General features: G+C 49.0%; 3 protein-coding genes across 3 annotated transcripts in view; 1 reads left to right on the top strand and 2 right to left on the bottom strand.

The window, feature by feature from the left end:
• The window catches only part of LOC144941604 (spectrin beta chain, non-erythrocytic 1-like), a 168,518-nt gene extending 145,737 nt beyond the window's left edge, over positions 1-22,781 (top strand). The window contains exons 24-34 of the mRNA XM_078867924.1: positions 409-498; positions 1,217-1,492; positions 2,119-2,249; positions 7,147-7,351; positions 10,051-10,425; positions 11,344-11,588; positions 12,967-13,105; positions 14,034-14,118; positions 15,891-16,087; positions 17,036-17,139; positions 18,206-22,781. Of these exons, the coding sequence (XP_078724050.1) occupies positions 409-498; positions 1,217-1,492; positions 2,119-2,249; positions 7,147-7,351; positions 10,051-10,425; positions 11,344-11,588; positions 12,967-13,105; positions 14,034-14,118; positions 15,891-16,087; positions 17,036-17,139; positions 18,206-18,377 (2,019 nt within the window). The 3' untranslated portion in view covers positions 18,378-22,781. The remainder of the gene's footprint in view (positions 1-408; positions 499-1,216; positions 1,493-2,118; positions 2,250-7,146; positions 7,352-10,050; positions 10,426-11,343; positions 11,589-12,966; positions 13,106-14,033; positions 14,119-15,890; positions 16,088-17,035; positions 17,140-18,205) is intronic.
• Positions 22,782-26,536: 3,755 nt separating this feature from the next.
• APLF (aprataxin and PNKP like factor) lies at positions 26,537-44,676 on the bottom strand. Its single transcript, XM_078867994.1, has 12 exons — positions 44,286-44,676; positions 40,617-40,688; positions 39,685-39,851; positions 38,262-38,505; positions 37,680-37,794; positions 33,047-33,183; positions 31,693-31,858; positions 30,539-30,719; positions 29,420-29,536; positions 28,936-28,982; positions 27,942-27,983; positions 26,537-27,172 (listed from the first exon to the last, which is right to left on the bottom strand). Exons 1-12 carry the CDS (start codon positions 44,430-44,432, stop codon positions 26,988-26,990), a joined length of 1,620 nt encoding a protein of 539 aa, XP_078724120.1. The 5' UTR covers positions 44,433-44,676; the 3' UTR covers positions 26,537-26,987.
• Positions 44,677-62,453: 17,777 nt separating this feature from the next.
• LOC144941599 (equilibrative nucleoside transporter 1-like) lies at positions 62,454-114,267 on the bottom strand. Its single transcript, XM_078867920.1, has 11 exons — positions 114,228-114,267; positions 102,751-102,865; positions 101,492-101,573; positions 97,413-97,618; positions 87,994-88,136; positions 84,301-84,435; positions 83,961-84,149; positions 79,878-79,981; positions 78,245-78,569; positions 77,479-77,669; positions 62,454-62,657 (listed from the first exon to the last, which is right to left on the bottom strand). Exons 1-11 carry the CDS (start codon positions 114,265-114,267, stop codon positions 62,454-62,456), a joined length of 1,734 nt encoding a protein of 577 aa, XP_078724046.1.
• Positions 114,268-144,179: the final 29,912 nt, after the last annotated feature.

Genomic DNA, 144,179 nt, shown 5'->3' with positions numbered 1-144,179 from the left:
CGTGATTAATGCCACCGACTCCCAGTGTTCTTCACAAATAGAATGCCGCGATGCATGAGGGAGCTTTACAAGTTATGCTGCTAAAATAAGTTCACCTATGGCCGGTGTTGGTTTATCACTGCAGCAGTTGACATCGTGTGATGTAGTGCTGCATCAGTTAACCGATTAATGATTTGTAATTAAGATTATGACATATGCATAACATCACATGTTTGAGAATCTGTGATGAATCTTTGCTGGTTGTGGCTGGCAAGGAATTTGCGTAACCCCTGCAGTGAGTATAGGCCACTCACATTGACCACAATATTAAATAATCATGGAATCTTGAATACAATTCTGATCCTGGATCATGCGTGGCGCCGGTGAATCGTTAACCCTCTTTGCCCCCCTCCCCCCACCCGGAATCAGCTCTGGGTCGAGGAGCGGATGCCACTCGCGACGTCTTCCGACCACGGGAATAACCTGCAAACGACGCAGCTCCTCATCAAGAAGAACGAGGTAGGGGGTGGCTCTTTGCTCCACCTCTGTGGGATCTGCAGGGGCGTCATGCCACCATGCCATTGGCAGCAATGGAGAAGAGGCGCGTGTCATTTTAATGCTGTGTAGAGGGACAATTATATTTTGTTGTATGTACGTGCGATTGGAAAGGCACCACTAATTAGCTCCCGCACCTCCCATTACCATGGTTGTCTACGTATGGTGCGAAATAAGTTCCACATACATACATACATACAGTTCAACATATATTCATACATGTCACCTTGCAACGCTACACGTTGTGTTCGTTTACCGTGCATTTTTAATCCAATAATGATGCTGCTCCATGCCACTCCATCGACTAGAAATCTGAGTGCGCGTCCTGTACAAACGGTGCCAGGCTGGGCACTGTTGCGCGCATTGCTGCGCCACCAAAGCAGTTGGTCAGCTGACAACCAACGCCGATGAGTGGCAGAAGAAGCGAGAGGTAGATTTTCTAACGTATGTTGCTGCCTTTCCAGAAATGGGTCGCAACACACCCTCCGGCAAAGCAAACGGCCATTTACAAACAGCATTTCTGCCAGCATTTTTGGATAACTCGTAAACATATCCTATTCCAGTTCCAGAAACCACAGATGTCCTTTGAGAGAGGGCATCCCGGCCTCCGTGAGGTTTCCGCCGCCGTGACGGTGACCAGCGAGCGACGCGACGAAGCTGACACGGCGTGTGTGACTTACAGACCCTGCAGAAGGAGACGGAGGGCCACCGTCCGCGCATGGAGGAGGTGTACCAGCGGGGGAAGGCGCTGCTGGCCCGCGGGGTGGTGCCGCCCAGCGGCGGCGACCGCCTGGAGGGGTTGAAGGCGACGTGGACCCGCCTCGGGCAAGAGGTGGACAAGCGGCGGGGACGGCTGGAGGCGGCGCTGCGGGCTCACCAGTTCTACTGCGACGCGGCCCAGGCCGAGGCCTGGATGGACGAGCAGGAGCTGCACATGATCACCCAGGAGAAGGCCAAGGTGGGGGTTGTTGTCAGCCTCGCTTGTTGCGACGGCGGTGTGATGCGCCGCTCAATATTACGGCGATATAAATACCGTGGTCGGTGATCGTGATGATGATGATTATAATAATAATGTTTTGTTTTCCGCGGGACAAACCTTACTGAGGGTTATCAAGACTTCCTCTTTGAGGAAGGTTTTTGAAAACTTGCGCGTGACGTCACTAGGGCCTAGAGGTTAGTACCGCACGCTTTGAGATGTTGACAGACAGTAGAGGGTATAGAGAGAGAGACATGGTTGCTAGGGTTACTGAATGGTAGTGTTTGTTGTTGCTTCCTAATTTTTTTTTAACAAAGCCTTAAATTGTCGAATTTACTTACGAGACCATCCAGATTAAGCTACGTTTTAGTGAGTTGCCGAGGAAGGAAGAAAGAAAAAATAAAAGACATCGGGACTTAGATGAGTGTAACGCTGTGCTCCGTGGTCCACTGGTCGCCTGCGGAAACGGTTTTAGCTACAACAGTTCAGAGGAGTTTTGGCTTAGAAAAGTTTGTAATTGTTACACACGGTGACCCACGAAGACAGTGTGGAGGGGTGACAGCGGTGAGTGGAGCGTGGCTTCAACAGGGGTTGTTGTTTGTGCGCAGGACGAGGCAAGCGCGACGGCGCAGCTTGCGCGCTGCGACCAGCTGGAGCGCGCCGTGTTGGACTACGGCGACGCGGTGCGCCGGCTTGGGGACGGCGCGCGGGCCATGGTGGACGCCGCACACCCCGACAGGTGGAGCAGCAGCACGTCCACTAAACCGTCCATTCGCTGCGCTTGTCAGCGGCGTGAACTTCCACCCCCTCTCCACCCACCCTCCTCTTTGTATCTGTAGCCATCCGCACGTGCAATTAGCACGGTCGGCTACGTACGGTGCGAAAGAAGTTCAACGTACACACGTGCATCGTCCGTGTTGTCCGCAGCTTTGTCGTTTGTTGTATCCGCAATAAGGGTTGCACTGAATAGGAAGTGTGCAGGATGGAGGAGGGCCTGCTACTGAGAGGGGCTCGCCGCACATTTGGCGACCGAGTGGAGAAACCTAGGAGCAGAGGGTGGGAGGCTGCCAGGGCAGTTTTATGGGTCTCTGTGAGTTTGTGGGTCTCTGGTGCTAGTCTGTGAGTCTCTGCGTAAGTGTATAGGTCAGCGGTCGGGAACCTATGGTTCGCGAGTCATATATGGCTCTTCCGGTGACGGCATATGGCTCCCAGACAATTTTGAGTTGAAAAAAATAATAATAATATAAAAAAAAAAATCAGTTTGGAACTGATTTTAAAATACTTGTGATATTGCTTAATAATATTGTGTCATTTTAAAGTAAACAGAAATTAGTTTTGAAGATAAATTTCACGGGTCACGGGTTCCGTGAACCGTGACCCGTGGGTCGGGACGGGAACCAATGGCTCGCGAGCATGTCACGGGTCATTGTAAAGGTGAAGAAATCCATTTGATCAGATAGCCAACTAGTTTATCCGCTTCAACCCTTGTAACGGAAAAGATGGCGAAAAGAAAAAAAGACGATGATTACCGTGCATTCCAGGCTGCGTGGACAGAGGAATTTGCATTTGTGGAGAGAGCAGGATCTGCGGTATGTCTAATATGCAATGATAAAATTGCATCGATGAAACGGTCAAATATAAAGCGGAACTTCGATACGCACCATGCTTCATTTGCATCGAAATATCCAGCGGGGGACAGCAGGAAAAAGGCATGCGAAGAGCTACAGCGGAGAGTGCAGACGAGTCAGCAGTAACTACGTGTGTGGACCAAGCAAGGTGACGGGAATTCCGCTAGCTTTGCGGGTGCTTTGGCAATAGTAAGGAATGGAAAGCCATTCATAGATGGCGAGTATGCCAAAACATTCATGCTTGATGTGGCCAATGAACTGTTTGATGACTTCCCAAATAAAGACAAGATAATCAAACGAATAAAAGACATGCCTCTGTCAGCAAGAACTGTTCACGATCGTAGCATCATGATGGCAAATCAAGTCGAGGAAACACAAATTAAGGACATAAACGCCGGGACATACTTTTCTCTCGCGTTAGATGAGTCAACAGACGTTAGCCATCTATCTCAGTTCAGTATAATTGCCAGGTATGCTGCAGGTGACACACTGCGTGAGGAAAGCTTGGCTGTTTTGCCAATGAAAGGGACAACAAGAGGGGAGGATTTATTCACGTCTTTCATGGAGTTTGCTAAAGAAAAAAAACTACCGATGGATAAACTTATTTCTGTCTGTACTGATGGTGCAACCCTGTATGTTGGGGAAGAACAAAGGATTTGTAGCGCTTCTCCGTGAACATGAAAAGAGAGCCATCCTAAGTTTTCATTGCATCCTGTACCAGGAGGCGCTTTGCGCTCAGACGTGTGGCCAGGAGCTTGGTGAGGTGATGTCGCTGGTCATTCGAGTGGTCAACTTTATTGTTGCCCGAGCTTTAAATGATCGCCAGTTTAAAGCTCTGTTAGAAGAAGTTGGGAATCATTATCCCGGTCTGCTTTTACACAGCAACGTGCGTTGGTTGTCAAGGGGGAAGGTGCTCAGCCGTTTTGCAGCTTGCCTGAGTGAAATCCGGACTTTTCTTGAAATGAAAGGCATCAAGCATCCTGAACTAGACAACACTAACTGGCTCCTGCAGTTTCACTATCTCGTGGATATAACTGGCCATCTGAACCAGCTCAATGTGAAAATGCAAGGTATTGGAAATACAATCTCATCCCTTCAACAAGCAGTGTTTGCATTTGAAAGCAAGCTTGAAGTCTTTCTCAGGGACATTGAAATAGGTCGTCTTCTGCACTTTGAAAGACTGCGACAATTTAGAGATGCATGCTTAGCAAGTGACTCCACTCAACATCTGGATCTCCAGCAGCTAGCTGGCTTTACGTCCAATCTCCTGCAGTCATTAAAAGCACGTTTTGGAGAATTTCGTGCGCGCACTGGTCTTTTCAAGTTCATCACTCATCCACATGAGTGTGCAGTGGACAAAGTCGACCTGACATGCATCCCCGGGGTCTCTATCGGAGACTTTGAGCTGGAAGTTGCTGACCTGAAGGCATCAGACATGTGGATGAGTAAGTTCAAGTCACTTAATCGAGAGTTGGAAAGTCTTGCGCGACAGCGAGCAGAGCTGGCGAGGGAACACAAGTGGACAGAAATGAAAAATCTTCAACCTGAAGACCAGCTGATTCTTAAAACTTGGAACGAGCTTCCTGTGACATACCACACAATGCAGCGTGAGTATTGCCGTATTGACCATGTTTGCTCTACATATGCATGTGAGCAGTCATTCTCGCATATGAGGAACATTAAGACCAACCTACGCTCACGTTTAACTGATGGAAGCCTTAACGCCTGCATGAAGCTCAACCTCACCACGTATGAACCAGACTACAAGACCATCAGCAAAACCATGCAGCACTAGAAGTCGCATTAAAAGTAAGACATATTTAATTTATTATACGTTAAAAATACTATATGGCTCTCAATGAAATATATTTAGAAATATTTGTTTTTTATGGCTCTCCCAGTCAAAAAGGTTCCCGACCCCTGGTATAGGTGATTGTGGGAGTCTATAGGTCTCTCACGTGAGTAGAAAGCCAGATGGTGTGAGACTTTCAGGGCGGGTGTTTGAGGTTGCCTCGTGTTGACTGCATCAGCCGCTGTGGGGTCTTGGTGGAGGGGAGAAAGCGCTGGCAAGGAGAGGTGTGCAGCTGGTGTCGGTGGCTTTGGCCACGGTGACCCCTGACCTCATCTCTGTTGGCCACAGGCAGGGGAGTGCGTAACGCTGGATGGCAACCTTTTCTTTTTTTGCAACAACATGTGGGCTCGGCAAACCACACCGGAAGATTCCAACAACAGGATACGAAGAGCCATTCCGGATCGGTGGAACCACATGAAAGTGAAAGGCACGAAAGGGGAAGGATTAGGGCCCCCCCCCTGCCCCAGCCAAGTGGAGACCTCGTGCAGGGGGGTGGGAGATAGACGATTCAAATGGGGAGAGTAGACAGGGAGAGGGGGGGAGAAGAACAACAACAACCAGCACACTAAGGGAAGGCCTGGGGAAAGGGGGCGCAGAGGTCGGGACACCGAGTGGCAGCCTTTTAATGAAGCCCAAACAAAAACTTGTGCCGTCATTCTCTCGGTGACAAACCCCCCACCCACAGGGAGTTACCGGCTACTCAAGTCGCATTGCGACCCGAATTGTAATTTCATCATCAGCTTCACCGTTTAGCTCACGCGCAGGTCACCCAGATTCTGCACAGAACATATCAGCCGTGGCTATACCGTAGGTCCTCATTTTGCACCAATCAGGATGATTGGTTCTTTCGGTAAAGTCATGTGACTTTCCGGAAAGAAGCATAGAATATGAATTCCTGCAGTCACGAAAGTTTGAAGTCAGATTGATTTTTTTTACACATTTCTTCTTCACGCAGTCACGGCTACATGCCTAGGTTTGGCAGTGTGCTCGCCATCTCAAAGCTCCACACATTGTATATTTGTTTTATATGTATGGAAATGTTTTAATCGAAATTGTTGTCCATTGAGGTGCGCCATTCTTGGAAATCCATAATATCCGAAGCAGAAAGCATGGCCATATCACATCAACAACAACAACAGCCGTGATTTGCCACTAAGTGGCGGTGATGTCACCACGGCGCTTGTGCCAGGCCCGCTGCCAGGAGGTCAGGGGACAGACCCAGGTGCCATGGGTTGCCTGACTGAGATGACTGGCTGATGCACCACCTGTGCTCCTTACTGTGCCAACTTATCATATACAGTGATACCTCGGTTCACGAACTTAATTCGTGAACTGACTCTGGTCGTGAACCGAATTGGTCATGAACCGAGGCACATTTTCCCATAGGGTTCAATGTAAATCCGGTTAATCCGTTCTGACCTTTTTTTTTGGTTTTTGAAGCACAAAAATATGAAACAAATGACAATACACATTACTGTAGTACTGTACAGTATAGTAATGTATAAAGAGAGAACACTAACCTTGCTTGAGATGACTTCTGGCATGGAGGAAGGCAGGTGGGAGGCGGGTGGGAGACAGTAAGCACTCAAACGGGTGAACTGTACAATACAGTAAGTACAGTATTGTACAGTACAGTAGTACAGTACTGTATGTGCTAAAAAGCACACCAAAAATCAAAAAGTCACTGAAAGTGTCTTCACAGTACTCACAGTACTTATTTCTGTGTCTCTGCTTCTCTCCACGATCTTCCTACAGGAAGTCACGACCATGTGACAGCCTGGAATTAGCATAAAAATGGCCGCGGCTCCTGTTCGTGAACCGAAGCGGAGTTCGTGAACCGGAGAATATTTTATGAAATTTTCTGTTCTTGAACCGAGTTGTTCGTGAACCGAAGCGTTCGTGAACCGAGGTATCACTGTAATATCATACACGTGTACATATGCGCAAGCTATAGACGCATATTAGTGGCTCACATTAACTAATCTGATTTAGTGGTGGTGTGGTGGTGGTGGTGGTGTGTTGGCAGTGGTGGTGATTTCGTGGCATTGGGTGGTGTTGTGGCGGTATTGGTGGTAATGTCGTTGTGGCGGGGGTGGTGATGTGGTGGCAGTGCCAGTTGGTAACGTGCCGGCCGGCGGTTGCTCTGCGCGTTCCAGCGAGCAGATCAGAAGCAAGCAGTCGCAGGTGGAGCGGCTGTACCGCAGTCTGCAGGAGCTGGTGCAGGAGAGGCACGTCGGGGCGGGGGGTCTGTGCAGGCTCTTCCACCTGCAGCGGGAGGTGGAGGACCTGCAGCAGTGGATCTCTGAGAAGGAGGTCCTCGCCGTCTCCCCGGAGCTGGGCCAGGACTACGAGCACGTCACGGTACGTCGGCGGGCAGCACACGCTGCTGCCTCTGCGGCTCCCTGTGTTCACGCAGTTTTATTTCATAAAAATATAAAACAATAGAATTCTCACGACGTTTCGATTGCAACACAAGCAATCATCGTCAGGTGTGAAAACCAAATTTTCTTGCTGTGGTTTTCACACCTGAAGATGATTGCTTGTGTTGCAATCGAAACGTCGTGAGAATTTTATTGTTTTATGTTTTTATTATTTTATTCCCTTCTACGTGACTTTACCGAAAGAACCAAGAATATGAATCCCTGCAGTCACCAAAGCTTTAAATCAAAATGTATTTTATTTAACTCGACTATTACCAGGTCGGGCTCACTGAGCTATAGACAGCTCTTTTCAGAAGCGACCAGGCTATCACAAATTATAGCTCAACGAAGTGGCTTGTCATTGTGTGGAAATTGACAGCAGACAGATACTCTGAATGTACGTTTATTATAAATATGGAGGGACAAATTAGAAATCCTGGACAAAAATATACGCGACCGCGGGGAGAACGTGCAAACTCCAAACATGCAGGCGTCAGGTTTGGGATCGAACCCACGACCACCTGTATACCAGCGAGGTGGTTAACGTCTCCTGGCCACCGCGGTGCCCTCCGTGTCCAGGGCTGGCAGTGTGCTTGCCCATCTCACAGCTCCTCGCTATACAGCCACGTGTCTTGAAGGGGGACGTTTTCAGCTCCACAATTGAACCTCATGGCGGGACCCCGGGGCCCGATAAGCCCCCGGCTCTCGCATAAGCATTATATTATATGTAAACAAAAACTTTGCTCTTTTTCACCAATGGGTTTGAAGGATGGTGGCAAGTGTTGTCTTGTTAAACTTTGCCTTTAAAACTGAAAACTACTTAGCTGAAGTACCTCTATTTAAATGCACTATCAAAAAAATAATTTACACCCCTCTGTCAATCATCGTGTTTCTCAGTTTGGATTTGTGAACACACTTTGTAAACGGTACATAAAATAGTACGCGTTTTCAATGCGCTGTTCATATTGTAACAAGCGTTTATACCAATGTTACTCTACAGAGTAAGTGGGTCGCCGCTCCTCTTATCCGCATTTATACGAGCGGTATGTGGGGACTATGGCTTAACCGCAAAAAAAACCTATTTGCACAGATGCATACGGACAAGAGAAGTATTATCAAACAGGTAATAGGATTGTCATCGATTGATCCTGCCGGCAGACATTGGAAGGTCACAAATAATAATGAAGATAAGAGAGTAGTTTCACTGTATTATGACAACAGAATGATCCGCGCCAGGTGGGTCATGGCGTTTATGTGCGCGGAGGGACCGAGTCGCCAAAAGTAAATAAATAGATTTTGACTTCCGTTTATTCGGGACCCCGTGGTCCTGCCATAAGGTTGAATTGTTCCACTCGTGTGGCACGAGTTAAAATGGCCGCCATAAATGTTTTTTCTCGTTGTGGCAATGGTGTAAGTTGGGTTAGTTTATAAGGTCTCCCCCCCCCCACCCCTATTTGTATGTACACGTGTATGTAAATGGACGGTCAATTTCGATTTTGGCCAGTAGGTAGCTGAGCAGGACTCTTGGGTGGTTACCTTGTAAGCATCTCAGCCACGTGGACAATGGAGGCCTGGGGCAGGCCCTACTCAGTGTGATGTACATGTCGTTTCGTTTTACAGAGATTCATAAATAATCGTGTTGCCATCGTTCTGGAGCCCCGCATATCTTCCTTTCGAACGTGCAACACTTGAACGGCATGCAGTGTCATCCGCTTTAGCATCACCGACACACGTGGAGATACGGGTTTAAAAAAAGATCCGTATTCCTTTTGCATCATCTTACTGGGTTCTCAAATGCAGCATAATAGCTACACCGTTGCCCACAGTCAAATGCATGGAGGTTTTACAGCCAGTGAACTACACACACACACACTTACTCCTCGTCTTACTGAAGGTGACCTAAATGTTTCATAATCGGGCTACCACCTCTTCTACTGTAGACCAAATCCAGACATTTTTCAATCAGCCAGCTCTCTTCACTGTCTTACGGTGTTGAAGTTCCACACAATACCGCTGCAAAATCTCGGTACAGAATCGATTTCTAGCAATGGCTGTTCTTCATTGCACATCATCAGTGTGGCTACGCACAAGAACCAGTTTCGTAAAATGTGACCTATTATATGTTTGTTCTTTTAAGGCCACAGCAACGATGTTTTTCAGTAAAAGTAGAGTTGCCACCTGTCCATATTTGACCAGAACAAGTCCAGAAATTGGCACCTACTGTGTTTGTGGAGCCGGAATTGATTTGTCTACTTAGATTTGTGTTTGTGTTGCTAACTGTGCTTGTGCACCACTGCCAATGTAGTGGCAGCCACATCATGGAGCGATTGTTCACTTTATGCACGGGCGGCACTCGTGCGGTGGCTAGGAGATGTTAACTACCTCGCCTGGTATGCAGGAGTTTGCGTGTTCTCTCTCCCCTTAGTCATGTGAATTTTACTCCGTGTTTTTCCCTCCACATTGAGAATAAACATGCATATAGAGAAGTTTCCACTTGAAAAGCCACTTCGCTGAGCAATCATTTGTGGCCAGGTTGCTTCTGAAAAACAGCTTTGTAGCTCAGTGGGACCGTACCTAGTAAAATACAAAGTAGTTTCGTATTTTTTTAAACAAGTAGTTGTGCGTGTTCTGCTCACTCAGATGCTGCAGGAGAAGTTCACGGAGCTGGCCCGAGACACGGAGGGCATCGGGCAGGAGCGCGTCGACGCCTTCGGCAAAGCGGCCGACGAGCTGCTGCGCGAGGGCCACCCTGACTCGCCCACCGTGTGCCAGTGGAAGGCCTCGCTCGACGCGTCGTGGCGCAAGCTGCTCGAGAAGATGGCCACGCGCAAGCGGGGCCTGGCGGGCTCGGCACGGATTCACAAGCTGCTGCACGACGCGCGGGAGCTGCAGGGCCGCGTGCAGGAAAAGCGAGCACAGATCCCCGAGGAGTCGGGCCGAGACCTCAACCACGTGGCGTCGCTGCAGCGCATGCACTCGGCGCTGGAGCATGACCTGCTGGCGCTCGGAGCACAGGTAGCTCGGAGTGCGGGTAGCATCGCACTCGCCAGCTTCCCTGCGAGGGGTTCCGTTGTCTGGCAGCGCTGTGCTGGAGGAGTGGACGTGCGAGTTGCGGTGAAACAGCCGAAGCAAATTCTGTAGACCTTTTTAGGCTCTCGTGGAGCGTTTTTACTTGCTGAACAGTTGCTTGGCACAGGTCCAATGGACCAAATTGGTGAAGTGGCTAGGAACAAACGGGGCTTTCAAAATTGTAATGGATAAGAGTTGACAACTCATCTCTTGAAATTCAACAAGGTTATTACAAGAGTTTGGAACAAGAGGAAATGGGAAGGAATGCCAAAGTTGAGCAGTGCGAGGACGAGGGAGACGTGGAGATCATTCTTGGTCCCCTTTCCCTGGAGGCAAAAAAGTGCACGCTTCGGCGGCTTGGCCCATTTCCACGAGTCACCTCGGTGCAACAAGATGCGAGACAGACGACACCAGACCAAAAAAAGATTCAACTCTTCATTTCAAGTCGTGTCCTGAATTGTGACAATTCGTGCAGTAACGTAGGCCGAGGGTGGATTGTTACGAGCCTCATCAACTGGGCTGGATTGCACGCGAGCCACTTTGCTGGCGAGTGACCCTCACCAAGCCAGGCGTGTGGGCTTGCCCTTCCGTGTTCTTGTGCGCCCATCTCAGTTGAGGTGATATTGGGCACTCTCACATCAAAACAGCAGCTTCTATAATTGAGGTTTTTGTTGGGTTAGATCACGTAAATATAAATACGTTGTTATACCCGCCACCACCACCCGATACAGCTAATTAGTAAGGTTTGTCACGTAAACATAAATCATTCCACTTAGTTGCTAGTTCAGCACTCACCGGTGCTTTGGAGAGTAAACCCACAACAACATTTACAATTGGCGGCTTCTGCCCTTTGGCTCATTTCAGGTGCAGCAGCTGCGCGAGGAGTGCTCTCTGCTGTTGAGCGGCGACATCGGAGACAAGGCGCCCGAGGTCCGCAGGCAGGAGGAGAAGGTGGTGGCCTCGTGGACCGCCCTACAGGAGGCCTGCAAGGCCCACCGGTTGAGCCTCGCCCAGGCCAGCGAGAGGTTCCACTTCTTCAGCCTGGTGCGCGACCTCATGCTGTGGATGGAGACGATCATCCGACAGATCAAGGCCCAGGACACCCCCAGGTGCGAGGGCTTCAGTGTCTCTGCGTGAATTCTGCTGCGTGACGGAGGGAGGCCGGCCAAGTGGCTCGGTGGGTGGAGCGAGTGGCTCGTGGTGGGAAGGCTTGCTAGTTTCAAATCCCGCTTAGGGGTTTGACTCGGCCTCTCATCCCCCTCTTTAGGGGCCATTAAAACAAAGTACCGCCTTGTGGGGAAGCCGACGGTGGTTGTCCTATGGACATACTCGCCCCTGCCGTAGGAACGTGGAATTTCCACCACTGGCTCAAGGTTGTAAACGGGAGGTGAGCACAACTAAGCTTCATTGCTCATTTGAGCAGGAAATAACTTTTTGACTTGTTTCCCGTAGAACTAAATTAAAGTCAAGTTTCTCTCAGTCCTGAGGAATGAGTCAACCCCCGACTGGGAATAGTGGATCGACAGCGCCACCTCAGGTCGTGAATCACTCCAAATCAGACGGTTGTGAAGTCAAATCTCGGTGGGGAGATCGCTCAGCCTGGCAGCTCACTAGAGTTGATACAAATGTGTGTGACTTTGTGGAAAGTCACCACTCCTCACGCTGTGGGATGTCTGGCCCCTTCCATGTAAATGTGGAATTTAAATGACTTCTCTGAGGGCCGGCAACCAAGATGAGCTCAACCCCCACTGCTCACTGTAGCAGGGAGGCAGTCTGCGCGTTTGACTGGCCACCTTGATTAATTTATTTTTAGTCGTTTACAATTAAGATTCAAAACAAATAAATAATATGCGCCCACGATTCCTAATGTGAGGGACAAAGCGAACCCCTACCCCCCCAAATATAGAAGTCGCACTCCTCCTATGATCAAAGTATAGAGGACAATGTACATTCTTGCGTAGCTTTTCTCAAATATAAAAATTGGTGAGAGTTAATACCGTATTCCCCATGTTACAAGACGCTCTGAAAGGTTAAACATTGTGCCTAATGTCAATAAAGTTATACGAATCTGGTCTCACACACACCCCTACCAGATTATAAGACGACCACCCACAACCTTTTTCTTTAAAATACAAGGGGGGGGGGGGGGTGGGGATGTGTCTTGTAATCTGGAAAAAATATGGTAATGGTTGTGTTTCAAGTTGGTCAGGGTGAATCCTACAACACCATAAGTGTCCTTTCTTCACGTGTAAGTGCACAGCTGTTTAATTATTTGGATACCAACCGTGTGTGGCCATTCCCAGTTACTGCGACAAGTGAGTCTCGGGCTGTTATCCGTGACGTTAAGCCAGACTTTGAAAACTCGGAACTGAGGCGAGGAGGTGCTACCCAGGGTCTCTTCCGAGTTGTTGTTCCTGATGCAGGGCCCTCTGCAGGCCTGAGCGTCGTCGTGGGCCCTCGTGAGCGGCGCTCTTGTGTTGACGACAGGGACGTGTCTGCGGTGGAGCTGCTCATGAACTACCACCAGGGAATCAAGGCGGAGGTGGAAGCCCGCGACGATAACTTCGCGGCCTGCATTGACCTTGGAAAATCGCTCATCGCGAGGAATCACGACGCCGCACAAGAGGTGGAGGCCTGCGAGACATTTCCCAGATTGGCCTCGCGTTGAGCACGCAGGCCATGACAGCCCAACTAGGCGTCGTGCCTTGAGAAAAAAGTCACAATTCTGCAAACGTTAGGTAGTAGCTCGTGTCTATTGGCAGTCACAAGTCATGAGTGGAAATTCACATTCGTGTGGCAGGGTAACGCTGTTGATTTCCCGCATAGTGATACTCTTTTTTATTTATCAACCCCCAAGAGAAATCATGAGCAGAGCAATTCCTCTGCCGGGATTTGTTCTCGTGACCTTTCTGATCGTGAGCTGGGTGCTTTGCCACCGCGGGTGTGCTTCTGTGGACACCAATCTAAACAAGTTAGGCAGCTCTTATGAAGCGCTGCATCGCGAAGAGAGCAGTGGTATATGGCAGTGTCGTCTCATCGACTCATCACCTTCGACCAGTGGCTCCTCAAGGCCGGGTGGAAGTGGTCCGCGGGACTCGTTGCGCCCAGGACGTTTCTTTTTTTTTTGTTCACAAAACACCGTACGGCATCAGCCATCCCATCAATGTTACGAGTCAATGCCAAGAGAGTTGAAACATTTTTCTGGGTGCTTTAACCTTGAGGCGTTATGGGTGCACGGTAGTGAGAAGGAAAAATAATGTCGACGCGGGAAAGTTGCAAACCGCTGCTTCGTACTAAAGTTTTACAGAGTATGAAACTGTTACAACTGTTTCGCTCAGCCTCGTCGACTTATTCTTTACCTTTCGATTTTAAGCTTTCTTGCTGTGGTTTTCACACCTGATGATGATTTCTTGTGTCACAATCGAAACGTCGTGAGAATTTATTATTATTATTATTTTATTATTTCCCTTCTACATGACTTTACCGAAATAACCAAGAATATTATCTTTTACCGTCTGTATAGAGAAATAACGTAACCTTTGTTTTTGCTTTAGATTAAGGAAAAGCTGGAGCAGCTGAACGAGAAGCGACAGACCATGCTGGACATGTGGGATAATCGTTGGGACTGGCTGCAGATCTGTGAGTATCCCACGTGTACCTGGGTTAGCTCTGGACGTATGTGCAATGTACTTGCTGCTGATGTTTTGTCAGGACTTGGCTCTATGCAGGTACCTGCTGTTACCTGAGAACACAGTCATTCCCCAGATTACGTCGGGGGTGCGTTCATGAAAGGTGCGACAACGAATATCAAAACGACGTCAAAGCGATTTACAGGGTAGGTGGTGGTGTAGGCGAAGGCTGAGAAGCGACGGACACGAGAAAGGACGAACGATGCTGTCAGCAACGTAAGTGTGTTGGTTGACGGGACGCAAATCGAATCGTGGCGGTCTTAATTATGAAGTGGCGACGTATTTGCGAAACGACGTAAACGGGGGAGACGTAAATCGTGGTGTTACTGTGTAGCTCAGAAATGGCGTCATCGCCGAGCCATGCGGTAGCCTCCCGGTGGCCATCTGTAGCTCTCGTAGCCCTCCGTTGACCTAAGTCAGTGTGCAGTCATCAGCAATGTACAACACTGTTTGCACAGTGCCACAGCTGCAGTGTGGCTTGTCGTGAAGATCCCAACGGTGGAGGTTAGCTGCACAAAGTAAACTAAACTTTTTTTTATTTCACCAGGTAAAACCCACTGAGTTATTTAACTCTTTTTTTCAGAAGGGACCTGGTCACAAATGACAGCTCAGCAAAGTGGCTTTTCACGTGGAAATTTATAGCAGCCAGGGAGCGACGACTGTTGCATGTGTTACGCCAATTGACTTCATTTGTGGGCTTTCTTGCGAATTTGGAAAATGTGGACGATGACTCCGGCAAATGGTGTCCTTCCTCTCTAACGTTCACTGCGAGTGAAGCAGATACCACACCGCAGTAATGACCAGGGCGGCCTGCCGGATATGAACTGTGAACTTTAGCAACAAGCGGCGAACGCGATCCCGCCGGGCCACGCCAACCGCCTCCGTGGTCTTCAGGACAATCAAAAGAACGTCCAATCTGGTTTCCACCAAGGTTGTTGCGGATGCAGATCTCCTTTGCGTTATCAATGTGTAGTGACATCGCGGGATGTCACTGTGCTGTGCCGGCCCTAGAGAGGCACGGCGTGTGATGTAACGGCATCTCGGACACCGCAGTGATGTGGGTGTAGTACCGGCCCTAGAGGGGCTCGGTGAGCGCTGGTTGATAGTGCCAGCCCTACAGGATAGGGTGTGGGTGTGCCGGGGTTACTAAACGCCATGGCACTGTGGTTGACCCGAGAGGACACGTGACCGGTTAAGTCTACAAAGGGGCACCAAGTGGGGGCTAGGGGTGGTCACGTGGTCCGGGTCCAGATCCTGCTCGAGGATTCTGCCAGCCACGCCAGAGAATATAAGCCGGGTCGCCCAGAGGGATCGGCGTTGTTGTTCATCCTGAAGAAGCCTTCGTCTACGTTCTACCGAGTCTACAACACGTGGACCTGGACCCGAGCTGTGGTCCCGGTCCGTAGTAGCTAGTTAGGTTGTAATTAGTGGAGTTAGCCTGGTGATCACCACCCGGTTAACTACACCAGTTACTTTGTAATTAGTGTAGTTAGCCTGGTGGTCACCACCATAGGTTGTTATTCTGTTAAAGGGCAGTTACCCCGTGTGTTGGTGTTAAATAAATGTGTTGCCTCCAAGAGTACGTCTGCGACTCAGTTGAACTCACTACAAATGATCTCTTCCTCCTCCTCTTGTCTGGACGTGGATCCCACCCGCTTTCAGTGTTCCTGATCTCTAAATAACACGTGCGCCACCGTGCTTCCGTTCCTCCCGTTCCCACAGTGATCGAGGTGTGCCAGTTTGCGAGGGATTCAAACGTGGCGGAGGCCTGGCTGGTGATGCAGGAGGCGTGCCTCTCCACCACGGAGCTGGGCGACAGCGTGGACGCCGTGGAGAAGCTGCTGAAGCGGCACGAGGCGCTGGAGAAGCTGGCCTCCACCTGGGAGGAGCGCTTCTCACTTCTGGAGCGACCCACCTCGGTAATGGCGCGGCACGTTCGTGCTGTTAAGGTTTACCTGCGGTCGTTTCTGGGACACCCAGTTCAGGAATGGGGCCAGGTGGTTCAGGGGATGAGCGAGCGGCTCTCAATGGGTCGGTTATGGGTTCAAATCCTGGTTTTGGAGGAGTTGACTCATCCCATCATCCCACCATCCGAGGGTCGATACAATGAGTACTGCTTTGTGAGGAAGACCACGGAGGTTGTTATATGGATAGACTCACCCCGCCATAGGATTGAGGAATTTCCACCTCTGCTTCAGAGCTGTAAAGTGGAGGTGAGCACTGCCTCAGCTCTCATTTGAGCAAGAAATCACTTTGCCTTTTTTTCTCTCTTTGGGACTCATTCATTTCGTTTCGTAAAAGTTATCTCGTTTGTAATTACAAAAAAAATATTTTGTTATATAGGCCTAACCTCCTGACTGTTCTATGGGCAAGCACTTGAGCACCTGATGTATTGAGGTTGCGGTGCAAGTGTTGGTATTTACATCAGCTGGTGGCGGTGCGCGCGGACTCCGGTATTTGCAAGGCGGGCGCGTACGTAACACAAGAAGAGCACGGGAATATGGTTACACTAACTATATAATAGTTTACGTGGAGTATAATAGTAACGACGATAATAATAGTGATAACAGTAATAGCAGCAGAGCGGTGCTGCTGCTGCCGCATGAGGGTCGCACGAAGCCACCGGGCAGGACGCAGCTTCAGATCCGCGCGCGACGCACCAAGTGCTCGGTAATACCGAACTGAATGCTCTACGTCGTGCGGAGCGTCTCAACGGAGAGAGCAGGGGGGCTGCTGGCTGCAGGACCCCTCTGCTGCGCTTGCGAACACCAACGTGCGTGGGTGGGGGGGGCGGGGGGCGGGTGTGCTTCGCTGTGCAGCATTCGTCACAGAATTCCACTCTTGCACCCCCCCCCCCCCCCACGCAGTTGGAGATCCGGGAGTTCCGCCGCCGCGATGAGTTTGGCAGCCAGGACTCGCTGCACAGCAACCACGGCGTCGCGCTGCACAACGGAGCCGGACAGTCGGCCATGTGAGTTCGGTGGGGGGGGGGGGTTCCCTCTCGGCACCCACGTTAGATCTTTGTGGGGGGGGCGAGGGGGCACGCGGCGGTGGGGGAGGGGGGGGGGAAGTTTGGAACGAGTCACGGACTGCTTTGTTTGCAACATGTAGAGATGAAAACGTTCTCAGGGTTTCACTGCCGCCATACGCAGCACGGCCTGCCGTGCGAGCGGTTCAGAGGAAAGTGGAGACGTGAAGACCACCGTGCAGCATTGGGTGTTGTATGAATCCAAACAGTCCTCGGGTTACGGCAGGGTTAGGTTCCCGAGAAGCATCCGTAACCCGAATTTTTCGTATGTCGGAAACTTAACAATTTCCCCCCAAAGTCTAGATAAATTCAATTGACCTTAATCCGAGTTAAGCTCGAGTGAGGCGTAACGCTAACCCACCTTACGCCTCGCTCTACGGTATTCATCCGCGGCCTCACCACGCTGCACCACTTTCGCTTACGTAACTAACGCAAACATTTCCGCATGTGGAATTTTCTTAACACGGTTTATGGGAGCATTTCCGTAAGGTCGGATTTCCCTAATTCGGGTCTTCCACAACCAGGGGACTGTCTGTACACGTAAATAACGGCCAGGGCGTTGGTCAACATTCAGACGTTACACTGTCGCAATGCCTATTGAGTGGGCGCCTCCGTGGGTGAACTTCAGCGTAGCTTCTGTGACTTCGCCGACGTGCGTTTATCTCCATACATCTTTCTTCTATCACTTCGGAATATATCTCTGTTCGAGACTAAATTTATTTCTCTCTCACCCTCATTCTACCTCATATCTCTGAGGAATTCATGTCACATCTCTCTTCTCATTATAATCTGATTAATGCCTCCTATCACACTCCTATTTAACCTTTCTCAAACTGGACACCTTTATTAATTTATTTTCGCTAGTTTACAATTAGATAAAAAAAATATATTCCGAATTTGAGGGACAAAGCGCACGTCGTAGTAATATTTAATATCATCATTACTGATGATTTAAAAAAGGGGGCTTCATCTGCACCAACCATTGATGGCCGCCATGATGTCTCCGCAGGGTTCCCGAAACCGACGCCCGCGGCGATCTCCCACCGTACAATGGCTTCTCAAACAGCTCGCCGCTCGACTCGCCGAGGCTGGGCTATCGCTCACAAACCTACCAGAACTACCGGCCCAAGCGCCGGGGCACCTTAGAGCCAGCAAAGCCGCACGGCGTCGCGCAAGACTGAAGGCGGCTTTCCGCATCAAAAGCCCTTCATCGGTTTGCTTTCATCTGATTTTCGTGAAATGAAATCAAATGTACGGCAGCAGGCCTTTGCGGGTTTGTTTAGCCTGTTCCCCTCGGTAAACGAGCGTTCCACGTGGACCGTTCTAACGACGACAGCGCAGTCCCGACCCGTGCCGTAACCACGTCTGCCAATCACACGGCGGATATCATGCAACGTCCTTGGCAGGAGGAGTAATTTGACGTGGCACGTTACCTCTGCACGAGACGCCCAAGCATTGGCGTCCTTAATTTAACACGTACCTTTTGCATGAAATTGTACAGAACGGTTCTGAATTACCCGACGTAGTACTTCGCGTCGGTGTCGTCGTACGAGAGCAACTCATTGGCCCCTTGAGCACAATCCAGCGTGAAAGTCAGACAGGTGAAAATGAAAGCGCGCGAATTTTAGTCAAAACTACCATTTCTCAACGTCGGGATGAGGGATTGTAACGTTGGCACTCGACCCGTGCGTGACAGTTAACGTGAGTGAATTCTGCAGCGTGACAGAATTGTTTTATTTTATACCTACGTGACTTTACCGAAAGAACCAAAGAGTATGGATCCTTGCAGTCAGATTGACAGAATTCTCTAGGTCATCGCATCAATGATACCATTGATCCCCAAGGGGTACGGACCTACTCCATGGTTCACCATTCTGATACGTGACCACAGCGGCCACCTAATGCCTCAATACATCCTCCTGCCTCGGTGCACGGCGGGGAGGGGGGGGTGGTTGTTGTCACGATGGCTTTTAACAAATGCAGTTTTGCACAGGTGAGGGTTTCGTGTGGATGGAGGTGCCGGGTTGGTGAGCGGTAGGGGCTGCAACGGTCCATTGATGAATCGATCGACTTTGATTCTTGAGCTTGTGGTGAGTGATAACATCCATCGAATCGTCTATTAGAATCTATATTTCCTATATCTTTAAATTGGTAAAAAAAGAAAAGATTCTCGAATAGACTCATCGTAGGGGACGTTGGAGGGGTGGAGTGGGGTTGGAAAATGGGGACAGGGATGGTGAATTGATGAATCGTTGCACCCCCAAGTGGCGAATGGACACGCGCACGTTCCTGTCCTTGCATAGGACGGGGGTCGATTTCTTTGCTTGTTCCCGCACTAGCTCGCTGTGAGGCGGGGGTGTGGACGGTTATGCCCCGACCGGTTTTATGTTCCAATTAAGTTGTGTACGCATGTCGCGTGCGAACTAACCCCTGTGCCGGCGTCTCGCCGTCCGAGAGCGCCATCGCCCATGACCCCCGCGCGGGCAAGACAAAAAGCTTCTTGCAGGGACAAACGCGTGGCGTCGAGCTGCAGGCCGGGCGAGCGCGTTCACAACAATGCCGGCGAGCGCGCGAACGGGACGGCCGAAGTCCCCCGGGGGGAGGGGGGGTGGTCAGCGCTCGTCAAGTCCTCGCGCCCGCCACGTAGCGCCCCGTTTCGAGCGCTTTGTAGGGGCGCCAGCGCTCCACCACGACGACGGACGACTTTTGAATCTTTTTAAGGCAGGGTGGGCTGGGGGGGGGGGGGGGCTCGTCTCTCGTGCGCGTTCACTCGGGAGGTGGAAACAATTGTGATGGTCTGTCGCAGGAGCATGCCGCGTGCAGGACGTTATCGACGCTTTTCACGTTCAGCATTGTACACGTCTGTCCCCTTTGTCCCGAGTGTTTTCATTATTCCGGTGCGTAAAGCAGCGACGGGGGGCACCGGCTTCCAGGAACACTGGCCGGGCACGTTACTGGCGTCCAACGACGATGCCGCTTCATCTGCCCAGAAACCACCACGTGCCAATAGCAAGCATTTACCTGCACACGCGGCCTCGACGCACGTGCACCTCCAGCCGACTCGGTATACCTTGCAGCAGTGAACCCATTCACCCCCATGAGCAGTGCGTTTGAAGGCGAGCGTGCGAGTAGACCGAGCAATTCTAATCAAGTTTACCCTCGTGACAACTTGATTTGATTGGCTTTGTCGGGTTGGTGGAGGGTTATAGTAAAAACAAAATGCAAATTGGCATCTTAACTTACACGATTATCTAACCCAAAGGAACCCGGCAATGAATGGTAATGTTCGTCGCTAGAGCCGGCGACGTACAGAATTAAGTTCAGTATTACCAAGCACTTGCGCGCAACGCCTTTTGTTGCGCGCGGTCTGCGATTGCGACCCCCACACAGCGACAGCATCACCGCTGTGCTGCTGTCACTGTTATTATCGTCGTCGTTACTATTATACTCTACATAGCCATTATACAGTTAATGTAACCCTATTCATGTGCTCGCTATCTTCTGTTAAGTCTCAGCTGCGACGGTAATTTCTCGTTCTCAAGAGTGATATACATAAAGCGTTGGTTTAAAACAAAAACATATTTTGTTGCGTCGCACCTGGGTTTTACATCGCTTCTGACGTGCCCATCCGTATGGGCAGAGTGTGTGTGTGTGATCCCCTGTGAAGTCTCTGCTGCCCCTTGGGGTGTAAGTAGGCAGCCAGCCCACTCAATAATTACATCGTTCTCGTGTTATGACCTTGATGTTTGAGTTATTCTATTCTTATGTTTGCCCTATGTAGCCGTGTAAATTGTTGGCAGTTGCGGGATATTGTAAGTCCAAAACCACCAAAAATGTGATTGCTTTCATGTTTAAGCTTGCTCAAGTGCTGTGCAGGATACACAGAATAAAGGTCTCATCATAATGCTTTCGGTCAACACATTTGAGAGGACACTTTAACAAAACGTTGGCTACGTGCTTCAAACAATAAAGCTTTTGACTAAATACTGGATGACATGTTGATGACTTTGCGGCAGATGTTCATGTGCTTGCATCACATTCTACAATACCTCGACTCACAAGCACCGCGACCACGTGAGAGACGTCTTCCCGCATGGGATTTGACTGACAATTGGGCCCTGTCACGGCCGCAATTTAAACAAACGACAGATGAAGCCCTGCCCAATCCAGGTTGATGCTCGTTATTTTTTCACGTGCCGATTGTTTCAATCCATTGTGGACTTGGCCGCGCGGTGGTGGCTGTGATGCACGTGGCCTGTAATCCAGCACTGCGGAGGCAGCAGCGAGGGTTGGTGGCTCACCGCCGCACAAATGAGAAACTTCATCCCCGTGGGTGTCGAAGAGGTGCCGTACCCCAGCTCACCAGAAGGCAGAAAATATTTTTTTTTACTAATGACATCTTCCCCTCTTGTGTGCGATAGTGTTGCCCCCTCGCAAGCATGGGGTTCCGTTCCGCATGTAAACACTCGCAATTGGCTAATAACGCCTTCAATATATAGAGGACCGCAGAGCTTGGGCAACTGTATGCACCGACGATCGCGTGGCTGCCTTCCCGCTCGTCCGTGGTTCCCCCGCACCTCCGAGTCGTTCCCTCGCTTCGAAAGCAGGCGACTACCGTGCTGTGCACATAAGCTAATTGTTGTTACACGACTCAAGATCCTTGTACGGCTGTTGTGGCTTTCTCTACGTGGGGACTGCCGTTCAGTCTTAAATCAGCAGTTGGCAATCGTATAGACGGCGGCTGACCATCTATGAGAAATACTGCCAATGATCATTTCATGGTAGGCGTTTCATGGAGGCATCCCTTCTGTTGTTCTAAAGCATCGTTCCATTACCATGCCACCGCTTAACTCCATATAATGTGTCCAACCTCAGAGCATCGACAGCTGCCACTACCTGTTGTCATTGAATGTTGTCAGCGATCGACTTCCATCAAATGTCCATTTTTGCACCTTGCAAATATGGAGGTGAGACTTAATGTCTTTCGGTGGGCACAACTGTCCACCAGCATGTTGTCATTCACTGATGAAGAAAAAAAACAACAGCGTTCATCAGCTCAATGTCCATCTCAATGCCTTAACCATGCATTACCGTATCATCTGCTACATATAAATGTATTATTACTAGGTAAGATTTTCTGTATACTAATTCTGCTTTAAAAAAAAAACACAAGTAATCCCTGTATTATAAACATGAACCAATGTTGTTTGACAAATGTACTGAACGTTTTATTCCACCGTCCCCAACCCACATTAAGATGTTATACTGCACACTTGTAACGCAGGGAGCACACACGAGGTGACTTGGACCCGGCCAAATTGACAAGGAGGCAAAATGTTTTTTGAGGATATGGCCAATGCAGCCAATTAATGCATTCATGTCGGTACACGTCGTCACCCTGTAATCATTTTGCTTTGTCCAGCTAGAGACCCCAGTGTTATTTTGCTTCATGTTGTAACACCGTCATGCATGTTATTTTCCATTAAAAGAAAGAAAAAAAACACAATTTTGCGTGCCGTCAACCCCCAAAATGTTTTCACGTTGTCGTTGAAATGCCACCAGAACAGCAAAGCAAGCCACTTAGGCCGGCACGGGGGACACATCCCCCATGGATCTGGCGGAAGAGGTTTTTGGGTTTGATTGCATAAACACAAGTGTTATGAAACCCGACACAGCCAATAAGTAAGGTTTGTTACGTAAACAAAACGTGCAAATTCTTTACTAGTACAACACACTGGTGTGTTGGACAGTGAACCCATATTTGCAATTCGAGAATGACGTTTCACCAGTAATTACAAATAGCATCATCAGGCGACAGCCAGAGTTGTGGAGAAATCCCCCTGTATCGGTCTTAGAGGGATAAATGTGATGTCACTTGTAAGCCAATCAGATGCGAAGACCAAGACGGGGGGGTTAATTTATGGGTTAACACGCTCTCCCAAGACACACTGGTGTGTTGTACGATGCAAGAATTGGCATGTTTGTTCACGTGACAAACCTAATTGGCTGTGTCGGGTGGTGGCGGGTTTAACGACACATTTACGCGATCTAACCCAACAAAAACCTCTTATGGAAAACATTGGTCGCAAAAGCCTACGTGTCAAAACGGCTTCCGTTTGGCACTCCCGAGTCTGGGCACACGACATGAATCCTTGAAAGCTCCACGTTGCCTTTTCAACGAGTGCACAAAACATCTTACATTTTGGCAACTCTGTTGCGTTCTTTTCATCACATTTTCCACGCACTCCTCCAGACGTATCGCCGCTTCGCGCAATGCGAGCGACGGCGTCTCCGGGAGGCCTTGTTCATCCAGCAGTGGATTTTTTAAAATGGCGGTGCATGTGTATATGAAACTCATAATCGTTTGGACACTCACAACGAGAGTGCAGTAGGTATAAAATACAGACCACGTGGTAATCCTGCCATAGCCAGGGGATTGTAGTTCATGGGCCTGAACAGACATTGGTACTACCTCAAGGGGGCAAACCTTCAATCGTAAGCGATGTATTTATATGGCTAATACAAATGCAGTTTTGCACAGGTGAGGGTTTCGTGTGGTGGTGCCGGGTTGGTGAGCGGTAGGGGCTGTAATGATCCATAGATGAATCAATCGACTTTGATTCTTGAGCTTGTGATAAGTGAAGAACCGATGATGGAACATCCCTGGTTTCTCTGCTCAATAGAATTGGGACCACTTAACCACATCCGCACAAACCATGGCAGATGCGGATACCTGATTGCACAAATCGAAAAATAAACTCTCCAGTAGTGTGCAACATGTAACGGACACAATGCTCCGATCCACAAATAGACATCATGGCTGCTCCTGACGCGGTTATCTGGCTTGGGCCAACTGAATGTGCAATTGTAGTCGTTCCTCTGCATCTACATCAGCCATGAGAGAAGTAGGGACCCAGTCTCAATCGTGTCCAACCAAAAACAACACATGGAAAGTTGTATGAGGGTATTTCCTCCATAAATGGAAGATCAGGGACTCCACTAAACTGTGCATTGAGGTGCAAACCATCAGAAAAATATCACCGATGGCTTTTTTGACACACGCACCATGGTGGAACGAACGCACCCCACTCGTGGAACGTATAGCCCCTTGCTTTTTTCAAACACCGTACGAAAGAAGAATTTGATAACACACTCGTTCCAAAAGGTTACCCCACAATTTCATTATTGTTGGCCACATTAATACATTGTAAACGCTGAATTGACGCCATTTCAGGTGGTACTGGACAGGTGAAATATCTGGTCTGGTCTCAAGGACTCATGATAGTAACCATCAGAACTGGCCCACACATGGTCGAGGCATGCTTTGCATACACAGCACTGGTTAACACTGGCTAAATGTTTTATTTGTTTGTCAGAGCCTTGGCCTAAGGTTAAACTGCTGTGGTTTTCACACCTGATGATTGCTTGTGTTGCAATGGAAACGTCGTGAGAATTTTATTGTTTTATATTTTTATTATTTTATTGGTTTTCCCTTCTACGTGACTTTACTGAAAGAACCAAGAATATGAATATATTTCGATTTAAAGCTTTCGTGACTGCAGGGATTCATCTTCTTGGTTCTTTCGGTAAAGTCACGTAGAAGGGAAGTAATAAAATAATAAAAATAAAACATAATAAAACAATTCTCACGACGTTTCGGCCACAACGCAAGCAGCCCGTCCTCAGGCGAAGAATGAGAACATTATCAAGCTAGGAGCTTATATAGGTGTTGCGAGGAGGAGCGCCTTAACAAAAGAATGTGCATATGAAGAGGAATTTAGCATACCAATGGCCAATGCGTAGGAGGTGGGCGGAGGGGTTTCAAAGTCCCATTATGCCCATGCATTATGCAGGATCAACAGCACCACGGGGGGGCGCAAGGAACAGCGTTAATAAAGGAAAGGAATGTTAGTGATATGTAGCTGCATTTACCAAACAACCACGTAGAAAACCAAAGTAAAAACTACATAAAAAACTAAAATATAAACTGAAACTTACTATACTCTACAATAAGCTGAGTTACTAACAACAAATAATAAATTACAATTCTACGTCGTAAGAAGTATATAATATACTTCCATCTAAACTTTATTCTCTTAGCATATACAGTACTATATACTGCCATAGATAAACCCAACATTAAATTATATACTGTATTGCTGTAAACCACCCTATACTTTATACATTTTAATATAACACTATGTATTATTCAACTCACCCTAATGTGTATCGAAATGGTTTATTACGTCCTTCCAATGATTGCTAAGCCTGAATCCATCTTCTCGGTTAAAATTGTCTCTGTGTTTGTATATGTGAATCGCCTCATGAACGAATCTCTCATGATAGCCAGATGGCTTGCAGAGAACCTCCGTCTTGGAGAAGTCAATGTCATGTGAGCCCACTGAGTTGTAACAGTGGTCTGCCACGGCTGAGGTGTTTGTCCTACCGTGTTTTAGATCAGCTTTATGTTCACGAATGCGGTCTGAGACGTGTCGTTTGGTTTCCCCAATGTGTGGTAGCAGTTACATTGGGGAAACCAAACGACACGTCTCAGACCGCATTCGTGAACATAAAGCTGATCTAAAACACGGTAGGACAAACACCTCAGCCGTGGCAGACCACTGTTACAACTCAGTGGGCTCACATGACATTGACTTCTCCAAGACGGAGGTTCTCTGCAAGCCATCTGGCTATCATGAGAGATTCGTTCATGAGGCGATTCACATATACAAACACAGAGACAATTTTAACCGAGAAGATGGATTCAGGCTTAGCAATCATTGGAAGGACGTAATAAACCATTTCGATACACATTAGGGTGAGTTGAATAATACATAGTGTTATATTAAAATGTATAAAGTATAAGGTGGTTTACAGCAATACAGTATATAATTTAATGTTGGGTTTATCTATGGCAGTATATAGTACTGTATATGCTAAGAGAATAAAGTTTAGATGGAAGTATATTATATACTTCTTACGACGTAGAATTGTAATTTATTATTTGTTGTTAGTAACTCAGCTTATTGTAGAGTATAGTAAGTTTCAGTTTATATTTTAGTTTTTTATGTAGTTTTTACTTTGGTTTTCTACGTGGTTGTTTGGTAAATGCAGCTACATATCACTAACATTCCTTTCCTTTATTAACGCTGTTCCTTGCGCCCCCCCGTGGTGCTGTTGATCCTGCATAATGCATGGGCATAATGGGACTTTGAAACCCCTCCGCCCACCTCCTACGCATTGTCCATTGGTATGCTAAATTCCTCTTCATATGCACATTCTTTTGTTAAGGCGCTCCTCCTCGCAACACCTATATAAGCTCCTAGCTTGATAATGTTCTCATTCTTCGCCTGAGGACGGCTGCTTGCGTTGTGGCCGAAACGTCGTGAGAATTGTTTTATTATGTTTTATTTTTATTATTTTATTACTTCCCTTCTACGTGACTTTACCGAAAGAACCAAGAAGATGAATATGAATATAACTCTGCTGTCATTAACACACCCCCAAGTCATGGTTTAGAGTCCGATTAGCACCGACAGTGAAAACTTTCTGGCACATTCAGCAACATAAGCATACAAATGTTCCATAGAAAAAGCATACAAGTGTGGCTTTAAAAATACACACCGCTAAATTCTGTTAATCGCTTGAATGTGTAATTATTGTAAAGCACTTCCAATCAAATTAGCAAATTTATTAAAAGATATTTAAAACATTTTAATTAACAATACAAACAATCTATACCACTTTGTGTATCTGAGGAAACACAATTCATATAAAATAAAAAAAAGTCGCTACGCTTTTTTCTTGCGAATGAATTGCTTGGCCTCCTTTTTGAGCGTTTTAATGTCCTCCTCTCCGTCCGAGAGCTCTGGATCCCACTCCGAGCCCTCCTCACCCTCTGAATAATCGTCATCGTCAATGAAGCTGTCTTCCAGGTCGGAGTCTTCGCCGTCATCGCCGTTGTCTTCATCGTTCGCTGCAAGTCACACGTGGGGATGTTTAGCAAGCGGTCCGACAGGCAACTATGCCGGTTGGACTCCCTAAACTCAACCCACCCATCTTAGTCCGGGTACTGGACTACATCATGAGCAGAAGTCATTTGAAACCAAAGGACTAATGGGCAGCAGTAAGTATAGGGGAACATACCTCCTAGTGCAGTACAACTACTCGAGGCAGATGGGTTTTCAATAGCCAATGGCTTTGACAACAGGGCCATCTTAACTGTGCCAAAGGCAGACGAGGCTCCCATAGGCCAGTGGGCATCAACAGCGAGGGAGAGCCGACTACAACGCAACAGCGCGCACCACACCATGGGCATGAGTTCTGATTCAAGTCTCGGGTGATGGCTCAGACGTCACCCTGATGAACGAGGTCCACGCAGTCCATGAGGGAACTCACGCTGGCTCTCGTGGTGGGCCGTGGTACACGTGATCCCAGCGATGGAATCCAGCGGTGGTTGACAGATTAAATCATAATTCTTTATAATAAATCCGGCGCTTTTTATTACACTTCTGGATGAAGGATAATGCTGCTTGAGGTTTGCAAGGACAAGATGCTAAGTGACGTCACACCCCATAAAAAAACTTGCGCCAAAATTACACGTACTTCACCCAATACTAATCAACGTCATAAATGTTACCTGCTATGGTTATACAGTATTTGAGAGCTGTATTTGCGTGGATAGCATTTAACTATATTCATAAACTGCGTTGAACTGTGCCCACAAACAACTCTACAACATTTACCTCTCTTGGTAGTTCTCCTTTGTGATCGCCCGGTCCCTGCAACTGCACGTGGGACAGCGTTTTAGAATACAATGTACGATGACAAGATGATAGTTTGGCAATGCTTATTTACAGACAATGGCAACCGTAGAGTCATCAAATTTTACAGAATATATCGGTGAAGTGGGGACCCCTAAAATAAGGTATTGCAAAAATTTTGCACCAATGGGCTAAGGTGGTCACACATTTGTACATGGACTTTACAAGCTGCCACAATTGGAAGCTTCAATCACCTTCATGATGAATCCTATGTTAAACAAAGACAAAGATCCCCCCCGCCGTATAGCCTTAGCAGACTGTTGGGGCAAGTGTTGTTAGCGAGCACCTATGAAGGCCAGCACAGAGCACGAGGAGGGTGGGTGGCCAACACCACGCCTAGCCGCCTTCGTCTCCCCAGTGGCGATGTTTACACACCGCACCAGGTACTCATTTGAGGGCGAGTCGACCGAGGGGAGACCCAGGACCGGTCCAGATAATCGTCACTGGTGTTGGTGGCCATGAGCAGGAATCGAACTCGGGCTGCCAGGTTCATTGCGCAGTGCACTAACCGCCGCACAATCACTCCCCACAAAGACGATGTTCAACACGACGCACCAGCACATGCAACACTACCACCACATGTGGTTGGCCAAGACTCTGGAATACCCGGGTGGTTAATATTTGGTGCCCGTGTGGTTAGGTTTATTGACAAGTTTTCTGGTTAGATTTTATGTCGCTATTTCATTATACCTGATGATGATTGCTTGTGTTGCAATCGAAACGTCGTATTCTATTATTTAATTTAATTTATTATTTTATCTTTAGACGTGACTTAACCGAAAGAACCAAATAATAATTATTGACAAGAGCTGTTTATAGAACACCTGGGCCATTACAATAATGCATTGAGGTCAATCAATTAGAGCACAGAAAAAAATTATGTCAGCCATGATTCTATAAGAATAGCAAGGGGTACCTGGGGGATTCGTGTGGTTGAATGCCATCCTGTGTTGCGGGTTCTGTCTACAATGGAAAAATATTCATGTTAGTCTCCTCCATCACAACCAGGCAAACTGATCGAAGCCATGCTCAAATATTAGAAATACAAAGCGGCGCTAAACGGATTTAGAATGGCGTTCACACCACAACGGCCACGGCTCAACAAAAACACTACATTCAGTTTAAATCTCCCTCAAAGTAATTGATTATCATTTAATTTCGACAGGCTTCCAACTCTCGACAGCTAAACTCTTCAAATGCAATAACTGCTCTGTAGAATCAGGCCCCGTAAAATGCAACAGTAATTGTAAATTGATATAACACTAACTACTTATATTATTATACGAAAATTAAATTTTGCCATCTCAAGGAAACACTCACAAAGACACTTCGAGTCATCTTGGGTTCATTATGCCGAAGTCACCGACATGAATGCTTGTGATCGTGTGTCCATGAGTCACCTGTAGCAGGAAGTGCCATATGGACAGTCGGGCTTGTCAGTTTCTGCCACTTCATCATCCACCACGTAATCAAGATCCCCGGGATGGCTGCATTCTTGGAAATGCAATGGGTTCTTCCTGTCAGCAGCAAAACAATGTCAGTGTTGGGGATTATCTGGGCACCGCGCGGAATTAAACTAAGACGGTCAACAATGTAGAAAACTAACATTCAAATCCTATATTTGGCATATAATCTAAAAAAAAATTATTTTACCACGAAATGCCCGCTGAGCTACGTAGCTCTTTTCAGAAGCGACCTGGTCACAAATGATAGCTCAACGAAGTGGCTTATCACGTGGAAATCTCGAGCAGCTAAATACTCTAAACGCACGTTTCTAAATGTGGAGGGAAGAACTGGAGGACCCGGAGATAAATCCACACGACCACGGCGAGAACATGCAAACTCCAAATCTACAGCAGCAGGCGTCAGGGTCGGGATCGAACCCACGACCTCCTGCATACCAGGCGAGGTAGTTAACATCTCCTAGCCACCATGACGCCCAATGTCAATATCTTGACATTGCTCACAGACAATCTTCCTGTGCCTCCTAATATCTAAAACTGGAGGCTTACTAACAAAGCTATTTATTCAAAAGACATGACGGCATTCTTGGCTATGACAACTTGCAAGGGTTTTGAATAAACTTGTCGCTAACTTCACTTTTGAGACCACTTCCCCTTCCTCACATTTCACACGGCCTTACATCTCAAACTGTAAGTTCTTTGTCAGAGTGAACACCGGACGTGTATCAATTCACTCGTCGGCAATTCGATAAATGGCACAATTCGGCACCACAATTCGTTTCAAGGGAACATTTCTGTGCAGTCTTATTTTCTCATTTGTATTGTTTCTTGATACCTCATCAAGTGTGACCTACCAGTGCATGCACCCGTTTATACTGCTGGGTGAACAGAGGTGGGGGTATGCAATAAAGCTGCACCATTGTTACAACTGCCACACCACGGGACCAAACTGGAGACCTCTGGATTGGAGACCTCTGAAGTCCAGTGTGCTAACCATGACGCTATGGCAGTGTTCCTAGATGTGTAATACATTTCTTAAATTCCAACGAGACCCACCTGTAGCACCTCTCTGCGTATAGGCAAGGCGTGCGCTGCATCTTCTGGGGAGGGGTTCCTTCCCCACGGCCAGAGTCCCCGGGTGAGGGACTACGTCTCTGAGATCCCCCAGGATGCACAGGCTGCTGCTGCAATGAGCGCTGCGAGCTTACAGACTGGCCAGATGACGTTTGTGGAACATCTGAAAAACACCATGACATACATAAAACGCACAATATGGATATGTTTTACGATTTATAATTAGATCGTTTTGGGTTAGATCATGTAGGTATCGTGTCAACTTTGTAACTATAACCCTCCACGAGCCAACAGAGCCAATCAAATCAAGTTGTCACGTGGACAAATGTGCCAATTATTTTGGCTTTTCAGCACAACCAGCAAATTTGACAATTTTACATACGATGTTTCACTGGAGGTTATTACCAGCTTCATAAGGTGTTAAGAAAAGCTGCTCTCGTATGGTTGTTTTAAATGGTGATATTTTATTTTTACCCCTTCATCCACACATATCAGAACATATTGAGAACTCATATTGAGGTCAACGTTATCACCCTTACAATGGATGTGGATGGTGCTCAACACTGCTGGTGGCTCTAAACCAGTTTTGGAAAAGCAGTATTGCTATGGGGGACAACTGTCTACCCATACAACCTTCGCTTCAGATTTCCAGGAAAGTGGATGCCTATTTTATCGACCCCAACCCTCAACATAATATTTGAAATTGTAATTTCACCTTGTGAGTTTGAACACTCTTAAGAGTCCTACCAAATAGAACTCAACGACATGAACAACACAGGCCAAAGAACTACACTGAACGCCCATTTTACAAAAATGTGGATCGTTCCAAACATAAATATTACACGCTTTCCACAATTTAAACATAGCAAACTTTACAAGTACAAAAATGTGTATCAATAGTTGACTATTTTAGTTACTAAAATCATACTTGATTGTTTAATTAGGAATCATACCTGTGAAATCAATTTGATTGAGATGCCAGACAAGAGATACAAAAATATGGACACAACATCGTTCCCCAGAAACTGTGACACCGTTCCTAAAAACATTTCTCACCACGTTCCGTGTTTACTGTTGGGAGCACGACAGAGGCTTTTACACAACGTGTCGATGCAGGGGGAACGTCCACTACTCACCAAGTTGATCTTCCCGTGCTGGGGGGACTGCCTCTTCCTTCTGCCTTGGGTCTCCTGATGAATTCACACTGGCCAAGTCACTTTCTGCAGGTAATTCATTCAGATCATCACAACTCCCAGGCTCATTTCCAAAAGAGCTTTTCCGATCTTCCTCTTGTTCCTTGACCTGCAGTTCACATTTACATCGCACAGTTAATGTGCAGTTGTCTAATGAGTACGACAGAGCCCCCTACATGGGAAAATCCTGCGCTGGGGATGACGTTCCTCACGCCACAACACAGGTTCACCCACAGGAAGCCTTCTCTTCCAGCACCCGACACCCACCCCGGCACTCGCCCTTATTTACCTTCCCTCTCGCCAAAACTTTCTGGAACCTTCCAGAAGTTCCTCGAAGCCCCTCTCCTTTTACCACCAAATATTCCCCGTTCCGGTCCCTTACAATCGCCCGCCTACTTCGTGGCTCAGTTATGGCCACCTTTCTTCACAAATTGTGGATGTAGTCCCATATCCCCACCAAACCTAAGCGTGCCCTGACTCGACCCTTACAAATATAACAGCGGTGCAGTAGTAATGCACGTCTTTCATAATTTTGAGGGACATGAGAAAAGTATGCAGTCACACATTCATTGAGATTTTATGTTGCCGTGTTCATTTATATCAAAGTGGGGTTTCACTTAAATGTGCAAGGCCAGGTGCGTGTATCCTGTTGAAGAGTTCTGAGCCAGGGGCAGAACCTCCACGTTTTTGAAGACAGCTCATGCAGACTCCTTGCAGCCCATTCAGACTTCTCCAAAAATGTAACTCATTATATATGGACACTAAAATAATTAAGTGAATGCAACCTTCTGATTGTGAGACGCATTATCCCCAGTGTGTCACCTGGTAGCACACCCTACAACCAAGAGCAGTAGTTCTCAACCTGTGGTATGCAGAACACTGGTGGTCCAAAAGGCTGTTGAGGGCTCTGCGGAACTGTTAGAGGCTTCCCCGCTCTCTGCGGGAGATCAGTTCCAAAAACCAATGCGCCGCACGAAACGGCTGCCTGCCGAGTAGCGCACACCGTACACACACAAATACAATGTTGTCCCACGTCCGACCGCTTAGCCGCATATAAGTGAATTCAAACCGCACATAGGAAATTTTGGGTTGTAGTGGGTTAAGCTGCTTATACGTGAAATCGCACAAATCAAAGCCGCATAAAGCAAGGGAAACCTGTACGAAGATATATACTTTTTTTACCGTATGCTGGTCTGCAAAGATATTGTGATGCTTGCCCATCGCCCATGCGTCTGGGAGGGTCGGGAGCGACCGCTCTACAGAATAAATGCAATTTAAAACGTTTCATTTTGTTTACCTTTGTTGATGTTATCTTTCTTTTTTTCTGAGTCCCAATTTCCACCTCATCCTCATCATCACTCCCCGGTCCCCTCCTCTTCCCAGCTCCTTGGCCATGTGCTGCTTGTGGTTTCGCACTGCCTTTGCCCTTCCCCCCTGAATTCCAACAAACCACAAAGCAATACTTCAAAAGCAACACTGGCATCCCGTACACGTGACATCGCATTACCATGTTAATCAAACGCTTCATTTGGTATGAACACATTTAATAAAAATGTAAAAATTCTGATCAAAGAACACCAATACTCAAGAAACAAGATATGAGTGGTTTCCTATTGCCTGATACAATGCATAGAAAAAGACAAAAACAAATGTCCCCTTTATAGCCTTCAATAGACTATTGGGGCAAGAGCTGTTAGCGAGCACTTACGAAGGCCGGCACGGCACACGAGGTGGTGGGGGGCCAGCACCACGCCGGGCTGCTTTTGTGTCTGCAGTGGTGACGTTTACATATCGTACCAGAGATGGCGGCGCACACAGTTGCAGCAGCTCAGTGTCTACCCGGTCGGTGCCTTGTATGGTTGTTTATGTTCGCGTTATGTCTTGTTTTGTGTTCATTTTGTCGGGCGAGTAACACCTTTAGCTGGCACGATCTCTTTAAGATCGGACTATGTTACGATCGGAGTGTTACAAGCGAGTTTCTCCGTCTTCACAAGATTCCAGTGGAGTTAGCGAGGAGGCCCGGCTCTCCGTGGATTATCATCCCGGCGGGGAGGAGGCGAAGGCGGCGTAGAGAGAGAAGACAGAGGCGAGGCTGCAGGGCCGGTGCGCTAGCAAGGCTACGGAGGCAGCCACTCAAACCACCGCTACCCAGCCTATTTCTCACGAACGCCAGATCCATCGCGAACAAAATGGATGAATTGAGGCTACAGACTACAGCGAACAACGTAGTGAAGGACAGCTGCATTCTGCTTTTCACAGAAACCTGGCTTCATTCATCCATCCCGGACTCTGCTATTGAGCTCGCAGGCTACACAGCACAGCGCCAGGACAGAACAGTAGACTCCGGTAAGAGCAGAGGAGGGGGGCTCTGTGTGTACGTGAATAAGAGCTGGTGTACTAACACTGTGACTGTAGACAGCCACTGCTCCCCAGATCTGGAATATGTGACTGTTAAATGCAGGCCGATTTACCTCCCAAGAGAGTTTACTGTGGTCATGATAACTGCTGTTTACATCCCACCGGATGCTAATGCTAACTCAGCTATTGGACTTTTACATGGCAGCATTAGCATTCAGCAGAGCAAGTATCCTGACGCTGTGCTGATTATAGCAGGGGATTTCAACCATGCAGACTTAAAGGCAGCACTCCCTAAATTCCACCAGCATGTTAAGTGTGCTACTAGGGGAACTAAGATTCTGGACAAGGTCTACACCAACATCAAACTAGGCTACAGGGCTAGACCACTACCACACCTGGGCCAGTCTGACCATTTGTCCCTGCTTTTGATTCCTGCATACGCCCCCATCAAGAAAACGGCTCCTACCATCACAAAAACTGTCGCCATCTGGCCTGAGGGTGCCACCCAGCAGCTGCAGGACTGCTTTGATAGGACCAACTGGGGGGTCTTCGAACATCAGGACCTGGAGGTGTTCACATATAGTGTATTGTGCTACATTAAAAACTGCATAGACACTGTCACTGTGGACAAACGCGTTCGGGTTTACCCCAACCAGAAGCCCTGGATGACCCGGGAGGTCCAGCAACTGCTGAAGGAGAGGAACATCGCCTTCAACTCCGGAGACAAAGCTCTCTACAGCACAGCCCGAGCTAACCTGAAGAGAGGCATCCGCGAGGCCAAAGCAGACTACAGGAGGAGGATTGAGGAACGCCTGGACAGTAACGACAGCAGGCAGGTGTGGCAGGGAGTCCAGCACCTCACCAACTACAGGGCCAACCGCGGAGCTGCTGATGGTGACACCGCTCTGGCAGAGGAGTTGAACCTCTTCTTTGCCCGCTTTGAGGTGACACCACAAGGGACAGCATCACCAAACCTCACGGTCCACAGCAGCTTAAACCTCACAGTAGAGGAGCATGAGGTGAGGCGCACGCTGCGGGCCGTCAACCCGAGGAAGGCTGCGGGACCTGATGGCGTCCCGGGACGTGTGCTGAGGGACTGTGCTGACGTGCTGGCTGGAGTCTTCACAAGGATTTTCAACCTGTCTCTGGAACAATCCACTGTACCACCCTGCCTAAAGTCCTCCACCATAGTCCCCCTGCCCAAAAAAACCCACATTTCCAGCTACAACGACTACCGGCCAGTAGCACTCACACCAGTGGTGATGAAGTGCTTTGAAAAACTGGTCCGGAGTCACATCATAGGAAGCTTGCCCCGAAACCTTGACCCCCACCAGTTTGCCTACAGAGCGAACCGATCCACGGAGGACGCCGTGGCCACAGCACTACATGCTGCACTGTCACACCTGGAGCAGCAGGGGAGCTATGTGCGGATGCTCTTCGTGGAATACAGTTCTGCGTTCAACACCATCCTCCCACACAAACTGGTGGAAAAACTGGGCGACCTGGGGATTCCACATTCCACCTGCATGTGGATACATAGTTTCCTCTCGGGCCGCAGACAGAGGGTCAGAGTGGGCCGTCATACATCCACAGCCCTGAGCCTCAGTACCGGCTCCCCCCAGGGCTGTGTACTGAGCCCCCTGCTCTACTCCCTCTACACACATGACTGTGCCGCCGTCCACCATAGCAACACCATTGTGAAGTTTGCTGATGACACCACAGTGGTGGGGCTCATCTCTGGGGGGGATGAGTCTGCCTACAGGGACGAGGTGGAGCGGCTGACAGCATACTGCAGGGGCAACAACCTGCTCCTTAACACCGCAAAGACCAAGGAGCTCATAATAGACTACAGGAGAAAGAAAACGGACACTCCACCACTAATCATCAGCGGGGACTGTGTGGAGAGGGTGGCAGACTTCTGCTTCCTGGGAGTCCACATTGGGGAGGGCCTGACCTGGAGCGCCAACAGCACTGAGCTTCTGAAAAAGGCCCAGCAGAGACTTTACTTCCTGAGAATCCTCAGGAATAATAACATCACACAGAAACTGCTGGTGTCCTTCTACCGAGCCTCCATCGAGAGCATTCTCACATACTGCATCTGTGTATGGTACACCAGCTGCACAGTGGCTCAGAGGAAAGCGCTCCAGAGGGTCATCAACACAGCCCAAAAGATCGCCGGCTGCCATCTCCCCACACTGGAAGAACTACACAGTTCACGTTGCATCAAAAACGCACAGAACATTATAAAGGACTCTTCTCACCCTGGACACTCACTGTTTGAGCTGTTGCCATCAGGCAGACGATTCAGATCAGTCAAAACAAGGACAAACAGATTCAAACAGAGCTTTTATCCTACAGCGATCACCACACTCAATAATGCTAATTTATTATTAAGTAATAGTATTTTCAATTGACTGTGAAACAGAGATGTGCAATGACAAAATGTAACCTTATGTGGGTATGTGGGTATACTTGGGCTGTTTTTATATATAGTATAAATTGATTATCTTTCATTTAATTTTATTTTTATTTTCTTGTTTTATTTAATTTAAATTTATGAATGATGCCCTGACTGGTGAGCATTTTAAATTTCGTTGTACTGGTGACAATGACAATAAACGATCTATCTATTTAAGGCTGAACGAACTTAGGGGAGGAGGCCCAGGACTGGTTCAGATGTTCGTCACTGGTGTTGGCCGTGAGCAGGAATCGAACTTGGGTCTCCGGGTCCAGTGCGCTAACCGCTACACAATACACAGAAACACCTTATAACGCCTGTATAATCAAAATGACTGTACAGCTGAAAGAAGCTAGAGCTTCACGGGAATTCATATTAACCCAGCTCCATTACAACAAGTGAAAAACCCGTGCACGGCCACCACTCCATGCAGCAGAATGACGTCTATTTTGTCCTCGCTTCATTTCAACCGAACGACATGCATACAATGCACACATCGAGGCCCACGTAGAAAAGTAAAACCTTTTACGAATGAAAACAATTACTGCAGCTACTAATACGTCGCGTGAACTTAGGTAAAATATACCTCCCAATTTTATGTGTGCTTTAATGACCAATATTAATATTATTATTTAAAATTAGTTTCTTTTGGGTTAGGTTGTGTACAAATGTGTCGTAAACCCTGCTCCACCCAACACAGCCAGTTAATAACAGTCACATGAATCAAACGTGTAAAATGTATCACTGCTTCAGTAGCACCACCGCCAGTGTTGTTGTTGTTGGAGAGCGATCTCACAATGTTTAAACGGGTCCCGACGTTTCGCCTGATGTTACATCCAGCATCATTATATCTCGAGAATGGAGCTCCTGATAACAATCTGATGATGCTGGATGTGAACTCCAGCGAAATGTCGATGCCCATTTAAACGTTGCGAGATTGCTCTCCAACAACGACACCGGTGGTGGTGCTGCTACTAAAGCAGTCGTACATCTGGCCACGTTTGATTTGCGGCACAAGAGTTTTACGCGACATAACCCAAAAGAGACCAATTATGAATCATACCTCTCAATTAAATATATTTCAGAAAGTGGGAATCGTGTCTGGTTACGTTACCCTTGGACTTGGTGGGAGTCCTCTCCTGCACATCGTCATCATCGGTCAGCATCCACGCCGGCAGCTTGCGCTCCCTCTGAATATTCGGTTGCTCACCACTGGCTGCATCCACCTGCTGCTCATGGAGAATATACAATGTCAGCTTGAATGCTCACGAACACATTTTTCCTTTGAATCCACTTTTTAGCTGTCGAATATCTGCATATTCTTACGTTTCACAAGCAAATGCACCACTTGTAAGGACATACACAAGACAGGTTATAAACAAGATGTCATTCGGTCCATGCAGCTCATTCAATTGTTACAGATGCAGATCAATGTATTGAATCTCATCAAAAGGTGTTTCTCGAAGAGTCACCCAGTGAATAATCTTCGACAACATGCTTGTAAAACCCGTGCAAACGTTTACAAAAAGTGACGCTAATTCTAGCTTTGACATGTTTTGCAAAGATTGCACATGCTGAAGTTCATACGAGAGAAACGATGTTTGCGAAATACTTAAATCTTAAGGAGTATCCACTGTGGTTATACCGCAATATTTAAAATAACGTGAACTGTTTTGCATTGCAGGTTTTAACGTACTGATGGATGTGGAAGGTTCTGGCTGGTGTCAGGAGCACAGGATGTGCCGTTTTCTTTCTTAGGCCCAGTACGATGTGACACTGCCAAGGCTGAGCTAGTGCTCTGCTGTTCTCCTTGGCTGGTACGAGGTTCCGACTTGGGTGAATTGATGAGCCGTTCTCCTTTTGTTTCCTCAGGAAACACTTCCTTGCCCACAAATTGTTCTTCCGCATGCTGACTTTCATCATCGGCCTGAGCACTTTCCCTGTCCATCAAAGGAGAAAAACACAACGGACCATAAACTCTAAGATTTTTTTTTTCACCAGGTGAGGCCCACTGAGCTATATATCTCTCTTTCAGAAGCGATCTGGCCACATATGATAGTCTAGCAAAGTAGTTTATCATGTGGACATTTATAGCAGCCATATATTCTAAACACGTGTTTATAAATTTGGAGGGAGAATCCGGAGAAAAATCCCCGCGACCACACGGAGAAGATGCAAACTCCAAAAATATAGGCATCAGGGTCGGGATCGAACCCGTGACCTCCTGTATACCAGGCGAGTTAGTAAACATCTCACCACCACGACTGCCTGAAGACTGGCATGGTAAGGGTTTAAGTGGTGTATTGCTTACACGACTATACCTTGTGGCCAAAGGAATGCATTAAATAACCAAGGAATTCTACGGTACTTTTACATAGAACATTATTTTAAAGTTTAATACATTAAACTAGTTATGGATACAATGCTTAATAGATTTGTTTAGTGGTTGACTCGGCCTACCATCCCACATTGTGGGCAAGGCAACAATGGTTGGCCTATGGATAGATTTTCACCCGCCACAGGAACATGGCACTTCCACAACTGGTTCAGGGGCTTATAAAAAATGCTCATTTGAGCAGGAAATAACTTTTGACAGTTCGGGCTTAAAGTATGAACCCCCCCACCCCATCCCTGGAGACTCTGGCACAGAATTCTCCTCGCCCCGGCAGGAATGGAACATCTTAGCCACACATTAAAGGGGAAAGTGAATACGAGGTCATATGGTCCCTGTTCTTGCTGGAACCCAGCATGAATAGCTGGAAAAATGGGGCCTGGGGAGAAGGGATAGACTCTGGATACTACAGTAACTTTGTTAATGCTATATTATTTCTGGTTCTGTTTAGTTACATTATCCTCCAGTCCCCCCCCCACCCCCCCCATAAAAATACGACTCCTGATTGTTACCCCAACCGCAGTAGGGCAGTGAGCCCAGATGCCCCCAGTCGGTCTCTAATTTTGAGGGTGCATCTCTCCAGGTTTTGTTCCAAGTTTTCTGCTTGATTTCCCCCCGCCTCCACCCCCTTATCCGAATCTACTTTGTACTCTGGGTTATTGAATTACAATATAAATATAAGTAAATAAAACAAAAATTGGTGCTTTAAAAAAAAAAAACTACACACTTGACACGGGGGCCACCGTCCTCGGGCACGTAGATGACCTCGTACACGAAGGCATCGGCAAGCAGCGCCAGACGGTCCCCCGGCTGCAGCCACGTCCACTCGCCCCGGGGCAGCGGCCGCAGGGCCGTAGAGCCCTGCGCACCGTGGTAGCACGGGTTCACGTGCAGCTGCGGGGGAAGGAGGGGAGGGTGGAAAAACGAAGTCAGATCGTCACAGTGGCATTTTAGCCATGTGCTTTGGCGCGTGTGGCTCCAAACATCGCACCTCCTGGCTATTACATTCCTCGAAGACACCGGTGCAACCACCAACCACAACCACCAACCGCATCAGAACATCAACAAGCCGATGCACACATCTCGTTCATGAATTGAAAATTAAAGACAAGCTACAGTGTGACCTATGGAATAGCCGGAGTACACAAACTCCCTACTCCAGCAGCCCTCTTGTGGTCATCAGACCTCGGACATTGGCATTTAACTCCTGAAGATATTGCCAAATGCAACAATAGAATAGCCTGGCATCACAATATAAGCACTGGCTATTTAATTTGGTGATGCCCATGTTTGTTAGACTAAAATGTCATTTTTTTTCTCTTTCTCTCCAACCTTGCCCGCACTAAACCAATCTTCTCTAGCCTGCATCGGGTCTCCCGCCAAGCGTATAAAAGTGAATTGCACTTCTTTGGCTGCATCACGGACCCAAGCTCATGAGGTACTTGTTATCCCGTCGGCAGAAATCAAAGCTCTCTATGAGATGTACCCTGCTAAAAACCACACAACACCATGTTTGAGAATACTGGAACAAAAAATTGTCGATTTGTACACGTAAGGAATCGTGCAAAGCGATGCATTTACATGGCAGATTTATTTTAAAATGACAAACGTTAGTACGGAAAAGGATGATGAGATTGGTAGCGCACAGAGCTCATGTACCGGCTTCAATCGCAGCTTGCCCTCGACCAGCTCTAGCAATCCATGCTCTCTGGACACTCTTTTGTCCGTCACCTGCACACACAACACACAGAGGCATAGCCAAACGGTTCCATGACAATCTCCAAGGATTGTTTTATTCACACCGCATTGTGTTAATGCATACATCTATGGTCAGCCTGCTTCCACCACAGGAAGTTTACACAGGGAAATTATCTGATTTCCGATGTGGCAAAAGACTTCATGACAGGAAGATGATATATAGTTGATCAAATATTGAAGGCATGTGGCAGCTGAAAAGCTATTTATCATAAATAGCACAATTCCAGTGCAAGTTTGACCTGTAAAGTTGTAAGATCGAAGCAAGATTAAATATAGTAAGAGGAGTATGCACTTTGTGCGATCGACATAAGGGGTTCCATCAAACAGAGGCGTAGCTAGGGGGGGGCAGGGGGGTACATATGTCCCCGGGCGCCAAGGTAAAGGGGCGCCAAAATGAGGCTTACAACGTTACATTATAACTTATTGCGGTGGGCGCGGCAGCCTGAAACTACTGCACAAATCTACACCTCAACCTAAAAGTGTATATATCCCGCCACACACAGCCTACATGTCATGTAATTACATTTTGGTATGTGATTAAACGGGGGGGGGGGGGGGGGGGGCGCCAATTTTATAGTTCGTCCCTGGGCGCAAAATATCCTAGCTACGCCACTGCCATCAAACAGTAATACAAGAAACTTACAACCTCCTGGCGTATCATCTGGTTTGCTCTTTCCGAATGTGAACATGTAATTTGGGTCACCCTGTATGACGATGTGATGCTCGTAATGTACCACTGTTTTGGACCTTTCAGTCTCAAAATTATCCCAAGTTTTGTGTGTCATGGTTATAGCTCGCTGAGAAAGTGGGTGGGCCTTGCCGCCTTCACGTCCGGAGCTCTAACGGTGCGGAAAGCACTCCCGCTCCATATTCACAAAATTAAGTCACTTCCACTATTTAAGTTCCATTTATAAAACCTTTTTGTTTACTCGGCCTTTAACTGAGTTGACCTTGGTTAGGGTGTGCTGTGTCTTGCGAGGGGAAATTTTTATTGCTGTTGACTTGTACAGCATTTTGAGATGCAGTTTTGCATGACCATGCAATATAAAACAGAACTATTATTATTAGCGAAAACGTCAAAGTACTATTCTGGAAAATCGCCCGGTGCTGGATTTAATTACCAGTAAAATGTCGTACTCAAATTGTAAATGTTGTGGATTTACTCTCAAACACACCGGTCGGCTGAACTAGTAACTAATTGGCACGTTTTGTTTACGTGACAAACCTTACTAATGGGCTGTGTCGGATGGTGGCGGGTTAACAACACATTTATATATTTACGCGATATAACCCAAATAAACCTTTCCTATGCATACTTTAAATCGCTTAGCAACTCTCCAGCCTATTAAACGGTTAAACTATCTCTTTCTAGCTACACCAAAATGATCTGTAACAAGGTCAGTAGGAAGAGAATCAATGGCAATGTTACTCTAGCAAATCACGATTAAACAGAAAGTGAATGCTCAAGCTGGAGTCATTATTGAGTGGACTTTTTAGAAAGTGATGGGAAGTTTTTTCTGTTGGCAAAATGTAGCTCCAGAAGTAATTTAGACAGAGAAAGTTGAACCAAAGACTGCGCAAAGGCATCACGAGTGGACTGTGAATTTAACACCCAGTAGGCTTTGACGACTAATAATTTAATGGTTGATGTTTGGGTCAGATAGCAAAAGTAAAATGCGTTGTACACCCTCCTCCACCAAAAACAGCCAATGACTAAAGTTGTCACATGAGCAAACATGCCAAAACATTTGTCACATGTTGTAAATTGCTCTTCCACACCTATGTGCTGCAGCTGTAATACAATGATTGGCACGTTTGTTCTCTTGACTTTATTAATTGGCTGTGTCGGGTGATGGAGGGTATAAGACACACATTTTATTTCCGCGATCCGACACAAACATCAATTATGAATTGGTGGACAGCGAGTTTGGGTTTATGGGGTGCTTTTGTAAAACGAAACCTCATCATGAAAAGCAACACAGCATTGTGCTCAAAGATTAACGTGCTCATCACTGTATAATATCACCTGCCAGAACAGGGGTCAGCAACAAAACTAACAAAAAATCGAATTCGGCAAATTTCAAGAGCCGCAATGCACTGTGTGGTGAAAACGAGACGGTGGTCCCTAGCAAATGACTTCACGAAGCAGCCCTTAAAGAGCCGCATGCGGCTCCACACATTTCCGACCCTTGTGCTAGAATGAACATCAGAAACACAGAAAAAAACACGTTAATTCGAACAAATGCTGAAAAGTGGCGTCAGCAATCGTGGCCTGACACGTGGATTTTTCTCCAGGTCCTCCGGTTTTCCTCTCCACATTTAAAAACATCATACCTGTCAACTCATACAGTTTATCCATATTCTTGTACAGGGAAATTGAGTTTTCAGGTACATATGGCGTACAGCCGTTTCAATAGGAGCAAAAGAAATATTTTTCTTTTGTTTGTGTTTTTCTCTTGCAATGGGACTTTATTTGATTATGTTGAGATTTATAAGGGCACGGGGTGACCAATACGGTTTGAATTGGTCTGTGATAATAAGGTAGGCACTGATAAGGGGTTCACAGGTATGACACATGCGTTTAGAGTATTTGTCTACTATACATTTCCACGTGATGTTAGCCACTGTGCGTTGAGTGATCATTTGTGGCCAGGTCGCTTCTGATAAAGAGCTACATAGCTCATTTGGCCTTACCTGGTAAAATATAATTAGTTTAGTTCACGTGCTTGCGATGACCCCTCTACAGGAAGAGCAACGCGTAACACGCAAGTCAGAGACGTTAAACACGGACATCTGAGGCAATTTGAGTAGCACGTTGGCTGGACAGGTCGATAGTGGCGCTGGAACAGCTTCCACAGACGAAACGCGCCGATAAGAAGTGGAGATGAAGCCGCCGTGACACTAGCTCAATGTTAGGATGTTTCATCAGAATATTGATTTATACTGAAGGAACCCGATGAGCTATAAAGATATTTTTTCACACATGTCCAGTCGGGGCAGGTCAGAACGTTACAACAACAAACAATAGAAAAACGCAACAGGAAAGATAAACAATAACTTTAAAACTATGAATGTGCTCGCTGGATCGTGGCAACTCGGCGTGGCCTTCATCCAGCAGCGCAAATATCGTGGGCGAGTGGCCCTTGTAAAAAACACACGTGGGCAGCTTCATGCGCTTTAGACAAGCTGTTGATTCAATACAAAGTAATCAGGAGCGGGTGAATAGGCCGACCCAAGTGGGATTCGTGGGTCGGTTCAGAAAGGGGCCACAGTTCCCATGCGGTGGAACTTGAGGCGCGCACCCCAATCCCGTGTCCCTCTGCTCCATCTCCCCTCTCCCCGTGTCCCTCTGCTCCCTCTCTCCTCTCCCCGTGTCCCTCTCCCCGTGTCCCTCTGCTCCCTCTCTCCCCGCGTCCCTCTGCTCCCTCTCCCCGTGTCCCTCTCTCCTCTCCCCGTGTCCCTCTGCTCCCTCTCTCCTCTCCCCGTGTCCCTCTCCCCTCTCCCCGTGTCCCTCTCCCCTCTCCCCGTGTCCCTCTCCCCTCTCCCCGTGTCCCAGTCCCAGTGTCTCACCCCGAGTAGAGGGCCGCGACCGATGCGGGTGACGCCGCTGCCCGGCACCTCCACGTCGCCCGCGGCCCCGCGCGAGGCCGCGACCCCCGCGCCCAGCGGCCTCAACAGCGCCCCGCGCCTCGACCATGACGACGACGACGACGCCATGGCCGCCTCACTCACCAGGCGGGGAGTTGTTGACCAGGCTGGGAAGTTGACAACAACGAGCGCAGCATTTAGCGGTGAGTGGGGGGGTAACGAATAGGACGGGGCGCGAACGAAGGGAGGGCCACTCAAGTGACAGAGTCGATTATGGATCGGAATCGCGATTCGCCAAAAACCTCCGCGGGTTTCGTGAATCGCGCAGTGAACACGGCACGCGTCTTGGCGAGCGGCGTGAATCGATTCCGACGACTCCAAATCGATATCGCGATCCTCGAGCGACGAGAGGAATCGGATTGATGGAATCCATTACGAGTGTTGGAGGATGGGGGAAGAGGAAGTGGCCGTGATGAGGTGGAGGTGGCCGTGATGAGGTGGAGGTGGCCGTGATGAGGTGGAGAAGGCCATGATGAGGTGGAGGTGGCCGTGATGAGGTGGAGAAGGCCATGATGAGGTGGAGGTGGCCGTGATGAGGTGGAAGTGGCCGTGATGAGGTGGAAGTGACTGTAATGAGGTGGAGGAGGCCATGATGAGGTGGAGGAGGCCATGATGAGATAGAGGTGGCCGTGATGAGGTGGAGGAGGTCGTGATGAGGTGGAGGAGGCCGTGATGAGGTGGAGGAGGTCGTGATGAGGAGGTGACCGTGATGAGGTGGTCGTGATGAGGTGTAGGAGGCCATGATGAGGTGGAGGAGGCCTTGATGAGGTGGAGGTGGCCGTGATGAGGTGGAGGTGGCCGTGATGAGGTGATAGTGGCTGTGATGAGGTGGAGGAGGTCGTGATGAGGTGGAGGTGGCCAGAATGAGTAGACGCGGCGGCATGGCCAAGGACCTCCCTTGGCCAGGGGCAGTTCAACCAATGCCTGTCGGTCTTCGACACCAGGGTGCTCGGGAGGGACACGGGGAGTGAGGGACACGATGGTGCGAGGGACACGGGGAGACATCAGAAGACAGAGATACATGGAGACACGAAGGGCACGGGCATGGGACAAGCGGAGCCAGAGAGACTCACCCAGAGCCACTCACCCAGAGAGATTCACCCAGAGCCACTTACCCAGAGAGACTCACCCAGAGCCACTCACCCAGAGAGACTCACCCAGAGCCACTCACCCAGAGAGACTCACCCAGAGCCACTCACCCAGAGAGACTCATCCAGAGCCACTCACCCAGAGAGACTCACCCAGAGCCACTCACCCAGAGCCACTCACCCAGAGAGACTCACCCAGAGAGACTCACCCAGAGCCACTCACCCAGAGAGACTGACCCAGAGAGACTCACCCAGAGAAACTCACCCAGAGCCACTCACCCAGAGCCACTCACCCAGAGAGACTCACCCAGAGCCACTCACCCAGAGCCACTCACCCAGAGAGACTCACCCAGAACCACTCACCCAGAACCACTCACCCAGAGAGACTCACCCAGAGAGACTCACCCAGAGCCACTCACCCAGAGAGACTCACCCAGAGAGACTCATCCAGAGAGACTCACCCAGAACCACTCACCCAGAGAGACTCACCCAGAGAGACTCACCCAGAGCCACTCACCCAGAGAGACTCACCCAGAGCCAATCACCCAGAGAAAGTCACCCAGAGAGACTCACCCAGAGCCACTCACCCAGAGAGACTCACCCAGAGAGACTCACCCAGAGCCACTCACCCAGAGAGACTCACCCAGAGAGACTCACCCAGAGCCACTCACCCAGAGAGACTCACCCAGAGAGACTCACCCAGAGAGACTCATCCAGAGAGACTCACCCAGAGCCACTCACCCAGAGAGACCCACCCAGAGCCACTCACCCAGAGAGACTCACCCAGAGAGACTCACCCAGAGCCACTCACCCAGAGCCACTCACCCAGAGAGACTCATCCAGAGCCACTCACCCAGAGAAGCTCACCCAGAGAGAGAGTGACCCCGACTTACTCACTCGACAGAGTCCACCCCCGTTCCTTGAGGCTCGTCAGAGCGGCAGTGAGAACTCGTGGCTTCGTCCACCACGACGTTGAGGTGAGGAGACCTCGGCAGAGCTGCCAGCCACCTCGCCTGTCCATGCTCCGTGGTCTACGCGTCGTCCCCTAGGTCGACTCAGCCTTAAATAAGTACCTGGTGCGGTGTGTGAACATCGCCACTGGGGAGAGCAGTTTCCCCAACAGTCTGTGCAGGTTATATGGGGGAACTTTCTCTTGTGCTGTGTGCATGATGTGTTTAAATAAATCTCTAGTTGTGTCCGTCTTCTACACTCGCACCGTGTTCTGTTTTGCAGCCTACAAATGGAACATCTACTCCGCAATGGAACATTCGCTCCGGTTAGAAACCTTCAGGTTGGCCTGCTTACGATCATGCCCAGCCGTCGCATGCTCAAACAGCCTTTTGTTTGGCCGGATCGACGGTAACAAATAGGCGTGGCATGGGCTTGAGACGAGATGAACATATGTGGAATAGGATCATATGGAGCTGAGTGGACTTGCTGTAGACTGGTACCAGCGGTGTCAAGATCAGCCTCTGCGAAGGAGGAGGCTCGTGAAGGACGCTGATACTGGCCAATTGGAGGCAATCGCCCTCCAACAACAGCGGCAGCCAGAGGAGCGATGCTCACAACAACGAGGGGAGAATAAAACGCAGCAAGTTGGCAATCAAGCCATGGCACCTGGGTCTGTGCTCTGACCTGACAGCGAGCCTTCGACACTTCACGTGGTCTCAAAGTGCACCTGGCTTGGCACGGTCACCGTCACTTCATGGGAAGTGTAGGTTGTTTTTAAGTGTCAGGGTAGATGGTGTGTCGGGTGATTGTGTTGAATGAGAGATGAGTGGTGAGTGTATCAGTGTGAATATTGAGTGTAGCTGGTGAGTGACTGGTATGTTTGCCCTGGTGAGTATGTCAGGTGAGTGGTGAGTGTGAGTTGTGTCTGATGAGAGGTGAGTATTGTTTGTGTAATGCACGGTGAGTGATGAGAATTGACTGTCTCGTGAGTGGTGTCAGGTGAGTAGTGACTGATGAGTGTCAATTATGTGGAGTGTCAGGTGAGTCTCAAGACTTGTGCAGGAGGCTCCTGCTACATTGGCATGTTTGACCAGGTGGCATGTGGCCTTAAAATAAAAATACTGTGCGGTTTAAGAAATTGCGTCGTAGTTCACGCAAAACAGCATCTCTCACAATCACCCAATAAGTGAGGGAGAAAAGTATTTGATCTCCTGCTGATTTTGGACGTTTGCCCACTGACAAAGAAATGATCAGTCTATAATTTTAATGGTAGGTTTATTTGAAGAGTGAGAGACAGAATAACAACAACAAAATCAAGAAAAACGCATGTCAAAAATGTTATAAATTGATTTGCATTTTAATGAGGGAAATAAGTATTTGACCCCTCTGCAAAACATCACTTAGTACTTGGTGGCAAAACCATTGTTGGCAATCACAGAGGTCAGACGTTTCTTGTAGATGGCCACCAGGTTTGCACACATCTCAGGAGGGATTTTGTCCCACTCCTCTTTGCAGATCTTCTCCAAGTCATTAAGGTTTCGAGACTGACGTTTGGCAACTCGAACCTTCAGCTCCCTCCACAGATTTTCTATGGAATTAAGGTCTGGAGACTAGCTAGGCCACTCCAGGACCTGAATGTGCTTCTCCTTGAGCCACTCCTATGTTGCCTTGGCCGTGTGTTTTGGGTCATTGTCATGCTGGAATACCCATCCACGACGCCCCTTTTCAAGAACCTTCAGGAACAACCTCGGTTCCCATCACGTGACCCTCACAGCCCCCTTTTGGGGACCCCCTGTCATTCTAACCGGTTACGTGTCCTCCCGGGTCAACCAGGCTGTCATGGCCTTACCCGACCTTCCCTTCAGGTCGACACACACAGGGCCCCTCTGAGGCTGGTACTCCACTTACAGCACGGTGACATCCAGCGATGTCACTACACACACACCGTGCCCCTCTAGGGCCGGTACTGCACTACCAGCATGGTGACATCCAGCGATGCCACTACATCACCCCCCTTTTGTAAAACAAGCCATCCCGGCTGTCAACTCCCCCGAAATCAGAATAAAGCCCCCTAGCGTGCCTCCAATTAAAAGTGTCAACGAGCGGTAAGTGACGAACGGGGGAAGGGAAAGGGGGTACAGAACGCAACATTCAGGTCAATAACGACAATAAAAGAAAAGAATATCCAGCAACACAGTCCCAGTTACCCCCCCCCCCCCCAGCACCAGCAATACCCACCCTTAGCACCCATGACACAGTGTCGCAATTTCAATAGGGAAGCGTCCTCCACCTGGAGGCGTCCCCACTCCGCATGGTCCAGACCAATAGCGACATCACGTGCATTAGGATTTTGGGGATTGTCGGGGGTTTTCACATCTACTGACGCCACAACGGGAGGAGGGAAGGCCCCAGCAGCTGGCCTATAGCGCCCCGAACTTGAGAAACACACGCACTTGTCGCTTGATGGTAAACGCGACAGTGCGTCCGCGTTCGTGTGTCGAGTACTCTTGCGATAGGAAACAGTAAATTAATATTCCTGCAGGACTTCCAACCAACGTGAAAGCTGACAAGACGACTGTTCAATGTGCAGCACGTACTGTAGGGCTGCATGGTCAAAACGCACCTCAAATCGCCTGCCATAAAGGTAGGGGCGATACTGCTGTACAAAGAAGACGATAGCCAGAAGTTCTTGGCATGTAACGCAGTATCACTGCTCGGCCGGAGACAGCACTTTGCTGCTATATTCCACAACGCTCTCCACCCCATCCACGACTTGAGATAGAACAGAGCCAATTCCAGTATTACTAGCGTCCGTATCTGGGACGAACGGCAAGGAGAAATCAGGGTATTGGAGGGGAGGGGCGTTCACCAGGCCGTCCCAGAGCTTAACAAATGCGGCTTCCTCCTCCTCCTCCCAATGAAACTTCTGACCTTTGACCATCACGGGCTGGAGAGGCTTGGCAATAATGGTGAACCCGGACACAAAAGAGCGGTAGTAGGACGCAAACCCGATGAAACTCCGCACGTCACCCACCGACTTGGGGGTCGGCCAAGAACGCACACATGCGGTTTTATCCGGGTCCGTCGCTATCCCTGACTTACTGACTATGTGGCCGAGGTACCGAACCGATTCTTGAAACAGATTACATTTCTGAGGTTGGAATTTGAGGTTCTCCGCACGAATTTTAAGAAAGACAGCGCGTAACCATTCCAGATGTTCCTTAAACATACGGCTAAAAACAATAACATCGTTAAGATATATCAAACACGAGTCCCACTGGAGACCTGCTATAACCAGTTCCATCAGCTGCTGGAACGTAGCTGAGTCCGAGTGAAGACCCATCGGAAGCCGATTGAATTCAAATAAGCCTTGCGGTGTGCGAAAGGCAGTCTTGGCTTCAAAGACTACTCCAGAGGCAATTGCCAAAATCCATATAGGAGGTCAAGAGTTGAAATATAATGTGGCCCTGCCAGAGCATCCAGGGAATCATCCACTCGTGGGAGGGGATACGCGTCAGCCACTCAAATTTGACTAAGCTTGCGGAAGTCGACGCAGAAGCACAAACTACCGTCATGCTTTTTAATAAGAACGATAGGGGCCCCCATGGACTAATGGATGGCGAGATAATATCGGCGGACAACATCTCATCAACCGCTAGTCGTACGTGGTCCTTCTCTTTGGGGCTCAGCCGATAGGTATTTTGACAGGATGGGGGCGGCATTACCCGTATCGATGTGGTGACTCAAAAGGGTAGTGCGGCCAATGTCGAATTTGCCTCTACTAAATACGTCAGAGAATTCCCTCAAAAGCGCCTGCAACTCCTTCTTCTGGATATCTGACAAATATGGGTTTTCGGTGCAGAGTGCATTCATCCACTTATCATCGCAATGCCGCTTTGGCTCCGTAACCCTGATTCCACCAACGATGGTCCCCTCGTGAAGCGCGGGCGACGCGTGGGCTAGCACGGTGCCCTGCTGTATAACCGACGTGTCCAACCCTGCGTTGAGGACCTGAATGAACAGTTCCTGGTTATTGGACACTAGAGTCTGGGCCCCAACCAACATCAATCCATGAACTGCCTTGTTTGAGGGGCCTAGTAGGATTCCTTCTGCAGTTGCCTCCTGTTCAAGTGGTTTCCGCAACCACAAGGGAACTAGCATTTGCGCACCAGGAGGAATCTTTGCAGTTTTGCTTGCAAGCACTTATACAGTAGCATTGGCCGTGCACAATCTAGTGGGAAAAGGCAAAAAGGCAATGCGACGGCCCGATGGCAACTCGAGACATCCCTGGTCTATTAAAATGTTCAGGTTCATCTTCCCCAAGAAATCAGCCCCTAGCAATGAGGGAACGGCAAGGGACATCGAAATAAGAACTGGTCCCGTCAATTTGGTATCAACAATGCACACTTCTGCTGTTTTCTGACCAATAATGCCCAATGAGCCCCCATTCACGGCAAAGCACGGAATCCTGACGGGACACAGGGTACGACACTTCTGGAGCAAAATGTTGTAAATTAATTTGTAAATTAGGGTAGCGGATGCACCGGTATCGACGAGCATCCTAATTTCTATCCCCTGTATCATACTGATAACAGCAGACGATCCTGCCGCTGCGGTAACAACCTGCTGACCTAACTCCGACCACTGACCCGGTCGGAGTGGCCAACCGACCCCTGCCAAATCCGAACCCTCACACCCCATGACACGGGAATTAAAAACGTCAAAACGCAATGAATGGGGTGGATGCAAAGGCCGAGCGTGTGGTGGCCGCCTTCGCCAGCGCCAACAGCGCACTGCGGAAGGTGAGGGGCGTATCGGCCTCCCTGCTCCTTCGCGTAGCGAACTTGTGGCGAACATTTGACAGCGGGTCATAGATTGCTGCCATCTGGGCAAAGGCCTCCAGAAGCGTGGCCCTCTTTGTTGTCAGAATGGTGCAGAATGCCAATAAGGTGTCGTCGTCAAGGGCGGCGGGAAAGCGCCTCCGCCTCCGTCCATCCTGCCAAGTCACAAATCGTCGTGAAGCGATGCTTGAAGGCCACCTGATCGCCTCCCGCTGTCGTGAACTGCTTCACAAAAGGTCGACGGCGCCTGATTAATGGGATGTCGACAGGCGGTCTTGGCAGGCTTTCAGAGTTGGCGGGCTCTCCTTCCCGCCCGACGAGCAAAATGGCGGCCGCGTGTGCGGGCTGTGCAACCAAACCCTCCCGCATGCGGGAATCAGCGGCAGAGGACTCTCTCCTCCACTGGCTCTTCTCGATCAAGCTCATGCAGGCGGCGAGGCATCGCTGTGATGATCGTCGCGCTGCTCCGCCGGCAGTACCTCACTCCCTTTTTCCGGGGTCGCCATCCCCAGGGCTGTCTGTGGAATAATGCCCTCGTCTTCTTTGTCGTCAGACAACATCCTGGTAGGTTGTCTCTGCCACATAAACATTTTATCTAACTAGGCCTATCTCTCAATAAAGTTTGGCCACATCTGATGCCAGTTGTAGTGGGTTCAACTGAGTCGCACACTTAGACTCGGAGGCAGCGCATTTATTACTTCAAAACAATGAGGTAACTTACCCCTTAACAAGACAACGACCTAGGGTGGTCACCACCCTGGCTAACTATGTAAGATACAGGATAACTATCAACTTCGGACCGGGACCAACAGCATACTGCCCGGGTCCACGTGCTGGAAGACTTGAAGATCGAAGATCGTAGACGAAGGGTTTCTTCCCCGGGACGGACAGCCAAGCTCCCTCTCGGGACTCGGCTTTTATTTCTCTCCGGCGTGTCCGACTCCACCCCTGGCCACGCCCCTTTTCCAGAACCTTCAGGAAGGACCTCAGTTCCCATCATGTGACCCTCACAGCCCCCTCTCGGGGGCACCGCTGTCGTTCTAACCGGTCACATGTTCTCCCGGGTCAACCAGGCTGTCATGGCCTTACCCGACTTTCTCTTCAAGTTGAAACACACTGTCCCCTCTAGGGCCGGTACGGCATTTACCACATGGTGACATCCAGCGATGTCACTACATGTTCTGCCTCACGGCAGGTGTCTTGCCTCACGGCAGATGGGGGGGGAGGCGTATGTACACAGGAATTTCCTGTTTTTGATGCTAATTTTGGTCACGTGACCAGGAAGTTGCGATTTAAGTTTCCCGCTCAACCACGCGGGCGTCGGCCATTACACACATAATTCAAGATGGCGGCACACATCGCGTCCCAGTAAAGCCAGCCACAATTGTCCATTGTGGGACCTTAAGAAGCATTGTCTGTAAGTTCGTTTATGTTCTTATAATATTGGCAATGCTGTTATAATGTTAGAATGACCGTTCTAATTATGTTAATGCCTTTATAATGCTGTTAAATTGTTATAATAAATACGAGGCCTAGTTAACAACGAAGCCTGCAACTTTCCTTATTGTGAATGTTACTTGTAATTTAATAAGTCGAGTCAAACCTGTACCCAAGTAACTATATTGCGATCCTGAGAGCAAGGATGACGAAATATCTCATCCACAATTTAGTGTTATGTGTAATACTCTACATTTGGGGTGCAGTGTGATGAATACACGATGTGCCTTTATGTAACACAGCAGCTTATGCTCTTGTATAGTTATTCAGTGGTAATGTAGGGGCCTGGTCCATACAGGATCTATTGTTATCTAAGACAATGTTATGATGCTGTGGTGTTCATTCATTGTGTTGGTGTTTCCGGGTATTAACATATGCTGTATCTGTGCTGTTTTCTCACCAGTTTTACCTCGTTAAAATCAATAAATGACATTTGGAGTCGGATGTTCACCCTGGCTCTGAGGGTTTATTGGACGCGAAGCTATCTACTCAGCTAGCGGTGCAACGCAGCGCACAGCGAGGCCGAGACATTAACACCTGTAATATTGCCAGAGAAAGGGTAAATAAAACCTATTCTTATTTTTCATCACACTTGTTCCTGGTTCCTTCCAGAACAACGCCATCGGGTTCAATTTTTCCACTCCCACGATGGCGTTCCGGGTCCTTCTGCCCCCATTTCCACCCCTGCCTGTTATTAACAAACGTAGCAGCAAAGCTCTGGGGCTGCTCCTAGCTAATTTTATTTTGACAAACAACTCGTTTAAATGAACATATAATAAACTATATATGTGTATGTATATTCTCAACTATGTGAAGGCAATCATCATGTGAAATGTGAACCTCCCGACCAAAAATACACAAAGCCCCGCCCCCGACCCTGCCAAACATGGCACGGTCCAATACAAATGTCTCATTAATGGTTCGCACCTGCATGCGCAGGTGCGACGTCTTACACACTGGACGTGGAATGTACCATCGTCTTATAGGGTGTGTGGTTCGTTTTACCCCGGGAGGGTGAAACGTGGGAACCTTTTGGGGTCTGATCTTTTGACATTGGAGATTTTTTTTCTTCCTCGCATTCTGATGCATCAAACAATGACACTGCATTGAAAATGGTAGCCTGAAAAAGTATTAGCTATTAATATCCGTATATTATACTAGCCTTTTGCCCGTCCAAGGACGGGTGTTTTACAATAAATCTGAAACTTGCAAGCGAAAAGCAGACCGCGTCGTGATATTCATTGCATTAATGCGTGTGCAGTGACATACGACGCCACTACTGTGTCGAGACTGTACGAGCGTAAGGACATATGACATCACTACTGTGTTGGCTCACGGCCTGACACGGAGGTCGTGTCAGGCCGTGACACTCTGAGCGAACCCAACAAGACACGTGGGGCTAGGTATGCCTCGGAAAGGTAAGGTAATTTACCCTTTTTACCGGGTAAAAGGATAAAGGTAAAGGTGTCGACATGCCAAGGGGTAAGGTAAAGGGTAGGGTAAAAGTAGCTCAGAAGAATTACCCGGTAGGGTAAAGGTAGCGCGAAGTATTACCCGGTAAATACGGTGCCTTATTTACCGCTAAAAACTCCGTGACGCAGTCTGTGGCCTACATTTAATAAGTAATATTTAAAAAAACTTTATTAATAACACGCTTTTATGAAATGTACGAGTAATGACAGACCTCCACGACTCCAGGAAGTGGCCCCGAGGCTTACCATAGCGTAAGGGACTGTGGTGAATTACAGCCAACGTCAGTTTACCGTGGACAATTAGACCCAAGCCGAAACATAACAGATAAAAAAGAATGTTTAAAAACATATTTTTTTATGATAGAATATAGTGTTGTCATCAGTATGACCTAAGTATACCAAGTTTGCAGTCGATACCGCATTAGGAAGTGGGTAACAATTGAGTTACAAGATTCGACATTTGTCCCGATTAAGGGACCCCTCCCCACCAGCCATAGGAACTTAGAATATCCACCGCTGGCTCACAAGTGGCCAAAAGAGGTGATCACCCCATGCTCATGTGAGCACCGAGACACGTTGGCTTCGACTCCGATGCGTGTTTATGGTACCCTACCTCTGCAGGAAATAAATAAGCAATGAGTTTATACAATATATTTTTAAATACAGCTATTGCCGAGCGGTCTCAAGCCTGCATTGCTTCAGCCTGCTTAGTAATGTATCAAAGTCACCCAATACGCTGATTTATCTACAGAAGATGGCCTGTATCCCACTCCCACATCTGGACTGCTTACTGTCGCCACACGAACACGATAGGAGCTTTGAAATGGTTTTCATATAAAAAATGGGCTGAAGCCACCCATCAGACAATTAGCCAGTGAACTAACTTATAATATTAACTCTACATAATGGCCACAATAATCCTGATGGAAGTCGCTAATAGCTTCACATCTGTGTTGTGGTTAAAGTGAAGAGACCCCAATTTAAAGGTCCACGTTATAAGCATCGTATATGACCATTAACATATGTTCAATCCCTTTTTCAAATATAAAATTAACGGGGTTGATCAGAGCAAACTTCTTCTGTACCGGCTCAGTGGCTATACCTTAGGTACAGTGAGGGAAAAACGTATTTGATCTCCTGCTGATTTTGAACGTTTGCCCACTGACAAATAAATGATCAGTCTATAATTTTAATGGTAGGTTTATTTGAACAGTGAGAGACAGAATAACAACAAAAATCCAGAAAAACGCATGTCAAAAATGTTATAAATTGATTTGCATTTTAATGAGGAAAAGAAGTATTTGACCCCTCTGCAAAACATGACTTAGTACTTGGTGGCAAAACCCTTGTTGGCAATCACAGAGGTCATGGGCCTATTATTTCAATATCATAACGTACATTTTCTCTCCAAATTTCACGGTAATATTTTAACATAAAGGTGAGAATTGTAGCCTTATCTGGAACAACCATTACATTGGGATTGCAATAGATTTGATAAATACTGTGCAATGTGTGTTGCTTTGTTTTACCGCAAATGGTGTATGCAAGTGCGAGCGTAAAGTACACGGATGATTCACACGCCATAAGTAATTGCACAAAGTAATAAACTGTAATGCAGCATTCCCGCCTGCACGTGATAATGCATTCACCCACTATTGCATGCCCTCTTCTGGGAGCATTGAGGCACGCTCCGTATTGCATTGTATTTCCATATTACATTAAATATCTTTTTATCTATAAACGTACTTATCGCATACGCGGAAATACAATATTTGATGTAAAACAAAAGCACTGATGTTGCCAACAGCACTTGTAGTACAAAGTAGTTTCCTTGGACCCCAACTAACCGTGCTGGGGTCCTTAATTAAACAATCCAAGGGGTTGGGTTGTGCACCATTCTGGTCAAATCTCTCAAAAATAAATTCGATGCAGGCCACTTGGACTGAGGTCACAAATACCAAGTGATGATGAAAGAAGAGACACCTCCCAACGCCAAGCCCAGTGCAGTGAATGTCATCATGATCATGCCAGCTGTCTCCGCTTGGTGGGCATTGACGTTTCTACAATAGACACAACAAACCCTTTTGTTAGTCTGGGTATAATGTCAGGGTAATTGTTAACAGAGCCCTTAATATGGCTGGAACAGCACACAATTGGGTGGTGGTAGAGTCATTCCTATGCATGCAGCGGCAACTATTTGTCCACTCGGCACAAGTAGTTGTTCCCCAACCTCTGAATGTCAAGTACAGTTCGTTATCCTATAACACCGCGTGTTGTTTGCACAACGCGAATTGGATACACATTTGTTTTTATAACGCGGATGCGAATTTGATGTAACGCGATTGAGTGAACGGAGCTACGTCATGCGAGTAAGAATGGTGGCCATACGGCTGCCTCAGCCAAGCATCGTCGCACAAGGCGGGGTGCTGCTGGATGCTTTCCAGATGCTACCCACGCGCCTCAGTCTTTGTTCGACCTGCGTATGCATCTCACGTGTTATCGCGGCCTGTGCGTTCACCCTATATTACATATCATTTATTGAAACGCATTTTTTCCATAACACGACGTTCTTCAGGAATGCAACTACTACCGCGTTATAGGAAAACAAACTAAACTGAGAATGGCTCGTTTCAGGCACAAATGCTAAATGTTGCATGTGCACAAACAACAATTGAAGGTAGAATTCCTTGGTTTGTGGTGCAGTGAAGCATTAACCATTAAACTAACAACAATAGCAGCTGATAATTGGTTCTTTACCCTTCTATCTGGCAACAAAACTGACACCTTTTTACAAGGAGTCATGTTTGCATAGACCGCAATACCTGCAGTCATAATACAAACAAAAGAACATAACTCTGATAATGTGCACTGTCCTTAAAGTTGATTGATCCACACCCGAGACAGCTTTCCTTAGAGCCTAGTCTCATATGGGTTGGACCAGATGACGCCAAAAGGCGCACAACTCAAAGACAATGCACCATCAGAGTATGAGAGCTCGGGGCAAGCATCTACACTATGGGAACCTCATTTGCCAGTAAAAATATGATAATTGGTTCTTTACCCTTCTATCTGGCAACAAAACTGACACCTTTTTAGCAGCTGCCATTCGCCACTAAGTGCGGTGACGTCACGGCGACACCGCCATGACGTCACCGCCATATCAGGCCAGGTGCACTCCAAGGCCACGCGAAGTATCGAAGGCTCCCCGACAGGTCACAGGACAGTCCCAGGTAACACAGGTTGTGCTAAGAATACACACCGTTACACATGCATGTACATACTGTATGTACAATTTATGGTAAGCCGCAAATATGTAAACATGTTTCTTCATGTCTAACTCAAAGACCCCAATATATGTAGTTCGTTTTGGCAGCATTACGTATAACCGTTACTTGTAGAAAGTCGCTCCTATCAAGATTTTGCAATGAAAGTACGGCCAACGCCCCCCTCACAATCGCGCCTATTCTCCCAATTCCCGTGACACAACTGAGGAATGGCCCAGTTATTATTATTTAAAGCTAGAGAACCCGTTGCTCTGCATTTGGTGTTAATTCCCTCACCTAGCATACAGGTCGTGGGCTCGATCCCGACCCTGACGATGCCTGTCGATTTGAAGTTTGCATGTTTTCCGTCAGGTCACGTGGATTTTTCTCCGAGTACTCCGATTTTCCCCACCACATTTAGAATCATGTGTTTAGAGTATTTGGCTGCTGTAAAATTTCTACCTAAGCCAATTGATTGGGTTACCATTTGTGATAGCCAGGTCGCGTATGAAAAAGAGGTATAGAGCTTAGTGGGACTTACCTGGTAAGATAAAATAAAAGTGTATAGTTTAAGAGGCAGCTATCATTTTCATACTCATCTCGCAATCCTCTTATACTCGGAACACTAAAAGTAATCAGATTTTTTGTATGTAATAAAATGCCAATGTATGTGAGTTTTTTTTCTTTCTAAAATTTAAAACACTGATCAAAGAATTACATTCATAGGAGCACAAATGGAACAGTTTGAGCAATTTTTTATGAACCGTGGTCAGCCTTCTCTATTCATTACTCCCACCTCTTCGGTGTCACCATATATTAGCACATTCCTTCGGAGTGGGCAGGTAGGAACTTGGTTGGACAGCGCATTTGTGCGATCCGTGTTGGATACCATAGTCGTGTTGGAGGTTGCAGTATGCACGACAGACAGACAGATAATCCCTGGTGGGTAGTGGGGAACCTGTTGTTCCTACCTGTGTTATTGTTGTTCTTAAATGTCTTCTAAACTTCTTCCACCGTTTTAAACCAAGTACATTTTTATTGGTAACATGGAAAATCCCCAATAAACGTTTTTACATGCTTTCTATTAACTCACTCTGTCTGTTGTTGTTGTCGTTGTATCCTCAAATCTTGTAACTCTATTTTAACCCACTTCCCGATGTGGTATCGACTGCAAACTTGATATTCTTATGTCATACTGATAACAATACTATATTCTATCATTACATTTTTTTTAAAACAATCTTTTTCATATGTGATGTTTCGGCTTGGGTCTAATTGTCGACGCTCAACTAACGTTGGCTATAAATCACCACGGTCCCTTATGTTATGGCAAGCTTCGGGGCCACTTCCTGGAGTCTTGGAGTTCTTCTATTACTAGGAGGGTACATTTCATTAAAGCGTGTTTTAAAAAAAGTTGTTTTTTATTTTACTTATTTTTTTGTTAGATCGCGTAAATATAAATGTTTAATTAAACCCGACACAGCCAAGGTTTGTCAAGTAAACAAAACTTGCCGATTAGTTACTCGTTCAGCATTAGGCCTCAGCAAGGTAAGGCAATTTACCCTTTTACCGGGTAAAAGGGTAAAGGTAAAAGGTAAAGGTGTCGACATGCCAAGGGGTAAGGTAAAGGGTAGGGTAAAGGTAGCTCGGAAGAATTACCCGGGAGGGTAAAGGTAGCGCGAAGTATTACCCGGTAAATGCAGTACCTTGTTTACCGCTAAAAACTCCGTGGCGCAATACGTGGCCTCCATTTAATAAGTAATATTTTTAAAAACTTTTTTTAAACACGCTTTAATTAAATGTACGAGTAATGCAGAACTCCACGACTCCAGGAAGTGGCCCCGAAGCTTGCCACAACGTAAGGGACCGTGGCCAATTACAGCCAAAGTCAGTTGAGCGTGGACAATTAGACCCAAGCCAAAACATAACATATAAAAAATAATGTAAAAAAATATATACATATATTTATGCTAGAATATAGTATTGTCATCACTATGACATAAGTATACCAAGTTTGCAGTCGATACCACATTGGGAAGTGGGTTAAAATTGAGTTACAAGATTTGAGGATACGACAACGACAACAATGACAACAACGACAACAACAAGCGTGTAAAATTGGAAACATCGAGAGTCTTCTATATGAATAAAGCGCTCTACCTAGCATTTACCGTTATAAACCTTTTTCATGTGTAGTTCCCTAGTAATTACCCTGTAATCGGGTAATTTGTATGGGGTAAGGGTAAAAGGTAGAGTAAAGGTAGGCTCGTTGCTTTTTACCTTTTACCTTACCTGCTAAAGGGTAAAAGGTAGGGTAGAGTGATTGTATTGTGGTAAGGTAACAGGCTTGTTTTTTTTACATTTTGACTTTTACCTTGCCTTGCCGAGGCCTATTCAGCACACCGGTGCATTGGAGGGGAATCTCAATCGAGTAATTTGCAGGAAACTTCTTAGCACTGGGATGCTTGGCCAATATCTGTTATATGGTGTGGTGGGTTTTTGTTTCAGCTCTCTGTAATGTTTCACCAGCGATGGGGAAAACATTTCTGCAAACATGCCGTATGTTCCGCCATCGTGCGGAATGGCGTAAATCACACTCTGGGGGCGTGTGGGGATCTATACCCCACAACTTCACTGCAAAGAAAAAGATCCTCCGTTTAGCCGACATAGACTGATGCGGCAAGCGTTGTTAGCAATTAGTTATTGAAGGCAGCACGGGTAACACTCAGCGGTGGTATGATCACCACCCGCTGCCTTTTTCTCGCCAGTGGTGATGTTAAGATGCGTTCGAGCTTACTTACCTTCATAGTGGGTGAAACCATTGATATGCACATTTGCATATTTGTGTGTGTGTGCACAGAATTATCTGAACCGGTCCTGGGCCTCCCCTCGGTCGACTCAGCATCAAATGAGTACCTGGTCCAGTTTGTAAACATCATCACCGGGGAGACAAAGGTCACTGGGCATGGTGCTGGCCACTCACCCTCGTGTGCCGTGCCGGCCTTCATAGGTGCTCACTAACAGCACTTGCCCCAACAGTCTGTTAAGGCTATACGAGGAATATTTGTCTTTATGTGTACATGTATAGAGAAGGGATGTACACAGTGAGCAAAGTTGAGAGGGTGCATTTGGGGACAAACAGGTGTGAGCGTTGGGGCACGGAGTAGGCGCCGCAGAGGCGGGAGCTGGAGGCGATAATTAGGGATTAGCAAGTGGGAGAGGCATGAGGACTCGGAATGAGGAGGGATAAATAAGCAGGAGTGTGCGTGAGTAGAGCGAGGTGTTGGTTGGGGATCAAGAGAAGAGACGTCTCTCCACTGCCGCTCGGTCCGTCAACGGGACCTCGCCCCTCACCTCGTCGCCGGGCGGGTGTTGGCTGATCCCCCCGCCCGGGACAGACGGGTAAGTGGGTGCGAGGCAGCGTAGGTGAGAGCAGGGAGCATTGGCAAGATGAAGAAGAGTAGGTGCGGGGCCGAGTAGATAAGAGCAGGTAGGAGGAGGAAGCGGCATGTGTGATCACAGTGAGAGGCAATCATAGGTGTGCCTACAACTGGTGCGAAAGTAGGATTAATACAGTGTAAGCAGGTGCTCTGTTACTCCGTGTCAGTGTGAGTAATTTGATACACTACACATGTGTGTGAGATGAATCGGTGAGCTCCTCCAGCAGGCAAGATTGCATTGGGCTAGGCCCAGCCACCACATGCCCGAACACTCTCTGTTTGGCCAGATGGAGGGGGCTAAACGGGCACGGCATGGGCTACAGAAGAGATTAACTGATGCGGTACAGGAGGATGTGAAGCCGAGTGGACTTGCCAACGACTGGTACCAGCGGTGTCAAGGTCAGCCTTTGTGGAGGAGGCTCGTGAAGGACGCTACTGGGCAGTTGGAGGCAGTCGCCCTCCAACAACAACGGAGGGCAGAGGAGCGATGCTCACAAACATTCGCCTCGGAGTGCCGGGTGGCTAAAATGCACCAAGTTTGCACAGTAGCGAGCACAATTGGTGCATCTGCCAGTCATCTCAGTCAACCCATGCGGCCTGGGTCTGTCCCCTGACCTCCTGCCAGCGAGCCTTCGATGCATCACATGGCCTAAAAATGTGCCTCGCCAGGCACAAGTCCTGTGGTGATGTCACTGCCACTAAGTGGTGAACGGCGGCTGCTGTTGTTGTTGTTATTATGAGTCACAGCTGTGTATATACTGTATGAGTTGGAACTATTGTTACAGTGCATGGACAACAGCGGCACAAGCCCGCTTGCCCTTCCCCCTGGTGAACAGTGGCTGCCCCAGTCCCGGTGTCAAGAAACAAACGCTACATGATACATAATAAAGGTTTTTGGGTTAGATCGTGTCGTTAAAACCGCCACCACCCGAGAGTAAATGTTTTGGGTTTACTCTCCAACACACCGGTGTGCTGTACCATTAATGAATTGGCATGTTTTTTTTACGTGACAAACCTTACTAATTGGCTGTTGGGTGGTGGCGGGTTTAACGAAACATTTATATTTACGCGATGTAAACCAAAAACCTCTTTAATGGAAAATATTGGTCGCGAAAGCCTACGGCTACATCTCTACATTAATCAGGTCCAATTTTGTTATCACATCCAATAGCACAATTACCAGTGCAAGTGTGCAGGAGTCGTATTGCAGTGCAGTACACTAAACAGTTTTTTAAATTACCAGGTAAGGCCCACAAAGCTATATTTAGCTCTTTTTCAGAAGCGACCAGGCCACATATGATAGCTCAACGAAGTGGCTTATCATCACGTGGAAATATATAGCAGCCAAATACGCCAAACGCACATTTCTATATAAGGAGGGGAAAACCGGAGGACCCGGAGAAAAAATCCTCGCGACCACGGGGAGAGAGAGAGACACGCAAACTCCAAATATACAGCAGGCGTTAGGGTCGGGATCAAACCCACGACCTCCTGCGTACCAGGCGAGGGAATTAACATCTCACCGGCACGGCGTTCACTTACTTGGGCCCATAGCTCATGGACAGCGTGGCAAGGTAACCGTTGCTTGTGCCCATCAGCAGCATGATGATCACAAAGGCGGCGTCGTGTCTGAAGGGGATTATGCCCAGGGGCCTGGAGGCGATGTTACAGAGGAAGAACAACGGAACGAACACCAGGCGCAGCACCACCAGCACCGGCAGCCACCAGCTGTCCGCCTTGGGCTGGGCACATACGCACAAGAAACACAACACAGACAAAGATCCCCCCGTATAGCCTTAGCAGACTTGCGGAAAGTGCTGTTAGCGAGTGGCACCTATGAAGGCCGACACCGTACACAAGAGGTGGGTGGCCAACACTACACTCGACCGCCTTTGTCTCCCCAGTGGCGATGTTTACACACCACACTAGGTACTCATTTGAGGCTGAGTCAACCTAGGGGATGCCCAGGACCAGTTTCGATAATCATTACTGGTGTTGTTGCCGCAAACGAGAATCAAACTCGGGTTGCCGGGTTTGTAGCGTGGCGCGCTAACCGCTACGCACACACAATGCCCACACATATGCGAGCAGGAGACACTCACACACACACACTGGTGTTTGTAGGGGCAGCATCCGTCCCCCGCACCTCCGATTTGCACAGTTGGCTACGTATGGTGTGAAAGAAGCTCAACATATAAAAAGCTGCTGGGATGTATCAGTTGATGGAGCAAATTATACACAAATCAGATACAAGTCTCGTTTAATGTTACTGCTAAAATAATTAGATAAATAGGATATAGGTTCAACAGCCTATGGGCCTTCCGAACCAATGATTTCCGGCAGCATTTGTTTCAGAAGGTAACCTCTGGATTGGTTATGAGTGTAAACGTTCCGACAGGAGGATGCCCCCAAGGTTTTGCCTTTTGAAATGAATACCGCTGTAAAATATTGCTCAAGGTTTTAAAGATATATACAGTTGAATTACTTCAATGTTATTATATTAATTTGTGATAGAAAATATAGATTTCCTGGAACGTGGAATTCACACTCAGGACCTCCAGTGCTGCCCTTTGTGCTCTGATCGAGCGAGAGCCACCCACTGGGCCACAAAGTCACTGCACAGGGACGATTATTAAAAAATACAGGGACTTCTCTACTTACGAACATTCGACTTACGAACGTTCAGAGATACGAACACACCAGGCCGTATGTCAAGTTGCCCGTTTGGACCGAGCGTCATTAGTTCAACCGCCGTGCAATAGATGGCAGTGGTGGCATCTACATCTGCAGAACATGAAGAACCAGTGGCATCTACATCTGCAGAACATAAAGGACCAGTGACATCTACAGAACATGAACAACCAGTGGCATCTACATCTATAAGAGATGATACAACTTTTTAAGCCATTCCCCGTATTTAGTGTACATTCCGTACAACACGTTTGGAATGGACAGGAGTAAAGTTGAACAAATCAACTTACAAACCGACCTCTGGAACCTAACTCGCTTTTTGGGTAGATGGCGCCACACCCGCAGGCAGCGATTTCCTGCTCCAGCCCCCCTTCCCACCCCCACTTCCCATACCCCCCTTCCCACCCTTCCCACCCCCCGCTTTTCCGCAATCTTCCACGTTGCTGTGGCACCGCAGTGTGTCGCCTTCCTGCGCGGCTCCTTGCTCCACCGTGGCTCTTCGGCTGACCGTCGGGTGACCTATGGGGTTGCTCTGGTGGACCCCCCGCCCCCGCCCCCCCGCCCACTCGCCGGCATCTACTCCAACCCTGCTCCCATCGTGTACAGCCACCTCCACCATATCGCCAAATGCTCAAGACTACCGGCTGTTCGACCACGTATCCTGGTCAATCTCCTAAATCTTGGGCTGCTCAAGGACTCTTGTTGGCCCAGGCCCAGAAACTTCCTCCGTGGCTGCAGGAGTGGCAGAGGACGCACAACCGGCCTCACCCATCGCCACCTTCATCCACTACCACATTCACCACATACTCCCGTCCAACTCTTACCCCACCATCCGCCGATTTTTCCTTCAAATTAGGCCTCTGGAACTCTCATTCCGTGTGCAGTAAATAAGCCTCCACCTTGCATGCTTTTCTCTCCCTTAAATCCACCGCCCTCGCGATCACATAAATCTGGATCACCCCCTATATAACCGCCACCCCCTCTGCCCTTTCATCCTCTGCCTCCTTTTCCCACATCCCTCGTCTGGTGGGCAAAAGTGTAGGCGTAGGCTTGCTCAATCCTCCATCCTGGATCCCTGCGCCTACACTCCCCACTATCCCATCCTTCCCCTCCTTTGAACACCAATTATCCTCCTCCCTCCACTGTATCACCTTCCTCAGTATCTATCGTCCCCCCGGTCCCTCTATCCTCTTCTTCGACCACCTAGACAGTCTTCTTTCCACTGTCCCCCCTCTACCGCACCTCTTTATTCTTCTAGGTGATTTCAATCTGGATCTTAGTCTTCCCTCCATTGCCTCGACCCTCCTTGCCCTCACTAACTCTTTCGACGTTTGTCTCCTAACCTCACCCCCTACTCACTCCTCAGGCAGCATCCTCGTCCTCATCTTTATATCAGATTGCGAGGCTTCCCCCATTGTAACTGACCCCTGCCCCCGCCCTCCATCGGACCACTTCCGCCTCTCACCATCACCGTACCCAGCCCACCCCTTCCCAGCCCCATCCAACCCCACCACTTTCTTTCCCGCAATCTCTGCTCACTAGATTCCGCAACCCTAATCTCTTGGATCTCCTCCTATCTCTCTTCCTTGCACTCTTTTTCCTCCCTCCACCCAGACGCTGCCTCTGCCATCTTACACTCCACCATGAACACATCACTCAACCTCCTTGCTCCCTTGTGCACCCGCTCCCACCGTCCGAAGCCCCCCCAGCCCTGTCTAACCCCCTCCATCCAATCAAGCCGTCGTTCTCTGCCCAAATCCGAGCATACGTGGAGAGCGCATCACCACCACCCATTCCCTCTCCAATAGCAACTCCCTACTGTGGTCATTTCTATCATCGCTGGAAGTAGCCAAACATTATTACTTTCACACTCTTAATTTCCTGCTTTTCTTCTCATCCCTGCTTGCTCTTCTCTACCCTTAATAACCTTCTCCACCCACCCCCCCAACTCCTCCCCGCCCTTTCCACTGGCCTCTCTGCTACTGACTTTGCCCTTTTATTCTCTTCCAAAACAAATGTCATTCGCTCCTCTTTCCTAGCTTCCCCGTCCCCCACCGAGCCTCTTCCATCCTTAGCACCTCACCAATTCCCTACTCCGCCTGCCCTCACCAACTTCCCCCATGACTCTGGATGAACTCTCTGTTACCATCTCCAAAGTCCATCTCACCACCTCACCCCTTGACCCCATCCCTGCTCCCCTTCTTACCTCAGTCCTCCCCTCTATCCTTCCCTACTTACTCTCCCTTTTCCATTTTTCTCTATCCTCAGATGCCTTTCCTGCTAATTTCAAGTCGGCCACCATTACCCCTCTCATTAAGAAACCCTCCCTCGATGCCAACTTCATCTCAAACTACCGTCCTATTTCCCTGCTTCCCTTCCTCTCCAAAGTTCTCGAGCGTCTTGTCCACTCCCAGCATAAACAACTTCATCGTCACCCACTCCCTCTACCTACTCCACCAGTCTGGTTTTTGCCCGCTCCACTCCACAGAAACTGCACTAATTACCATCCAGAACCACGTGATCAACTCAGCTCCACGCTCTTCTCTCCTCACTCCTCGTTCTCCTCGACCTCTCCTGGGCTTTTGACACTGTCCATCATCCAACTGGTTCTAATCGTAACTCTCCTCACGCTCATCCTCGGTCTCCTTCAATCACCCCTGCACTCCTCCTTCACCCGTCAAAGCATCTCCCCTCTCGAAACACACTCATCTCCACCTTTAACTTCTTCCACCACTTCTATACTGGCGACATCCAAATATTCTTCTCTTTCTCCACTTTCACTCTGGACCTCTCTTCTCGCATTTCTGCCTGCCTAACCGCCCTTCAGTCTTGGCTGTCACTTCACTTCCTTGCCATCAACCCCTCTAAACTCCAGGTTCTCTTTTACCCCACTGCTCTTTGCACTCAACCCACCCCCACCATCACCTTCCCACCCTTCTCACTCACCCCTGTCCCTTCTGCCACAACCTTGGTGTCCTCTTTGACTCCTCCCTTTCCCCCGCCTCTTACATCTCTGCCATCACCCACACCTGTTGTTTACACCTTTTCAGCATTCACAAAATACATCCTCTCATCACTCAGTCCACCACCAAACTACTAATACACTCACTCATCTTCTCTCAGCTAGACTACTGTAACGCTCTCTTACTCGATCTCCCAGCATATGCGTTCATTCCACTACAACAGATCCAAAATGCATCTGCACGTTTCATTTACAACCTACCACACTGCTCCCGCACCTTCTTATAGAAATGCACTGGCTCCTCATCTACTACAGGTGTCTATTCAAACTTCTTATGCTGGTATTTAAATCTCTTCATGGCCTTGCCCCAGCTTACTTTGCTTCCCTCGTCTCGTTTTATCTCGCCTCCCGCCCGCTCCACTCTCAATCCCTCCGACTTCTCACCGTTCCCCCCTCTCTTTGTGCACAATCCCGTGTCTGCTCCTTTTCCCTACTCACCCCCCTTGCACTGGAACAAACTTCCCCTCCACATTAAGTGAGAAGCACCATCCCTGTGTAGTTTCCGCTCCTCCCTCAAGACCCCCACCTCTTCTCCCTGGCCCATTCTTCCCTCCATCCCTAGGCACCCCCGGAATTTCGGTTCCCACTAACCGCCCTCTCTTTACCCCAACCCTATTCACCATATCACTTTTAGTTACCATAATTGTACCAACCAAGCGGTTTTCTTTAAAACCCTCTGCTGCTAGACCACAAATATTGTTTCGCTTACCAAAAATCCATAAAGAAGGTACACCCCTTTGTCCTATCGTCTCCACCATTGACTCACCCACCTACAAACTGGCCCGATTTCTGTCTGATACCTTATAACCATTCACTGATAAGACCACCTCAACTGTACTTAACTCAGCTCACTTGGTATCGTTAATTAAGGACATCTCACTATCTCCAGGTGATTTGCTCGTTAGTTTCGATGTAGTCTCTTTGTTTACCAACGTTCCTGTGCCTGACACCATTGCAATCATTGAACATTTGGTCCAACAAGGACTGAATGCTGATGTACCGGCCCTGGTGAGACACTGCCTCACCAACACTTACTTCACCAGGAATGGAACTTTCTACAAACAAGTTGAAGGTACCCCAATGGGTTCTCCCTTATCTCCAGTTGTAGCCAATGTTTTAACGTAAAAATTTGAGACAGACGCCATCCAGGCATCCACTTTACGCCCGTCCTTGTGGAAGAGGCACGTAGATGACACGTTCGTCATCCAGCCACATGGCCGACCAGCTCAATCAATTCCTCAACCACATCAATTCCATACACCCAGCCATCAAATTCACCATGGAGGTGTAAAAGGATAGCAAGCTACCATTCTTGGGTGTTTTAATCGAAAGGAGACCAGGTGGCTCAATGGGACACTCTGTCTACAGGAAAGCCACCCATACAGATGCATATATAGTGACTGTGAATATCACTGTGTGGTGCCGGGCTTGCGAGGCCACGGCAGATAATATGTTGTCATTATGTGCAGCCCGCTTACTGGGCGTAGTACCAGCCCTAGCGGGGCTTGGGTGAGCACTGATTAGCGCAGAGGCACCACGTACAGTGTGTGGTGCGGGCTCCCAGTGAGGGAGCGAGAGAGAGCGTCAGCCAGCCAGGGTTATCTTGGGACATGATACGCTGGTTGACCTGCCGACACGTGACCGGATGATATTGGAGGGGGGCCACCGGTGGACGGGGGCCGCTGGGTGGTCATGTGGTATAGAAGAGCTCTCGGAAGCCTTCGGGAAATGGCCAGAGAGATCGAAAAGGTGGGCGGGGTGAGAGGCAGAGCCAGCCCCAGCCCGAGGCTCGGGGTTCTTGACTGTTGGTGAATGAAGATTCACGTCGGGTTGAAGAAGCCTGTAGCCACGCAGTCCGGGACCCAGCTCATGGTCCAGACTGGGATAGCGAGACCATGTCTAGTTCTTCCGTAGCGTGGTTAGATGGGCATTCAACACCCGAGTGTAGGTTACGTTACGTTGTGTTGAGTTGATGTAATAAATAGTGTTGCTCCCAAGACAACGTCTGCGACTCAGTTGGACTCACTACACATATCTAAAACCTGACTTCCACCACCATCCTTCCCAGAAGAATTATCCCATCAAAACTCTCCACCATAGAGCTTGATGTATTTCCTACCATCATCACCTAGCCAGTGAACTGAAACACGTACACCAAGCTCTCAAGATGAATGGATATTCAGACTACACAATCCGTAAAGCTATTACCCCAAACGTTGGGAAAGAACCAATCAAAACCATCACCTTGCCATACATAGCAGGGGTCACCAAAAAGATCTCCAAAATCGATTTAACACAGTATATAAAATTCGTGATCTGATCCCATCTGTGAAGGATGTGATCCCTGACATGCAATACCCCAGCGTCTAAAAACTAAGCTGTGTCTGCAGCAGTAGTTACATTGGGGAAACCAAGCAACATGTCTCGGACCGTGTTCGTGAACATAAGGCAGATCTGAAACATGGTAGGACCAATACCTCGGCCATGGCTGATCATTGTTTTAATGCGGTGGGCTCACACTTGCTATCAGCAAAGATTCGTTCATGAAGCCATCCACATATACAGACACAGACACAACTTAAATCTAGAAGATGGGTATAAACTGAGCAATCACTGAAAGGACGTTATCAACCAGTTTAAGTCATAACTGGCTGTGATGTTTCCATCCTACCACCTTCCGATGTTAGTTGTTATTTTCGGCTCTGATTTTAAATTAACAGGTAAAATTTCCTACACTAACACAGCCACCTCGCTCGCCGAGCTCGACGTTGCTGCTCTGCGACCTTCGATTAACATGCTAATTTATCACATTAACATCACTAGCCCCGCCCACTTCGTTTATGACCCTTGGGCTACACCCATTTTACACCTTTAAAACAGCCTGCCTCAGCAGTTTTCCCCATCTTTTTTCCTCCTGATGACGATCACTTGTGTTGTGATCGAAACGTCGTAGTTTATTGTTATTTATCATTTTATTTTAACCTATCTACGTGATTCTAGATTTGAAGCTTTCGTGACTGCAAGGATTCATATCATTAGGTTTTTTCGGTAAAGTCACGTAGGTAAAAAATTTAAATTTAAATGAATAAAAGTAAAATCTTATTTGACAGGCACTATCCTTCAGTTACCGTAGAGTTTCTTTTTTCATACACTGGTTTCCTGCTTTAAGTTTTACCACACATATTTGGCAAATCAAGAATTAATCCCAGCAACGTAGCAAAGGGCTGTTTCATCTACATAACAAAGGCTCAGTCCCATTTACAGCAGCCGCACCTTTACAGCAGCCGCACCTTAACAACTCTTGGAACCTCCCAGTTCAACCAGTCTACACAGCAAAGGCTCATTCCTAGCAGCGGCTTCAGCCGCACCAACCTCACAATAATAATAATACAAAACTCTGATCCAGGGGCCTGCCTTGGCTCCTCCCACCCTCAACCAGTATATATATGTAGGGCTGTTACAGAGAGCCCGTTATGCATGGCAGCCTATGGTAAACAAGCACAGTGGGCGGGGCTACGTCAGTGCACGGGCAGGTGCCCTCTACGACGTCCGCGCTTCGGACGTTACGATCCCCCGGGGCCCCACCCCTCAGGGAGGGGGGTGTATAAAAGGGGAATGTATCGGGGGGCTCGGGAGTGATGTTTAGCTAAAGAAGAGGAGGCGGAAGACGTCTGAGATAGAGCCCTGGACTCCCCCTGGTACGCCGTCCTTATCAGGACCGCGCAGGCTCGAGCCAGTGGCGTGGTACCAGAGCCAGAGCCAGTGCTGGTCTGGACTCTGGGTACCGGGCCCGACTGACCAGTGTCGGGCCAAGATAGCCTCCCCTAGCCCATTAGTGGAGGACTCAGAGGCAGGCTAAGGTTAGCCTAGAGGTGTGTCCTCAGATAGACGGGTGAGGGGGCCGATACCCCCTCAATTGTGTATGTCACAAAGTTGGTATTCAAATAAACAAGTGTGCCTCCAACTCCGGTGTCAACGAGTCGTAAGCGTTACTACATCTGGCGTCAGAAGTGAAACAAAGTACGAACATGGATACACGCCGGACGACTCGAGTCGGAGTACCAGGGGCGGAGGACACCGCTGCAGTTGGAGAGCCCGAGACGGCTGAAGATGCCATCGAGCAGCCGGGGCTGGGTGCATCCACGCCACAGCAGCTGGAGGAAGGGGAGCCGTCGACGGAGGGGCTGAGGCAGGTGCACGCGAAGCTGGCCGAGCTGCTGTACGCCGCAGCCGCCATGCTCGATAACATCACACGGCTGGGGGCTGCGGGACCGCCACGAGGCGACAGCAGCCAACGACCACAGCGCCTTCCCGCCATTTCAACGGAGCAACATTTTGAAACTCCCGCCATCGCCGCAGCTGCTGTTGAGGGCGTGGCCGCTCTAAGCATCGCGTCCAACGGCGGGAGTACAGTACCTGCCGCGTCACCACGGGTGCGACCGGCGATGCCATCGCTGCTTCGGGCCGACGCTGAGTCGAGTGAGGGAGACGAGGGAGCGCGATCGTCCTCTGCAGCCGCTGCCTTACATCAGCGACTGCCGCCGCTCAAAGAATTTGTGGGCGAGGAGGGCGACTGGGGCGGCTTCCAGCGGCGCTTCCTCGCTCACCAGGAGATGGCACAGTGGACAGACGCCGAGGCTCTCCGAGCACTGCCAGCACTCCTCGACAGCGACGCCCTCGCCACACTAACATCGGCAACGAAGGAGAGGCGTTCCACGCTGCGGAAGGCGATGCAAGTGCTGTCCGCTGTGTATGGGCCACCATCGGACTGTCGTCAACTCTTTTACGATCGCCATCGGGGGACGAAGGAGTCGCCCCTGGCGTACCGTACAAGCCTCCTGGCGCTGGCAAAGGAAGCCTTTCCACGAATGGACGACGAGGGGATCGACGCCATGGTGACAGAAAAGATACTTTTGCTGGCGGACGACTTAGACATCGTCATTGTCGCACAGGACGATGCAGAAATGTGCTCCCTCCAAGCGGCCCGTCTCCTCCACGCAAACCTGTCCTCTCAACGACGGAAGGCCAGCAAGGCGGCGAGCGGGCGCGCCGTCGCTGCGGCCACCCTCCCGGCGGAAGAGGTTTGCGCCATCAACCATCGACGGCAGCACGGAGCGGGAGCGCGGGAGGACCGGGCCGGTTCAAGCCGTCTACAACATCCATCGTCGCCACCAGCGCTTCCACGCTGTTATAACTGCGGCATCCGGGGCCACGTCGCCTCGGGGTGCCGCTCTCCTCGGCAGCGCGGGACGACACCTCAACGGGACGCCGGCCCTCGTCACAAGCTCCACCATCATAATCCGGCGAGTCGCGGCACCCCTCATGTTTGGCCCACGCACACGCCCGTCACACACTCGAACACCGCAGCGAAGGGGGGGCCAATATCGCGTACCATGGCACCAACACGCACCGCTCTGGGTACTCACATTGAACCCAGCCAGTGGTCCGTGTTGGCCCATCGGGTTGTAGCCGCGTCGTCGGGGTCGTCGGCCGTTGTGGGTCACATCGATGGGGTCGAGGTGCGCATCCTGGTCGATACAGGGGCATCGGCGACCATTATTTCGGAGTTGATTTATAACATTCTCCCTGCCCAGAGCCGTCCTTTGATGCCTGTTAATGTACCATTCTTTGCTGCTAACGGGGGTTCACTTGGCATCATCGGACAAATTCGAGCCCAGATTTGTGTCGGGGATATTAAATTATCTGGGCCGATTTTTGTTTCCTCCTCGCTGGCGGTTCCGTGCCTGCTGGGGACGGACTTCCTGGCCAAAATGCCGATTAGGATATTAATCGACCAGGGATGCATTGAGCTCCCATCGGGCCGACGCATGGCGTTTCTGCCATCCCCCGCTACGAGCCGGACGGCGTGCGCGACGGTGCCGGCGTTCGTAGATAGAACGGTGCGCGTTCCTCCGGGGGCGCAAATGTTGATCCCCTTGAAACTTCGGCGGCCCTTCGCTAAGGGCATTGGGGCTCAAGGGGTTCTGTTGGGACCGTCTAGGGCCGGGGTCAGTGGACCTAATTTACTCCCGGCCCAGACCATAGTGAGAGGGGAAGGAGAACCCTTCATCGCGGTCCTCAATGTGGGCTCGCAGACGGTGGTGGTCCCACAGGGGACCGTGCTTGCTCACGCAACGCCGGTGCCCTGTGAGGAACCCGTCGCGAGTCATGTCGGCGCTGTCCCTGCACCGCGGCCACATTCGGACAGCGATGAAGGGTGGCTCGAGGCGCTTTGCGCGGGATCGACGGACCTCTCAAATTTAGAGCGCCAACGTCTTAAGACACTACTGCGGGAATTTTCCGACGTTTTCAGTCGGGATAAATACGATTTGGGCTGCACTCATCTGCTGCGTCACCACATTGATACGGGTGACAGCACGCCAATACGCCAGAATCCTTTTCGGTTGAGTCCCGCCGAAAAGGACCATGTCAAATCGGCTGTTGATGACATGCTAGCCGCCGACATCATTTCTCCCTCCAACAGCCCTTGGGGAGCGCCGATCGTCCTGGTTAAGAAGCAGGACGGTTCGTTGCGGTTTTGCGTTGACTTTCGGCGCCTTAATAAAATTACGGTTGCCGACGCATACCCGCTCCCACGGATGGACGAATCGCTTGACGCCTTGGCGGGAGCGCGATTCTTCTCCACATTGGACTTACTTTCGGGATTCTGGCAGCTTCCTCTGGACGATGATTCAAAGCCTAAAACTGCTTTCCGTACTCCGCACGGCCTGTTTCAATTCAACCGGTTGCCGATGGGCTTACACTCAGCGCCGGCAACTTTCCAGCGGTTGATGGAATTGGTTTTGGCTGGTTTGCAATGGGAGTCGTGCCTGATTTATTTGGATGACGTCATTGTCTTTGGCAAAACTTTTGATGAACATCTCCAGAGGTTGCGGGCGGTTTTCCTAAAGATGCGGGCTGCTAATTTGAAATTTAAGCCCCAAAAATGCCATTTGTTACGCGAGTCGGTGCGTTATTTGGGGCACATCGTGGGGCGCTCAGGTATTTCTACCGATCCCGCCAAAACGCAGTGTGTAAGCTCCTGGCCGACTCCCACATCAGTGGGAGAGGTTAGGAGTTTTATTGGGTTTGCGTCGTATTATAGACGCTTCGTCGCTAATTTTGCGACTATCGCCAAACCCCTACATGCTTTGACATCTAAAGGGGTTCGGTTCTGCTGGGGTCAGGAGGAGGAAGCTGCTTTTTGCTCCCTTCGGGACGCTTTGGTAAACGCTCCTCCCCTGATTTACCCTGATTTTTCAAAACCGTTCTTGCTCGACACCGATGCGAGCAACACGGGTATTGGGGGCGTGCTCTCCCAGGTGGTTGACGGCGTGGAACGTGTGGTTGCGTACGGCAGTCGGGTGTTGTCTCCAGCGGAGCAACGGTATTGTGTCACCCGTAGAGAACTGTTGGCAATTGTCCATTTCGTCCAACAGTATCGCCCATATCTGTACGGTCGGCATTTCACCGTCCGCACAGATCATGCGGCACTGCAGTACGCCCTGAGGGTTCAACAGCCATCGGGACAATTGTCCCGATGGTTGGAGGTCCTCCAGGATTACGATTTCCAAACCACATACCGTAAGGGCGTTCGCCACACCAACGCGGACGCTCTGTCACGCTTGCCAACCACCTCCGAGTGTGCATGCCTCCTGGGGTCTGGACGTTGCAGGCCTCCAGGGGACACATCGGTACCTGTCTTGGCGGCCGCCAACGACGACGATGCAATGGTTCCTAATTCGATCGAACAACAGGGCAAAGATTCCCTGTTGGGGTTGCCCGTCATTGAATGGGGGCGCCTCCAGATGGAGGATGTCTCCCTCCTCGGGTGGCGACGTCGCGTTGGCGGTGCGGCGGGGGGAAAAAGAGGTGCTTCCGACGCATGGGAAATGTGCCAAGGTCTGCTAATGCATTGGGACGGGAAGTCACGTCGACATCGGCTGGTTGTCCCTACTGGGTTGCGGGGTAGGGTGGTATGGGCCGCTCATGAGCGCCTCCTACACCTGGGGACCCAAAAGACTCTCGCCTTGCTGCAACTTGATTTTTACTGGCCTGGCATGACGAGGGATGTTGGGGATTTGTTGGGATCGTGCCCTCAATGTGCACAACGCAAACCGCCGGCACGGGAGTCTAACCCGCCCTTGCAATCGATCAAAGTGTCCAGGATAAACGAGCTGGTCGCTCTGGACATTTTGGGACCATTCCCCGCCACCCCCAGAGGGAATAGATATTTGTTGACGGGTGTCGAGTATTTTACACGCTGGCCTATGGCCTGGCCTCTGGCCAACCAGTCGGCAGCAGCCATCGTGGAGGCCTTTGTTCAGGGTTATGTCCTGGACAAAGGTGCTCCGGAGAGGCTGCTGACCGACCAGGGCAGAAATTTTTCCGGTAAACTACTCAGACAAGTCTGCGATCTCCTGGGCACAAAGAAAATTCGGACCTCCCCATATCACCCACAAACTGACGGGATGGTCGAACGTTTGCATCGCACCATCTCGTCCATGTTATCACAACAAGTTTCGGACTCGCAAACGGATTGGGACCTACAAATTCAGGGGGTCTTGGCGGCGTACCGGATGGCACCCCATGCGGCTACGGGGTTTTCTCCCTTTTACCTCATGTACGGCCGAGAACCAGACCCGCCTGTTCGTGCCCAGTTGCGGATCCCTGTGCCGCAGGGAAAAACTAATCTGGCTGACCACGTTAAATTTAATCTGGACAAATTGACCGAGGCACGGGATGCTGCAATGCAAAACTCTGACCTCCGTCAGAAGGCAAATGAGCGCCTCAGATTGAGTCGAGCGCACATGCTGCAGTGGAAGCCGAGGGACAAGGCATGGTTGCACTGCCCCCAGGTGCCACTGGCAACCTCCTCTAAACTGGTGCGGCCGTGGCGGGGCCCTGTGGAAGTGGTGGAGGTGTTACGTCCGCAGTGCGTGCGCATCAAGTGGGGGAAGCGGCGATGGTTCGTGCACCCCTCCAGATTAAAACCCTTCGCTGCGGTACACAACCCCACTTCACACGCGCGTGGCCAAACATGTGGGGGGTCGGCCGACTTGCTGGGTCCGTCTCCGTCGCTCTCACCTAATGCCTTGCCGGCTGTGCCACCTTCAGGAGCATCAGGAGTGACGGGCTCACGCCCGATCACCCCTCCTGCGGATGCCGAGGGTCACGCGGAGTCAGAGGAATGCTCACCTCAAGACGGGCAGTCGCCACCTGATGGTCCGCCATGCGGGGTTACCCCGTGTGAGGGGCCCGCTGCAAGGACGCGCGCTAAAATGCGCAAACTGTTGTGAGGCCGGAAAATGTGTACATAGCTGTTGTGTTATTGGGTGTTGTGTGGATGGTGTGTCTCCCGCTCCTCGGATGTACATATGTTGGGTTCACCGTTTGTTGTGTGTGCGGGGTGGGTTCCCTGCTGGTTGTATATAAGCTGTTTTTTTTACGGAATTCGTATTTATTCGGGGGGGTGCGACGGGTTGTTTCTCATCTTGTTGTTGTGTCTTGTTCTGGTTCCTGTTATGGTTAAAAAATAGTGAGGCACACGTCAGGGGGTGAAGGCACCTTTATTGTCAAATTTTTGTATGTTGGCAGCCGGGACGGCTGCATGCTATGTGGGGGGGAGTGATGTAGGGCTGTTACAGAGAGCCCGTTATGCATGGCAGCCTATGGTAAACAAGCACACTGGGCGGGGCTACGTCAGTGCACGGGCAGGTGCCCTCTACGACGTCCGCGCTTCGGACGTTACGATCCCCCGGGGCCCCACCCCTCAGGGAGGGGGGTGTATAAAAGGGGAATGTATCGGGGGGCTCGGGAGTGATGTTTAGCTAAAGAAGAGGAGGCGGAAGACGTCTGAGATAGAGCCCTGGACTCCCCCTGGTACGCCGTCCTTATCAGGACCGCGCAGGCTCGAGCCAGTGGCGTGGTACCAGAGCCAGAGCCAGTGCTGGTCTGGACTCTGGGTACCGGGCCCGACTGACCAGTGTCGGGCCAAGATAGCCTCCCCTAGCCCATTAGTGGAGGACTCAGAGGCAGGCTAAGGTTAGCCTAGAGGTGTGTCCTCAGATAGACGGGTGAGGGGGCCGATACCCCCTCAATTGTGTATGTCACAAAGTTGGTATTCAAATAAACAAGTGTGCCTCCAACTCCGGTGTCAACGAGTCGTAAGCGTTACTACATATACAAGGACGGTTTTCTTGGAATTTTTCTTACTTGATACAGCAATCGTGCTGTGACGGTTCCACCTGAAGACGGAAGCTTGTGTTGCCTCCGAAACGTCGTGATTTTATTAATTTTTTTATTTTATTAATTTTAATTTTTTACGTACGTGACTCTATCTACGTGACTTTACCGAAAGACCCAAAGAATATGAATTCCTGCAGTTACGAAAGCTTTAAGTCAAGATTTAAAAGCGTTAGAGTTTCCCATTGGACATGGACCCGTATCTAACAGAGAGGGGCGCCCTTGACCGTAAAACATCTGGCAGCTCAACAGGATTGGTTCAAGCTAGCGTGACTCTGCTTGGAGAGACACCACATGTCCAAAGTTTCCTTGTCTATTTTGATGTTTGAGCATTAATGTGGTGATGGCGCTTTGGGGTTGCCAGATTTGGGCCAAAAAGGCGCTACATGTCGAACCAATAATAAAATTGACCTGACTTTTGTTGAACCGAATGCTGCTGAAATAATGCACTCCCAGAATGCTGTGTGGCCGATGGTATGTGTCTAAAAAATATATTTTTTAAGCGGAGAAAGAGAGATGTGAAGGAGGCATTTTTTCCTTTCACAAAACAACAGCGAGGTTAAAGAGGTGCAAGAGTGGCACGGTGTAAAGGGGCTGACACTCACCCACATGTAGAGGGCCGTGAGGCTGCGCCCCACGAAGTCACTGAAGCCAAATGCGAGGAAGCCGCACACTGGCTGGAAGAATGTCTCTGTGTGCGTGATGGGGCGGGGGGAAGGGAGGGCAATCGTGAGCATGAGAATCCAATGCACGGCATCTCTATTGAGCGTCGCTCTGATGCTGAACTTAGTTTTGTCTTGGATCGTGGACCAGGATTTGACAATCCCCATATTAGCAAGTTTGTCTGTGCTCGGGTAAATTCATGAAAATTAATTTGGAGTTTGCACATTCTCTCTCTGTTCCTGTGGTCGCTTTGGGTTTTCTCCGGGTCCTCTGGGTTTTCCTTCCACATTTAGAATCAACATCACGCGTTTAGAGTATTTGGCTCCGATAAATTTCCCTGTGATAAGCCATTTCACTGAGCTGTCATTTGTGGCCAGGTCGCTTCTGAAAAATAACTATATAGCTCAGTGGGCGTTACCTGGCAACAACAAAAAATTAAAGGCTCTGAGAGCCACGCGAAGATGTCACTTTAAACAAGGACAGGGAAAGGGCTCAGGCTTATAGAATTACAGTTCTGTTATTAACACATGCTCAGATGCTTCTGCGACTAAATGACGCAACAACATTGTTGATGGCGGAATTAATATAAAGCTCTGTAGCACTGATGCAGTGTTCAGGTGTGGTGTCACGGGTGTGCGTGCGTGTGTTCAGTTAGGTAGACAAACAACATCGTAAGGGTCGAGAAGCGTTTATGAGAGATAGTAGGACATTGCACAGTTAAGGGAAGCGGATGAATGAAACGTGGTGTGCGCGTGTCATCTTGGCCTTGCCTAGGGAAACCAGACATCGCACCTCCGATAAGCATGGTTGGCTTCGTACAGTGCGAGAGAAGTTCAACATACACGCAAACATACCGAGTTATTTGGCAATATTTGTTTGGGATTTTATTTTGGATTGAGGATAAAAATCTGCGAGTGATCAACTGACTCCATTTGCTATCGTCAGTGATGGTGTCGACTCGAACGGTGATGGCTGGGAAGAGGGTGAAGGTGATCCAGAACACGCAGCACACCGAGAAGGCCGGCATCCAGATCTGCAGACACGCAGGGACACACAGAGGGACATGCATTTAACATGAACAGTCGTGTTCTCCTGTAACGCGGTAGTTGCATTCCTGAAGAACACCACGTTATGGAACAAATTGCATTCTATTAAATCATAATATAGGGGTAAGGCCCAGTCCGCGATAACACGTGAGATGCGTACACAGGCCGAACAAAGACTGATGCGAATGGGTAGCATCTAGAGCATCCAGCAGCATCCCGCCTTGTGTGATGATGTTACGCCGAGGCAGCCGTACGACCGCTTATTCCTACCCGCGTGATCGCGTTCTATCCAATTCGCATTGCGTTATAAAAAAGAAAATGTGTTCCCGAAAACATCCATCACGTTATATCCAATTCGCGTTATGAAAATGGCATGCGGCGTGATAGAAGAACAGACCGCATTGACAATCAAGGCCACATGAGGAAAGCTCTCTCATGGAAAGGGAGTCAAACACGATCACGGTTTCACCTTCTCTTTAGCAACGGAGCAGTGCTCATCCTTGGACCTGGGCCAGAAATGGAAATTCCACATTCCTACGCAAGGCAAGTGGTACTCAATTGTTGACCGTATAGCCTTTTAACAGAATGTTGGGGCAAGTGCTGTTAGCGATCACCTATGAAGGCCAGCATGCTACATGACGAGGTGGGTGGCCAACACCATTCACTGCCACCTTTGTCTCCCCAGTGGCGATGTTTACACATCACACGAGGTACTCGTTGAGGCGAAGTACGTGCATATGTATAGAGCTTCGGTCATCCTCTCAGCAGCTTCTGGCTGGCCATCGAACAAAAACGGTCACCCAATCGCGTGCTTTCAGGTGCGCTTCTGCAGACATCTGGATAGATCTTCCTTCCGATATTATGAAGCCACTGGGAGCTATGTGCCCTTAAATATAGTTTGAAAACTCATTTCTTGATAGCTACTTTTTGCGTGTTTGGTTTGTTGTCCTACCCCGCACCTCCGATTAGCCACGGTTGCCTACGTACGGCGCGAAAGAAGTTCAACATACGTACGTAGAGTGCTTAGATCGTATTACACGAGGAGTACAATGATTGGTCCCAATACAATTTCATACTCTCCCTCCTTTTGACCACAGAAGTGGCATTTTATGGTCAACACACACTACCGTGACAGTCAAGTGCGTAATTTCTGCAACAGTACACCAAAAAAATAATTATGTCTGTCTTGCAATTACCAGCCCACAGGGGTTTTTTTCTTGAAATAGCATTGCATGTACGTAGACATGGGACGGCATATCTTAGAACCCTTGTTTAAATCACAGAGTATAACAGACCTGTTTCATGATGGCACATTTTCTGATAACGCTTTGGCGAACGTTTAAGATGTGTTTGTTGTCCGGGCACATGGTGCCAACCTGAAAGTATCCATTGCGCTCACCTGCAAAGACAAAGATCCACCAAAAAGGCTTAACATACTGTTGGGGCAAGTGATGTTTGGTGAAGCACCCGTTATACTGAATTATACTTGTTTGAATTATCCCGGGGTCATGCTGAGTATTTGCAGTAGGACGGGGTGATTGATACGTAGGTTCCAACTGAGTAAATTTGGGGGCATATTTTTTCATTATTACACGCTTTTATTTAACTCACTCTGTCTGTTGTTGTCGTTGTCGTATCCTCAAATATTGTAACTCAATTTTAACCCACTTCCCAATGTCGTATCGACTGCAAACTTGGTATACTTATGTCATACTGATGACAATATTATATTCTATATATAAAAAAAGTATTTTTAAACATTCATTTTTATATGTTATGTTTCAGCTTGGGTCTAATTGTCCACGCTTAACTGACATTGGCTGTAAATCACCACGGTTCCCTTACGTTATGGCAAGCTTTGCGGCCACTTCCAGGAGTCGTGGAGTTCTGCCATTACGAGTACGGTACATTTCATTAAGGCGTGTTTTAAAAAAAAGTATTTTTAAATATTACTTATTTATATATATATGCAGACAAATTTGGACCAACGACACCTCATCTTGAGAATGACGTCACGAGATATTTAACTTCCACTGTGAAACGGACGGGCCGCGTGTTTTTGTTTACGGTTAGCACGCACACCGCGGTACGGAGCGGAAACGTTGCTGCCACACCTTTCACTCGCTATGTGTTGTTGTTGTTGTAGTAACCACACACACACACCGCCCCCATCCACAAGGGTTGCTCAACATGGATTCAGGAAGGTCTGCGTGGGACCAAATGGCCAGCCAGTATGCAACAGAGATGTGGATGAGGGTTTCAGAAGTTAGTTCATTCGTTTAGCACAGAGGCCGGCAACCAAAGTAACAAGAAGAGACTTTTTTTTCGATTTCGGTAAAAAAAATCTACATTTCAAGAGCCACAATGCACTGTGTGGTGAAAACGAGACGTCACGAAGCAGTCCTTAAAGATCCGCATGTGGCTCTGGAGCGGCAAGTTGCTGACTCCTGCCCATTGTAAACTGGACTTCCACAGTGAACTGGACTTCCATGGTTATCTGGACTTCCACGGTGAACTGGACTTCCATGGTAAACTGGACTTCCACGGTGAACTGGACTTCCATGGTAAACTGGACTCCCATGGTAGACTGGACTCCCATGGTAAACTAGACTTCCATGGTAAACTGGACTCCCATGGTAAACTGGACTTCCATGGTAGACTGGACTCCCATGGTAAACTCGACTAGTTGGTTAGTTAATCATCTTGATCCCCTATGGGACAAGGCCACAAAGAGTTCCCTACACTTTTTCCTGTCCTTGGCAACAGGTTGAGCCTTGCCCCAAGAGACGTCCATCACTGTTACCAGCTCGTCCTTGACGGTCTTGCGCCACTTGGTAATCTCTTCATTTCATAGAGGACTTGGGCTGTCTTTGATGTCTCGTACATAGTGCGGACGTTCCATGTACCAGGTCTTATCTTGGCTTAAGGACCTAGTATGCTCTCATTCACACTCCTGGCTTCCAACAAGCCTGTAGGTAAACTGGACTCCCATCGTAAACTGGACTCCTATGGTCAGGGATCGGCAACCAAAATAACAACAAGGGCCATTTTTTACGAATTCGGTAGAAAAAAACCTCAATATTTAAAGAGCCTCAATGCAGCGTTTAAAGGGCCGCATGCAGATATTGAGACGCAGTTTGACAAACCCTGGTTTAGCAGATGCCATATAGAGATTCGTGGCTTCGACAATGAGCACCTCCACTGCCTCTGCTATTGTGCCAATCCTTGTGCCAATCCTACTGCTGCTGCATTTATTTCTATCTTCTCTCTTATGCTGGCTTCCTACCTTGTTCATGGCCTTCCCCAATTAGTTTTTCCATTACAACTATTCTTATATAATTGTATTGTATAGGTTACCGCTGCCCCTCCTCTTGATTCGTCCAAAGTAGGGCAGAACATAAAATAATTGTTGACCATCGTGGTGGTGAATAAGTGGACATGATGCCTCGTTCCCGTATGTGTCTCTCTGTGTACTAAATAAGACAAATAATTTCGTGATTTTATGTGAAATGAAGAATGGTCATTGCCCAAAGCATTTTTCCTTTTAAGGCATCACACAGCCCATTATTCACATCCCATTATACGTATACCATCATGCATGTCCCATCATTCACGTCCAATCATTCACATCTCAACATTCACATCCCATCATGCACATCCCATCATTCACATCACATCATGCACGTCCCAAAATTCACATCCTATCATGCACATAGCACCAAGCACATCCCATGCAACCTGCGGCTGATGGAATGTGTACAAAGTAGCTCCGCTTTCTTTGTTGTACTCATTTCAGCAATCTCTCTTCTACGAGGGGCATTCTTCCAGCAGCTTAATCATCCGTCTTTCCTGCTGTCAAAAGAACGCACAGAATGCGTCTGTTTGTAACATCGTGGCTTGAACGGGAGAGTTTGAAATTATACTCTTTGGTTCTTTCGGTAAAGTCACGTAAGTATAAAATAAATCAAATCAAGTTTGAGTTTGAAAATGTTACACGCCAGAGATATTGAGCGGATTGAGAGAAAAAAAGAGGTTCTTCAAACAGAGAACAGCCCAATGACATACTACCTTCGGTGCTACTGACGTTTTCCTTGATTTGGACTTTGGTGTCTTCCATCAAGTAGTAAATGGAGAACCTCTGAAAAAGAGCAGTGGGACATTTGGCGATCAACGCAAGTGGTGAAACATAGAGAGAAGGTAGCCCCATTCACCTCTCTTAACACTGCCGCATCTGTATGCGTGTAGAGTACAACTGTCATTGTGTGTTCAAACGTTTCAAGGGCAGTAGTAATTGGTGTGCATGTACACAAAAGTTGTTGGTCGGTAAGCATCTCCATTTGGTATAGCCCTGAGTGGTAGGAGACAAGTGTTTCTGTGCAACAACCGCCTATTACTTCCCACAAGTAGCACTGATTTAATTGAACCTAGAAGAACGGCGGTCTAAGATAATGGCCATTGGTAATTGGCCATTGGTAATTGAATTGATACCACAAATGTAACACAGGAGCAGAGGCAGACTGCTCACACTAGATGCAGCTTCGAGTTCATGAATCGATGCGGCAATGACAGGAAAGTGGCGGTATAAAAAAAATATTATTTTTTGCAATAATTATTTCATTTCCCGCGATCCGCAAACTCGGTCAGAAAATCTTGCGGGTGGTGTGGTCAAAACCAGTTCTCGTGATGTCGAAGCAGTCGGAAGACAAATGTTATGAGCGGCTGAACACGAAGCTGCACAGTCTGTTGCCATATAGCACCACCCAGCCTGATGACGATTGGCTCGCTCCGTAAAGGAAAGATTTGACACCTCGTGCCCTAGACCTGGTCGGACGGTTCCTGGATTCAACAGACCCAAATCAACGGTCAATATTGACCTTCTTGAGAAAGTCTCAATAGACTGAATAAACCTTCGAATCGCATTAAACTTGGCGACAGATTTTCTGATTCAAACTTAGATTATTTTTTTACTGTTTTATAAGGACCGGTGTGTTATGCTGCACCGGTGTGCTATCAATACGTCAAAATACAGGCTGATGATTGATGGCGATGTGATAATCATCTTATTTTAATTTACACAGCTCTAAGAATGCCTTAGCAACTCAAAAGTGCTTCACGTGACATCTCAAACCATTCGAAGGGCACCCCCGATGGCAGCTGTCCCTGTGCCGGCACAAACGGACAGCACCTGGACTGTGAGCGGCGTTCATCTGCCAGTAGGGAGCGACTATTGCTGCCGTATAATCCCAATCGAAAATATGATCGACATCATCACCACTGCCACCACCGGTCGGGAGACAAAGGAGGCACGGATCCTCATATTCCACCTCCCATGTGCCACGCTAGCCGTGACGGGTCCTTGCTGACTAGCGGTCATCTGCGCGGCTGCGTGGAGGATCGATGGGGCGTGCGGTGTTTCTCGTGTGGCGGCGATGGCGGCGGTGCCACGTGCGGCGCTGCGGCGGGGCCCACCAGGCGGGAGAGCGACAAATAGCACAAGATGGTGATCACGGTTATGACGCAGGCCGTCACGAAATACCAGAACGCCACCGAGCTGTTGTCGCTGCTGCCTGCAGGATAGAGAGAAAGCAGCGGGTTTCACAGTTGACGTTGTATTGTCCACCCACACCCTCCACCCACCGTCCCCGGCCAATGCGTCCCAGTTTTGGCTTGGACCCCTTCCCAATGCCGCTGTGATGTCGTGCGTCCGATATTTGTTACCGAGGAGAGTGAAGATCATGGCCAGGGCCGTGAACATTCCGGATATGCCCATGCCGCTCATCAGGGCCATCGTGTAGCTGGTGGGGAACTGACCCGCCAGGCCGAACAGGCTGGCCTCAAACACCGTACCAAACACTGTGCACACGTACACGCACGAAACACATAGGGTCCGCTGTTATCTATGGAGACATTTGGAGACAGTGTGAGCAGCTGTCGTTGCCTGTGTATGATTTGTGTTCATTGAGCTTCTTTCGCACCGTACGTAGCCAACCATGCTAATCGGAGGTGCGGGGGAAGGACAACAACCTAAACAATGTATGTTGAACTTTTTTTGCGCGGTACGTAGCCAACCGTGCTAATCGGAGGTGCGGGGCACATGAAAAGGCAGCATCACCAAACGGACGCCGAGGTGTTCCTAGTGTCAATGTCGGTACACGACACACACCACCAGGTATTCAATCAAGGCTGAGTCCATCTAGACAGGGCCCAGGACTAGAGGCCGACCGAAACTGAATTTCTGGTTTCGGCCGAAACCGAAACCGTAAGTTTAACTTCACTTTCGACCGTGACCGAAACAGAAAGGTATATAACCGAAGTTACCGAACACAAGATTTATGAAATATGTCATGATGCAATGCTACTTTAATAAAAAAATAAATCTAGAACTACTCATTCAGAGCCTGCAGTAAGAGTCGCTAAATATCAAATCATTAGGTGTTACTTAGTAATTATATCCAAACAAATTAATGTTGTAGTTAAGAAACAACAGTTTTTCCGCATTCAGCCAGAGAGGCTGCCGTCTGTTGACCGGTCGTATAAACATTAGGGGCCGTCCATAAATGACGTCACGCGATTTTGGACGATTTGTTACCCCCCCCCCCTTCGTCACACCGCGTCACAAAAAGTCAGACCCCCCCCTCAAATATGACGTCACAAAGCTCTGACCCCCCCCCCCCCAAAAAAAACTATTGTCATTGTAGTGCGTATTTAATAAGTAGAACGTGTTGTCTTTATTTATTTAAAGTTGCGCATTTTGATGTGACGTCACATTTCTCAAACCGCCCCCCCCCTTGCACACATCGTCACAAATGTCTGACCCCCCCCCCCAGGTGCGTGACGTCATTTATGGATGGCCCCTTAGCAGACCATGGTTGCGGCTGTAACCTTGCTCTCAAGCTGCTGCTGCTGCTGACGTGTGTGTGTTTTTGCAGCCTATCGCATAGGATTGCTTAGCGCCGACTGACCGGCCGATAGGCCGAAACCAGAAACCAGACCAGAAGTTAAAAATTGACTTTTGACCCAAACTGAAAGTATGCCGAATGTGGCCATTTGCCAACTTTCGGGGCCAAAACCGAAACCGAATTTCGGTCGGCCTCTACCCAGGACAAGCTCAGCGACCATTTATCACGAATGTTGCCTATGGCACAAACCACTGCATCATTGCTGCACACAAATGTATGCCATGTACTGTACGTTGAACTTATTTCACAAAATCCCCTGGCAAAACCGTGTGCATTTATCTTGGAGTTTACCAGCGGGATATGTCTCAAATGTAGATTAATATGGATCAAAAACTTCATAGGCACATACTTTAATTATTTGCTGCACGCCTCTGTTTTAGCACCTCTGATGAGAACGGTTGGCTACGTATACACATGGGTACCATTTTGATTTAAGAAAAAGGTAGAATATCATTGACGGGCCTAGGTTTGCCTCAAGGCGAAACCCATATACATTATAGGTGTAAGGCTTGAGATAGCGCGCCACACATCCCCCGCCTCTGTTGCTATGCGAGCAAGCACAGTACAGTGGGGTGATGTGAGGTAATGGTTGTTGTTGTGGCTTTAGGCGAAGTAGGTCGTTAAGAGTTGAAACAGGTGTCAGGGTAGCCGGGAGGACACAGGCCAGTGATTGGCTGAAAAGGTAATTGGGCATTAGCGGGCGTCTCTCCGGCGGCGAAAACAAGGCCACGTGACACGGGGGGCCGGGAGGCCAGGGGGCGAGCGATAAGCGGGGGTAGAGATAATTAGGGAGATTAATTGGTGTGGGGATATAAGCCAGAGCGCAACGGAGAGAAGGGAGTCCTGTACGAGTTGGCGTCGTGGATGGAGCCGCAGCAACGGTGCCCAGGGAGTCACAGAGCAAGGGATAGTAGAGTAAAGCGTGGAGAGACAGTGTGAGTAGAGTAAAGCGTAGAGAGAAGCATGGAGAGACAATGGTAGCGAGAACGCAGTGAGCAACCAGGGTAGCCATGCATCGGAAGGATGCAGAGTAGGAGAAACCATAGAGACGACAAGCATAGCGATAGTGAGGTAGAGAGACGCAGAGCGACGCGGAGCTGAGTGAGGGCACGGAGAGACGCGGAGTGGTGGCGCAGCAAAGCGACGCGGAGCGGAGCGAGGTCGCGCCGAGACGCGGAGCGGTGGCGCGGCGAAGGTGGACTCTAAGAGGAAAATAAAGAGAGAGAAAGACAACCCTTGTACGAGTCCTACATAGGAATTAAAAAAAAAACATCTCCCTCTCTCCTGCTGTTGCCTACAGAGAATATACTTGCTAATGAAATAGAAACCATTAATTCTCACGCACCTCCGATTCCTTCCTCCGCACCTCCGATTAGCACGGTTGGCTATGTACGGTGCGGAAGAAGTTCAACATACGTACACACATACGTTGTTGCGGCAGCTCTGTGACAGGTTTGCCAATCGTAAAGTTTGAAAACGTCAATGCAACATTTTTCTCGCACCTGCCGTTTTCCGTTCCGCTCCTCAAAATAGAATTGCACCTGACTCGATTGTTGTTTCCACTTCAGCCAATCGCTCTTTTTAGCTTTTAGAGTCTTGAGAACGTCACGTTGTTGTATTGTTTGTATTGTTTGCCGATTTCGAAGGCTGTAAAATTTGGCTCGCGCAGGCCGCAAAAAAATTCCTTCCAGAGCGTCACCTATCGACCGAATTCTCTGTGAGAAAAAAAAGCTATTTCGAGATTGCTTCTTTTTTTTACCGTGCAGATATTTTGAGCATCACGCGGGAGATGCTGGCTTTTGGTTTTGAATCGTCAGTTGGACTTTTGGGGAGATTCCCGGATTATTGGCGTGGTTAAGATGAAAGTGCTTTGCTGTAGCCTAGGAACGGGTGGCAGACCATCTGCCCAATTATATTACTGCTGATTGGATAGGACCCTTTCCTCAGCAACCTGCCAGCGACCGATCGATGAATAGAAATGTAAAAGAGACTAAACAAAATATTAAAGCGTTGGCCTCCAAGCAGAAGTGCACGCTGGTAAACCCCAGATACATTTAAGAAATGAGCTGTGCACAGAAACCCACTCTACTAGATTGATGTATCTCCCGAGTTTATGCTTGTAGACCATTCTGCGTTCCAGACGTGTAACATTGTCATTACGCTGATCTCTGCAATTAAATATACTGTTCCATTGTTCACGTGTAAAACTATAAGAATGCAATGAAAAGCGATTCTGTGGCACGACTCGCTCCAGTATAAGTAGCAATGGCATAAAACGCTTGTGGATGTTGCCATCCCGCGATACTTAGCGAGCAATAAACATGAGCTGATTAACTTGGGATATGTCTGGAGGGCAATCTACAATAATACAAAAATTGCTTTGCAAAAAAAAATAGTAACGAATAGCAACGACTATTGCAGCTGTGGGTGTGTGCTCCCCGATGGGACCTACTATTGATGATGAACACGCTTATTATGGTGATGATGAAAAAATCTTGCGGGGACAGCATCTTGACCCACACCAGCACCGCTGTCAGCACAAACATGGCCAGGCTTCCGTTCAGGCCAATCAAGATGCGTACCCTGGCAGACACTCTGCAAAGGGGAACATCAGAAGGAAGGAGTGCATGTGGGAAACGCCATTCAGTATAATACCATAACAAGATAAATCATTCATGAAATCGGCGAGATTAAAAATGCCCTCACAACATTTGTTGGGGCGCCACAGTGGCGAGATGTTAACTACCTCGCCTGTTATGCAGGAGGTCGTGTGTTCGATCCCGACCCTAACGCCTTCTATATATTTGAAGTTCGCATGTCTCTCTCCTCGTGGTCACTTGCAATTTTCTCCGGGTCCTTCAATTTTCCCCTCCACATTTAGAAACGTGTTTAGAATATTTGACTGCTCTAAATGTCCACATGATAAGCCACTTGGTTGAGCTATAATTTGTGGCCAGGTCGCTTCTGAAAAAAAGCTACTAGCTCAGTGGGCCTTACCTGGTAAAATGAATAAAAAAACAGTTTTAGTAAGTGTTGCCTGTCGCAGCTTTAAATATGCATGTTTGTCGAACTTCTTTCACACATTACCTAGCCAACCGCGCTAATCGGAGGTGCAGGGGAAGGACAGAAAACTAAACACAAAAAGCAGTATCTAAAGATATGCGTTTTTAAGCTAGTATTGTGGTCTAGTGTTTAGTAGTGTAGTGTGTATAGCGTAGTGTGTGTACTGTAGAGTATAGTGTATAGTAGGGTATAGTCTAGTGTGTACGCATGTTGAACTAGCCAACCATGCTAATCGAAGATTGTTCTGCCTCACGGCAGGGGTTTTGCCTCACGGCAGATGGGGGGGCGTATGTACACAGGAATTTCCTGTTTTTGATGCTAATTTTGGTCATGTGACCAGGAAGTTGCGATTTAAGATTCCTGCTCAACCACGCGGGCGTCGGCCATTACACACATAATTCAAGATGGCGGCATACATCGCGTCCCAGTGAAGCCAGCCGCAATTGTCCATTGTGGGACTTTAAGAAGCATTGTCTGTAAGTTCGTTTATGTTCTTATAATATTGTAAATGCTGTTATAATGTTAAAATGACCGTTATAATGATGTAAATGCCTTTATAATGCTTTTAAATTGTTACGATAGATATGAGGCCTAGTTAACAACGAAGCCTGCAACTTTCCTTATTGTAAATGTTACTTGTAATTTAATAAGTCGAGTTAAACTTGTACCCAAGTAACTATATGGCGATCCTGAGAGCAAGGATGACGAAATATCTCATCCACAATTTACTGTTATGTGTAATACTGTACATTTGGGGTGCAGTGTGATGAATACACGATGTGCCTTTATGTAACACAGCAGCTTATGCTCTTGTATAGCTATTCAGTGGTAATGTAGGTGCCTGCCCCCTCCAGGATCTATTGTTACGATGCTGTGGTGTTCATTCATTGTGTTGGTGTTTCCGGGTATTAACAGATGCTGTATCTGTGCTGTTTTCTTACCAGTTGTACCTCGTTAAAATCAATAAATGACGTTTGGAGTCGGATGTTTACCCTGGCTCTGAGGGTTTATTGGACGCGAGGTTATCTACTCAGCTAGCAGTGCAACGCAGCGCACAGCGAGGCCGAGACAGTAAAAAGACACTCTTCTTGAAGCTCCCAGTCAGCCTGCAGCAAGCAAGGAGCTCTCGGGCAACCGGCTCTGCAACAAGTCTACATTAAAAATTGTGTTGCAAGCATCGCAGCATGGAAAGCCACAGTTCAGCAGGGAGAGATGCTGATGAAAGTGATTTAAACAATCCAGGACCTCCCATCCTGTCTCAAGAGGACCAAGGGAGTTCAAGGCCCCAAAAAGAGGTCAGGTTGACACAACAGGCCTTGGAAAGCTATGATGCTGAGAAGCAGGACCTTGATGCCAGGATACAAAGGGCATGGGACCGGGTTGAAGCAGATATATCTGAAGCTTCAAACGCCTCAGACACAGTGGCCTCAATTCAGCGGGCCATCCAGCGAGTGAAGGTGAGCAGCTCAAGCTATAAGCTCCTGGCAAATAAATACATCTCCCTCCTGATGAAGGTGAAAACAGATGAGGGCATTGAGGGAGTGCGCACGCAAGAGCACTTCCTCGAACTGCTCCATGATAATGTGCAGGCAGTGATACAAGATGCAATGGACCGTGTGGAGGACTTAAGAGAGACACGATCCCAGCACTCTGTTTCATCCAGGTCCTCCACAAGATCTAAAGGCTCAGCACACTCAAAGACATCAACCACTAGTATGGCAGCAGCTCAGGCACGTGCAGCAGCAGAAGCAGCAAACGCCCGCATTGCCTACATGGCTGAAGAGGAAGCCATGCTAATTGAAAAGGCCCGCATACAAGAAGAAGCAAGCATAGCAACTGCTGCCACACAGAAGAAAGCAAAACAAGAAAAAGCAGAGCAAGAGAGTATATTAGTGGCTACTGCCGCATGGAGAAAAGCAGAGCTTGAAGAGCAAGAGAGTATATTAGTGGCTACTGCCGCACGGAGAAAAGCAGAGCTTGAAGAGCAAGAGAGTATATTAGTGGCTACTGCCGCACGGAGAAAAGCAGAGCTTGAAGAGCAAGAGAGTATATTAGTGGCTACTGCCACACGGAAGAAAATTGAGGTGGATGCTAAGTTAAGCACCCTACAACTCAAAAAGGAAGCAGCTGCCGCAAGGGCCCAGGCCGAGGCGCTCGAAGCAGCAGCCAACCTGGATAAGGAAGAGAATTGGAGTGAGTTTGGCATTCAGATAACTGTCAAGGACCGTGATCAACTCACCAGAAAAAAATATTTTGGATTGGTCTGAACAATGCATCAATGCTATGCTGTCTATGGGAATGGTGGAAATGCATATCCTGCCCTGGCAGTTAGTCGCCGACTCAGCGTCGCACACGAGGGGTCAGACGTGGATGCATCAAGTCAGACCCACATTCCAGACAGCCACATAAAGGGATCAAACCAACGTAATCAAAACCTTTTGGGCCCACAATCCAATGCCATCGCGAATGACGGCATGCAAGGCAATGCAGCAAATAATGGCACCTCACAAGCGCCAGTATGGACACACCCTGGATCAGCAGGCTTAGGGGACTTTGCTAGGTACCTGGCGCACCACAAACTAATCAACACAGGACTCGGTAAGTTTGATGACCACTCTGAGAACTATCGAGCCTGGAGATCTACCTTAAGGAATGCAATCAGAAATGCAGATATCTCTGCAAGTGAAGAACTCGACCTGTTGGTGAAATAGTTAGGAAATGAATCTGCAGAGTACACAAAGAGGATCCGGTCAGCAAACATAGACGACCCTGCCTCAAGCCTGCATGCGGTGTGGGAGAGGCTCGAGGAGTGCTATGGTAGCCCAGAAACCATTGAAAAGGCTCTCTTCAAGAAGTTGCAGAACTTTCCAAAAATCTCTGGTAGGGACAATAAAAGGTTACGAGAGATTGGAGATCTTTTGATGGAGCTTGAATCAGCCCAGGCTGATCCCTACTTGCCAGGTCTCATTTTCTTGAATACCTACCATGGCGTGAACCCCATCGTAGAGAAATTGCCATTTGACGTGCAGGAAAAATGGAGAACAGCGGGTTCAAGATACAAGTCAGAGCATCAGGTTGCATTCCCCCCATTCTATTTTTTCTCAAAGTTTATCCGCAACCTGGCTAAGACCAGAAATGACCCGAGTTTTATGTTTGGCACCACGGGGATTTCCAGTCCAGATCTCCCAAGAATGGAAAGGGCAATGGCGAAACGAGGAACAGCGAGAGTGCCATTTTCCGTACACAAGACTGAGGTCTCTCCTACGACATTCGCAAACTCCGTCCAGACAACCACCACAAAGAAAAAGATAGAGAATCCAGAGAAGCAATGCCTATTGCATGATAAGCCCCACTCCCTCCAGAAATGCCGTGAGTTCAGGAGGAAGCCATTGGAAGAGCGGAAGAACATGCTGAAAGAATTTGGAGTGTGCTTCAAATGCTGTGCTTCTACAAACCACCTTGCAAGGAATTGCAAGGCAGATATCAAGTGCGAGGAATGTGGCAGCGACAAACACGCAACTGCTCTGCACACATTTTACTCCAAACCCAGTGGCACTAAGGCTTCCGATCCCGAAGCAGAGCACGGCGGGGAGCAATGCGCGACCGCCGCACTCACTTCGTAAATCACAACCAAATGCACAGAAGTCTGTGGAAAAGGCTTCAAAGGAAGATCTTGCTCAAAGATATGCCTCGTCCGAGTGTATCCCAAAGGACGTCCTGAAAGGGCAGTAAGGATGTACGCCATAATGGATGACCAGAGCAACAAGTCTTTGGCAAGGTCAGAGTTCTTTGATCAGCTAAGCGTAGGTGGGAATTCCTTTCCATACACGCTCAGAACATGCTCAGGACTGAGGGAGACAGCGGGAAGAAAAGCGAGCGGCCTCATGGTGGAAAACATGGATAGCACCACGAAGCTAGCCCTTCCTACGGTGATAGAGTGCAATGAGATACCCGACGACAGGAGTGAGATTCCCACGCCCGAAGTGGCACGTCACCACCCACACCTGAAACCCATAGCAGAGTTCATCCCGCCATTGGATCACGTGGCACAGATTTTACTTCTGCTTGGCAGGGACATGCTGAGAGTCCACAAGGTTCGTGATCAACACAACGGACCTCACGACGCTTCCTACGCCCAGAGACTCGACCTAGAATGGGTCATCGTAGGTGATGTTTGTCTCGATGGAACACACAAACCAGACCACATTAGCACATTCAGAACAAGTTGTGCTCATGAATGGACGCACGTCGCTCTTCAAACCGTGCCCCAACCACTTCACGCTGAAAGAGAAATTCGACGATAGAAGTCAAGGCTGTACCATGCAGGCCGACGAAGAAACCTCTATGCTGAAAGAGGATGTTGGACATACGGTGTTCATGACAACGAAGGACGACGACAAACCTGCTCCATCGCTAGAGGATAAAGAATTCTTGAAAATAATGGACAGAGAGTTCTTCCAAGATGAGTCAAACAGTTGGGTTGCCCCTCTGCCATTTCGTAATCCCAGATGCCGCGGCTACCCAACAATAGAGAGCAAGCCTTCTCACGGCTCAACTCATTGCGCCACACCTTGGACAAGAAACCAGAGATAAAGAATAATTTTGTGTCCTTCATGAAAAACAAATTTGACAGTGGTCACGCTGAAGCAGCCCCTCCTCTAGAAGAAGGACAGGAATGCTGGTACTTACCAATCTTTGGCGTGTATCACCCAAAGAAGCCGGATCAGATCAGAGTGGTGTTCGATTCCAGTGCTCAATTTAAGGGCATTTCCTTGAACAACGTAATGCTCATCGGACCGGACTTGACCAACAGTCTCCTAGGGTTACTCACCCGTTTCAGAAAGGGGTCAATCGCCATAACAGCCGACATTCAACAAATGTTCCATTGTTTCATTGTCCGAGAAGACGACAGAAATTACCTCAGGTTTCTGTGGTACCGCAATAACAACGTCGATGATTGAATTGTTGAATACAGAATGAAGGTACATGTCTTCGGCAACAGCCCATCCCCAGCGGTAGCCACATATGGACTGAGGAGGACCGCGCAGGCAGGAGAAGGGGAATTTAGGAAAGACGCCAAGCGGTTTGTAGAGCGAGATTTCTACGTTGACGATGCACTTAAATCAATACCCACGGCCTCAGAAGCCACCGATCTGCTCCAAAGGACACAAGGAATGTTAGCAACTGCTAACCTGAGACTTCACAAGATAGCGTCCAGCAGCGCAGAAGTAACAAAAGCGTTTCCTTCCGACGATCGTTCAAAAGACTTAAAAGACTTGGACCTTAACGTCGACACACCACCAACCCAACGCACCCTTGGACTGAGTTGGGACCTGAAAGCGGATACGTTCACTTTCCGAGTATCAATTGGAGAGAAACCCTACACGCGACGTGGCATCTTGTCGATGGTAAACAGCCTGTACGATCCACTAAGATTTGTAGTGCCAGTCACCATTCAAGGCCGTTGGATACTCAGAGACCTTTGTGCTGATACACAAGACTGGGATAGCCCGTTGCCGGAGGAACGGCGACAAGAATGGGAAACTTGGAGAAATTCCTTACAGGCACTTGAGCAGCTGCAGATTCCACGTTCCTACACGCCCACATCCCTTTCCGTAACCCAACGGAAGGAGTTACATGTGTTTGCAGATGCCTCTATGATGGCCGTAACAGCCGTAGCTTACCTAAAAACCACAAGCGCAGAAGGGATCCAGCATGTTGGGTTCATATTGGGCAAAGCCAAACTGGCCGCACAACCGGAACATACCATCCCAAGGCTCGAGCTGTGTGGAGCCCTTCTTGCTACAGAGGTGGCAGAACTGATCTTAGACGAATTGGACGTCAAACTGGACGCGGTCAAGTTCTACACGGACAGTAAGGTCGTACTAGGCTACATAAACAACCAAACCAGAAGGTTCTACACCTACATCAGCAACCGGGTGGAGCGCATCAGGAGATCGACGCAGCCAGAGCAATGGAATTATGTTCCAACTGACCAGAATCCAGCAGATCTCGCAACTAGGTCCGTCCCTGCATCTCTGCTGAATCAAACCATCTGGCTGACGGGTCCAGCGTTCCTGTTACGACGTGACGTTGGCCCATGTACTACCAAGGAGACCTTTGGACTCTTAGAGCCCGAGTCCGACAAGGAGATTCGTCCTCTAGTGACAACTTTCGTAACAAATATGCGACCAAGCAGTCCACTGAATCCACACCATTTTGAACATTTCTCGAAATGGACGACGCTCGTGCGAGCGATAGCACATTTAACACATATCGCAGACTGCTTCCATCGCCCGATGAGAGGCACCACTGGTAGCTGCAATGTATGGCATCACTGCACAGTGCCACGCACTGAAGACGAGCTTTCCAGAGCAAAGAAAGCAATAGTCTGCTGTGTGCAACAGGCAGCTTATGCAAGTGAGATCAAGGCCATCAACAAGGGAGAAGACCTTCCTAGGGTCAGCACCCTCAGGAAGCTAAACCCCAGAATGGACAAAGACGACTTGCTCAGGATCGGTGGTCGGCTAGGGAATGCAAAATTAGATGAGAATGAACGAAACCCCCTCATAATCCCAGGCCAGAGCTACATCGCAATCTTACTTGTGCGCCACTACCACGAGAAGGTCAAGCACCAAGGTCGGCACTTCACAGAACGAGCAATCCGATCTGCAGGGCTGTGGATCGTTGGAGCAAAGAGGTGCATCGCCAGCACAATCCACAAGTGTATCAGGTGTCGCAAGCTACGTGGAAAACAGGAAGAACAGAAAATGGCAGACCTCCCAGCCGATCGACTAAGTGTGGAACCTCCCTTCACCTCTGTAGGGATCGACGTGTTCGGACCATGGACAGTCATCTCCCGTCGCACCAGAGGAGGGCTCGCGAACAGCAAACGTTGGGCAGTGCTGTTCACCTGTATGAGTACACGAGCAGTGCACATCGAAGTCATCGAGTCCATGGACTCTTTGAGCTTTATAAATGCACTCCGGAGATTCTTCGCCATCAGAGGGCCAGCCAAGCAACTCCGTTCTGATTGTGGAACCAATTTCACTGGAGCATGTAAAGAGCTTAAGATCAATACGGAGAATGTCGAAGATGATTCTGTCAGGAAATACCTTTGTGACCAAGGCTGCACATGGATCTTCAATCCTCCCCACTCTTCGCATATGGGTGGAGCCTGGGAACGCATGATCGGGATTGCTCGACGCATTCTCGATTCCATGCTATGTGATGTCGGGTCCACACGGCTCTCTCACGAGGTCTTGACCATTCTCATGACCGAGGTCTCAGCCACAATTAATTCAAGACCCCTGATCCCCGTCTCAACCGACCCGGAGTCACCATTCATCTTGACTCCTGCTACACTTCTTACCCAGAAGACAGACGTATTCACAGCACCTACCGAGGAGGCCAGCACTGCAGACCTCTACAGACGTCAATGGAGACAAGTGCAGAGCTTCGCGAACACGTTCTGGCGTCGCTGGAAAAACGAGTACCTTGCGACACTCCAAGTGCGCAACAAGCAGCAGTCTAACAGACCAGACATCCAAGAAGGCGACCTAGTCCTACTGAAGGACAACCAAGCCAAACGGAATGAGTGGCCAATGTGCTGCATCCTCAAGTTGATTCCAAGTGCCAATGGAAAAGTTCGAAAAGTCGAGGTTATGATTGCGAAGCAGGTGTCGCAAGAACTTTCGTCAGGCCCATAGTCGAGACAGTACTACTTCTCTCTCGCAAAGATATGGACAAATAAGTTGACCCGTTGAAGTTGTTATACATTTGTTTATGAGATAGGAAATAATTGGTGGCATCTCTTAGATACCAGATGGGGAGTGTTCTGCCTCACGGCAGGGGTTTTGCCTCACGGCAGATGGGGGGGGGGGGGGCGTATGTACACAAGAATTTCCTGTTTTTGATGCTAATTTTGGTCACATGACCAGGAAGTTGCGATTTAAGATTCCTGCACAACCACGTGGGCATCGGCCATTACACACATAATTCAAGATGGCGGCACACATCGCGTCCCAGTGAAGCCAGCCACAATTGTCCATTGTGGGACTTCAAGAAGCATTGTCTGTAAGTTCGTTTATGTTCTTATAATATTGGAAATGCTGTTAAAATGTTATAATGACCGTTATAATGATGTAAATGCCTTTATAATGCTGTTAAATTGTTATGATAAATACGAGGCCTAGTTAACAACGAAGCCTGCAACTTTCCTTATTGTGATTGTTACTTGTAATTTAATAAGTCGAGTCAAACTTGTACCCAAGTAACTATATTGCGATCATGAGAGCAAGGATGACGAAATATCTCATCCACAATTTACTGTTATGTGTAATACTGTTGTGATGAATACACGATGTGCCTTTATGTAACACAGCAGCTTATGCTCTTGTATAGCTATTCAGTGGTAATGTAGGTGCCTGCCCCCTCCAGGATCTATTGTTTAGAAGCATGTTATCTAAGACAATGTTACGATGCTGTGGTGTTAATTCATTGTGTTGGTGTTTCCGGGTATTAACAGATGCTGTATCTGTGCTGTTTTCTTACCAGTTGTACCTCGTTAAAATCAATAAATGACGTTTGGAGTCGGATGTTTACCCTGGCTCTGAGGGTTTATTGGACGCGAGGTTATCTACTCAGCTAGCGGTGCAACGCAGCGCACAGCGAGGCCGAGACAAAGATTGTGCGTGGGGCAAGGATAACAAACTTAAACATAAAAAGGCCGTGTCCACGGCTGGGCGGGCACGTGGCCGCAGGCTGGCACAGGCGTGCGTGGGGTCTGCGCGGTGCCAATCGGCTCACGTCGATTGCACGAGGGTGGTGAGGACAGAGGCGATGAGGATGGCCACCGTGGACACGAGCGTCATGGCCCCGTCGTAGTGTTTCGCGAGGACGCTGTCCGTCCCCTGCGCCTGTTGGGTGCCATTTGCGGCGAGGCTCCCGTTGTTGACGAGGCTTCCGTTGATGCTGCTCTCGTTCTGCACACTTTTCAGTCGATCCCTGAAGTACTGGGACAGAAAGGGAGGGAGGGAGCAGAGGAGGAGGAACAAATGTCTTGGTTCGTGTGTCGTTCATCATGCCCCTGACATCCACTCAAGACTCCAGGCCGTGCTTGTAGCAAGACGCAAACCACGAAACAAACAAAATATCTCCTCGAAATTTTGCCCAGGGCATTAAGCGGTGTTTCTTGAACTGTCACAAAAAATAGCTGCTACCTGCTGCTATGAAATAAGGCTCTGAAAGATGTTTATTAATGACGAAACACGGTTGTTGTTTTTTTACAAAAAATGTAAAGCATGCAGATTAATGCTTGAAATGCAGAGATGGCGGTGGCTTCAGGTCTTCATACAGCAGTATATTTATCATGGCTGATGATTATAACATTTAGATTTGAATAAGCTCCGTTATTACTCCTACGTGTCATCGTGATTCCAGTGAGTGCACATGAACATGTACAAACCACTGGTGAATGAGGGGTTTGTAGGTGTTTGTAACCATACTTGCATTGTCTTTTAAACTGATTGGCATACACCAGAGACAGCCTAAATATATTACCAGAGCATGTTTTTGTTTGCACGTTCACCACAAGTTCGTGTGGTTAATGAAGACATGATTCCTTACAGGCGTTAATATGTTTGAACATCTTAACGCCTGTTTTATTGCCAGGAAGGGTAAAGCCTATTCTTATACTTTGATACTGGCAAGAATGGTCCCATCTTGTAGTATACTTCACCACGCTGGTTCACGCGGGCTGTTGTAGGTGTGGAGCATACAAGCACGGTACAACAGTGCATTTTGCTACACCACCCAGTTCCATTCACCACGGCCCCTGTCCTAAGCCTATAACACCTGTTATATGCATGGTGGTCTCATATCCATTCACTCTCCAGGCCTCAACCCCTGCGTAGATTCTGACATCTGACGAGTTTTTGGTATATTCTGGGTGATTAGGCCATAGACAATTGAATATGCAGGGTGAGCACGGAATAATGGATTGCAATGAACACCTGAACCGTACCGTAGTGAATCAATTCGCGCTCAAATTTGAATTTATTTATCCTTGGTGGCTGAATAACACTGATATACAACCCCTTGTCAATATCCGCTATCGGGCGAAGGCATCCCAATTTCGGTCATTGCATTCATTGACGAGCGGCGTGGCGTCCGGAGGAGCTGGTACGGCACCGTGGTGCTCGGTCTGGCGCACCACAACCAGTGTGAGCCACGGTCCACTCAAGTCCCAGGGTGTGCCGCGGTTTTTTAAGACTCACAGGGAAGGAAGGGAACCTCGCCGTTCACGAGCTAGAACCGACGAACTCTCTCCACCCCCCACCCTCCATGCCGTTCAGTGGCCGATCACAGCCGACATCTCCTGCCACCTCCCCTCAGATTGGTGTGGACATTTTACAGGAAAATGAGGAAAATGAGGAAAACGACGTTTTTGCAACCCAGTGGTGTGCAAGGTACTGCTTATCTATGCAAAGACGCCGCCTTCGTTAGTCGTAATACGCATCTCATGATGTTATGGCTGCAAAGTTTGGTCGTACATGTTATGTAGATCGTTTATTGTTCAATTGGAATCACAGTTCCTATGATCACTGTTGTTACATTTTTTTATAGCTTTATTTTGGTGATTTCGAAAAGGTTCTGGTTTAGCCATATTTGTTTGTTGTAGCACAGAGTTAGACCGATAACTGTAATATAAATTGTCTTATGGGTGTTATTGTTTGACTTGCATCCCACTGGGATTTTTGCAAACAGCATTGATATACGGTGCTTTTTCTGGAAGATTTTGCTGTTTTTTCCTGGATTTTTCTGTTGCGTGTAGTCACTTTAAGATGTTTTCTTGTTCATATTTTAGTTTGTTGCGGTTGCATCCGATTTAAGAGCCGAATGGCTCACAGGGCTATACCAAATAAATGAACTGAACTCTCCATTTTAGCCGCAGCGCAGTGTGGCAGACAGCCGTCAGCCACCACATCCGGCCCTCTGAACTCCCTCGGTCGGGCGTGCGCAGTTGGGGGGCCCATCCAGGCTCCACGGTGAATTGTCGGTTCGGTGTGGTGTAAAGACAGAGCAAGCTCTGAAGTGTGCGGTGGAACGAAAGAGGTTGAGAAGCACTGTGGTAGACCCTTTGTGGGCAAGCCGCACGTTAACATTTAAGAGTCATTTGCTTTAGACTTAAAACTTTCATGACTGCAGGAATTCATATTCTTGGTTCTTTCGGTAAAGTCACGTAGATAGAAAACAATAAGTAATATTTAGAAATTCTTTTTTTTATACACGCTTTAATGAAATGTACCGTACGAGTAATGGCAGAACTGCACGGTTCCAGGAAGTGGCCCAGAGGCTTGCCATAACGTAAGGGACCATGGTGATTTACAGCCAACGTGAGTTGAGCGTGGACAATTAGACCCAAGGCGAAACATAACATATAAAAAAGATGGTTTAAACATTTTTTTATTTTTAATAATAGAATATAGTATTGTCATCAGTATGACATAAGTATACCACGTTTGCAGTTGATACCTAATTGGGAAGTGGGTTAAAATTGAGTTACAGGATTTGAGGATACTACAACAACAGAGTGAGTTAATAGAAAGCGTGTAAAAAGATTGTTTAAAAATATATATATTTTATGATAGAATATAGTATTGTCATCAGTAAGACATAAGTATACGAAGTTTGCAGCCGATACCACATTGGGAAGTGGGTTAAAATTGAGTTACAAGATTTGAGGATACGACAACAACAACAGACAGAGTGAATTAAATAAAAGCGCGTAGAAATTTTTAAAGCAAAAAACCCACGAAGTTTCGATCACAACACAAGCGTTCTTTACCTATCTACGTGACTTTACCTTCTTCAGGTGAACAACGCTTGTGTTGCGATCGAAAAGTTATGGGTTTTTTGCTTTTGATTTTTGTTTTCTATCTACGTGACTTTAGCGAAAGGACCAAAAATAAGTAGTTTGCTTTTTGTAACTTTGGAGACTTTTGCAAGTGCGACTTGATCCTGGTCTCCTGAGTTTCTTACCTGGTTAAACTAAATTAAGTAGACTCTCGATTATCCGCGTGCGGTTTATCCGATTTGCGTATTAACCATGGACATAAATGATAAACTCATGGATTTTCCCTTAAGCCTAAATTAATGATAAAAAAAATTGTTATACATTGTTATTCTTGGAAATGTTTGTTACAAGTCACGGGCTTAAACCGAACAAATATGTTCTCCGGTTAATCCAAATCCACATGATCGGGTCTGCAGTAAAGTAGTTGCATTTCTTTACAACAATGGGCGGAGTTTGATTGATGTTGATTGGCGTGGCTCTGCTGCGATCCACTTCGTGGGCCGAGTCTTCTGCGCAGGAGCAGGAAAGTGTTTTAATCACTGAGGACGCGCATCGGTCGGTCGTTCGTATTCATTCGTAATCGAAACGGCAACAATCCAAATCGTCAGTTGTGCTTCATTTTGAGTGATTTATCCGATCATTTATTTCGTGAGTTTTTATTTACGAAAGTGTGTGACTTAAACACAATTTATACCTATACTGTACGAGTGTTTTTTTGCTTAGAGATCTGGGGAAAATGATGTTTTTGCATTGTCCGCAATTTTTTATTATCCGCGGCTGTCCTCCCCGTCATTTGTGATTTGTTCACCTTTCTTGTACTTTGCACTGCTATCGTGTTTTTGTACTGTTTGTTGTTGTTGTAGTGTCCTTTCCCGCATCTACTGGACATCTGTGAAAAAGAGCTTCATAGCTCATAGGATTCCTCCAGTACAAATAAATATGTTGATTCTGATTCATTCGAGCGGATACTCGAGCGCCCTGTACACTTGAGCTGAGTGTGGTGGGGGTGGTGCCAGTGATGGGGCCTCACCGCTGAGGCTGTAATGAAAAAATTCCACGGCAGCAGAGCGCCCAAGCCCATAATGAAGAAGATGATCCAGACGAGACGGAATCTGCGGGCACACGTTGCAGAACGACGTTTGCGAACGCACAGAGATGCTGGCGATGTTGCGTACAACTGGGGGACGCACCAGAACGATCGGGCGGTGACGCCGCGGTGGTCATCAGGAACGCAACCACCGCGTTGTAGGACAGACTCTGTGCCGCAGTGCCAGGGGCCGCAAAGCCTTATACTCCGTAAGGTAAACGAAGCTGTTGCCCAGTGTGGCGATGGACAACGGACTAGCAATTACAACACGTGCCAGTGTGAAACTATCATTTCGATTTTTTAAAGATCCATGTTTTTGTGGCAAGGTCACTTAAAAAAGAAAACCCGTACACTGAATATACACGCCAACACCCAATAACAACTTAAAGTTTATGTGTTGCTGTAGTTTTTTTAATTTAATGTGTTAGAGCATTTTAAATATTTCAACGTGTCTGAATATGTTTTTCTGAAGTCCGAAATATTTTATTATCTAGACTGCACACTTAACCCAAGTTTCTCTTGCAAAGGATATTTGTTGTCTCAACGGGCTCCCGAGTGTCTTAAGGGATATGTGCACGTCTATTCTAAAAATATTCAATTGCCCTCATATTGTTTGACATTTGATGTAAATCGCTTTGCTCTGAAAGGCGCGGTCGTTAAGGGACGCTTTGTCAAAAAATAAACATTATCATGGGCATATTTGTTTTAAAAAATACAATATCTTATCTGCTTAAAAGCTGAACGTATTGGGTTATTGGGCCAAAAGGTCCTCAAAACAAGCCGGTGCATGCGACTGTTGTGTTAAACGTGTCTTAGAGCATCACGGGACGTAACCAAGAACACTTTGTGCACATATATAAAAGACTGTACTCCCCCCCCCCCGTCAGCACCACCAGTCACTGGCAAAGTGCACTGTACGTGTGCGGGTTTTTTCCAGACTGCCAATGCAGTCACTGTATGCCCCCTTGTATTGCCACATTCTCAATTTATTGAAGTGTCACCATATATATATAAAAAGCAATGTCTTACCGCCTGAAAAACAGATAAATATTAAGATTTTGGCGAAAAGGCTACGAACGTATATATATTTGTTTTATTCGGGTCGCAGTAGTGCAACCCAAAGGCTGAGACTAGTGTAATAAAAGACTTGACCACGATCTCTGGCTCAGTGTCCTTTATTTGGTCCGTACTGTATTACCCACACGGCTGTCTCCTCTTTGCTCAGTCCCCACAGTGCTGACTCCGATGTCTCTCTCTTCTCCACCAGCAGCCCCTCTGTTGGCCTCTGTCGCTCCTGTAGCCCCCACAGCAGCTCCGCTGCTGTTACTCACTCTCAGCCCCCCTGGCTGTAATCGCTCCTGCTCTTCTCCCTCTTGCTTACTCCGCAGCGCTGACAGCCTCGTGCTGTCTCTCTCTCTCTCTCTTCGTCGCTCCTGCGACTCTCTGCAGCCACACCGCTGCCTCCGACACACAGCCTTCCTGCTCCTGCGACTCTCTGCAGCCACACCGCTGCCTCTAACACACAGCCTTCCTGCTCCTGCGACTCTCTGCAGCCACACCGCTGCCTCTAACACACAGCCTTCCTGGCTGTACTCTCCGCAGCTTCTCACCACCCTTTAGCTCCCTGCTATTCTCCGGGGTTGGCTCCCGCTGGCCAACGGTGCCCCCTCCTCACGTTCGCCCGCGCGGCCCCACTCTTTTCCATTCACACCCCGACTGCCTTCTCCTTCCGGTTTACCCACTTAAGGACCCCAACCTTTTCACCCACGTCACCTGGCTCCGCCTCCCCGTGACGTCACATCCGGAAGGTCGCTTACGCCCGCATTACACCACCCTCCCCCGTAGAAAAAACCCAGCCGACCTCGGCTGAACAATACCAAAGCGTAATGCGGTGAACCGACCTTCCGCGCTAAAGGACACCAAGCATGCAATATAACAACAGAACAACAACAAGTAACATCAACGGACGTACAGAAAGCATGCAATAAATACAAGGGTAAGAACAAGAACAACAACACAACATACAATCAACGAAACGTAAGTGATTTAGAGCGTGTGCGGGTCGCCGGACCGTCCCGGACGGTCGGCGGCCCGCTCGCAGAACGGGAACGCGATGGAACTCGATGAATGACAGCGGGTAATTCTCCTGTCGCGGTTGGAAGTCCACCAACGTCCCGTGTTCCTGAAGAATCAGTCTTGGCCGTGTCCTTCGAATGTGCCTGCGGCGGGGTCAGAAGGGCTGCAGGGCTCGAAGGTCTCGCAGAGCTGGCAGGCGCCCTCCGAGCAGGGCACCTCGTCCCCCTCGGTGTCACGGCCGCCCTGTCTGGAACAGGTACGACAGGCGCTCTAGCAAGATCAGTGGACGCAGGCAGGGGAGAGTCGGCGGCAACAGACCCCGGCAAGGCAACATTGGGAGATGACGCATCACGTAGGGGAGCAACATATGGTTTCAACCGCGACGTATGAACAAACCATCGGCGAGAACCAATCTGAACGCGCGCCGACTGTGGATTGGGAACCTAAATGAGGCGCACAGGACCATGCCAAGGTTTGTGCAATTTAGGAGAGGTCCCCGGCCGCACCTGCGGGCAATGGAGCCAGGCCAGGTCTCCAACCTTCCAGGGGCACTCCCCCTCGGACCGCCGAGCATACCGCTCGTTCCGGGCCTGGGCTTTGGCCGTAGCTACGCGGGCATTTTCCCGCGCCTCCGTAACCCGGCGAACCGTGTCCTGAATGTATTCAGGAAGTGGTTTACGAGGTCCCTTCACCCCAGTACCCAATTGCACATCCACCGGAGGCACGTTTTCCCGACCATACATAAGGTAAAACGGCGAATACCCTGTAGCCGCATGAGGCGTCATCCTGTACGCCGAAAGCACTCCGGGGATGTGCAGATCCCAATCTGATTGCTGTTCACTCACAGTATGGCAAAGCATGGCAGACAATGTCCTGTTCAGCCGCTCGACCATACCATCCGTCTGCGGATGGTATGGGGATGTCCGTATTTTCTTAGTCCCAAGGCCCGCGCACACTTCCGCCAATAATTTAGAAGAGAAATTTCGGCCCTGGTCCGTGAGGAGTCTCTCAGGCGCCCCCTTATCCATAATGTACCCAAACAAAAAGGCGTCGGTGATGGCTGCGGCCGACTGATCGGGCAACGGCCAGGCCATCGGCCAACGGGAGAGATACTCAACCCCTACCAGCAAATATTTATTTCCCCTCGCCGATGGTGGGAAGGGTCCTAATATGTCCAGTGCCACCAATTCATTGACTCGAGACACCTGAATCGACTGGAGAGGCGGCACGTAAGGATGTTTAGGCGGCTTACGTCGGGCGCACTCAGGGCACGCGCGCACGTGCCCTACGACATCTGTCACCATGCCGTGCCAAAAATAATGACGTTGCAACGTCAACAAAGTCTTCTGCACCCCTAAATGTAAGAGTGTCTCACAATGGAGAGTCCTAATCAACTCGAATCGCAAAGACGTCGGTACCACCACACGCCAGCTTTCCTGGACCCCTTCTCGCCACATAAGCAGACCATCTCGGAGAGCGGTTCGCGGCCCCACAGCCGAACTCGGACTCCCATTGTCCCTCGTAGACCGCTTCCGCATGGACAACAACGACTCATCCATCATCTGTTCCCGAATCCAGACAGACCGCGGCAGATTCAAAACCCCGTCAGTCGGTCCCGGTTCCATCGGAGTATCCGACTTCTCGACGGCCAACGTAAGCGGCTGAGGGGGGTTCAGAATCGGCGAACACCTATGCGTCCCCGACTCACATTTGCAAGGGGCTCGCCGCGGTAATCTGGAAAGTGCGTCAGCGTTCGCATGGCGCACCCCCTTCCGATGTTGAATTTGGAAGGAAAATTCCTGTAGCGTGTCCAACCAACGTGCCCACTGTCCGGATGGCTGGTCCATTTTAAGTGCATATTGCAAGGCCGCATGATCCGTTCGCACAACAAAGGAACGACCGTAAAGGTACGGTCGAAATTGCCGTAGGAAAAAAACAACCGCCAAAAGTTCTCTACGAGTGACACAGTAGCGAGTTTCCGCAGGAGACAAGACTCGGCTACCATACGCCACGACGCGCTCTACACCCCCTTTAGACTGTGATAACACCGCCCCAATACCTGTGTCACTCGCGTCCGTATCAAGAATGAATGGGCGATCAAAATCGGGATAATCCAATGTTGGGGCCGTTGCCAATAGATCACGCAGACTCCGAAAGGCCGCCTCTTCCGGCTGTCCCCAAACAAACTTCCGTCCTTTACCCGTAAGGAGATGCAAGGGCCTCGCAATCGTCGCAAACCCCGGCACAAATCTTCGATAATACGAGGCAAATCCCAAAAACCGCCGAACATCCCCCACGGTGGCCGGAGTCGGCCAATCCCGGACGCACGCCGTCTTTTCCGGATCCGTGGACACCCCCTCAGCACTCACAATGTGCCCCAGATAACGGACGGACCGTTGCAGTAGGTGGCATTTCTTTGGTTTAAATTTTAAATTCGCAGAGCGCATCCTCGTGAACACTGTCTCCAGCCGTGTTAAATGTTCCTCAAATGTGCGGCTGAAGACAATGATATCGTCCAAATATATAAGACACGTCTCCCACTGCAACCCCGTCAAAACGAGCTCCATCAATCTTTGAAATGTGGCAGGGGCCGCATTCAATCCCATCGGGAGGCAGTTAAATTGAAATAACCCCTGCGGCGTACGGAAAGCGGTTTTCTCCCGTGAGGACTCGTCAAGGGGGAGCTGCCAAAATCCCGAAGAGAGGTCCAGTGTGGAAAAGAACTTAGCCCCCGACAATGCGTCAAGGGAGTCGTCCATACGCGGCAGGGGGTACGCATCTGCCACCGATATCTTATTCAATTTCCGGAAATCAACACAAAATCGCAAGTTGCCATCCTTTTTCTTAACCAAGACCACAGGAGCGCCCCATGGGCTGTTAGATGGCGATATGATGTCCGCAGCCAACATGCCTTCTACTGCCCCCCGAATGTGTTCTCGCTCCACAGGACTCATCCGATGCGAATTTAATCGAATAGGGGCAGCGTCGCCCGTCTCAATGTGATGGGAAAGCAACGATGTGCGGCCCAGATCCAAATCATCGGAGCTGAACACATCCGAATATGTCAACAACAATTTACGCAGCGCATCACGTTGCTCCACGGACAGGGAAGAATTTTCGTCACATAAGTTAGCAATCCAACGATTATCCGAACCCCTCGGCTCGGAAACACCAGCGACCACTCCCCGGCTATGCGGACAATCGTGCGTCGCAAACGCCGTAGTGGCATGTGCCACAACCGTACCGGCCGGAACACGGATGTTTTCCACCCCCGCGTTAAGCACCTGTTAAAACGGTAATTGATCCGGCCGGACAATGGTCTGTGCCCCAACTAACGCCAATCCTGTTGTTATCGTGGCGGATGGCGACAACAAGACCCCTACTGCTCCCAGACGATTAGGCAGGGGCTTCCGATACCGCAAGGGTATAAGCATCTGTGAACCAGGTGGGATGTCCACAGATGCGACGGACAGCGCCTGCACCTGTACGGCCGAAGCAGGTCGCCCCCAGGGCGACGGCAGAAACGATATTTGACGGCCACCCGGCAATTCAATACAATTCTCATTGATTTTGATCAAAATGGGCATTCTAGCCAAAAAATCGGTGCCTAATAAGCAAGGAACCGCCAAAGATCTTGATATTAACACAACACCCGAAGCCGACACATCCCCAATAGATATCTTAGCATCCACCTGGCCCACGATACCCATACTACCCCCGTTCGCAGCGATGCACGACCCATAAACCGGGCGCACAGCCCCCGGCGGGATGCCCAACAGATGGAAAATGACATCCGATATAATAGTCGCAGACGCTCCAGAGTCGACCAAAATGCGATTGTCCACCCCTTGTATAGACCCCGGTACAGTGGACGAACCCGTAGCGGCCGCGACGACTCTCCGCGCCAATTTGCGCCACTGCGTCACCGAGCGACAAGGCCCCGTCGATGGCCTATCATGAATAACAACAATAGGGTCGCGCAACGAAGGTGATGGGTGAGGTGCAAAGCCTTGCCGGGCGTCTGGTGTGTGCCGACATGCCTGTTTCGGAGGGTCTTTGGGCGTCTTGTCCGGTACAGAAACCTCCTGCTGCGGCGGACCCGGGAAGCGGGCCCAGCAATCCTTGGCGTAATGGCCCCTACGGCCGCAGCGGAAGCAGTCGGCATCGTTGCGCCGAAGCGCAGGTCTTGCATCCCGGCGGCCTCGTTCCGATGGCGTAGCGCGCGGACCAGGGCCTCCGCGTCCCGACCATGGAGAGGAGGCGGCCGTCAGCTCCCGAGGACCCCGCTCATCCGGCACATAGACCGCCTTTGTGGGGTCCCACCCCATCGCGCCTCCTTCCTTGACGGGCCCACCCGTCCATGCCGCCACTTGCTTCCAGCGAAGGAGATTAAACTGCGCATCCAGACACTTTGCTGCCGCTCGGGAAGTGAGCTTCTCATGCCCACACACAGGCATGGGGATCCCCAGATCCCGAGACAGCTCCAGCATTTTGCCTAATATGAGAGGCTCGAGCAGGTCCTGTGGCGTCTCCGGATAAGCTGCCATGGCCAGCTCCAGCACCGCACCTCTGAACGCCACGGGCGATTCCTCGGGTGCTCGCTGTCGTTGAGCGAATCGCCGATGCGCATCGTCAGGTGGCTCATAAGCGTCGGCCATTTCTTCAAAAACTCCACATAAGGTCTTCTTTTTGTCGGCCGTTATGGAACGGAAAAATCGAACAGATTCATTGTCCAGTAGAGTCGGCAACACTTCCAAGGCCTCAGCATCGGTCCATCTTGCGGAACGTACCGCCGCCAAGAATCGGCAGGCGAAAGCGCTCCAATCGCCCCCGATGGAGAATTCCTTAACTGTGGTGAGGTGGCGACTCCGACTCCTCTTCACGTTCTCTTCAATTGTTGGTTGTTCTGGAGGCAAATTCAAAAAGGCGTCGGCCCGCGGCGTGTCCAAGATGGCGGTTTGGCGCCGCGGGACGCGCAAGATGGCGGCTTCTTGCCGCGTGGCTAATGGCGGTGGCAGGGCAGGCAACGTGGCGGCCCGTGGAGCACCTTCAGCTTCCTCCGTCGTCCTCGGCGTGACGAGTTGACATAGCTGCGCCAGGACGTCCTTGAGTGCCTCCAGTTGCACCGCCATCTGTTGCCATCTCTGATCAGCGTCCGATGATGTTGACGGCCCCGCCATCGCGCCGACATCTTCCACACCCGTCCCCATGCTCGCTTCAGCAGAGCTCTCCTCCACCACCCCAGCAGGATCCATGGTCGGAGGGAATTCGTCGTCGTCGGACGATGAAGCTGATGCTGGCGGCGGAGTAATCTTCTTCCTCACTTGCTTCGACATGCCGTTTCACTTCTGGCACCAGTGTAATAAAAGACTTGACCACGATCTCTGGCTCAGTGTCCTTTATTTGGTCCGTACTGTATTACCCACACGGCTGTCTCCTCTTTGCTCAGTCCCCACAGTGCTGACTCCGATGTCTCTCTCTTCTCCACCAGCAGCCCCTCTGTTGGCCTCTGTCGCTCCTGTAGCCCCCACAGCAGCTCCGCTGCTGTTACTCACTCTCAGCCCCCCTGGCTGTAATCGCTCCTGCTCTTCTCCCTCTTGCTTACTCCGCAGCGCTGACAGCCTCGTGCTGTCTCTCTCTCTCTCTCTTCGTCGCTCCTGCGACTCTCTGCAGCCACACCGCTGCCTCCGACACACAGCCTTCCTGCTCCTGCGACTCTCTGCAGCCACACCGCTGCCTCTAACACACAGCCTTCCTGCTCCTGCGACTCTCTGCAGCCACACCGCTGCCTCTAACACACAGCCTTCCTGGCTGTACTCTCCGCAGCTTCTCACCACCCTTTAGCTCCCTGCTATTCTCCGGGGTTGGCTCCCGCTGGCCAACGGTGCCCCCTCCTCACGTTCGCCCGCGCGGCCCCACTCATTTCCATTCACACCCCGACTGCCTTCTCCTTCCGGTTTACCCACTTAAGGACCCCAACCTTTTCACCCACGTCACCTGGCTCCGCCTCCCCGTGACGTCACATCCGGAAGGTCGCTTACGCCCGCATTACACTAGTATTGTGTTCTTAGCACTCATCTCTGAGCCATACTCATCTGCACAGGGGTAATATGAAGATATATCCGGGTTGCTGATGGATCACACCTCGTTACAATGATTGGCTCTACCGGTCCTGGCCCATAGCCAATGAGGAAAGTCTAGGGGCGTGGCCCTGACGTAATGGGAAGGTGACATCTGTAAGTAGAGGATTGGATCTGCTGGCTTTAGCCACAGCCAATGGGGGGATGAGTCAGGGGTGCAGTCCTGGGAACGTACGATGGAGTCTAGAAGATTCCATAGAGGTTAACCAGGATTGGTGGAAAGGTACCACGTGACCCGGGTATTAAAAGGGGTGGAGACGGACAACACGTGGTCAGATCTGGAACGAACGGAGGGTGAGGCCACGCTGGAGCGGGGTCCAGGCTGCCACGTGGCCGCGCGTGTCTCTCTCTCTCTCTCACGCTGTCTGTCAGCAGCATGAAGGAGTAAGATAGGAGTGTTGTGAACGAAAGACAAATAAAGACCGGATTCCAGAAGTCGCTTCCACGACCTTTATTACACAGGTATCAGTCTCCCATGTTATATATCTGGTATATAGGCCAGAGGTCAGAGCGCTGAGCCGGCACGACCGGAATAAATTGGAAACAAAAGCCGCCCAAAATGCTTTAGATCTGAGTCAATATATACACAACAGCTGCATTGCATGGCAGTGCAGCAGTGATTCAATAGCATTGTAAATTAAATGCCGAATTTAAAGAAACTGCCTTATTTTAACACGTAGGCTTTAGCGACCAGTATCATCCATAATACAGGTTTTTGGGGTTAGATCGTTTTAATATAAATGCGTCATTAAACCCGCCACCATTCGACAGCCAATTCGTAAGATTTGTCACGTAAACAAAACGTAAACATAACTTGCCAATTCGTTACGAGCACAGCACACCAGTGTGTTGGAGAGCAAATCCACAACATCCAAAACATTTACAATCTTCTTTTGTTACCGATCTTGGGGGGCTTGGACGTTGGGCATGGCGTCGATCATCAGTGGCCAAGTGTCGTAGTCCTGGTGTTGCTGCATATACACAAACATATACACCAACGAATACACGTACAAATATCCCCCGTATCGCCTGAACAGCCTGTTGGGACAAGTGGTATTAGCTAGCACCTATGAAGGCCGGCACGGCATGGCACGGACGGCACGGCATGGCACGGACGGCACGGACGGCACATGAGGGGGTTGGTGGCCAGCACCACGCCCGACTGCCTTTGTCTCCCGAGTGGCGATGATTTTACACACTGCACCAGATACTCATTTGATGCTGAGTCCACCTAGGGGAAGCCCAGGACCGGTTCAGATAATCGTCACTGGTGTTGGCCGTAAGCAGGAATCGATCTCGGGTTGCCAGGTTCATAGCGCAGCACGCTAACCGCTACACTACTGCTCCTTATTGCTGCATATACACAAAAAAGGGATATAATTATATAAAATGTATTCAGATACAAAATTCTAATCTGGACGATAAGTGAAGCAAACAATTGGAAATCAGAAATCCATCATACTTCTGGGGTCGATAAAATTTCTACAACTTTGATATAACTAAAAAGGTAGTTATTATAAAGTCGTACGAACCACTGGCATGTGAATGTAGATTTCCTTTACAGATTTAGGTTTGCCTCAAGGAGAAAACCATCCTGTGTCTATCATTTTAAGAATAAACAAAAACATCTCTCTCTTGCTGTTATGTCCAGAGAATTGAATTGCTAATCATACAGAAACCATGAATTCCTCCGCACCTCTCATTCCTTCCCCCGCACCTCCGATTAGCACGGTTGGCTACGTACGGTGCAATAGAAGTCCAACATACATACAACATACAGTGAGGGGAAAAAGTATTTGATCCCCTGCTGATTTTGTACGTTTGCCCACTGACAAAGAAATGATCAGTCTATAATTTTAATGGTAGGTTTATTTTAACAGTGAGAGACAGCATAAGAACAACAAAATCCAGAAAAATGCATGTCAACATTTTTATAAATTGATTGGCATTTTAATGAGGGAAATAAGTATTTGACCCCCTCTCAATCAGAAAGATTTCTGGCTCCCAGGTGTCTTTTATACAGGTAACGAGCCGAGATTAGGAGCACACTCTTAAAGGGAGTGCTCCTAATCTCAGCTTGTTACTTGTATAAAAGAAACCTGTTCACAGAAGAAATCAATCAATCAGATTCCAAACTCTCCACCATGGCCAAGACCAAAGAGCTCTCCAAGGATGTCAGGGACAAGATTGTAGACCTACACAAGGCTGGAATGGGCTATAAGACCATCGCCAAGCAGCTTGGTGAGAAGGTGACAACAGTTGATGTGATTATTTGCAAATGGAAGAAACACAAAAGAACTGTCAATCTCCCTCGGCATGAGGATCCATGCAAGATCTCACCTCGTGGAGTTGCAATGATCATGAGAACGGTGAAGAATCAGCCCAGAACTACACGGGAGGATATTGTCAATGATCTCAAGGCAGCTGGGACCATAGTCACCAAGAAAACAGTTGGTAACACACTACACCGTGAAGGACTGAAATCCTGCAGCGCCCGCAAGGTCCCCCTGCTCAATAAAGCACATATACATCCCGTCTGAAGTTTGCCAATGAACATCTGAATGATTCAGAGGACAACTGGGTGAAAGTGTTGTGGTCAGATGAGACCAAAATGGAGCTCTTTGGCATCAACTTAACTCGCCGTGTTTGGAGGAGGAGGAATGCTGCCTATGACCCCAAGAACACCATCCCCACCGTCAAACATGGAGGTGGAAACATTATGCTTTGGGGGTGTTTTTCTGCTAAGGGGAAAGGACAACTTCACCGCATCAAATGGACGATGGACGGGGCCATGTACCATCAAATCTTGGGTGAGAACCTCCTTCCCTCAGCCAGGGCATTGAAAATGGGTCGTGGATAGGTTTTCCAGCATGACAATGACCCAAAACACACGGCCAAGGCAACAAAGGAGTGGCTCAAGAAGAAGCACATTGAGTTCCTGGAGTGGCCTAGCCAGTCTCCAGACCTTAATCCCGTAGAAAATCTGTGGAGGGAGCTGAAGGTTCGAGTTGCCAAACGTCAGCCTCGAAGCCTTAATGACTTGGAGAAGATCTGCAAAGAGGAGTGGGACAAAATCCCTCCTGAGATGTGTGCAAATCTGGTGGCCAACTACAAGAAACGTCTGACTTCTGTGATTGCCAACAAGGGATTTGCCACCAAGTAATAAGTCATGTGTTGCAGAGGGGTCAAATACTTATTTCCCTCATTAAAATGCCAATCAATTTATACAATTTTTGACATGCGTTTTCTGGATTTTGTTATTGCTATTCTGTCTCTCACTGTTCAAATAAACCTACCATTAAAATTATAGACTGATAATTTTTTGTCAGTGGGCAAACGTACAAAATCAGCAGGGGATCAAATACTATTTTTCCCTCACTGTACATACAACATATATGGTGATGCGACAACTGTATTAGTGAAGTATTCGGAATGACGGCGGGAAACCACTTGACGGGTAGCACACTTTATTAACACTTGTCTTTCCACAATAACACGTGTGGTCACTATTTCTCACACTACACACTCCACTTGACACGTGTGGTCACTACAACTCACGCTACACATTCCACTTGACATGTGTGGTTACTACGGCTCACGCTGCACGCTCACGCTACACGCTCACGGTACACACTCACGGGCACTCCAGCCCCGTAGCGTCCGTGGAGCCTACAGACCCACCCCAGCTTGGGCGTGGGTCACGACCTCTGGGTCCCGCGGCCCGGCCCTCACACGGACGTCCGGCCCCGGGTCCCAAGGTCCCGCCTCTGAGCCACACAGGGCCCCGGTCCCCACAAGGACAGTGGGACTAGGTGTCTCAGGGCCCTATCTCTTCCTCCTCCGTCTTCTGTCTTCACTGGTCACCAACTCCCCGTGCGCCTGTGCGCACCGCCTTATATAGCCTCCGCTCCCGGGAGACGGAGCGTATGCGGACCGCGACGTGAGCACCCCCTTAGTTGACCAATCCCCACGCGCTGCAACACGATCCCTTCGCTGTCAGCGCGCGTCACCGATACCCAGCCAATCACCGCCTCATAACCCATGACCCCGCGCTGACCCATGATCCTTCACCGTCAGCGCGCGTCACCAACACACACAGCCAATCAATACGCGCTGGCACACGATCCTTACCCCAGCGCGTATCACCACTACATCACCCCCTCCCACATAGCTCGCAGCCAGCCCGGCTGCTAAACAACACAACAACAATAGTAACAACAACAAAATCCCCACCCCCCAGTGTGCCCCGTAACACAACAACAACAACACAACGACACAACACCAGACAATAACCTATGTACAAACCGACGAACAATACAATAAAAAGTCAACAACAACATACAACACCAGACAACAAGCTATGTACAAACCGACAAACAACACAATAAAAGTAATTCCGAGAAAAAAACGTGTCCAGTGTCTCTGTAACTATCGATCCCCCCTCCGCTCGACCGCTCTATCACCCCGGTTGAGGAACGCAGTGACGAGACGCTCCGGCCGCATCGGCCCCTCATTCAGTTGGTCAGGAAAAGTTGCGCGACTTAGCGCGAGTCCGCCTGGCCGGTCCATCGTACGGGACGGGACGCTGACGACCGTCTGGTGGCTCCGGCAGCCCCGGAAGGCACGGATCGGGCCTGGAAGGACCGGCCGTGTCACGGGGATCCGGCCGCCGGTGGTCGGCAGCTGTCAGTTCCGAGCCACCTGGGAGCGGATCAGGCGGAGACATGTGAGGATCAGGCGGAGACATTTCCCTCCTCGGGTCGTCGGTCACGTCACATGCTCGGTCCTCACGACACAAAGGGAGGCCATACGGAGGCGAGAACGGTTTCAGCCGGGAGGGGTGAACGTACCAACGGCGCTTTCCCCATTTTATCTGAACACACTGGGGGCGTGCAACCCGCACGACCTCCACGGGTCCCCGCCATGGCCTCAACAATTTAGGCGACGTAGCCAAAGGTGCCTGACGGCAGTGCAGCCAGGCCCTATCGCCCGGTTTCCAATCGTGCACGGACACCTTTCGTGCACGCAAGTGCTCGTTGGCGATTTGCCGAGACCTCGAATTAAGCCGTGCGGCCTCCCGTGCCTCGGTCAACTTAGCAATGTCAAATTTAATATGTTCGGCCAATTTTGAATTCGTTCGTGGCGCGGAATGTCCCAGCTGAGTTTCCATGGGCGGGTCGGCCTCCCGACCATACATCAGATAAAATGGGGAAAATCCCGTTGCTGCATGGGGGGCCATTCTATACGCGGCGAGGACCCCCGGGACCTGCAGGTCCCAGTCAACATGTGCCTCGCACACCTGCTGGCACAGCATAGAAGTCAAAGTCCTGTGGAGTCGCTCCACCATCCCGTCCGTCTGTGGGTGGTACGGGGAGGTACACACCTTCTTAGTACCCAAAAGGTCACACACCTCCTGCAGCAATTTACTCGAAAAATTATTTCCCTGGTTGGTCAGCAAGCGTTCGGGAGCCTCCTTGTCCAGAACGTAGCCCTGGACAAAGGTGTCCGTCACAGCCGCCGCCGACTGGTTGGTGAGTGGCCACGCCATAGGCCACCGGGTAAAGTATTCCACACCAACCAACAGGTACTTGTTACCCCTAGGGGTGACTGGAAAAGGCCCCAAAATATCGAGCGCAACGAGCTCGTTAGTGCGCGAGACCTGAATAGATTGCAGCGGTGGATTTGACGCCACGGGCGGTGGTTTCCGTCTGGCGCAGTCTACACACCCCTTTAGTATATTTACCACATCGCTCCCCATCCCCGGCCAATAATAGTCACGCTGAAGCAGAGCAAGCGTTTTGTTTTCCCCCAAATGCAAGAGGCGTTCGTGTGCGGCCAGGACAACTTTTCCCCGCATAGCGGAAGGCACCACGAGTGCGTGCCGCCGGGACAAATTGTCCCATCTCATTAGCAGGCCCTGCTTGAGCAGCCAGGAGCCAGTTCGCTTCCGGCCCTCCTCGGGACCCCCCGCCCTGCGATGCAACGCCAGCAGGGAGCTGTCAGCCATTTGGAGACGGCCCCACTCAATCAGAGACAGAGAGAGCAGCGAGTCCCCTCCCTCAGGGGTAGCGGGAACGTCACCCATCGGCGCATTCGCGGTCGCGGCCAACGCACCCATGCTTACAGCACCTGGCGGTTTACAGAGCGCCGACCCCATTAAGCACGCACATTTGGGACAAGGCGACAATCGCGACAGGGCATCCGCGTTAGTGTGGCGCAACCCCTTACGGTAAGTGGTCGTAAATTGATAGTCCTGGAGGACTTCCAACCACCGTGACAATTGGCCCGAGGGTTGGGCAACCCTCAATGAATACTGAAGCGCCGCGTGGTCCGTCCGGACCGTAAAATGACGGCCATAGAGATACGGTCTAAATTGCTGTACAAAAAAAACAATAGCCAGCAACTCGCGACGGGTGACGCAGTAGCGCTGTTCCGCCGGCGACAAAACCCTGCTACCATAGGCGACCACCCGTTCAACTCCCCCAACGACCTGTGAGAGCACCCCCCCAATGCCCGTGTTGCTAGCATCCATATCTAGCAAGAAGGGACTTGTGAAGTCAGGGTAACGTAAGGGCGGGGCACCCACCAAGGCGTCCCGGAGGGAGCAGAACGCGGCCTCCTCCTCCGGTCCCCATCGGAACTTGACTCCTTTTGCTGTTAGAGCGTGCAAGGGTTTTGCAATGGTGGCGAAATGCTCAACGAATCGGCGGTAGTAGGAAGCAAAACCAATGAAACTGCGTACGTCAGAAACTGACGTGGGCGTTGGCCATGAACTGACACAGTTCGTCTTCGCGGGATCGGTAGAGATCCCCGAAGAATCGACAATGTGGCCCAAGTATCTCACAGACTTTCGAAGAAGGTGGCATTTGGCCGGTTTAAACTTCAATTTAGCCGATCGCATCCGCAAGAACACCCCTCTCAACCGCTGGAGGTGTTCCTCAAACGTTTTACTGAAAACAATGACATCGTCTAGGTAAATCAAGCAAGTATCCCATTGCAAACCCGACAAAACCAACTCCATAAGGTGCTGAAACGTCGCGGGAGCGGAGTGAAGTCTCATGGGTAACCGGTTAAACTGGAACAGGCCCCCTGGAGTCCGAAATGCTGTCTTAGGTTTAGACTCGTCGTCGAGTGGCAGCTGCCAGAATCCCGATAAAAAATCAAGAGTAGAAAAATATCGCGCACCAGACAATGCATTGAGGGACTCGTCCATTCTGGGGAGCGGATACGCGTCAACCACGGAGATTTTATTCAGGCGACGGAAATCTACACAAAATCGCAAGGACCCGTCTTGCTTTTTAACCAACACGATAGGTGCTCCCCAAGGACTGGAAGAAGGCGAAATGATGTTGGCCGCCAGCATATCGTTGACGGCCGACTGAACGTGTTCCTTCTCAGCAGGACTCAGCCGGAAGGGATTCTGCCTGACCGGTGCCGCATCGCCTGTTTCAATATGGTGGAGCAACAGGTCCGTGCACCCAATGTCATATTTGTGCTTACTGAACACATCAGAGAATTCTATCAGCAAAGCACGCAGCGCACCCAACTGTACCCTTGACAAATCCTTTGAGTCCGCACACAGCGAATCGACCCATTCAAGGTCCTCCCCCGATCGAATTTTCTGCGCCGGGACTGGATCAACATGCGCAACAAGGCGCTCTTCCGCAGGGACCCATGCCGCGTGAGCAAGCACAGTGCCCTGCCGGCCGCGAACCAGCGTTTAGAACCATAACGAACGGGTCCTTGTCAGACCGAACCAACGTGTGAGCCACCGACAAATCCAGACCTCCGACAGCCCTATTTGATGGACCCAAAAGCACGCCCTGTTCCGAGGTCTCCCCATCCAATGGCTTCCTCAACCGGAGGGGAATCAACATCTGCGAACCCGGGGGCACGTGCACGGTCTGTGTCGCCAGCGCTTGTATCGTAGCGCACGCCGTCCGAATTTCCGTAGGATTCGACAAAAATGAAATACGGCGACCCGATGGTAGCTCAATGCAACGTTGATCGATGAGAATTTTAATGGGCATTTTAGCCAAAAAATCTGTGCCCAACAGACAAGGAACCGCTAAGGAAGAGGAGACGAAAACAGGTCCCGACAATTTAATATCCCCTATGCAAATGGACGCCCGAATCTGCCCGACAATGCCCAACGAGCCCCCATTTGCCGCGTAAAATGGCACGTCCACCGGAAGCAGAGGTCGACATTGGATGGGGAGAATGTTGTAAATGAGGTCGGAAATTATAGTCGCCGACGCCCCCGTGTCCACTAACACCCTGACCTCGACCCCATCTATGAATCCCGTAACGACCGATGAACCCGCCGACGCAGCCACTATTCTGTGACCCAACTCAGACCATTTAATGTCCCCCCGGTCCCGCACGAACCCCCCTCTCTGAACCGAATCCCCGACCCCTAATCGGCCCTCCTCCGCCGCAAAGCGACGGCCCATGCATGTCGTGCATGTAGGCCGAGCATGTGAAGTGCCGCGACTTGCCGGGGGTAGTAGGGACGACTTGGGGCCTTGGTCGTCGTCCAGCCGAGGTCCCATGGCGCGCTGACGTGGAGCGCGGCAACCGGACGCCACGTGGCCCCGGAGGCCGCAGTTGTAACACGTGATGAGGGACGTCGGAGGTCTCGGTTGCTCCAGCTTGCGGGCCGATCGCAGAGGCGAACGACCCCCCGACCTCCAGTCCCCCGGTCGTCCAGCGGTGAATGCCTCCTCCCGTGGGCAGACGACTTGGGGCTCGGTGACCACCGGGCCCGGAGCTGAGGCCACGGCAGTAGTGCAGATGACCCCCTGTTTACGCTTGAGGACCTCGTACGCCTGGATACTTGTTGCGACCCGCAATGAAGATATGTCGACTTCGTCGGCCGTGTTGATGGGGACCCCCAGGTCCTGCGCCAACTTGAGCAGTTGCTCCAAGACCATCGCATCCTGGCCCTCCTCGTCCATACGAGGGAACGCGGCGTCGGCGAGAGCCAACAACGCCGTGCGGTAGGTGTGCGCGGTCTCCGTGTCCGCCTTCCGTCGCTCGTAAAACTGATGGCGACAAGCCGAAGGAGGTCCATAGACCTTGGCCATGAGGCCCAACGCAGCCTTAAGCGTGGAGCGGTCCGACCTCTATGCAGACCTGAAGGCCGCGAGCGCGTCATCGTCCAACATGGCAGGCAGTGCCCGCAGCACCGTAGCGTCGGACCAGGCCGACATTTCTTGATGCGCCAGAAACCTGCGTTGGAATGCGCCCCAGTCCCCGCCTTCCGCCTTGAAGGCTGTCAACGTGGGAAGGCGCTGCTGGAAGATGAAGTCGTCCTCTGCCACGTGGTTCCTCTCCGCCGCACCGTCGGTCTGCAAGATGGCGGCCCCTATGGCGGGTGGCTGATGGCGGTCCGTAGCGCGCGCTGATGACGTAAGCGGGCGCGCTTGGAGAACTCCCGCCACGTGTTGCTCGCCGTTCCCGCCAAAAGATGTCTGCGTGGTTGAAATGGCAGGAACTGCCAAGTCATTTTGGCGAGAATCTGCGAGGCGAGCCTGTTGAATGTCCGCCGACGTCCCCGCTCCTCCCGACGTGGTGATCTCCGCCAGGATGGACGCCGCGGCGAGTAGCAGCTCTGCCAGACGGGAGTGCGCCTCGCGGAGTCCGGCATCAGCCCCCAGCCGCTCGTCCGGCGCCCCCGGTGGGTCCTGCGGCGTCGGCATCTCCTCGTCCTCTCCCCCTGATGCCTGCTGGCCCGAGTCGTCGAGGTTATCCTCGCGGTCAATCCCGTGAGTCCGACGAGTCTTCCTTGTATCCATGCCTGGAAGACTGTTTCACTTCTGACGCCAGTTGAAGTATTCGGAATGACGGCGGGAAACCACTTGACGGGTAGCACACTTTATTAACACTTGTCTTTCCACAATAACACGTGTGGTCACTATTTCTCACACTACACACTCCACTTGACACGTGTGGTCACTACAACTCACGCTACACATTCCACTTGACACGTGTGGTTACTACGGCTCACGCTACACGCTCACGCTACACGCTCACGGTACACGCTCACGGGCACTCCAGCCCCGTAGCGTCCGTGGAGCCTACAGACCCACCCCAGCTTGGGCGTGGGTCATGACCTCTGGGTCCCGCGGCCCGGCCCTCACACGGACGTCCGGCCCCGGGTCCCAAGGTCCCGCCTCTGAGCCACACAGGGCCCCGGTCCCCACAAGGACAGCGGGACTAGGTGTCTCAGGGCCCTATCTCTTCCTCCTCCGTCTTCTGTCTTCACTGGTCACCAACTCCCCGTGCGCCTGTGCGCACCGCCTTATATAGCCTCCGATCCCGGGAGACGGAGCGTATGCGGACCGCGACGTGAGCACCCCCTTAGTTGACCAATCCCCACGCGCTGCCACACGATCCCTTCGCTGTCAGCGCGCGTCACCGATACCCAGCCAATCACCCCCTCATAACCCATGACCCCGCGCTGACCCATGATCCTTCACCGTCAGCGCGCGTCACCAACACACACAGCCAATCAATACGCGCTGGCACACGATCCTTACCCCAGCGCGTATCACCACTACATCAGTATTCAAATGAATGGCATATTCCTGTCACTATTGGTGTGGTCTTTATATAACGATTGATTTAAATTGCAAGACAACAGCTGGCATTAGTCAATACCGTGGCCGTTATTAATCATTGACAATTGTCCCACATATTTAGAAATGCGCAATAAATTCACATTTACGAACGCATTCTGCCACGATGCAGAAAGAGGGTTTTTATTTTGGATGAAATTACTGGTCACGACGTGGAGACTTGGAGTGTAATATCATGAATTAGGTGGACATGTTACAAAATTAACATTACCGAAAACGTGTGGATAAACTTGCTGAAACGCGAGATTAAGTAGTTAAACGTGTTAGTTTTAATTACAATTTAATGCTCAATCAGAAAATAACTATTTCAGTAATTAGCACAAATGTTTAATGGTAAATGCAGTGCTTTGTAGGAGCCACGTGAATTCTAGTACCATTCTAGATTTGAAGCTTTCGTGACTGCAAGGATTCATATTCTTAGGTTTTTTCGGTAAAACATTAAAAAGTAAAATAAAATGAAATAAAAATCACGACGTTTCGGAGGCAACACAAGCTTCCGTCTTCAGGTGGTACCGTCACAGCCACGAAAGCTGTATCAAGTAAATGAGAGATTGCAGGAGCTACCACTCCGTTTATATAATGGTTGGAGAAGGTGGTGGGGCAAGGGCCGCATACTTTTTATTAATATGGTAAGGTGAGGCTTAAGACTAAGAATAGACTGCATAACAAACTGAGCCTCTTATTTAACAGACAACTATTACAGTTTTACCATATTTAGTGGTGTCTCCCTGTCACAGGTTGAGTTACAAGCCGTGCCTCTCCAAACAAAGGCTCAGTTTGTTATTTGCACGTGGTGTACTCAGCATTAGTCACGACCACGTGGCTTCCATGGCTACACTAAAAACCCTGCACAGGCTTTAGCATAAAAACAATGATTCAGCACAAACTCAATTTCCTGTGCCACAGAGGTATTTTTCAAGGTCTCCCCGCCTTAGACCTCCCAATGCCTCCGCAACCCTTCTCACCCCAACGACCATAGATAAGTTTAACACGTAGGCTTTCGCGACCAATATTGTTCATAATCAACGATTTTTGGGTTTAGATCGCGTTATTTATAAATGTGTCGTAACCCTCCACCACCCGACATGGCCAATCAGTAAAAAAAGTGTCACGTTGACAAAAGACAAATAGTGCACTGCTTTAGCCCACAATTTGTACTCAAATTGTAAATGTTGTGGTTTCACGCTTCAACACACCGGTGGGCTAAAGCAGTGAACTATTTGTCTTTTGTCAACGTGACACTTTTTTTACTGATTGGCCGTGTCGGGTGGTGGAGGGTTACGACACATTTATAAATAACGCGATCTAAACCCAAAAATCGTTGATTATGACCATAGATAACCTACACATCCTATGAAATACATCTGACCACTGCTCATTGTACCCAGGACCAGGGCTGTCTTGGTTGAGTGGCATTTCTCCATAGCTGTACTAGCAGCCATCTGAAGCTCTCTCCCACTGCCCCAACACACGATCCACCTTCAAGAAGCTGCTCAAAGCCCACCCGTTAAGGTTGTCACTTCGTTCAGGCTTTCACATGGTCCAGGCTCTCACATGTTCAGATCAGCACCTGTTCAGGCCCGCACCTGTTCAGGCCCTCGCCTGGTTCGGGCTCTCAACTGTTCAGGATCTCACCTTTTCAGACCATCACTTGTTCAGGCCCTCAACTGTCCGAGGGACTTTGAGCTCTGGATCCACGCCTCCAAGTTCTCGATTGAACATTACATTCAATTAGTGAAATATTTTTGCGTAATGAATTGTGCTCATTACACTGTGTAACAAAAACAAATCCTAGGTAGTAAGTGTTATTTCCTAATGGCTTATGCCTCAAAAGTACAGAAAATTGCTATTATCCTCCACAAACTTTGCTTTTGTGACCAGACAGTGATATTTAGAAATGTACCTATTTTCAATTTGAAAACGTGTGAATTTTTGTCTTTCGTTCACATAAAGTCCTGGTCACAAAAGCAAAGTTTGTGGGGAATAATAGCCATTTTCTACACTTTTGAGGCATAAGCAATTAAAAACTAACACTTGGTACCCAGGAACAAAAATTGTGTTACATCGTGTTATTATTATTATTTGCACTAGTCATTAAACCATCTGACTACAACATTTTCTTGCCTGCTACTCTGACCGTATTATCCACGTGTCTTACTCGTGAACATTTTTGCTGCAGCAACTGGTTTCCTTTCCGAACACCAAAACATTTACCCTAAGCGACGACACCATCACAACCTCACCGACTGTCAGAAATCTTGGCGTTGTCTTCGATTCCTCCCTCACCTCTCAGTCCCACGTTAAGCACACAAGCGAAGTGTAATTCTTCCACCTCCGCGTCATCTCCGGCATCCGACTACGTCTGTCCCTCTCCGAAACCCAGCAGCTTCCATCACATCACGCCTTGATTACAGTAACTCGTTACTTGCCGGCGCTCCCGCCAATCTCCTCTCACAGCTTCAACTGATTTGAAATTCCGCAGCCAGAGTCCTCACCCCACACAAACAGCGAAGAACACATCACCCCTGCTTTACGCAACGCACGCTGGCTCCACGTTAAATTCTAGGATTGACTTCAAGGTCCTCCTTCTCACTTACAACGCACTACACACGGCATCGCTCTTCATTACATCCGCAAACTCCTTCACTCTTACATCCGCGCCCTACGATCCTCTGACACCCATAAACTGGTTGTGCCCCCCACCAAGCTCCGCTCCATGGGTGATAGGTGGCCTTCTTCTCATTTGCTCCTAGGCTATGGAACACACTGCCCGCTGAGATCAGATCCGCTGAGTCAAACTCCACCTTCAAATCCTAATTAGAAAGGCATCTTTGCAAAGGGTTCATACTCTTAGTTTTTTCGGTAAAGTCACGTAGGTAAAAAATTGAAATAAAAATTAATAAAAATAAAATAATAATAAATCACTCACTGGCCAGGTGGTGTTGGTCAGAAATACCATGAGCTCTGTGGTATAGCGTTTTGATGAGATAATTATTTTGAGATGGGTAGTGGTGGGAATCCTGTTTGTAGAAGGTGCCATACAATAATTAAATCCATGTTGGACCTTGTCCAACATGGATTGAATTCGGATGTACCTGCGCTGGTTAGGCATTGCCTCACCAACACTTATTTTACCTGGAATGGCACCTTCTACAAACAGAATGAGGGTACCCCTATGGGCTCCCCCTTGTCGCCAGTGATAGCCAACATGTTCATGGAAAAGTTTGAATCAGACGCCATCCAGACATCCACCCTGATGTCCTTCCCTGTGGAAGAGGTATGTGGATGACACTTTCGTCATTTGGCCACATGGCCTCCCAGCATTGAACCACTTCTTGGACCACATCAATTCCAAACACCCATCCATCACGTTCACCATAGAAGTGGAGGAAGATGGCAAACTACCAATCTTAGATATTCTGTTTGAGAGGAGAACTGACGGATCCTTGGGACATTCTGTCTACAGGAAAGCCACCCACACAAATTCCTACTTGAAACCGGATTCCCACCACCACCCATCTCAAAAGAATTATCTCATAAAAACGCTATACCACAGAGCTCATGGCATTTCTGACCAACACCACCTCGCCAGTGAGTGATTTTATTATTATTTTATTTTATTACATTTTATTTCAATTTTTTACCTATGTGACTTTACCGAAAAAACTAAGAGTATGAATCCTTGCAGTCACGAAAGCTTCAAATCTAGAATTGGCAAAGGGTCTTACAATCTGGCTGGAATTCCATCCTCTACTCTGTAGAGGAGGGAATGCTATCTAGAGGAGGGAATGCTATCTATGCTGCTCTGATGCTTTATACATAAGCCATTGTTTTAAATTAAACAACACATCTCTTGTTTGCACTGTACCTTTGCACTTTTATAATGTGTTGCATATTTTATATTATAGTTTTTTTAGTATGTATTAACTTGAATACTTTTACTGTTCAGTGCTTTGAGCGTGGGAAAGCGCTATATTAATAGAATGATTGTTATGGTCTGCTCCGTTGGATGGCGGACCCTCTTTCCTGCTACTCCAGACATCGCGATCTGACTCCCCTACTGCTCTTTAGCAATTCAGATCCCCTCTTTGCCTCCCCACACTCGAGTCAATACTCAAAAGCATCATCTGCTTTCCCCTGTGACTAATATATGGCTCCGCCTTTTCTCCCTTCCAGGACAAGCCACGAATATCTGTGATTCATAATGTATGTTCCGGTAAGACCACGAACTGATCTTACCAAATGCGTGTTGTAAGGCCCTCCACCACCTGACATAGCCAAACAAATACAAGTCACGCGTTTAACGACGCGCCTTATCTTCTTGTAATAGGGTAAATCACCTTGTCTTCTTGCACCATGCATATATATCAGATATGTATATATTTTTAATACACATATGATATAGTTTCGGATTAAATTAACCAACATATATGCAACATGAGCCACATCAAAGATGAAACTCCAGGTTAAAAAGTTGACAAAATCAACAAACTACATTGATTTCGTGATGGAGACAACGGCGTGTTTTTTTGTACCAAAACGCAAGGGCTGAGACGAACATTCGATATCTGTCCCAAAATGTCACGTGCGATAAATTTGACGTGCTGGTCTTATTCGTTTATATATTCAGGTGTAAAGAAGTTTAATATCCGTGGCCGGAGCGCCATACTTACTCTTATCGACGCAGAACTCTCCGTGCAGGACGCTACGTCTGGTTCAACACTCGGCACTGGGGTCATAAGAGTGGGTGATCAATTTATATGTAGCCGCGATATATTAAAATATTTCATTCTTCGTGCCTGCTTGTGTAACGACATGGGTTGTCCACACTCACAGGTGATCTCTCATCATTGTTTTAGTAAAGCAAACCCCCTTGGGGTGGAACATCCCCAAGTGATCTCCGCTCACTGGCATGTAATTGTAATTATGGAATCTGGTTCTGATTTATAGCGTCAAGTATAGCTACTGCTGCTCACGTTTAGATGCACGCATTCCCTCTACGTGCATGACGAGACGCTTTCTTAACCGAACGATCAGTCACACCTACGGTATCTCGTCCACGCTTGACAAATACGCTCATTGAATAAATCACTCTGTCCAACAGGCACACGCATCCAACACTTTGCGGCGTCACTTCGAGACAAGGAGAGTGGCGTTTCTATCAAACAATGCAATGTCAATGGAAAACTAAGTGGGGCTATGAGGTGGTGGGGCAGAGGGTGTATGGTGAGGGAGTTAGAGGTAGGAGAGGGGCAGATTGTGGAAAGACAGCATTTAGAAAAGTTAGAATGCCCTTACTATACAATACACTTGTTTCCGAGAGCTTCACTTGTATTAAAAAGAATGATCAATTCACCGTCTGTTGCTGAATCGTGCATGGGACTTTTCAGAATGAGCATCTCTCGTGCGAAGGAAAAGAGGTACCATTAGGACAGTTGCCATACTTGCATTTTTACAAATTCATCATTGTCACCAGCCACGATCAATCCACTGCTGGGTGAAAGCTTCCCCAAGCCACCGCCATATCTGTAATTCACAACATATCTCCATACTGTCCACCCCTCACTTTGCTGCCGACGTAAACAATGCATACTACTGTTTTTGAGCCCACCATAGAGCATGTCTGATCCCGCCATTGTGAGCTGTTTCCTAGGCTGGCGCATTCCTCCGCATTTTTTTATTACGTCCCTCCGACAGACATTATGCGGAACCCAACTTTGCAACCTTCGTTATTTCAAACCTGATTTGGCGATTTCGTGAGTGCAAGAATTGATTACCCTTTGGTTCTTTCGGTAAAGTCAAGTAGAAAGAGAAAATAATGAAATAAATAATTGCATACGACGTTTCGATTGCAACACAAGCAATCATCATCAGGTACAAGTGGAAGAGAAAACAAACCTAATAAACTTAGAAATATAATGCAATACAACACATATAGTCGGCTAACATAACAGTCAACACCCTACCTGGTTGATTACGTTCTCCAAAGATTGCTAAATTTAGCAATCTTGTGTTGACTGTTATGTTAGCCGACTATCTGTGTTGTATTACATTATATTTCTAAGTTTAATAGGTTTGTTTTCTCCCTCATTATTTCCTTACAATGCATTCCCTTTTGAACTTTCCAAATGATTTCCAGCAGAAATTCCGAGGTGGTTGACGACTTAAAAAGTAGGTTTTCATTTCCAAAATTATGATTGATTTTTTTAGGCCCCGGATATTTTCCTTATTCTATTTTTGTGTGAGGCAATGTGCATGGGGCAGGTGTGGATCTCCCCATCATATTCCGTCCACCCACACGGTTTTCCCGGCACTCACCCTGGACGAAATACGGAGACCAAGCTCAGCTGCATAAAATCATTTTTTAATAATACAAAAAAAACCTTCACATTTGGCGATGTCCATGGAGATTTCTTAAAATTATATATTTTTTATTTTACCGGGAAAGGCCCACTGAGCTATACAGTTCTTTTTGAGAAGCGACCTGTCCACAAATGATAGCTCAACGTAGTGGACATTTATAGAAGCCAAATACTTTAAACGCCTGTTGTTGATTCTAAATGGGGAGGCAAAAACCGGTGAAGACCCGAAGAAAAATCCATGCGTTCACGGGAAGAGAGATACACCGCAAACTCCAAATATACAGCAGGCATAGTCAAGGGGTCGGGGTAGAACCCACGACCTCCTGCGCACCAGGTGACAAAGCGCACCAAGGGAACAGCGTAAATAGACAACAAAACCACTGAGCACAACACACCCGCAGTCATATGCACCTGCCAGGACCGTACTAAGAGATCCAGGCAATGGTGACACCTTGCTCTGGAGAAGAGCACAGCACAAGACAGAACTGGCACGGGGCAACAGGTAGCGGCTCACGCAGAACAAACTCCGAGTGCGCAATCTCATCTGATTAGATTTAAAGAACACAAATTGTTCAAGGTGCTTAAGATAGTTTAACAAACAACAATTTAGATTGCAGGGGCGTGCATTGGGCTGAGGAATGGGGGACGATGGTCGAGGCTGCGTAAGGCTTACGAGACGGTAGGGGAGTGGAGGGGAAGAAATTGAGGGGTTTGGGGGAGGGAAGAGGAAGAGAATGGAAAATGGAGAAGAGACGAGGCTTTAAGAGAGGAACGGAAGGAGGTAACGGAGGGGAGGGACTGCTAAATGTACAAGGGAAGTTTATTATAGTGGAAGGTGACAAGGAGGGAGGTCCAAAAACAAGATTAGGCACAGGGAAGGAGGGACAGAAAGATACAGAGAGAAGATTGGGGATGAAGAGGACGAGAGGGGTCACAGAAGGAGATGCGAGAGGCAAGATTAGGTGGAGCAAGGCCACGGAGAGATTTAAAGACGAAAGTATTTGAAAAGACAGCGGTGTGGTCAACGGGAAGCCAGTGAAGTTGAATGAGGTGGCGAAGTGTGATTATTAAAGGGAAGATTGAGAGAGAAAAACCGTGACAAAGCTATTTTTTTATATTCTTGGGTTTTTCGGTAAAGTTACGTAGATAGGTTCAAAGAAAATAACAAAACAAATATTTGTTGGAGGGGAGAGGATAGGCAGGGAGACCCAAAAAAGAGAATTAAAATAGTCCAAGCGGGTAAAGATGAGAGCATGGAATCACGAATTTGGCAGCGGAAAGTGAAATGAGATGGCGATTTTTCCTGGAATCGAACAGACGAGAGCGGCAGATGTGAGTAGTAGCGGAGGTGTAGGCAAAAAAGGCGGGAGAAGACTCAAAGATGATGTAATGGGTTCGAATTAGGTGCACACACACGCAGCTTGGAGGCAACACTATTTATTAAACGGTAAGTAATATAACACTGTACATGAGGTGGTGACCACCTTCCTCAACTCACTAACACTCTGGAACACGACACAGACTGGACCAGGCAGTCAACGGCCTGCCTGGCCCAGGACGACGACTCGGGACTTGACGACCGATGATGTCTTCACTTTGGAGTACAGTACAACAGCCTCGCTCTGCGTTCACACCACGCTTATATCTGGTTTGGCGTGGCTGGCTCCGCCCCGGCGTGGCTGGCTCTCTTCAGGCCACGCCTCCCTTCCCAGGACACGCCTCACTTCCCCCACCTCTGGGAAGGTCCGGATCCCTCCACCACATGACCCCCCAGGCACCCCCTTGGGGCCCCCAGCCTTCGTACAGGCCGACACAGTAGTGACCATTCTATGTCACTACATCACCCCCCCCTGTATAAACACACAGCCGTCCCCGGCTGTAACACAACTGTGAAAAATCGAAAAGGTGTGCCCCCGAACCAGCAACATCAATAAATGACCGGCGACCGATAAGAAATACAATCACGTAATATATACAGAATCGACGAGGGTAAAAGGGAACCGCACAGAAAAGGGGGAATTAACAACAAATATACATGAAAACTGGCTAACCCACTTACGCTCCAGCACAGCCCCCCCCGTGAGAATCACGCATGCACTGACATGTGAGTGTGGCCATTGGAACGACGGAGTAGGCAATGAGCAAGGAGTCTGAACAGGAGGAGCAGGAGTAGCTGACGCATGCTCCACTCCCCCCCCCCAGTCCATAGCCGGTCGGCATAACCGGCAACTCCAAGGTTCCAGGTAGATACTGCCTCCTGTGACGAGAACCAAACCCTCCTGAGGCATCACTCAACGAACACTCGCCTCCGCTCTTCGGACATGACAGTCACCCGTTAGCACCCCCCCGCCTTTCCGACGTGGCGTCACAACCAGTAACACGCGTCGGCCATATCGGGGGGAAGAATTTCCATGTTACCACCCCACCGCCTTTCCGACGCGGCGTCACAAGCAGTAGCACGCGTCGGCCATATCGGGGGGGGAATTTCCATGTTACCACCCCACCGCCTTTCCGACGCGGCGTCACAACCAGTAGCACGTGTCGGCCATATCGGGGGGATTTTAACCCAGTCTCTCTCCAAGACTCGCATCGCAGCATATAGCTGTACCGACCGAGCTGAGACCCAGTCTCTCTCCAAGACTCGCATCGCAGCATATAGCTGTACCGACCGAGCTGAGACGACCCAGTCTCTCTCCAAGACTCGCATCGCAGCATATAGCTGTACCGACCGAGCTGAGACGACCCAGTCTCTCTCCAAGACTCGCATCGCAGCATATAGCTGTACCGACCGAGCTGAGACGACCCATCGTTCACTCACTGCACAACATGCACCCTAACAACTGAGGGATACAGTCCCAACGTAACAGGACAACTCCACCTGAACCTTACGAATCTCCAGCCCACTGTTTCAACGCACCTCGGAGTGTCTCACTCTCCGGGCCGTCAGGTCAAGCCATCAGACACAGCATGATGGGACCACACTCTCTGAGCCATGTGAGCGCACAGCCCACTAGGCTAGACAAACCACGGAGTGTCTCGATCTCCGGGCTGTCAGGTCAAGCCGTCAGACACAGCATGACGGGACCACACTCTCTGAGCCATGTGAGCGCACAGCCCACTAGGCTAGACAAGCCATGGAGTGTCTCGATCTCCGGGCTGTCAGGTCAAGCCGTCAGCCATTGCATGACGGGACCACACTCTCCGAGCCATGTGAGCGCACAGCCCACTAGGCTAGACATGCCACGGAGTGTTTCAATCTCAGGGCTGTCAGGTCAAGCCGTCAGCCATTGCATGACGGGACCACAACGTTCATGTTAGACACGCAACACTCACTGGGCCATCCTGGTCAGGACCTGCGCCCCAAGATAGGTGACAGCCAGCAGCACAATTCCAAATCCCTGGCAGCATGTCACCATCGCAATTTAACACCATCACAACACGTACAATTTGAATTATGATCCCCCACAGAACTGATCCAATGCCGAACAGGTATGCACAATTTGTGACGATCCCGAATATTCAATGGACACAACAATACACCTCACATCCCGTATCCGTACACATCATCTCCGAGACTCGCATTGCAGCATGCAGCTGTACCAACCGAGTGGAGAGAGCAACGCAATTTGACAGCAATTAACGGAAACGCACCCCCGATCGATGTAGAACACAAGGGGCATTCCCGCACAAAAGACATAATTTGTGCAACAACGGACAGGAGCCAACCAGTGAGGTTGAAACACACCGAACCTGTCATTTCAAAAACCCCTTCAACATTAACCATGGGACTCAGGGCATTCGAATTTTGAGAGCAAAAAAACTATACACAAACCCCAAGAATCGCCGAATTGATTAATACAGTATATGCAGTATATGAAATTCGTACAGTCAATCATTTTGCGCAATGCTCCATCCAGTCCCCACATGGCAACACACACAATCAATACTCCAGACAATCCGTACATAGTAAATAATCACAAGCAAGTACCCAACAGTCCATACACTGTTAACAATTTCAAGCAAAGCTCCATACGGTCTGTACATTGGCAACAATGACGATCAAAGTTTCTGACAGTTACAAGTGACAATCACGAGCGAAACTCCATACAGTATACACAATAACAATGGCGATTTCGCAACACAACGATGTAACAACACGAGTCATTAACACGGTAACATACAGGATATCAACGGAGCTCGGGACACCAACAACGAATTAATCATTAACTACACCCAGAAGATACCGATCTCGACGCCGTAATTAACAACAACACTGTTACAAGCAGAAACCCGCATGGTCGCCGCGTCACTTTATCACGCACACAACCGGACGAACACGCTCCGCAAACCAGCGAGTTAAAAAAAAACACCCGCGATCGCAACCCGGCACACGCAAGATGGGTGAAGTTATTATAATTTTTCTTGAGGCCAGGTGCTTGTCATGTCACGACTCGCCTGGCAAACTGTGAATAGTGGAGGGCGGCAAGGTGGAGCACTGGGACACTCCGAAGAATCTTGCATGGTGAACACGGCCTGCTCTTGCGAACCCCCATCCACAAGACGGGGGCGCCACCTGCACGTGTGGAACTCCCCCTCCGCAGGCGTTGATGTCGGCGGGAGCGGCGCTTTGGCGGGAACAGCGCCCCGACCCGCCGCCGAAATGGCGGGAGCGGCGTTTTGGCGGGAACAGCGCCCCGACCCGCCGCCGAAATGGCGGGCCCACTGCGTGGCCCGCATGCCCGGGCCTCCCCCGCCAGCCCCTGCAGCGACGATGGTGTCCTCTCCCCGCGGCTCCGTCGCTCCGTTCCCGATGGCGGCGAAGCAGCAGTGCGATGCAAGTCCCACCGCTCCGCGTGCAGCGCCATCTCTCTTTCTCTCTGTCACCGGGGCTGCCATCCCCGGGGCTGTCCGAAGGATGGTCGTCACACCGTCTCCGTCGTATGAAGGCGTCCAGGTGAGTTTTATATTTGTTTTTCGTGTGCCCATTTTACTTTCCTAAGATAACACCTAGCAATATTTATTTTCCCACAACTTCTGACGCCAAATGTAATGGGTTCGAATTAGGTGCACACACACGCAGCTTGGAGGCAACACTATTTATTAAACGGTAAGTAATATAACACTGTACATGAGGTGGTGACCACCTTCCTCAACTCACTAACACTCTGGAACACGACACAGACTGGACCAGGCAGGCAACGGCCTGCCTGGCCCAGGACGACGACTCGGGACTTGACGACCGATGATGTCTTCACTTTGGAGTACAGTACAACAGCCTCGCTCTGCGTTCACACCACGCTTATATCTGGTTTGGCGTGGCTGGCTCCGCCCCGGCGTGGCTGGCTCTCTTCAGGCCACGCCTCCCTTCCCAGGACACGCCTCACTTCCCCCACCTCTGGGAAGGTCCGGATCCCTCCACCACGTGACCCCCCAGGCACCCCCTTGGGGCCCCCAGCCTTCGTACAGGCCGACACAGTAGTGACCATTCTATGTCACTACAATGACACCAAGGTTGAGGGCAGAGGAAGCAGGTGTGAGGGAGAAAGGAGGGAAGGAAACGGTGGTAACGGGAGAGCGAGAAAAAAAGATCGATATTTTTAGAAGGATTGAGGGAGAGTAAAGCGCCATCCAGGATTGGATGGCGCCCTGTCAGGAGGAAATGCGCGAGGAAAGGTCAGGGGTGAATGAAGGAAATTATAAGAAAATGTGGGCATCGTCAGCAAAGAAAGAGGAGATAATAGATGCAAGAGGCGAAATAGCGAGACGGAATGGTAAGGGACCTAGAACCGACAGCCCACCGAACACCGACACTGAAAGGGGAGGGAGGGGATACGGAGTGACCGAAGGAGACTGAGGATGTGCGAGATGCAAGGTGAGACTCGAGCCAGGAGAGAAGAGTCCCAGAGATGCCGAGGTCGGAGAGAGCGACAATGTCAAAGGCGGAGGAAAGGTCGAGAAGACTGAGAACGGGTATTGAAGGAGTTATGCAAGATAGTTCTGGACAATTGTGAAGGGCTGTTTCGGTGGAATGGAGTGGACGAAACTTAGATTGAAATTGTCTGACAGAAGTTTGATTTTTAATCCTGTGGCTCCCTGGTCGCTATTCTCTCCCATAATCAACCCTCTACTTGGCTGCAGAGATATCAATAAGATGAAAAAATCTTGCGGGGACAGCATCTTGACCCACACCAGCACCGCTGTCAGCACAAACATGGCCAGGTTTCCGTTCAGGGCAATCAAGATGCGTACCCTGGCAGACACTCTGCAAAGGGGAACAGCAGAAGGAAGGCGTGCACGTGGGAAACGCCATTCAGTATAACACCATAACAAGATAAATCATTCATGAAATTGGCGAGATTAAAAATGCCTTCACAACATTTGTTGGGGCGCCACAGTGGCGATATGTTAACTACCTCGCGTGGTATACAGGAGGTCGTGGGTTCGATCCTGACCCTGACGCCTGCTGTATATTTGAAGTTTGCATGTTATCCCCATGGTCGTGTGGAATGGTTTTCCGGCTCCTCCGGGTTTTCTCCGCCACATTTAGAAACGTGCGTTTAGAGTATTTAATATAGATTTGAAGTTTTCGTGACTGCAGGGATCCATACTCTTTGGTACTTTCGGTAAAGTCACGTAGGTATAAAATAGATTAAATTACGATGTTTCGATCGCAACACAAGCAATCATCATCAGGTGGGAAAACTACGCATCCCCAGCTCTTTCAGGCTCCCCCTTCCAGCCCCGCCCACTTCCCCCCGTCCTAGCTTCACGTCTCCCTCTCCTAGCGTCCACGCAACGCTCCCCCTACCCCCTCCCTTTCCCCTCCCCTCTCTTACCTATATAACCTCTGACCACGGTATCTCTCCCACTTCAGCAAAAAAATGTCTTGCTGTGGTTTTCCAACCTGATGATGATTGCTTGTGTTGCGATCGAAACGTCGTGGTTTAATTTATTTTGTTTTATACCTACGTGACTTTACCGAAAGAACCAAAGAGTATGAGTTTAGAGTATTTGTTTTGCTATACATTTCCAACGTGATAGGCCACTTCTTTGAGCTATGATTTGTGATGGCCGGGTCGCTTCTGAAAAAGAGCTGCGTGGCTCAGTGGGCCTTACCCGGTAAAATAAAATACAAATCTAATAGTTTTACTGTACACTCACGAGCTTTGAAACAGTCACCAAAACACCCCCCACCCCTCCACTCACCACCCGCATCTGGATTTTTGCAGAATGAGCCTCAAGGCATCTGCAATTACAAAGCATTTGGACGCCTTCGTTTACAATCAATATCACTTGTGAAAATTCCTGACAGCGATGACCTGGCATCACTGACCTGACCTGTCACTCGCGGAACATTAATATAGATCTAAATGTTGTTTGTTTGTCCACCCCCGCACCTCCGAGTAATACGGTTGGTTACGTACTGTGCGAAAGAATTCCAGCACGCAAAAAGATGCAACCGATTTGAGTGTGCATTTGAACCAAAAAAACCCCACGTGTTTCGTTCACAACTGGCAGCAACGGGGCAAATTAAACATAGCAACCGTGACAAGCGGAGACTGTTTGACATAGTTTCGGTCAAGATTAAAAATATTCACCTTAAGCCTGACGTTTGCCCGTGTTACTTTATTTAAACCTGTCACAGCCCTCCAGCTGTGACGACGATGCATTGCAAGAATATTGTAGAACGCGCCGACTTGACTTTTGTGGGGAGAACACATTGTCCTCAAACTCTCTCGAGACAATATTTTGACAGGACAGCGCCGAGAATAGATTCGTCAAGAGGCAGCACAAACGTTCTCGTTTGAAATAAGCTGCGCGCCTTGCGATGAATGAAGCTGAAATTAATCTCACGATTGGGGACACCGTTATGTCATGTTGACCCGCCCCCACTGGACATATGTGAATAACAGAGCTTCGTAGATGATCAGATTTCTCTAAGATACATTTAAAAAACATTTCTGATTCTGAAACCGACACCACTGTACAGGTTTCCATCGCTCTGTGCGGGTTCTGTTTGTGCGATTTCGCTCTATGTGGTTTGAATTCACTCAACATGCGGCTGTGCGGTCGGACGCGGAGCAACATGGTGTGTGTGCCGTGTGTGCTGTGGGGAGCGGTGGTGTGGCGATTATCGGAACCGGTCCTGGGCCTCCCCTACGTCGACTCAGCCTCAAATGAGTACCTGGTGCGGTGTGTATGTCACCGCCGGGGAGACAAAGGTCGGCCGGGCGTGGCGTTGGCCACCCACCCCCTCGTGTACCGTGCCGGCCTTCACAAGTGCTACTAACTAGCAAGACTTGCCCCAACAGTCTGCTAAGGATATACGGGGGATCTTTGTCTTTATTGTTTTGTGTGCACTGTGTGCGCTACTCGGAAGGCAACTGTCTCCTCGTGCCGTGTCACTTTGTGCGCCCTCCGTTTTGTGGAACGCATGCTTTCTACTACCGCATAAAGCGAGGGAAAGCTGTACTTCGTCATTGAACTGCACTGTAGAATATGTACGTATGAAAGCTGAACTTCTTTTCGCAGCGTACGAAGCCAACCGTGCCATTCGGAGGTGCGAAATATACCGAGTTCTGTCGTTACACTGTATATTTGTAACTCATCCGCAGTTGCAAATATACAGAGCAGCTACGTCTCAATATATTGCACGAATTCCCGGTAAACTTGGAACGTTTGGGGCAGCGTTGGCATGTGGCTGGAACCGTTGGACCAACGCTGACCCAACGTTCCAATTTTTACTGGAAATCCGTGCAATATATTGAGACACAAGAAATGTCGCTGCTCTGTCTATTTTCAACTGCAGAATAGTTACAAAGATACAGAGTAACTACCGTACTCTAAGATACAGATGACGGTAGATACAGAGCAACTACCGTACTCTGTATCTTTCGCACCTCCGATTAGCACGGTTGGCTACGTACGGCACCCAGTAAATGTGCCAACGTTGTGGCAACGATGGCACATTTACTGCGTTCCTTTCTTCATGCCAAGTAAAACCTATCGTTACAAATATTTAAAGACTTTTTTTTAAAGAGGGGGGGGGGAGGCTCTTCTTTACTGATGCAAAATGAAGATGAGTCGGCATTGTGACTGCGGTCACAAGAGACCATGGCCCGCGTGACCCCAGCCACTGCCACCCCCTGCACCACCCGATGCCCACCACCGTGGGTCACGTAATCCAGGAGGGCATCGTCGAGTTGGCATCGGACCGCAAAGCCTTCGAAGAGGCCGATGGAATTGGCGTAATACTCTCTCGGTATGAACACTGGTAATGTCGCTCGGCTCGCCTTGCCATCCATCCTACGCGTACGATTAGAAGAAAAGGAAGGAGGAAGAGGTCATTTGACAAATAAATACTTGCGGGGTAAATACTTAGATGCAACCAGCAGAGGGCATGTGATGAACTGCTTTTTGTGTGTTCGTTATCCCCCCCAACTCACCGCACCTCCAATGAGCCCGATTGGTGCTACGAACGGTGCGAAAGAAGTTCAACATACAGTAATGTACGTACGTGCGCGTGGTTGCATTGCAACGTACGGGCTGGAATTGTTTGTTAGCAATGCTCACAGTGTATTATATAATAATGATTTAGACACCACTCTCTCGTGTGATAGTTCAATCACCGTAATAGGTACAGTACAACAAAATGCCTAAACAATTATTGCCGGAAAGGGTATGTTGTACAGCCTATTTTTTTTTATCATACTCACAAAAAGGGTCCCATGGTTATTTTTTTTTCCAAGGCTGTTCCAGAGGTGACCGCGAGGCTACGCGGTCTGTCGAACATTCTGAATCCAATGTCATGTAAACTCAACTGTTTTTTTTACCAGGTAAGGCCCACTGAGCTATACACCTCTTTTCATCAGCAACCTGGCCACAAATGATAGCTCAACGAAGTGGCTCATCGTGTGGCAATTTATTGCAGCCAAATACTCTAAACGCACGTTGTTATTTTTAAATGTGGAGGGGGAAAACCGGAGGACTCGGAGAATAATCCACGGGAGAGAGTGGACATTCAAACTCCAAATATATAGCAGGCGTCAGGTTTGGGATCGAACACACGACCTCATGTATACTAGGCGAGTTAGTTAGCATCTCGCCACCGTGGCGCCCATGTGTAGGGGTGTTAGGGGAAGATTCCCACCAATAGGAGGGGGAGTGGGACGGTGACAGGAGAAGGGGGAGGAGGAGCAGGTGAGGAGATAGAAGGGAGAGAACGAGCGGGAAGAGGAGGTCGTTGGCGGGAACGAGATTGGGACGGCTGGGGACAGGTGTGGATGGGAGGAAAGGAATAAAAGACGAATCCCCTGCAACCGTGCGTCGGCTCTCCTTGACACATGTATGGGATGCTATTGGCGAGACAAAACTGCTGCGAGACTGACAGAAAATGAATTAGGAACGAAAATGACCAATTGGACATTCATTCAGGGTATGGAAAGTGCTCCCTCCTCGAATTGTGCATTATTTGAATGAATCAGAAAACCTATATTATTGCATCGCGATCATTTGGTTTAATACGTTTATGAATGTGTTGTCGTGAACAATACTCTGTGGTTGCATACATTTGATGATTGTCACCCGCGTTGTTTTTTTTTTATAACTTAATTGTTTTAAATTGAGAAAACAACACGATTGTGATTTAAGCAATTGTAATAACCGTACTCGATAACTTAGGGAAGATTCGATTGAGTGGAATGTTTCACGAATGTGGCAATGTCTGCTAACATAAATGCAATGTACGTGGCTGGAATATGCAAGTGAAACTGCCGATATTAAAATACACGTAACTTGGCAATGTTAATATTCGTGAGAAAAAAGTTTGTTATAGAATTGAGTAGCTAAGGAGTTAACATCACACTTACAGTTTAAGCTCCCTCACAGCGGTGGCACTATCGTTATCACAAAGCCCTGGATATACACATGTACTGCGGCATGTAACTTCCTGTCATGTTCAATGAGTGTGGCTCGAACATTACACCAACAGAGATTATAATACGCTGCATATTTAAACTGCACAATGGTATAAATCTTGACTTTCGTGACTGCAGGAATTCATATTCTTTGGGTCTTTCGGTAAAGTCACGTAGATAGGTTCAAAATAAAAATAACCACGACGTTTCGATCACAACGCAAGCGATGGTCTTCAGGTGGAATAAAACCGTTGAAAAAAGGGGTGAAAGCTCCCAGAGGCAAGTTGTTCTGAAAGGTTTACGATGGGCGTAGCCCAAGTGTCAACTTGCAGTGCGCCCAACGAAGTGGGCGGGGCACAAGGGCCCTGGGGCCAGCATAAGCGAAGATGGTTATGTTAATGTGGGAAATTAACACATTTTTGTACTTGTAGTAGTACGCCCAACTTCAAGCGGAGATGGTTATATTTCTATTTAAAGCTTTCGTGACTGCAGGGATTCATCTTCTTGGTTCTTTCGGTAAAGTCACGTAAAAGGGAAATAATAAAATAATACAAATAAAACATAATAAAATAATTCTCACGACGTTTCGGCCACAACGCAAGCAGCCGTCCTCAGGTGAAGAACAGGTCTGTCGGAAAGACAGCGTCTGTCTTTCCGACAGAAGGAGATGGTTATGTTAATGAATCAAGAAAAGGGTAGGCGCAGGAGCCCTGGAGAAATTAGTAAAAAAAAACTAACATCGGAAGGTGACAAGATGGAAACATCACAGCCAGTTATGACTTAAACTGGTCGATGACGTCATTCCAATGATTGCTGAGTTTGTACCCATCTTCTCGGTTGAAATTGTGTCTGTGTCTATATATATCGATGGTTTCATGAACGATTCGTTGTTGATAGCTAGCCAGTGGGCTTGCAAAGTACCTTCGTCTTAGAGAAATACATTTCGTGTGAGCCAACCGCATTAAGACAATGATCAGCCACGGCTGAAGTGTTGGTCCTCCCGTGCTTCAAATCTGCCTTATGCTCACGAACACGGTCAGAGACATGTCGCTTAGTTTCCCCAATGTAACTACTGCCACAGACACAGCTTAGTTTGTAGACGCCGGGGTATTGCATGTCAGGGATCACATCCTTCACAGATGGGATCAAATCACGAATTTTATGAACAAACTAGAACTCGATTCTATAAAGATCCCTTCAAGTTCCTTAAAAGTCTCTTCACGAAGGAAAAAAGTGGAGCTCTAAAAACAACAAAGAAAGACCTAGAGGAGCACCTGAGAACAACAAACTTTGACTCAAAGCGACATGAACATTTGGCCATCCCATCAGATATCCCACCCATTGAACCCCCGGAACATCATATTGAGACCAGCCCTCCGACATGGAAAGAGGTGGAAAACACAGTTCGACGGGCAAGAACAGCATCAGCCCCGGGGCCAAATGGAGTCCCGTACAAAGTGTATAAGAACGCACCAGACGTCCTCAGGTTCCTCTGGAGGCTTATGAGAACAGCTTGGCAAAAGAAGATAATACCCAAAGTGTGGCGTAGGGCAGGCGGGGTCCTGATCCCAAAGGAGAAGGATGCAGTGAACATCAGCCAATTCCGCCCAATCTCCTTACTGAATGTCGAGGGTAAAATCTTCTTTAGGGTCATTGCCCAGAGGATGGCCGAGTACCTGCAAAAGAATGCGTACGTCGATACATCTGTACAGAAGGCAGGAATATCAGGGTTCTCTGGCTGCTTGGAACATTCCAGCATGATCTGGCACCAGATACAAATGGCCAAGGTGGAGAAAAGGGACCTCCATGTAGTCTTCCTCGACCTCGCCAATGCATTTGGCTCTGTGCCCCATGAACTCCTGTGGTCTGCCTTCAGATTTGTCCACATACCGGACACCATCACAACCCTGGTGAAGTTGTACTTCCAGGATCTGCAGTTAAGCTTCACCACCTCAGAGTTCACCACCTCATGGCAGTGCCTGAATGTAGATATAATGGCGGGATGTACCATTTCTCCGTTGGCATTCATAATGGCAATGGAGATTATCATCAGATCCTCAAAATGGGTTGCTGGTGGACAGCGAGTCGACTCTGGTTTCCGCCTCCCTCCACTCAGAGCCTACATGGACGACATTACAACATTGACCACCACTGTCCCATGCACCAGGAGACTGCTCAGAAAACTCGAGGAGAACATCAGCTGGGCCCGTATGAAGATTAAACCATCCAAGTCACGCAGCATCTCGATTGTGAAGGGAGTACTCTCTGACCTGAAATTCTTCATCGGAGATGACCAAATCCCAACAGTGTCTGAGCAGCTGGTAAAAAGCCTTGGAAGGTGGTATGATGCAAGCCTGAAGGACAAAGACCAGGTGCAACAGCTGCGCAAAGACATCAGTAGTAGCCTACAGTCCATCGACAACACCCAGCTACCTGGAAAGTTAAAGGCCTGGTGTCTGCAGTTTGGTCTCCTACCCCGGGTGTTGTGGCCCCTAGCAGTGTTTGAGGTTCCAATCTCAACAGTGGAGAAGATGGAAAGAGGAGTCACATGCTACTTAAAAAGTGGCTCGGAGTTCCACGATGCCTTACCACCATAGGCCTCTATGGAGATGGTGTCCTCAAGCTGCCCCTCACCAGTCTAACAGAGGAATTCAAGTGTGTAAAAACCAGGCTCCAGATGACACTGAATGAATCTCGAGACCCAGTGGTGAGCAACAACGCGCCGACCTTGGCAACTGGGCGCAAATGGAGGCCAGGAAAATCAGTCCAGGAGGCAACAGCAGCCCTCAGACATGCTGACATTGTGGGTCATGTTCAGCAAGGGAGAGGAGGCCTCGGGCTAACTAGCCGTGCTGCTTGGAGTAAGGCCACAGCACCAGAGCGGCGGAAGATGATAGTGCAGGAAGTACGCCATCAGGAGGAGGCTGCAAGGTGGGCCAAGGCAGTCTCTCTTGCCAAACAGGGACAGTGGACTCGATGAGACAGTGTGGAGAAGAGGAAGATCAGCTGGAAGGATCTGTGGGCCATGGAAGCGAGGCGGTTGAGCTTTTCCATCAGAGCAACATATGACGTCCTTCCAACACCAGTTAATCTTCACCAATGGCATGGTGAAGATCCGGACTGTGCCCTCTGTTCCATGCCAGCCAACCTCAGGCACATTCTCACAGGGTGTAAAACAAGCCTCACCCAAGGACGCTACACTTGGCGTCACAACCAAGTCCTTAAAAACCTTGCGTCCGCCCTGGAGGACAAGCGAGTTGCCACCAACTCCCTACCACCCCCAGCAGCATTACACCCCTTTCAGACGACCTTTGTCCGCGAAGGGGCTAAACCACCGAAGAGCGGCTCTACACCATTAGAGCGAGACCAGCTGCGCTTGGCCCGCGACTGGAAAATGCTAGCTGACATTGGCCGGCAACTTGTGTTTCCTTCGGAGATCGTAACCACCACCCTAAGACCTGACATGGTGCTGTGGTCCCGTTCGCTCAAGAAGGTCTTCATCACTGAGCTCACAGTACCCTGGGAGGACTCAGTAGATGAGGCTTATGAGCGAAAACATCTGCGCTATGCCGATCTAGCTGCCGAAGCACGGCATCATGGCTGGAACACAGAAGTCCGACCAGTGGAGGTGGGCTGCAGAGGTTTTGTGGCAACATCTACAACCAGACTGCTTAGAGACCTGGGAATTAAGGGCCAGAGCCAGCGTTCGGCAATCAGAGCTGTATCGGAGGCGGCAGAAGGCAGCAGTCAGTGGCTCTGGATGAAGAGGAAAGACCCCAGCTGGGCCCCGAAGTGAGAGGGCCAGGAGGTATGCGGTCAACAATGCTTGACTCAGGGAGGGGGACGCCCCTGCCATGCATAGTCCCATGGGATGTTGACTATCAACAACAAGGCAACTCCTATGACTAATTGGGAATGGGACGCAAGCGTAGGATTGATCACCCTGTCGCTGGCCGCCTTTGGGGAGGGTGTATAGTGTGAAAGGCCAAAACACCCTAGGAACCAAAGGTACACTACTGACGATGCGCTCCCCAAATTTTATCAGGCTCACTGTTCATGAACTCTTGGAAGTGCTTGCACAAAGAATAGTAACATCTCATCCTGTGTTATTGGAATCTGTGTTAAATCGTGCCTGGGATCTTGTGTTTACTCATGATTTTGGAAATCTTTTTGGTGACCCCTGCTATGTATGGCAGGGTGATGGTTTTGATTGGGTCCTCAGATGGTTCTTTCCCAACGGTTGGGGTGATAGCTTTATGGATTGTATAGTCAGAATATCCATTCGTCTTGAGAGCTTGGTGCACGTGTTTCAGTTCACTGGCTAGTTGATGATGGTTGGAGATACATCGAGCTCCTTGCTCCATGGTGAATTTGATGGCTGGGTGGATGGAATTCATGTGGTTATAGAGTTTTGATGAGGGAATTATTCTGGGTTGGATGGTGGTGGGAGTCCGGTTTTAGGTAGGCATCAGTATGGGTTGCTTTCCTGTAGACAGAGTGGCCCATTGAACCATCCGGTCTCTTTTCGATTCGAACATCCAAGAATGGTAGCTTGCCATCCTTTTCCACCTCCATGGTGAATTTGATGGCTGGGTGTATGGAATTCATGTGGTTGAGGAATTGGTTCATAGCTGGTCGGCCATGTGGCCAGATGACGGACGTGTCATCTACGTACCTCTTCCACAAGGACGGGCGTAGAGTGGATGCCTGGATGGCGTCTGTCTCAAATGTTTCCATGAAAACATTGGCTACAACCGGAGATAAGGGAGAACCCACTGGGGAACCTTCAACTTGTTTGTAGAATGTTCCATTCCAGGTGAAGTATGTGTTGGTGAGAAAATGTCTCACCAGGGCCGGTACATCAGCATTCAATCCTTGTTGGACCAAATCTTCAATGATTGCAATGGTGTCGAGCACAGGAACTTTGGTAAACAAAGAAACTACATCGAAACTAATGAGCAAATCACCTGAAGATAGTGAGATGTTCTTAATTAACGATACCAAGTGAGCTGAGTTAAGTACAGATGAGGTGGTCTTACCAGTGAATGGCTGCAAGGTCTCAGACAGAAATCGGGCCAGTTTGTAGGTGGGTGAGTCAATGGTGGAGACGATGGGACAAAGGGGTGTACCTTCGATTTAAAGCTTTCGTGACTGCAGGGATTCATCTTCTTGGTTCTTTCGGTAAAGTCACATAGAAGGGAAGTAATAAAATAATAAAAAATAAAATAAAACATAATAAAAGAATATAATATAATAATTTTATTGTTTTATTTTCTTTTTTATTGTTTTATTACTTCCCTTCTACGTGACTTTACCGAGAGAACCAAGAAGATGGGTGTACCTTCTTTATGGATTTTTGGTAAGCCATACAATCTGGTTTCAAAATTAATAACATAACCATCTCCACTTGTGCTGGCCCCAGGGCCCTTGTGCCCCACCCACTTCGTTGGGCGCACTGCAAGTTGACACTTGTGCTACGCCCATCTTAAAACTTTAAAAACAGCTTGCCTTTGGGAGCTTTCCCCCGTTTTTTCCACCTGAAAACGATCGCTTGTGTTGTGATCGAAACGTCGTGGTTTTTTGTTCTTTTTTATATTAATTTTGAACCTATCTACGTGACTTTATCGAAAGACCCAAAGAATATGCACAATGTTATGTCGATAATAGAGGGGTTTTTTGGGGGGTTAGATCGCATAAATACAGGGTGACCCAAAAAAAACGGGCCCCAACTCTAATTAGGCCCCGTTTCTTAGTGTTTTGTCCGAACGAAATGAAACTTTGGTCATAACTAGTTTATTATATTCGAAACATCAAATCAAAACACTAGGGTCTTTGGCCTTTTTTTCTCCGTTCTACAGCATGTGTTCTAGATGGCCTCCATTTAGCTCCGTGCATTTCTTGAGGCGCAGCACGAAGTTGTCCATGACGTTCTTACAGACTGAATTGGTAATGGCTCTCATCTCCTCCCTGATGGTTTCCTTGAGTTCCGTGATGGTTCTGGGTTTCCCTGCGTAGACTCTGTCCTTAAGATAGCCCCAAAGAAAAAAATCTGGGGGGCTTAGGTCCGGGCTATGGGGTGCCCACTCAAAATCAGTCTTGAGACTGATCACTCGGCCTCCGAAGTTCTCTTTCAGCCAATCTCGGGACAGGTTTGAGGTGTGAGAACTTGCTCCGTCTTGCTGGAACCAGAACTTGCTCATGAGCGACGGGTAGAGGGTCTGGAGCTCACTCTTGAAGGCTTTGAGGACCTCCACATACCGCTCCTTGGTGACTGTCACTGCTGCGCCAGATTCTTCGATGAAGATTGGTCCGATGATGCCTCTGGCCGAGATTGCAGCCCACACCGTGCACTTAGGAGAGTGCAAGGGCTTGGTGGCTACTTCATTGGGTCTGGAGGACCCCCAGAAGACATTTGTCTTGGAGTTCGCCTTTCCGTCAAGATGGAAGTGGGCTTCATCTGAGGTCCAAAGGAGGTTAAGGAAACTTGGTGTCTCCTC

Source organism: Lampetra fluviatilis, chromosome 25 (assembly GCF_964198595.1).
Source record: "Lampetra fluviatilis chromosome 25, kcLamFluv1.1, whole genome shotgun sequence".
NCBI lineage: Eukaryota > Metazoa > Chordata > Hyperoartia > Petromyzontiformes > Petromyzontidae > Lampetra > Lampetra fluviatilis.
The sequence above is the reverse complement of the archived record's forward strand: the minus strand, read 5'-3'. Positions and strand labels throughout refer to the sequence as shown.

Bases quoted from the DNA above. Each gene is read 5' to 3' on its own strand.
- LOC144941599 (XM_078867920.1), bottom strand. From the start codon at position 114,267: ATGCGGCCGGAGCGTCTCGTCACTGCGTTCCTCAACCGGG. The intron at 79,982-83,960 runs GCAGATGACCGC...TTGTCTTTGCAG, and splicing joins TCGATCCTCCACGCAGCCGC to GTGAGCGCAATGGATACTTT. The intron at 62,658-77,478 runs GTGAGTGTCAGC...GTATGTGCCCAG, and splicing joins TCACGGCCCTCTACATGTGG to CCCAAGGCGGACAGCTGGTG.
- APLF (XM_078867994.1), bottom strand. From the start codon at position 44,432: ATGGCGTCGTCGTCGTCGTCATGGTCGAGGCGCGGGGCGCTGTTGAGG. The intron at 39,852-40,616 runs GTACATGAGCTC...CTTCCCCCGCAG, and splicing joins GCAAGCTGCGATTGAAGCCG to CTGCACGTGAACCCGTGCTA. The intron at 33,184-37,679 runs GTAACGTAACCA...GTTGGAATTCAG, and splicing joins GACTCCCACCAAGTCCAAGG to GGGGGAAGGGCAAAGGCAGT.